This window comes from Neovison vison, chromosome 2, assembly GCF_020171115.1.
Source record: "Neovison vison isolate M4711 chromosome 2, ASM_NN_V1, whole genome shotgun sequence".
Taxonomy (NCBI): Eukaryota; Metazoa; Chordata; class Mammalia; order Carnivora; family Mustelidae; genus Neogale; species Neogale vison.
In genome coordinates this window covers 45,311,027-45,455,205 of record NC_058092.1, presented here as the reverse complement: position 1 = coordinate 45,455,205, position 144,179 = coordinate 45,311,027, and the positions used below count along the sequence as shown (strand labels likewise).

General features: G+C 40.1%; 1 non-coding gene across 1 annotated transcript; it reads right to left on the bottom strand.

Annotated features, from left to right (window-relative positions):
• Positions 1-29,086: 29,086 nt before the first annotated feature.
• On the bottom strand, positions 29,087-29,159 carry TRNAK-CUU. The gene has a single exon. It is a non-coding gene; the product is annotated as a tRNA-Lys (tRNA).
• Between the last annotated feature and the right edge of the window lie 115,020 nt (positions 29,160-144,179).

The following is a 144,179-nucleotide window of genomic DNA, read 5'->3' as shown; positions in this document are numbered from 1 at the left end:
TTTTCATTAAATAAATGTTCTTTGGTCTAAGGTGGAAATGAGATGAGAAAGTCAAGCTCTCTGTCCTCAAGAAATTGTTGGTATAATCAGATTAAGATATAAAAGCATGGGCCACCAAGAACCAAGACCCAGTGGGGAGGGAGCCAATTAGCAGCTGGGTTCTCACCCCAGTTTGAGAACTGAGGATCACAGAACAGATTATAAGAGAAGTCTATTTAGGGGAAGGAAGTTTGAGCATGCATAGAGTGAGGTGACCGATTCCTTTCCAGCAGCTGAAATAAAAGAAATAAAATGAAGCAAAAATGGGCCTCCTAATATGGGCAGGCGGGGTGGGGGGCAGGCGGGGCTGGAAAGTCCTGCAGTGTTATGTGTCTGGGGTGAGGTGATATCTCCTTGTGCAAACTCAGAAAATTACACAGTGTCTGGCTCACTAATCCTCAGCCTGGGATCCCTAGATCTCTAGAAGTTCAAGAAGGGAGATGTGATGGATCTGTGGGTTATTTTAAGTGTCTAAACTTGAACTTAATGTATTTCAGTATGACTGAGCATGGAGGGGAACGAGGGAGTGGCTGCTGTCAGACTTGAAAAGTGGCCATTACCTCTCTGGTCAGAACAGAACATTTTCAGTTCTTCCTGAAGTCACACTCTGGTGTGTGTGTGTGTGTGACACACATTATATTCCTTGTGCCTGCTCTCCTTTCTCCACTAGGTAATTCTAAGTCTTTTAAGACTTGGTGGGGACGCCTGGGTGGCTCAGTTGGTTAAGCAGCTGCCTTCGGCTCAGGTCATGATCCTGATGAGGGAGCACGGGGCTGGCTGAAGACAAAACAAAAGCTGGCGCCTTGCACCCCCCTCTCCATCCGCTCCCCGTCTGTCATATGTGTAGCATCCCTCAGGCAGCCCTGACTGCCATGAACAATAAGCAAATAGTTAACTTGCAGAGCTCACAATCCTGCTAGACAGGAGTCTCCCTTGGCTTACAAATGTCCTAAATCTCACTAACAAAGGCGATTGATAGCAGGATTGTGACATCCCACCAAAAAGTCTCCCAGCTATCTTAATGTTAATAGCTGGTCTAAAGACAACATTGATCAAGCCGCAAAGGCAAGACCTCCGGTAGGCCTCTGACATCCTGGCACCTTCTAGGGCCTCTTTAGCATATGAAAACTCCATGAAACCTCCCTTCCCCTCACCTTCCCCCAACTGCAGGGTACATAACCTGCCATCCCCCACAACCCGGCGCAGCCGCATCTTTGCCTGCCCACGAGTCCTGTCCCCGTGCTCTAATAAACCACCTTTTTGCACCAGAGACGTCTTAAGAATTCTTTCTTTAGCCTTCGGCTCCGAACCTCACCCCACCGAACCTCACCTAGGTTCGAGAACTTCATCAATCCCAGCGTCCTGGGATCGAGTCCCACATCGGGCTCCTTGCTCGGCAGGGAGCCTGCTTCTCCCTCTGCCTCTGTCTGCCTGTGCTTGTGCTCTCTCTCTAACAAATAAATAAATAAGATCTTTAAAAAAAAAAAAAAAAAAAGACTTGGTGCAGGTGCCATGTCATCGGGCCCAGGCAGGGCTATCTTTTTCTTCCATATCTTACACAATCCTGTATTTTCCCTGTCAAAACCTTGATCACTCCCAGTGTATGAGGACTGTTCCCATTAGTGTTCCCCACTAGACTGTAAGACCCTCCAGTACTGGAATGATCTGTGACTCATGACCCAAACTCCAGCATCCAGAGTGATGCCCTGCCTATCATAATGCCTGGAGCTGGTGGACCATATAAGTCACCCTGCAAAACATCTTTCTCTTAAGGGGTACTTGTCCTGACATTGCATGGGACAATGGAAAGAATCCCAGCCAGGGGTACCAAGAAATACTTCTGGATTTGACTCTGCCACTGATTCATCTGTGGCCTCTACCACTTACTTGCCTTCTTTGAGCCTTGTCTCCTTTGTAAAAGGAGTGAGAGGGAGTTAGAGACCAGGTGGGAAGTAGCATAGTGTGGGGAAACAGAAACCATGTGGAATCACACATATCTGGGGTCAGATCCCAGCTATGCCACATGTCCTCTTTGTCAGGGAACTTCCCTGAATCAATGCCCCCTTGTGTGAAAACAGAATGAGGATACCTGGCTCTTCAGGTCATTGTGAGAATATGTGGGCATGTGTAAAAAGTGCCTGTCATATGGTAATGAACAGATCATATTCCTCTCCATTTCTAGGGTCTTCCCATTTCATATTCTAGATTTACACATCTATACAACCAACCTCAGTCAACACTCTCTGACTTGCCTCATACAATTATGCAAATACTTTATCCCCCTTATGCTTCTTTTGTCATTCGTTCCTTTAAAAATACTTAATTCTATTTAAGAAACAAAACGGATGAAGAGGTGGGGGGGGAGAGAGACAAATCAGGAAACCGACTCTTAACTATAGAGAACAAACAGGTTGCTGGAGGGGAGGTGGGCGGGGGATGGGTGAAATAGGTGATGGGGATTAAAGAGGGCACTTGTGATGAGCACCAGGTATTGTATGTAAGGGATAAATCACCTGATTCAAATTCTACACCTGATATTAATATTACTCTTTATGTTAACTACCTGAAATTTAAGTAAAAACTCAGAGAAAAATTTAAAAAGATAAAAATACTTATTCCATTTATTCGTTCAATATTTCAGTAACTTACTTGGAAAAATCTTACCTCTGCTCTCTGAGTGTTAGCTGTGAGATTGATTCTAGAGTAGTGGTCCTCAATTATTTGGTCTGAAGAACCCATTACACTCTTGAAAATCATCAAGGAACTCAAAGCACTTTTGTTTATGTGGGATATATCTATCAGGATTAGAAATTAGGACTGAGAAATTAGGATAGTATTTGTTCATTTATTTTAAAATGACAATAATAAATCCATTCCATGTTTACAGAAATGACATTTTTATGAAGAATAATTATATTTTCTAAAATAAAAATAATTATCCAAAAGGATGGCATTGTGTTATGTTTTTTCAATTTGGTTAATATCTCATTTAAATGAAGACAGCTGAATTCTCACATCTGTTCTCCAGCCAGCATCTGTGCAGTATATTGTTTTGTTGAAGTCTGTGTAGAAATCCTAGCCTAACACAAATATGTAGATGAGTACTGGAATCATTTTAACAGCCTTTTCAAATGATCATGGATGTTCTTCTTTAATACTACACCAAAACTTGACAAGTGGTAATTTCTTAGAGCTTGTTACAGTGTGAAATCTGAAACCAAATCAATGAGCTTTTCACATTTTACTATACTGAAATCCACTGATATATCTTTCCTTTGAATGGATTTTTTTGCCCACACATAAATTTATAATATCTTATACTGGTCATATGGAAAATATCAGTTCATTGAATTACACAGATCTTCAGAATGTTGACTCATTTCATTTTACAATATAAAAAAATCACATTCCTTATTATCACCACCAATCTCATCAAAAAAGTGCATGTTAGAGTGTTGTTAAGCTCATGATGGCAGATACAAATTTTCCAAAATTTAAATTCTTGCTTGAAAGCTTGAATTTAATCATTAACAACAAATGCCATGAGTTGTTCTCTTTAAAGTGGTAGACTCTTTTCATTCAATTTTAAGAAAATGTATGACATATACCCTAGTCTAAATAACCAGAGTTTGTCAGTCTATTTTACAAATAATAAAAACATTTTTTATAGCTCTTTCTTAAAACATTTTTTTTGAGTGAAACTGGCTTTTATTTTTATTTTTGTTTTTTAACTGTGAGTACATGGTGTTAAGGAATACAACTACTAATAACGTTTGGTGCTAAAACATCAGCTGTTTACTCACTCTAACTTCTGCACCATCAGTCAGCACAGTGTCAGCACAAATGTCAACACAAATGTCAGCACAGTGAAAAAAGCAACACTTTTTTCTGTTATTATGAAAATAGGTTTTACCTCATAGACCCCCTGAAAGAACCTTGGGTATTCCCAGAGTCCCCACACTACATTTAGGGGACATTGCTAAGATTTTTTGTTTTAAAAGGTGAGCTAGCCTCAAATATGGACTAGACATCAAGTGTAATTTGAAAGCATTTCTCACTTTTCTTTGACAATGACCATGGCTTCTTTTCCAGATGACATCTGTCTAGTATGTAATTGGTGACTACATCCAAGTAAACATGTGGAAAATGAGAGCAAGTGGGTGTGTGGACTCAGAGGGAATTGCTTATTTGGGGGATGATGGGAGAGCACAGTTCTGGAAGGAGTTCAGTTCTATGAGTTTATATTTCTGGTCTTCAAAAGATTACCACATACATGCTGTCATACAATTTATAATGTGCCTGAGGGAGGTAGCTTAATGTAGAGAAGGAACATGGCTTTGCACTCAACCAGGCTTGGATTTCCATACCAGCTCTGTTGCTACTGTCTATGTGACCTCTACCAATTAACTTTACCTTGCTAAGCTTTGATTGTCTTATCTGGAAAATGAAGCTACAGGGCTTAGAATAATATGACAGTAGAAATTTAAAGGATGGGACATTGGGTAGATGCTTTGATGTGCCACATTGACCTCCTCCCCCCTTCAGAAATGTACTCATTACTGCAGGGAGTGCTGCTGAAGACAACCCTCAGTATCAGTCTTCCTTGGTGAAGAAAGCAAACTGCTTTGATCAATGTCACACCTCCTTTCAAGGGGCAACCCACTTCTAATGACTGATCAGTAACCTGGCCACCTCATCTCAACTTGGTACAGCTCTGAAAGGCCATCTCAGCTCCAGAACTCCTCATGGGGTTAGCTGAGGTCTGTATCAGGCCATCTCAGGTCTGAGGTCTGAAAGGCCATCTCAGCTCCAGAACTCCTCATGAGGTTAGCTGAGGTCTGTATCAGAGTTTAACTTCTTACTCTGTCCAACTCTGTGTCTCTCCCCTTCCCTTCCATAGGTGTCAACCTGAGTCTCCTGAATAAAATCCTGTAAGCTAATCTTCAATTAAAAGTCTGGTTTCTGATGAACCCAACCTGGCTCAGATGTTCTATTAATGTTATAATTATTGTTCATAATCTTCTACTCACTATGATGGTGTGTGGGCTCTGGTAGCTGGGAGTCCTTTGTGTGCTGATCCTTGGTGGTTTAAGAGGAGTGTTTTGAGGCTGGAGACAGGAGAGGGCTGAATGAATCTTCATTAATTAGGAGGGAGTCAATATAGTTTGTGGGGAGGAAGAAATGGAATTATAATGAGAGGAGAGATGGGGAAGCTGGGAGAGAAAAAGATAAGAAGAACCCCCTCTGGAAGAAGAGTAAGAGGAGCCCTGATTGTTTGGACATGTCTGATGAGGACCTTTATGTAGTAAAGATTCTGAAACCACCATGTTAGGGTACAAGTCCCTGCTCTGACATTTACTTTCTCTTTGAGCAAGTTATTTTATACCTTTATGCCTAATTTTTCTCTTATGTAAAGTAAGACTAGTAGCTACTTCAAAGAGTTGTTTTTAAAATTCAGTGAACTAACTCATAAGAAATAAAAAGATGAGAAACAAAATTTTTCCATATATTTATCACTATACGATGGGAAGTCAGAAAAGCATATAAAAGTATCATAATAATGATGTAGATGTACATAACTTCTGTAGTTTTGTTGAAGACAGAGTTCCTAAGACTGTGGGAGGAAGAGTGAAGTCTTTGCAGAATAAGTAACATTTGAGAGATGATAGAATAAGTAGGAACTTTCCAGGGAAGACAAATATGAAAGGACAGACAGGATAATACCTGCAAAGTCTCAGAGGTGTGAGTACTAGAGATTATGGGGATTTCTAATGTTATTGACTTGGTCTGATGGAAAGCTACAAGCTGCAGGGAGAAGTGAGTGGTTAGGGGTTATGTGGAGAACTGTACAGCACCCAACCTGCTCTGTTAGATCCTGAATGTCAGCTGGGACTTCATCCTGTGGGTGCTAAGTAGCAGCCATACACACACACACACACACACACACACTAACATATTTGAGCAAGGATGTTTACTAAAGCATTGTTTGTAACAGCCACAGTATAAGCACAAACTTAGTATGTGTATGTAGTTGATTGCATTTAATTATAGTGATTTAATGGAATACTATGTGATCATGAGAAGGACTGAAGCAGACATGGGACCTATTTACAAAAGAAAAAAGGAAGATGTAGAGCTTAGCACATAATGTCCCCTCAGCTGTGTAAACACGTGTTGTGCATGGAGGGTCTTCGGCAGAATACTCAGAAACTGGTAACAGTAATTGCTTTGGGAGTGGGGAGACATGTTGACTGATGGTCTGGAGTAGAAGGATATTACGGAATAAATGCTTGTGTCCCCCCCAAAGTTTTTATGTTGATGTTCTAACCCCCAATATGTCTATATTTAGAAATGGGACCTGTAAGGAAGAAATTAAGGTTAAGTGAGGTCATAAAGGTAAGGTCCTTATCCAATACGATTAGTGTCCCTATAAGAAGAGACACCAGAGAGCTCTCTCTCTCTCTCCACATAGGAGCCAAGAAAAGGCTATGTGAGGACATAAAAAGAAGGTGGCCATCTACAAGCCAGGGGGAGAGCTCTCACCAGAAATTAAATTGGCAGGAACCTTGTTATTGAAATTCTATCTTCCAAGACTGTAAAATAATAAATTGCTTTGTTTAAGCCACTCAATCTGTAGTATCTTATTATGGCAGCCCTAGCAGACTAATAGGAAGAGAGACTTAATTTGACTTTTTTAAAATTTTACTTATTTATTTATTTTAAAGAGAAAGAGAGTGTGAGAGAGAGAGAGCAAGAGTGAGATAGAGAGAGGGCATGAGCATGGGGAGGGGCAGAGGGAGAGAGAGAGAATCCCAAGCAGACCCCATGCTGAGCACATAATCTGACTCAGGACTTGATCCCACAACATTGAGATCATGACCCAAGCAGAAACCAAGAGTCAGATGCTCAACTGACTGAGCCACCCAAGTGCCCTGAGAGACTTACTTTTAATTGTAATTTTCCCCTTTATATTTTAGACACCTTGTTAAAATTATTTTTGTCCCCAAGCTTCACCAGCTTATGAAAGAGCCACTAAGTTAAAGGAGTTGGGAACACCTACCCTTTCCATCATGTGCATTTCAAAGGTCCCAGCTCTCTTCCTTTTCCCTGACAGATGGGTTAGAGGTCATGTCCTCTCCAGAATACTGCTATTGCAGACATCTCTCTGCTGCCTAGAAGACTCCAGAAGTAGATGCTGCCGTTCCTTCAGAATTTGATATTGGGCATCAGTGTTAGCCCATTTGCCTTAACTTTGCCTCAGGTTGGCCTGGCTGGTACAAGAACAGCAACAAAGCACAGTCAGGAGTGTATTGACTTCAGAGTTAGCTAAGCCCATGACTGAGACCTTGGCTCTGAGCCTTATTCGTGGCCCTGCCATAGCCATCTATGAAACTTCTCTGAGCCTCTGTTTCTTCATTAGAAAAAAGAGTGATACATTATGAAGATTAGCAATGAAACTCAGAGAGTGCCTGGCTCCTAGTAGACACCCAATGTGGCAGCTGTTAGTGCAAATGACAGTGTTATTTTTCTTGCCTCTTTTATAGCTCTTGAAAGTGACTTTGCCAACACAACACACACCATTGTCCATTTTCTCCCTGATTAGTAGGATTGCTTCTGTGTATCAGGCCTATAACTTTTTACTCTTCCTGTTTTGTTAGGGTCTCTAATTTGGAGGAACTTGGGATACATTTTTCTCTGGGCTGGTTGGAGGACATTTGTATAACGGTGCCAGTAGCCACAGATAACCACACATACTCCTTTTTGCTGAGCTTAACCACCAGACACTGTGATTTTCTTTTAACTGACAGTTATTTCTCAGTCAGCCTACAGCTTGATGGCAACCTTTGAATGAACTACCTTTGAGAATTTAATACTCACTAACTGGAGGAAACATATTCCACAATTTTTTACCTGTCTCTCAGGCAGTTAGTTCAATGACACAAGAAGAACGTTGGCTTTGAGGTCAAATGTTCCTGTGTTGATCTTGATTTTGTCTCTGCTAGTTGGGTGAACTTGGGGCAAATTGGGGCAAGTTACCCATCTGGCTTTGTCATCTGTCCAGTACAGGTAATACCTGTCTCACAGAGTGGTTAAGAAAACTCAATGAATTATGAAATGTCAAGTTTCTGATACAATGCCTAGTATGTACCATAGAACTAATAAATATTAGTTCCACTTTTATCTCCCTGCAAATAAGAAAACTGTAGGCTTTCAGAGGTTGCAAGAACACCTACGTCAGCATGGGGATTGAAGTTGGTCTCCTCCACCTCCGAATTAAAATTAAATTGGGTGCAGGATCTTAAGTACACCCAATTCAGACTACAGAGAGCCACAGCACACTTTAAGTGATAAACAGTAGGCTTTTCGAGTTAGTTTTGTTAATTGGTTTTAATAATTTTACAAGGTTTTTGTTGTGAAATTCTAAATACTAATTATATGCACATCTTTAATATTATCAATTTGCCCTGCTTCTTCATGGATTTGAGGATATTTTATTTTGTATTGACATATTTTTCTAAACTATCCCAAATTCATTGTGGAAAGAGTGGGAGTATACAATGAAATGAAGTACAATAAAAGAAAGCCAAAGAAGGGATTTATCCAGGGCAACTTTTTATCTCAGTGTGTGTTTTGCATCTTAATTAGCCTGAAAGCTTTGAGAGAAACATGCCATTTTAATGACCAAATGCTACTTGACCTTTGTTTCTTTCTTCCTTTTTTTTTTCCCCTACCCACAAAGAAAACATCTAAATAACAAAACTTTCTGATATGGAACAAATTCTTATTTTTCTCTGGCACATCATTTATGTGCTTGTCAAAGACAGAGGAAGAAAGGCTTGCTGAGGGTCATGGGAGTGTGTGGTGCTTGAGAGGCACCTGGCCTTCCTGGCTCCGTCTCCTACTGGGGCACAGAGCGATGTGGAGGGCTGGATGTTTTCTGTCACACACTCACTCTGTCTATAGCATTAACCCCAGGAGCCTTCTCCACTCTTCCCATAGCACTTGGTGTGTATCTCCTTCCCCAACCCTGGGCTCATAGAACAAACTAGTAGAATCAGTTGACACAATCTCTATCAGAAGCAACTGGGCTCGTCTCATCCAAAGCCAATAACACATAACACACAAGATGGCTGAACTCCAAGGTCACTGCACATTAACAGACGAGAGGGGAATTATCAGTGGAGAAATACAATCAAGCCATGTGGATGGGTGACAAGAAGTCCTTTGGCCAGAAGAGCAGATTACATACCAGCACTGCCCTGGCTCACCGCCCCGAAGAAATACATAGCAATCCACACTCAGGGAAAATTCCATGAAATCGCAGAGCAGAAACCTCCTGAAGCCAATGGCAACACACTCCAAGAAAAACATCCAATGAACCAAACCCCAAACAACGCAGACCTCAGAAACGTAAATAAAAATTAACTGAAAAAGGAAACCTTCAGAGTCTTGGGAAGGAACACAACAGATTAAGTGACCACAAAACACTAAAACACCAACTAGTTATTTACCCACTGCTTTGTGGTAAATACAAGGCCTGTAGTCTCCAGGAGGTTATTTCTGGGCGCCAATGACTTAGCACATAGGCCAGCAAAGAGCATGGACTTTATTTTCCTCCCCAGGGCAAGTGGCATTTATAATGCGCCTGAGAACCAGAAGGAAGTTCCTTTGAACCTCTTAGTCTTATTGCTATTTTTAAGGATGAGAGAGGAGCAGAGGGTGGGAAAATCACTGGGGTTAAAGTCAGAAGCCTTGGGTTTGTGTGCCCTTCCCCTTACTAACCCTGCTATCCTGGGCAAACTACTACACCACGCTGAGTTTAGGTCTCCTCATTTGGAGAAACAAGTGGATAATAATAACAATTTCTCCCTCACAGAGTTGATACGGATATTAAATGGGAAAAAAGTGGATGTAAAGAGCACTTCATAAGAGGTCAACTACAATAGGAGAGTCAGTTGTTCCTATTACTGTTCTACTGCATTTCTGTAGGATCCTAGGAGAGTTAGCATTTACCTACTCTGGGTGAATTTCTATTTCTGAGATGTGCCCCTCTGAGCATCTCCTTTAACCAACTTGGTTAAAATCTATAACCATTCACTTCCTTTAAAGGTTATAGAATACAGGGATGCCTGGGAGGCTCAGTTGGTTAAGTATCTGCCTTTGGCTCAGGTCATGATCCCAGAGTCCTGGGACTGAGTTCCGTGTTGGGCTCCCTGCTGGTCAGAGCACCTGCTTCTCCATCTGCCTGCCATTCCCCCTGCTTGTGTTCTCTCTATCCCTCTGACAAATAAATAAATAAAATCTTTTTTTTAAAGTTCTAAACTATAGATGAAGCTTTTCTTGATGACTTAGAACCAAAGTTACAAATACCTGCTATGGTTCTTATTAGTAGTGCAGTTCTGTCTGTGTGTTTGTTTTTGATCTTCTCTCCTTGGTGGTGACACAGCCCCAATCACTGACCTAGCCTAATAGCTTCTCCTACCTCTATTCTGCTTGTCTATTTCTAATTTAGTAAAAACCAGACAGGCCAGCTTGTTAAAAATGAGTCCTAACTAGGAATCAGTGAGTATTTAGAATCTTAGTAATAAAATATGTGGTGTTCATGCAGGGGCTTTGAAAGCACCATAGTGGAGCTCAAATATCTATTTCTGGCATGAGATTAGAAAATGGCAGGTGTCAGACAAGTTGACCTCAGGGTGAACATATGGGGCCTGAGTTAGGAATACTTTGATAGATTTGGTCTGCTCTCATCTTTCTCAAATTTGATGTAATTACAGGTGTGATCATGGTCATATTATGGTCAAAAAGAGTAAAGGTTGAATCAGAAGGATTAACATAGGGACAAGGAAGTATCTTGAGGACCTGTGAGACATTCCTTGGGATCGAACTGTACCTAATATCTTAGACTGTTTTGACTAAGTTAAACTCCCTATTTAGATCCAGAATCATTCAATACAGCAAAATTAGTTTCTGGATTGATTTATTCTCTGGATTGACTCACTGTTTTATTAATTTCCTCCAAATAAACTGTTGTTTCAGCATGAAAACCTCTCACTATGGTGGAATCATGATAGAACCACAGAACTATCATACTAGGGGAAACGTTGCAGATCACTCAGACTGTAGTTTCTATTTATTTATTTATTTATTTATTTATTTATTTATTTGACAGAGACAGAGAGCTCACAAGTAGGCAGAGAGGCAGGCAGAGAGAGAGGAGGAAGCAGGCTCCCTGCTGAGCAGAGAGCCTGATGCTGGGCTCGATCCCAGGACCCTGAGATCATGACCTGAGCTGAAGGCAGAGGCTTCAACCCACTGAGCCACCCAGTTTCTAAATGCTACTCTGAAGACCCATTTTGGTCCTGACAAATTTTCACCAGTCTGTGGAAAGATGAGGGAAAAAATGAGGACAATAGGACAATACAACCATTTTTGCACAAAGTTAATTCATCCCATTTAAAGTACTATCTTTTATACTGAAATTTTGCTCGTCCTTTATCCTTTCATCTGAAATATTTAGAACAGTAAGTGGCAATTATCTGAAAAATACCTATTAATCAAATCAAAAAGTTGACTCTGCTATGTTCTGTTTCTGATCTGTGGGTGTTTTGTTTGGTTGTTTGATCTATGGATTTTAAAAGTATAAGAACTTCAGATCTAGACCAGCTCCTTCATTTTCAGATGAGGAAACAAGCTCAGAAAATTCACACAACTGAAATTCACACAACTGGGAATTCGGAAAGCTAAAAACAGAGCCTAGGCTTGCTCTCTCTCTTCTCCATGGCTATGTCCTTCCTGAAGAGGAAGGAAGTGAGGAAAAGGGAGCCTCTAATTTTCGAGCATGCCAATGTGCCTGATGCAGTGCTGATGCTTCACATGTGTTCTTTCCTTTATTCTTCCAACCCTAAAAGAAAGTTAAATTTGAATGTATATTATAGCTAAAGAAAACCAAGTTTGGAGATGTGAGCCAACTTGACTCAGAATACATCAAGCCATATACCCACCTACTTCCGTGTCATCCAACAAACATTTGATGTCTTCTCTGTATAAGTCTAATGCTAATGCAATTGAAAGATCTTAGCAAATTATAAAGTGATAAACAAATACTAATACTTTTTAAAAATATCTAATATTTTTTTGCTCTTCCTCTCAAACAAGTCTGTGAGGCTGGTTATCATCCTCTCCATGAAAAGCAAGTAAATACCATGTAACCACTGCTGAGCTGACTGACCCTGGCTTCCTGACTCCTCACCCTGACCTCTCTGCCTTGCGCTCGCTGCGTTAGGGATACCTTTTCTGGAGAAGAAACATGGTGCACTAGAAAAACTTTTGTAGGCAAAGGATTATGAGCCAATTGGCCACAATTGTTGCTTTGAAAAGGCAGGAGCAAAAGAAGAGTTGATGGAGATTCCAGGCATGAAAGGGTCGTAAGTGCTGGGGTTTCCAATACTAAGCTATTCTCCTCCAGATGATTTTAATAATCTCCAGCACATGTGTTCTAACCCCTTGATGCTGTACAATATGTGTAACCAAATAAAAGATCTCTCCAGATTTGGAGATTTACTGTTTGTGATGGGAAAAGGCCAACCAGATGACATCATTTATATTCCAAATATGAGCTGCTGCCAAGGCTGGTGATGTTAAGCTGGAGAAATTGATCCTCAACATTATTCTGTGAAAGAAAAAAGAAAAAAGATCTTGGCTTAGTGTCTTTTTGTTATTTATGTGAGTATGAAGACTAGTTTAATAAACTTCTATTTTATCCAGGATTGCTATGTCCAATGTGTGAGCTGTTTGGGCACACAATCACTTCCTTATAATTAAACTTACCAGGTTGGAGGATGAGAGTTACTATTTTGGTTGTTGTTGCTGGATGGATAATTGATGGTGGATTGAACTGAGACGTTTGTCTGCTCCAGAAGACCACACAGGGTATCAGGGCTGTGGTCACTTGTTCAAAAGCAAAGGTGCCCAGTCTATAATGGCAGAGGATAGTAGACTCGCAAACTTTCCTTAACTTCTTCCTTCCTAACACATGATTATCTTCTAATGTCTGTATTCTCTGCCACCATGACACCCAGGGAAATTTGACACCATTCCCAGTTTCAAAGATAGATCTTGATTAACCTAAGCCAATGGACATGTGGCATTCCCCCATGACCACTAATCTAGAAGTGTCTCATGAGAATCAGCAGCTAAATGAAGGGACTTCGGTTCCATGCTTGAGGAAGCAGGATTTCCCTCTTTTACGTGGTGGATGATAACAGAGGCACAGAGCCCCCATTGCTAATGACATCCATTTTGTAATTATGAGGGCAACCAGGTTTAGAATGAAGCCAGTGTTGAGGATAGCTGAATGGAGGGATGGGGAAAAAAAATAACCAAAGTGCTTGATTATATCATTCAGCCTCTGTGCTGTGCTTTCCCTGTTCTCGGACTTCCTTTTATATAATACAGCATCTCCTTATTATTTAAGCCAGTTTGAGTTTGCTTGCCCCCGAAGGCATCTTGATTGAGAAAGGTGACAGATTCATTTGCTGAGTTTCCATCAACTTTTGAACCACATTTTCAGTGTTTTAATATAAACAATGAATCTTAGAACACTGAAAAAATAAAACAAAATTAAAAGAAATAAAGACTACAAAGGATTTTACAGATAAAATAAAATAAGGATAGAGTCTTAAATTCATGTCGAAGGGCTTTATGTGTCCAGCTGCCACCACACTCAAAGTGGTTTTCTAAAATAAAAATTACTCACAACACTCCGTGTCTTCTTGATCTTGCCCATTCCAGCCTCGTGTCTAATGCTTCCAGTCTCCTCTCTAGCCATGCTTGTCAGTGCCTCTATCATCTTTCAGTTACTCTGGTTTGCTGCCCTTCTCTCACCTCTAGCACGACTCATGTTTTTTCCACTGACTCTAACGTTCTCCTTGACTACCTCTTTCCCACACCATCCCTCCATCAAGGCTTGACTTGAGTATCATTTCCCCTGGACAGCCTTACCTTCATTGGCCCTTCTAGTACTCCTCTAGCACCCTACTTATCCCCTATCCGAGCACTTTCCACTCCATATGGAAATGACCCTATTGGACTGCGGGTCCAGTGAGGACAGGAAACATCTGTTCTGTTTACAATTTTGTCCCCAGGGCTTAACACATAGTTGGTACTACATAAAATATTTGTTGAAAGAATGATGAATTAATTACTTAAAGCTATTCAAACAGTCTACATTGCCTAGTGCCCAAGTGCCTTAATATGGCTTTCAATGATCTGGCCTTGACTTCCTGTCCAGACCCCTCTCCTGTTACTCACCACTAACTTTTTTTATTTTAAGTGCACTGAATCACACATCCTCTGCTGTTCCATGTCTTAATGCCCCTGATGGGCATTTGCTGCTTCCTGAAACTACCCATTGCTTTGCAGCTCTGCTTCTTTAGATTAGGAGATTATTGTGAAAAAGTGAAAGGAATTAACAACAACCACCCAGCAAACCTGGGTTTGAATTCTGCTTAGTATCTTCTCATTTGTGTGACACTGGACAATGTACTTAATCTCTCGTCCACAACATGGGGGTACAATTGTACCCAACAAGGTTGCTGTGAGGATAAATGAAGGCATGGGTAAAAAGTCACTCAGCACAATACTCCTTGCACTAAGTTCTCAGAATAATCCTGCTTGCTGAATCATTGTTGAAGTATAACTTTTGGTTTCAGAATCAACCACTGATTTGGTTCTAGGTTGCTTTGAAAAAGTAAAATCAAAGAATAAAAATTGACCATGAATTTGAACTTCAGGAAAAGAAAATGTGTGAGGGGGAATAAAGTGGCCTTGAAGGGTCTTTGTTCTTTGCTTTCATGTCTGGAGAGTTTGGGGTTAGCAGGAGTACAGTTTGAGAAGTTATTTGGTTTGGCTAAAATGGTCACTTTGTTATGGCAGAACTTGCAATTTCCAGGAAGTTATTGAGTTCCCACAGATTCAATAACAATTGCAGTGCCCATGGGGCAATCCTTCATGGCCAAATGAGAGCGCAATGGCAGGTGTTCAGGGTGTTTTTAAGATGCTGCTAGGCAAGAGCTGAAGCACTAAGTGGAACCCCATTAAAAGCTTTTCCAATGGGAGGGAACCACATTCTCTACGTTCACAGGGTGCACTGGACTGACAGTCCTTGAAACTTCTTCCAATATTACTGGGTTCTATTCTTTTTTTTTTTTAATTTTGTGTTTTTTTTTTCTTTATTATGTTATGTTAGTCACCATACAGTACATAATTAGTTTATGATGTAGTGTTCCAAGATTCATTGTTTATGTATAAAACCCAGTGCTCCATGCAATACACGCCCTACTTAGTACCCACCACTGGGTTCTATTCTTTGATGGAGCTCCTGGTTTTGAGTCCCGGGCTTCGGTTCTTTGCCTTCTGTAGTTTGGGGGAACTTAACTATTCAAAAACTAGCTTTCCCTAGAGATATCTTGGAAGAGTAGAGGAAGGAAGGAGATAGCTTCCAGAAAGGTATACAGATATTAGATGCTACATATAACCAGGACTTTTCCTTCACTTAAACATCTTCATTGTTGAGTGGAAGGGGAAAGAATGTTTTTGAACAAGCTAGTTTTGAATATTGGCTTATCCACTAATTGGCTCTACGAGTTGAGGCATGCTAGTTGACCTCTTTGAGCCTCAGCTTTCTCACTATAAAATGGGATTAATATCTGACTTACAGATATTATGGCAATGAAATGAGACCATGGACACAAAACATCTAGCAGAATGTAGAGTGCTTAGTAGGTGTTCAGTGAAGTTGACTTTATTGCTAATTTTAAAAATTATTTCCTATAAATCAACTTCAATCACTTTGGAGTGAGATGGGAGATACCGCTCCCTTTGCACCTGACTTACAAGCCACAAAGGAAAAGAGATATAATCCAAAAAGCACCAGAATCATATTTACTTTTCAATTAACCTCTCTGGAAGCTTTAACCATTATGAAGGTGGGCCAAGAAAATGTCTTAAAATGTCAAAATGTAGATCCACATTCTTCATTGTGGTTGGGATGGAGTGAAGGGTGGAGTGAGCCTCCATGGAGTGAGGATTAAGAGTGAACTCTCATAGAGATAAGGATTAAATGGGCAGAGAATGAAAAATAATGGTGGAAATGAGAATAAGGACAGCCTGAGACTCAGTTTTCTCATTTGTAAAATAAAGAGGTGGGGTAAGGGGCACCTGGGTGACTCAGTGGGTTGAAGCCTCTGCCTTTGGCTCAGGTCATGATCCCAGAGTCCTGGGATCGAGCCCCGCATCAGGCTCTCTGCTCAGCAGGGAGCCTGCTTCCTCCTCTCTCTCTGCCTGCCTCTCTGCCTACTTGTGATCTCTCTCTCTGTGTCAAATAAGTAACTAAAATCTTTAAAAAAAAAAAAAAAAGAGGTGGGGTGAGATTAGTGTCTCCTAAGTATGGGCTGCCTGTTTGCATTTTCTATCCAGATCTAAGTAGAGGGGAGATAAAAGGAAGGACAGAGAAAAGAAAAACTGAAGGCAATCACTGTGCTAAGGAGCAGGGATGGGCAGGATAAAGGTAGTGATATTTTGTGTCTTTGGTACATGGACTCTGGCTAATGCTCAAGGTCCCCTCCAGCACTTTCCTTTTTTTCTTTTCCTTTCCCTTCCTCTCCTCACCTCTCCTCTGCTCTCCTCCCCTCCCCTCCCTTCCCTTCCTCTTCCCTTTCCCTTATCTTTCTCTTCTCTTTGATATTTATTTATTTATTTATTTAATTTTACTTTACTTTTTAGACAGAGAGCACATACACACATGTGAGTCGGGGCAGGGGCTGGGGGCAGAGGGAGAGGGAGAGAGAGAGAATATAAAGAAGAGAATATAAAGCTCCCTCCACACTGGGCATGGAGCCCAGCACAACCCTGAGATCATGACCTGAGCCAAATCAAGAGTCTGATGCTTGACCAACTGATCCACCCAGGCATCCCTCCTCTTCTTCTAACTCCTCCCCTTCTTCTTCTTCCCCTTCTCCTTCTTCTTCTTCTCCTTCTCCTTCTTCTTCCCTTCTTCTTCTCCTCCCCCTCCCCCTCTTTTTCTCCCCCACCCCTTCCCCTCTTCTTCCTCCTCCTCTTTCTCCACCCCTCCTCCTCCTCCTCCTCCTTCTTTTTTTTTTTTTAAATTAAGGGCCAACAAATAATGAAGCTTCCAAGAAGAATATACTCAACTAAGCAAACATTTGCTGATCAGCAATAAGCAGCTATTGTACTAAATGCAAGGGGTTCAAATAGAATGCTGTCCATCACTCCAGTGACTCCTACAGTCTAGTGGGAGAGACAGAGACTCTGCCTGTAACCTCAACATAATGTGATGAGTCTGTGATGTGGGAAGCCCAGGGGCTATGGAAGCTCTGAGGATGCAACTTGGTGGCAGATGTCAGGGAAGATGTCCGCAGGGAGGTGCTGCCTCTGCTGAATCGTGAAGGAAGAATAGGAGACAGCCCTGTAAGGAGAGGTGAAGGACAGTGTATCCAGTCAGAGCAATGACCTTTGCAACCCTGTTTTATTCCTCTGCATCAGTCCTGGGGCAGCAACGTGGAAACCATTCCAAATCGTTGGCTTGGGATGGTTTATTTTGGATGTGCTCATCACTGAGTACATATTTTTCCAGGATTTCTGAGGAGATGGGTTTTCATGTGTGCTGTGCTTCAGCGTGTCTCCTCAGGGTGTTTATTTACTGTGCTTTATTCCATAACCTAGCAGGGTGTCACAGCTGGAGGCAGCTGGTGGTAAATAAATAGCTTCCATTACCCAACCCCATCACCATCCTCCATCCTGCTTTGAAAACATGGTCTCAGCCCATGGGTTCTTCCACCCTCAGATCCTTTGCAAAGTGTCAGAGCCCTGTGGAGTTGCAGGAGTGTTTCCTTTTAAAAATGAAATTAAGAAATAAAGCAAAGGACAGTTTAAGGCGCCAGAGGATTCAGACCATAAAAAGATGGACTTTCCTAGGGAAACCAGGTCAATCATATAGACTCCTTGATAGGAAAACAAAGATACAAGCACACCTGAACAAAGCAAATGTATGTTGTGATCTGCTGTGAAGGTGATTTGGGAGTGATTCCATAAGGCTTGGTGTGGTTGAGAGTTTCCTATGCGCTCTTTGCTTTCACATATTTTATCTTATTTGGTGATTTCGGTGTCACATTTGTCCAACCAGTGATGAATGAAAGCAGAGTGAATTGGAAGGATGAAGGCAGGGAACTAGCAGCATCTACTTTCTGCCTGTCATGATGATTGTGTACTGAAGATGCTGATATGAATTCATGATCTTACACTGTTTCCTTATCTCCAAAACTATAAGAAGTCAATAGCGCGGATGCTCTCACCCAGGTCTTTGACATATCAGACTCGCAGGCTTTCAGCTACATACAAGTACAACAGAGGATCTCTTCCTTGCACTCTGGGCAGGATTGGGGTGCAGTGGCATGCAGGAAGGAGGGAGGAGAACTCCGACATTGATTAGAGGAGAAGAAGGAAGGTCTTCTATTGCTGCGTTAGCAAACTCTAAGAAACCACTAAGAAAAAGGAGCTAAAAACATACATTTGATACTAGACACGGTACTTATTCATCGAGACATTTAAGACTTTAAAAAGGTCAAGGAATTTGTCTAAGTGAGGAAAAAATTGAATATCTATAATTTTCTCTTTTTTCCCATTTAATATGAGAATGAGTGAGGGAATGATACACTGGAATGAGGAATTCTTACAGCTTTAGCTTGATAATATCCTCAGTAATATTTTTTTATTTTTTGCTAGGCAGGCATTTTCTTGAAGTCAAGCTTGACAAGTCAGCATGAAGAGTTCTCCGCAAGTAGCAGATCAAACAGATCAAAATATTGCCATAAAAACAGTTTCTGTTAGACTCTGAGACATGCAAGTAAGTCAGCTCCCAGTTCTACTGGCACTCAAGCAATCAGAATGAGTCCAGGAGAAAAACTGGAAGCTTGTAGAAATAAATGCTAACAAATTTGAATACAATCTCCCTTCTGAGACTTTCCTGTTACCATCAGGAACGTAACATCAAGTGAGTTATCTAAAGGTAAGGAGAATAGAAGAGAGAGCAAAGGAAGGAAAATCCTAGTAAAGGAAATCCATGTGTTTTGCTTTTGGGGAGAGATTCCATTTTCTCTCCATAACTTCATTAGTTTGTTTGCTTGTTTGTTTTAACTGCAGACAGTTCTGGGCATCTGTGAAGTCTCAGGACTACTGAGTACCAAACTTACTTCACGCTGTTCTAAAAATTGATAACCAGGAAAGATTTGCATGCATGGACAGGAATTTAAATGCATGTCTGAAGGCTTTCAGAAAGTGAAAGGGTAGTATGTAGTGAACATAAAAGTAAATTACACATTCTCTCTCTCTCTCAAAATATTCATTTACTGGCTTTTTCCAGGCAATTTTGAAATAAATTTATAAGAAAGTTCATGAGCTTGAGATCCAGACATATGGACAGAAAGATACTTTTCATAATATTGACATTGTTGGGTTTTTCTTGATATCTCTATAAGCCATCATTAATTACATTGATTACAGGCTGTATTGATGACAAAGACTAAATAATCAAGTAGTCATATTAGGAACATTGTGAGTTTTTATTATTTTGGGTTTTTTTTTTCATTTTGTCTTTTTTCATCAATGTATTTTCATTTAACTTATGGAAGATGGTTATTAGGGTCATAAGCACAGGTAAGTGTGAGAAATCCAGAATATAATTTTTTGTAACTTTAACTTTCTTCCTGAATTTACTGGGTTGTAGTGGTGACATGCTGTAGACATGCTTATATAATCTTTATCATTAGGCAATTTTAATCTGTTGATTTATACAAAGGTGTCCCAAAAGAGCATACTTTAAATGTCAGTTCCCTTCTCTGCCCCAGCTTTTTCCCCCTTTCCTGGTTGTGGAGATAAAATAGATGAGGAATCTGTAAAGATAGATGGAGGTGAGATTAATGCACAATTTTAGGCATGTTTTCTTCATTTAGGCCAAAGGGATCAGACTTTATCTGCTTTGCAACTGCAAAGACTTTGAGATCACAGAATATCACATGACTCATAGTCAAAAAGCTTGCCTAGGATTTTTCTTTCCTTTCAAGCTCTGATACCATGATAAGAATCCTCATCCATTCATCTAACAGAAGAATTATATATAGCAATCTATTAACTCCTTTGCTCCCACGTTCCTCTTCTTGAAATAGCAGCCAAGTGGCTTCAGTACCATCTTCCTTATGTAACCTTGTCTTTTACATTGGGCCAAGGCCAACCACTCCAACCCGTCTGCAAAGTTGCCACCGTTGTTTGCCCCACATTCTGAAGCATGCCATTTCTTATACTCAGTACCTTTCTGCTATTGGATTGTCAGATGGTGGGGCTGTGGGGTGTAATCTTATCCTCTCTTAGAAGCTCTTGCTGACACTCAGTACCCAAGTGCCTCCTGGGTTAAGGTCAAGATCACCAAATATCCAAAGCACTGAGAGTATTGTGGCATCCCTTTCTTGTATGTAATTCAAAATAAAATCAAAGTAAGCCACAAACATTAAACTGATAATCTAGCTGAAATTAAAATCAGTCCCTCTTTTTAGAACATCCTGGAGAAGTGTACCAAAGCAGAACATTTTTGCATTCTTTAATTTAAAATTATTCATTCAGTCATTCATTCTTTTACTCATTCATTCATGTATTTAGTTTAGTTTAGATATTCATCCTTGAGGCATAGGTTCAGTTGGCTGCTATTAGAGAAATCTAGCACTGATTAAGACTCTCTCAGTCTTGCTCATTCCACTCCTCCCTCTTGGCCATGCTACCTGTGATACAGCTGCCTGCTACAGATTTCCTTTTCCCTTGTGCTCCAAAAAAATGAATGCTCTGTTCTGCTACTTAGAAAGGACTTTCTCTTGCCTCCTTTCTTGAGAAGGAAGAAGTAATTACCCTGTTAGTACTGGTGGCTGATTAACTTATGCCTTTTCGAATCTGGTGATGTCAGTTTTCTTTTGCCTCCCATCTACAACCAAATTCACTTGATGCCTGTGTTTTGCACAATCTCTGGTGCCTGTCAGGAAAAGGTGGTCCATGGAGAAGAGCTCTTCTTGGGGATTTTTGGGTAATTAAGGAGAAGCATGAGACTCACTGGGGAGGAGGGTCATGGAGGTGATGGTACTTCAACGGGACCTGTGCCTGCTAAAGGAAGTAGGAGGAAAAACAACTTCTAACCCATGTGTAGGACTCTAGAGTTTATAAATCTTTCACATGATTTTCTAAATCCATTCTCACTACAGCCAATTTCACACTATCCTAATACTATGCCCATTTTACAGATGAGCATTTAAAGCCCAGAGAGTTTGAGTGACTCCCAAAGTTACCCAAATGTTAGAGAAAACTTGACCCACTTGATGATTTTGTCAAAGGCTGGCCCATATTTGAGATCCAATTTGGATCATTTACTTTCATAAAACTTGAGTTTATTTAAGTTATTTGCATATATTGGTATTTCTGCTCCATCTTATTCTAGACAAGATTTAGGCAACACACACATATCCCACATATATGTGGGAACTGCATTTTTGAAAGATTTTGAGCCCGAAACCTCAAACGATTTGTTTAGTTTTTGGTCAACAAACAAGAGCACTTGTATTTCCATCAGTAAGTTTTGGGGCCTGTTTGCTTTTGGAGGGGTCTGAGTAATGTCTAGCAAGCCGTCTTCTGTTGGAAACCAAATACATTGACGTTGTACACTTAGACCCAGGCAGAGGAAGCCAAGACCCAGGAAGCTTGCCAGATGTTTACATTGCCTTTTCATGGAAAGCTAAGCTTTTAATTTTTGTTTGCTTATTTGTTGAACTGTAGAAGGAAGTTTGAACAAGGCCCATCACAGGGCAATGAAGGGCAGAATGTTGAGAGGTACTGATGAAATACATGGCTGACCTCTATGTGAGTGACGGTCTAGGTATTTGATAACCAGAAAAAAACTGAGGTCCCCAGGGGACAGAAGGGACAGGACCCTGGCTTTGGCTCTGTCCTGTGGATAGCCATTGTTTGCAGGGTGTGTCACAGTCCTTAGGGAATATGGTTTTGCACCTGAGAACATAGGCTCTGGGATTCATTCCGGACTTGAATCATGATTTCTTATTGAGTGAGTTGCATCCTATCTCTTGAGCTTCTGGTTCCTCATCTACAAATGAGGATCCTATCTTCTTGAACTCTGGTTATAAATGAATGCTACAGCCTAGTTAAACATTGAGCACAGTGCCCACCACTTCACTGAAGCTCAGTTCGTTAATCTACAGCTGGACTGCCAGATGCCTCTGGCTTGGATGTTCTTGGGAGCCACAGTGTTACCATGATTCCTCCAGTCTACCAGCTTTCACAAACAGTCACCCTTTTCTTGCCATTGGATGTTTCTCAAGGTTTTCCTTGTCTTTTCTTGTTGCTGCGACAACTCAGGCACCAACTTGAGGGAAGCTTCTCTCCATGTGAATAAACACATTGACAGTATAGATATATAGCTTGGACTAAGAGTTGTGGCTTGTGTCATAAAGGAAGCATTTCCATTAAGTCACAAAATTAGCCACTGGCATTTGGGTATGGAGGCCAGAAAATTCAAGGTTGTATGTTTTAGGGGGCTTTTGCTGTCTTCTTTTCATTCTTGCTTGTGCTGACCCCTCATAGAAAATGTCTTCTTCCCTTTTCATTATATACCTCAGTCCTACTGAGAGGCAGTAGGGAGCAGGAGAGCAAGTGGCACTTCATAGACACCCCTAGGTTTGGTCCTGTTTCTGCTGCTGTCTCAGTGTGACCCCAGGCACATTGATAAACATTTTGACTAATTGGAGGCAATATGCATGACGGCAAAAGCACGGATGATGGAACCAGGTCTCTGGTTTTAAATTCCAACTCTACTGCCTAGTAACTCTGTGACCTTGAACATGTTACTGACCTCAGTTTCCTCACACTTACAATGGGGATAATGATAGCACCTTCCCTGTTGCTTTTTATAAGGATTAAATAAGATATAGATACAAACACACACACACACACACACAGAGTAAGTGATAAGTATAAATATATACATATGTACACACATATATCTATCATTTATTATATATACACTTGTATTTATGTAAATGTATATACACATATAGCACGTAGAACAGTGTTCAGTGCATAATTAATGCTAAATAAAAGTTGGCTATCACCATAATCACCACCATTACATTCTTTACTTCTAAAATAGGTGATGATAATCCTGCTTCATTGCATTATTTTAAGAAAAGTCAGTTCCTTTTCTTCAGTCATGCTCTTAACTTTCTTCCTTCTTTCCTTCCCTTCCCTTTCCTTTCCTTTCTTTTCCTTTCCTTTCCTTTCCTTTCCTTTCCTTTCCTTTCCTCCTTTTCCCTCTCTCCCTCCCTCCCTCTCTCTCTTTCTTTCTTTCTTCTTTCTTTCCCTATATCTCTCTATCTATCTTTCTTAACTATAGGGTTTTTTCCTTTTTTCCCCAAAACATTACTATCTCAGGACATACATTTAGGTAAGAAAACAGTACAATTAGGACAACAGAATGTGGAGAACAAGTTTAGAGTAATATATAAAAATGTTTTTAGCTGCTTGAAAACAGGACCATAAGAACTGCTTTCAACTGAGAAGTTCTCTGAAGAGTAAAAGAAAAATGAACTTCAATTGAAAATAATATGTACAAAACTTTAGGCAGTTCTAGTGAATGCAGAGGCATGAAAAAACAACATATGTGCAATACTTTTGCACATAGCGGTGTTTTGCGATGGAAAATTTGTTAGGTGAGTCTGGCTTCATTCTTTGTTAACCACGCTTTCATAAAAGAATCGCATTTCTTCCTGCTCGCTAAGCTAACCTGTTATTTCTGATCCTTCCAGCTCACGTTGCTTATCCCTTTTGCCATCTTTGTATCCCCAGCATGTGATACCTTTTAGTGAAAGTTAGAGAAATAATGCTTACAAGGATTATTAGAATCACAGTTTAGTACTTTCCTTTAAAATTCAAGACTCAGGTCAAATCTACCTTTGCCTCAGTAGAAGCCTTCCTAGGTTCTCCCAGGTTCCTACCTTTCTCTGTGTGCCTGACTGCAAATAAAAACTCTAAGAGAAACACAGTTTGCTCTTGGTTAATAATCAAGACAGATACCTATCCACAAAAATCCCTTCTCCCCTCTAGCCTACAGCTAGGTGAGGCTTCCCAGTCCACCTTCTGTTAGGTGTGACCATGTGACTAAGTCCTTTCCAAGGGAGTATAAGTGTAAGTGAAGACTCCATACATGCCCAGCCCTGTCCACACCAACCTCCTGCATTAGCTTCTCCATGTGCATTCTCTCTCCTGGCCCACTGAGATGTCAATGCCTAGGGCAACCTCAGAAGCCACAAAGTAAATACCGTAAGCCTCCATCAGTATGGAGGAGGAAGGCCTGCCAATACTCACCCAGACGGTTAAGTGAACAAGAAATACATTTCGTTTGTGTTAAGCCACCACAGTTTTCTCTATTTATTATCCCAGCCTAGCCTAATATAATGTGGGACACACCAACAAATCAAATTTTTTTTGGTCCAGAATAATATGACCACAAGGTTAGCTGAGCTACCAAAGTGAGAGGTAATGAAAATTAACATTCCTTTTGGGCTCTCTAAGTCCCAGAAATAATACTTGGCAAGTGCAGGTGCATTTCTTAATTCCTTGCACATAGTTTGTCTTGGAAGGCCGCGGTGCTAGGTATTGTGATCCCTGCCTCATAGGTGAGGGATGTGAAACAGAGAAAGGTAGAGTCCATTGCAGAGCAAGTGGGGGAACTGATATTCAAAGGCAGATTTGATGAAGTCCAAAGCTCTTTTGTCTGAACCGTGTTGCTCATGAGATGTCATCAGTTGCCCTATCCCACTGATGTATAATGGGGACAAAAAGCATCATACATATGGGCTCATGACAGTCTTATTTTCAGAGAGTTTGAAGAACTCTTTTTAAAACTACATTTCCTTAAGACTGTCTCATGAGAAGTCTCCACTCCTGCAGACTAGGAAACCGTTATGTCTCACATGGCTTAGCGTTAACATGGTGACTCTCTGAAGAGATTGGTGTGTGGTCTGGTGCCAGGTCAGAACAGCTGACCACAGCTTTCCTGACTGTGTTTAGGGTTCATGACTTCCTGGCCTCTGTCATACCCCTCAAAGTAGATGCCTTGTCTACATTCCTTGGTCTTTCCATATAAACAGGACACCATAGGCCACTTACGCAACTTTCAAGAGAGGTTTCTAAACACTGAGGCATCTATTAGTCTCTTTCTGCCACTCACTGTAGTAGAGTGCTGGGCTGAGGAAACCAGTCTTCTTCCAGCTGCGTCACCTTGGACACATCTCTGGGCTTTCGTGTCCGCAAAAGAACCTGGTCTAGAGCCGGGCTCTTATAACTTTCCATCACCAAAGACACTACTTGATATAATAATTGGACCTCAAGTACCCCTGAGTTTTCTGTAAGGAATGAGCCTCGTCTTACCTTCAGTACCTTGTACAATGCCTGGCACAATACTGGTGTTTACTAGATAACTGTGTATGGGATTCGAGTCTGCAAAACTTCATTTTGTTGGGTAGTAATCAGTGCTCTTCACTAAATATTCCAGACGCTCTCCCCCTCCAGGCCCTGCAAGTTCATATCACACTGCCAAGTCCCCTTGTAACTCTGCTGGACTGGCTGACTTGTTCTCGCTGGCAAGCTGTGAGCAAAAGTTTAAACATTTCATCTCCAGTGCCAGATTCTCAAGAATTCTTATTTCCCACTGCAGGAAGAATGACCCAATGTTCTAGATAGGGGCTGATTGATCAGCCTGAGTCCTGGAGTGAGGACAAGGCAGAGCAAAGCCTCGGGCTGACTCCGTGGACATGCAGTGGGGCCCAAGTCCACGTTTGCTGGTTTCAAGCACTGAGATTTGGTATTGTTCCTTACCATAGTGTGATCTAGCCTGTCCCAGAAGATTCAAGAAATTAAATCATAATCAATTGGCCTTCTCATTTTTAATAATTGCAAAAATATATGTCTTGCATCCAGAGCCTCTAACGAGAACGCACCAAGTGGTGTGATTGCATTAAATTGGTAACTTTCCTGCAAAAACCAAAGCAATGGGATAATTTCAACAGCAACAGCCACAACAGGATAGTTTTATCTTCCTTAAGAATATAATTTCTGTTGGATTTTAAAACTCTTGTGTACAACGTAGATGCTCATTACTTCTTGAGCTCGTGATTTTATTCAGCATGCCCTGTTTGAATATCTCTGGCCTAACATTGCCCAGAGGCCCTTCCCATCTGGCACACTGGAAAAAAGCAGATAGTAAGTTCTTTGGAAGTTCTGTTTGGAAGCAGATAATAAGATCTTTGACCTTTCTGAATCTGTTTCCTTGCTTATAAGAGAAATGAGAAATACTACCTCTCTGAGTTGTTGTGAAGATCAAATACAATATGATATCTGCTGCATTTCAAGCAGCATGTGGCCCATGAGTACCGGGCTCCCTGAGCATGTCAGGTGCCTTTGGGTTTTAAGTGTGGTGACCATGTGTTTCAGTGTGTTCCAGTTTCTGCTACTTGTTTTTACATAATTATGAATAGGGTCTCCTTCCTCTAAGATATTCCTGTTTTGAAATCAGTGGCCTGGGCCTCTAAGCTCTGAGATCAAGCCCTGTAGCTCCATAGTTCTGTGGTCTCCAGTGAGGGTTCCTTTGGTCATTCAGTGACCATTCTCTCCTACAAGGTAGTCAAAATAGACCTGCTGTATCCTGAAGTTTTCACATTATTGGGATGGGCCTCTTCCCCTCTCAGAAGTATAGAAGTAAAGTCTAGAGTAGACCCAAAGATCATACAATCCAACACCTCGGTTTTCTGTGGGGAAATAGGCCTTATGAGGGAAGTAGCTTGTCTCAGGTCACATAAGAATTAGAAGGCCAGCTGTCATGTCTCCCCATGTCATGTTCCTTATATGCTCGCCAACCTGGTGGTAGTTGAGTATCTGAGACCCAGGAGGGGATTACAGGGTTCAAGGCCTAGCTCTGCTACATACCAGTTACTTCTCATTTGTAATGCGTGGCTAATAGTGACTACCTCCCAGAGTTGAGAATGTTTAGAGAGCTAAAGCGTGTGGTATCCTCAGAGTATGCAAGAACACAGCGAGTTCAGGAAATGCTGCCTCCCTCCCACTGTCATGATCAATCTACCTCACAGTTCCAGCCACTGGCATTGTTATTTTGTTAGATTCTTGGGTACACAAATGTGTGAATGGTCTTTGTCTGCAAGGAGTATATTGTCAAGCTTTCTAAATCTCTTTGCAAATTCTTCACAATCAGTTCATTTTATTGTAAAAAAGTGGAACAGGAAGTGGCTGAGGAGAATCTGGACATTTCCTCTCATAAGGCACTATGCAAGCCTAAAAGTTAATAATAGGATAATGTAATGATTATGGGCACAGACTCCAACATCCATACTCCCTGGAGTCAAATTCTCTCTCTGTCACTCACTAACCAGGTGACTTGGATAAGTTCTTTAACTTCTCTGTGCCCCCGTTTTCTCGTCTGTGAAATGAGGGGGGTATAGTAATACTACATAGGGTTGTTGGGATGGTCAATGAGCTAATATGAATACCATACTTGGAGGATTGTCTAGCACATAGTAAATGCTGTGTGATGCCAGGTTTTTAAAAATCGTCATTATATGTGCTATTTATTTTTCTCTATCTTTCTCTACTTTCTCTGCCTAGGGAAGCACTGCTCATTGTTTCACTGTACTGTGACACCTTTTTATTCATTATACAAACAACTTTATAAAGTAATACAGACAAGGGGGAATCATCTATAACCCTATTTCTCCATCAAGTTGCCTGCTCTCTTTTCCCCAAGTTCTCTTGCAGTTTTTGACAATTCACAACCACCAACGTTACCCAGCTCTCCAGGTTACATTATTTACTTGTCTTTCTTTTAACTTTTTTTTAAATTAAATTTATTTATTTTCAGCATAACAGTATTCTTTATTTTTTCACCCCACCCAGTGCTCCATGCCCTCAATAATACCCACCACTTGGTACCCCAACCTCCCACCCCCCTGCCACTTCAAACCCCTCAGATTGTTTTTCAGAGTCTTTTAACTTTTTAAACATAATTTCAAATTTACAGAAAAGTTGCTAGAATAGTGCAAAGACTACCCATGTCTCAGTTTGGGCTGTTATCATAAGGCGCCAAGACTGGGGGACTTAGAAGCGACAAAATCTGTTTCACACATCTGTAGAGACTGAGAATTCCAGGATCATGGTGCCAATATGACTGGGCTCCAGGGAAGGTCTGTTCTCTGGCTGCAGACCACCCATTCTCCTTGTATTCTCCCTTAGCTGAAAGACAGAGAGATCAAGAGAGCTATGTCATTACTCTTGTAAGGGTGCTGATCCCATTCATGAGGTACCCACCCTACTGACCTCATCTGATAACCCTAGTTATCATCCAAAGATCCCATCTCTTGATACCATCACATTGGAAGGTAGGTTTTAATCAGTGAATTCTGAGGGTTACATAGACATTCAGTCCGTAATATTCTTTATACCTTTTCCCCAGATTCCCCAAAGGCTAATATCTTACTAATTTCTTTTATTATTTTCTCTTTCTCTTTCCAGTATTTTCTGAAACATTTGAGAATAAGTTGCAGACATGATCATCCTTTATCCCTAAATCCTCCAGTGTTTTTTTTTTTAAACAAGGACATTCTCTTTCATAACCACAGTCTAATTGACAAAATCAGAAAATTAGCACTGATGCAACACTATTATCTATTCACCTCATTCAAAATTCACCAATTGCTCTACAGTCCTTTGTAACAACAGAAAATCATGGTTTATGCATTACATTTAATTGTCTTGTCCCTTCAGTCATATTTAATCTAGAGCAATTTTGTTGAGTCTCTCTGTGTCTTTCATGGGCCTGACATATTTTGAAGATTTTACTTTTGAGTAATCTCTGTACCCAATGTGGGGCTTGAACCCACAACCCTGAGATCAAGAGTCACATGCTCTACTGACTGAGCCAGCCAGGTGCCTCATGGCATGGATAGTTTTGAAGTGTACAGGTCAGTTATGTTATGGAATGTCCCTTCCTTTAGATTTATCTGATGTTAACTCATGATTAGATCCTGATAATAAATTTTTAATAAATATCACAGAATGATGTTGTGTTCTTCTCAGTGCTTCATATCAGGAGGCTGGTGCTATCAAATTGTCCCCTTACTGATATTAACCTTTGAACCTTGGTTTAAGTTAGTGTCTTCCCATTTTCTTTATTATAAAGACATTTTTGAGAGATCCTTTGAAACTATGCAGATATCCTGCTACTCCTCACACCTTCACCTACTAGTTTTCACACTCCATTGATAATTCTTTCCTGAATTGGTTATTATTGTTATGGTTGCTAAATGGTGTTCTTCCAAATCCAGTACTTTTTCTACTTTCATTAGTTGGCTTTCTGCTGTAATGAAGAGCTTTTCCTCCTCTGTCATTTGCTTAGATCCACATGGACTCATATATGTAGTCATTTTTTATTCCATGGGTTATAATTTATGTATTTCTTTTGATGCTCATATTGTATCTCTGGCCACCTCTGGTCACTTTTCAAGTTCTGGCACGGTCCGCTCAGGCCAAGTTATTAGTTTGCTCCTTTGTGTGCCCCTGGGCATGCACTTTCCTCTCCTTCCACATGTTTGTTGATAGGTTGTACTTATTGGTTTCTATTTTCACAGTAGCTTGTGAGCATTTGAGTATAATAAGAGTGTCTGATTCTACAATGCTTTCTGTAATAGCTGGCGTGGGGGGGAGACTCAGTTCATCTTTGTTAAAAGCATGAAAGGAAGAAAGAAAAACAGTAATTAGGTTTCTACTAGTCTGCTTCAATCTTTTGCAAAAAGATTTTTTTGCAAAAAGGAAATTATCTATTAACATTCATAGCAGGCTACTGTGTGCCTTGCAATAGCAAAACCAAATCAACACGGATTAAATTGTTGACATGTTTGAACTGAACATAAATGTTTCTCCCATTTCAGGGGCTGCCTGCCAACTCTGATCTCATATCCTTACAATTTCTTTACCATTAGCTTGATACAGTGTTGTTTCCTCTATCAGTTTTTCATTCATTAAGAACCTCTCTCACCAAAGATAAAATCAAAGAGGTATTATCAGCCCTTCCATTGGAGGTGGTGAATCTAATGAAAAGGGCCTGGGCTCTTGATCAAAGGAACTTAGTTTCCTGTCTGTACCGCTAGACCTGTGACTCTGGGTGAGTTATGGTAAACTCATCGGACCTTCGTTTCCTTCACTCTGAAATAGAGATCATAACACTTGTGATGTAAAGATTATCTTGGTCTGCAAAAGAAGTAACCTAAGGGAAATCACCCTGAAACTCTCTGGAGCTTCTGAACCTTGCACTTGGAGTTCCATTTGTCTGAGATGCCCTTCCTGGGCTTTGCTGCCTCTTTATTGGCCAATCCCTCCTATTTGTCAGAATTCTGCTTATGTATCATCTCCTTGTATGTGCCCCCTACAGTCTCTGTTTTGTCTGCACGTAATGGAAAAGGTATTCTGGGATATATAGTCTCCATTCACAATACTTACTCTTGATCTCTACCTGGGTGCTTATCTCTTCACAGTCCTGGTATTTATTTCTTTGTATAGAAGCAATTCCCCAGTTAAACATTCAACTCTGACTATAAAACTATTCTTTGACTCCCTCAGTTTCCCCTTCTCAGGATAAGCCAGAACCCAGATCCTCATGCTTGGACTTAGTCTCTATGTGATATACTCATTGCTGGCAGCTTACCCTAACCCAGAGGATTTTCCCTAGATATGGAAAGAAGAACACTTGTAGATAGCTAGATAGACTGCAGAGGCCAGAAAATATGTGTTAAAAGGATGGCAGATATTTCAATCAGGAGTTTTAAAAAGGAGCTAGATGGGGCACACTAAAATTTTTCTTTTGATGCTCATCATTAAGAAGGAAATATTGGGGGAAATATTGGGGGAACCAGGTGGTGGGTATTAGAGAGGGCACGGATTGCATGGAGCACTGGGTGTAAAAATAATGTAAATAATGTAAAAATAATGAATACTGTTATGCTGAAAATTAAAAAAAAAAAGAAGGAAATATTCAGCTGCTTAGCTTTGGAGATTGGTAGTAAGTTCATGGTATGCTATACGCAGAAGGATTTTTAGTTGTTCCCGGGATGAAATGGAGTAATTAATTTGCAGTGTCTGTCAAGGATGCAGAAAAGGGGGACGTAGCTGCAAGAGTGCCATTATTTGGGCTACTCCTGATCTAGTCCAATGTGCTGTACTACCAATGAATCTTGTTGCCATCCTTAGGCTAGATGTGCTTCCTCGTCCTTAATAGTTCTACATTCTCAGAGTCTTCTCACTCTTTCAGATGAAGTGTGGGTAAGATGCTCTCCAAAGGTGAGGAATTAGGGATGATGAACGTTATTTCTGCCACTATGTCACTCTAGAATTTTCATCACTGTGGTCCTGATTTGACAAGTGATTTAGCGTCCAGGCTGGGGAAGGACTAATGGATGAATCAATCCTCTGTGCATGGCCACTGGGCAGGAAATTAATAAAAATGCTGGCTGACATGATCTATGGTACTGTAAGCTCATTATGCCTGATTAGTTTCCAGCCTTTCACTCCCTCTGACAGCCTAAGGGCCTCGAGGTTTCCAATGGCAACCGTTCCCTTTCTCTAATTGATTGCTAGGTCTCCAGCCATGAAACCAGACCCTTCTACAGACTTGTCAGAGTGGGGCTTTTCTGCATCGTGTTACCTCTCCTTTTTGGCAATGGGAAGGTGAGCTCGTGGGTTGTCTAAGTGGTGTTGACAGTGAAGCCCTTTGAACTCAGGAAGCAAAGTTTGAAGAGGTCAGTTCAGTTCAGTTGATCAAGTTCTTATCGAACTTACTATGTGCTGACATCTGTGCTCAGTATGGGTGGCAGTAGAAGTAGATCATGTGAAGCAGAATACGGGGGAGAAGTATTTTCATTTATATAACAAATATTTAGGAAGTACAGTGGCACCAAGCACTGTGGTAGGCAGTAGGAACAAAGGGACTTGAGAGAAGCAGGGAAAATAAAGTAGATAAGAGTGCTAAAAATCTGTTCATTTTAATATATAGAGAATTAAGATATGGTTATAGTAATATAATTGAAAGTATATTCAATAGAATCCAAAATGAATTGATGTGTATATCTAGATAGAATTTATTTATTTATACATATATTTGTATGTATTTTCTAAAAAAGCATCTGTTTTACCTACTCTACCCTCCAAATTGGGCTAACCTCTCCCTGAAATCTCCCTTCTTGGTGCTGAACACCCAATGGCCCGTTCTTGCTACCCACCAAATGCACACTTTTTTATATTTTTATTTATTATAAAATGCTTACACTTTTCTTTAAAATCTTGTTTTTCACACAGTTACGTTTAGCCTATGCCTGTCATTCAGAATATATATGGGCTGAGATTTCCATTTCGATAGAGAGGAGGATGCAGATGAACAGTGAAGAGGATGAATTTCCATATGTATTACTGATGGTTTTTATAATGATTTTTCTTATGGAAGTGAATTCTAAACAAATCCACTTCAGAGGGCTGTCATGATTCTTCTGCCACTCGTAGCTAAGAAGTGACTTTAGCCAATACTCAATGTAGCAGAAAGGAGGTGGTTTTTAGCTTCAGGGATAAACTCAAAAGTTACTGCTTCAGAGATGTCTTCCCTGATCTCCTACATAAGTTCGGGTTCCCTATTACATGGGAAGTGTAAGTGCCAGGCAAATGCAAATTACTATTATCTTCTTCTGGGACAGGATCAGAAGGAAATAATATGGGAGGATATGCTCTGCCTATCTCTGGGTTAGGTCTAGTTTCATTTTTAGCCCATGGAAAAGGGTGAACTTTTAATCTTCTCCTGCCATTCATGACCACCCACAGGGGACCTCATTAGTGACTAAGTGTTCTTGCCACACCCCTAACTTGGCCCAAGAGGTAATGGGCTCAGAAAACATGGCCTTAGAACAATTCAGACATGAATTTGAATTTAATAACATATAAAGGATAATAACCAGACAGACATGCCTGGCTTCCTCAACACTGTCTCTCAATGACCTCACAAGAAATTAATATTTGAAATAGTGCAATGTACATGGGTATGGGCAGACTCTGTAAATCTTAGTCTTCCAGTTAGAAGTGAAGCAGAGGACTACCCTCTTTCACATTCACTGGTGTCTCATCATAAGCAAGATATTCTGTCCCAAGTTTCATTCAACTTCTAAAAGATTTTTCTAAGCACTCTGTGATGCTGTTTTTTCCTCTCTTTCTTTCTCAGGGAGCACCGAGGGTGTTGTGGTTTACTTGCCATGTGAACTCAAGTGAGTCATTTTGTGTCTGACGCTGTTTCCTTGTGTATAAAATGGGGATCAAAATCTTTCCGCTCCCCAGCTCTTAAAGTTGTTTGTGGAGCTAAATGAAAGATCCCATAAAACTCTGTGAACATATAAGGATTCTTTATTATCAAGGGTCTTTGTGGGGGAGGGAGGGTCCATACTGTCTTGGCAGGTCAGCACCAATGTTTTCAAAATCAAGTTGACACAGATAAATTAATGGTCCCATCTTGACATGCTCACTGGACAAGAACAAGTACAAACAGCAAAGCTCTGGCTAACCCCTCCCCCTGCCCCAGCCCATGTGTTTGTGGATTCTGATGGCTTGCACTGAGACATGATCAGCTTTAATATTCTTTTCTTTTCTTTTTTTTTCCATACAGCCATAGATGAACCTACATCTGTCATTCTGAATAAGACATAAAGGCTAAGATTTCAATACTGATAGAGTGAGAGTGAATTAATATTGAATCCATCTGATTTAGCTGACTATGACTGGCAGTAGTTTTATGATGCTCATGCTTAGGAGTACAGAGTTCTAAAGAAATTCACCAGATGGCTTTGTTGGCGATTCTCTTTCCCTGAGATGGCCAAGCAGAGAGTTTTGTTCATACACAGCATCAGAGAAAGGGGATAGGTTTTAGCTTCAAGCAGTTCTGGGTTCTAGCCTTGATCAAATTATTTTTTTACATAAGTAGAAAAGTATATATATTATAAAAATATATATTATAATGGGGATACTTTGTTTTTTGGTCAAAATGTTCAGTTGTATTTTCATACGTTATAAATCTTCTGGCCCGCGGGCCTTCTCACTCTAGAAGCAGTGGATTTCAGATCTTTAGGGGAAAAGCCGAGTGGCTTCCTACAACAGGGTTGTTGCATAGTTTTGACTAAAAATCAGATATTTGTTTGAGTCCGTAGAAAGTTAAAAGCTTCAAAGCTGGTTTTGTGGAGGAAAAATGTATCCTGATTAGGACTTGTGTTTGGTTGAGCACAACCCAAACCTGGCTACTGAGACGGAACCCGTTTTTGTTTGTTCGTTCATTTTGTTTTGTTTTTGTTTTTGTTATTCTGCATAACAACAAATCCAGAGTTAATGTGGTGGCACCATCCTGTGGTTGGGAACCCCATGGTGGGTGGTTTTGTGTGTCCGCTTGGCTAGGCTCTGATCCCCGGTTATTCACTCACACGCTAATCTTGTGCTGGTGAAGGTATTTTGTAGACGTGATTAGAGTCTATAATCAGTTTACGTTAAGTAAGGAAGATTATCCTCCATAATCGGGGTGGGCCTGACTCAGTCCTTTGAAAGACTTTAAGAGAAGAATGGAGTCTTCCCTGAGGGAACAGAAATTTCACCTGTGGATCACAGCTTGTTCCGGTGCCAGAGTCCCAGTGGGCCCTTCCTGATGGGCTGCCTTACTGGATGCAGACTTTCCTAGACAGCCCCCACAATCACATAAGGCAATCCTTTGCCACCCCACCCCCATCGCCCACCCCCAACTCCACCTTCCCAGCGGTTCTGATGGTTTCATGGAACCAGGCCTGCCACAGACCCAGGCTCCCGGCAGCTTCCTGTTACCCTTCCTCAGAGCTTGCAAGCTGGTTACCGCACTGCTAGGCATCATCTCTGCATTCCTGGCAGGAGGAAGGGGGAAAGACAAAGGGCAGACACCAAAAACAAACACCAGTTAAGCTGTTTTTTTTTTGTTTTGTTTTGTACTTATTTATTTGTTTGCTTATTTACTTATTAATTGGTTTTTGTTTTGTTTTTAAAGGAGAACCGTACTCCTAGCTCATTGGTGAGGACTTGGCTGCATGGCCAGCCCTGGCAACCCTTAGATCTGAGGAGGAGAGCACTTTTAACCGGCACTTGATGCCTCGGAACAAAAGCGGAATCTATAGTCAGGAAGAATGGGGGGATTGGAATTGAGTTGGCAACAACAGAGAGGATTTTCTAAATTCCTTTATTATATGAAGAATCCAACTTCTTAAATCAGTTTCTTCCCTAATTGTAGAAAAGTTACTCCTTCCACCTGTGGCATCCAGGCCCACAGGTTTGCTGTCTTACTGTGGAAGAACACATGTGCAGGAAATGAGAGCCCTGAGGCCTCTGCCTCCAGCTGGAGACACTCTGGGAAGCAGACATATGGCCGAGACGGGAGAGATAGGCTGATTGTGCCCTGACCTCTCTTTGCATCTCAGCCCAGAGTGGGGTGCAGTAGTAGGTGTTAGGTGAGTGATACTGGGGAAAAAGGCACTCCTTCTGGCTTGTGTGTGCACAATTACAGAGGCAGGTGGGGGACCAGAACTTGGCTCTTCCAAACCACCTATCCTTCCTGTGTGGTACGATCAGGTGACTCATATTTCCCAGAGGCCCCTGAGGAGGTGTGGAAAGTCACTGGTTTAAGAGTCAGCAAGCTTGTCAAAGGACCTGCAGTAGCAAGGGGAAGAGCCAAGGGGCAGGACAGGGACCATGCCACACAGTGGAGGAGAGGCCTTGGCAAAATCTGAGGTGTCAGAGAGAAGGCTGAGCAGTTAGCAGGCTCTCCAGGGCCTTGAGGAGCTGACGGGTGTAGGGGAGAGAGAGATCTAGATTTGCCACCTTTGGCAGCAGAGGACAGGGCAAGTGTCCGAGCACAGGGAAAGTTGCTAGTAGCCATAGGGAGCAGCCCTGAACGGCCCCTCCGTAGAAGAGTCCAGTTACCCTGCAGGTACAGCCTCATTCCACATTGCTGGTCCTCCATCTTGGCCTGCAAGATGGAGGAGGCATCCAGGACCACATCCCGCCCCCCACCAGACTGTCATGTCTTCTACACCCAGTACTCCCACTCCTGGCATCCATGTTTGCTACTGTATTGCCTCATGTCCTGTCTTTCAAAGCAGATCACAATACAGTTTATGCATTTTTATTTGTATATCTTACATCTCTAGAAGGGCAAGAGCCATAGCCAATTTCTTTAGAATGCAGGTTCATGGTGGACATTTACAAATATTAAATTAAATTAATTAATTAATGATGTTATTCCTTCCTTGGGGCCTGTATGTTTCGCTTTCAAACACCCAGTGTGGCCAATCATATGTAGGTGTATTTTTATAAAGGGAAAATCGTTTATAGAACATATTTCTCTCCATAATTACTATCTATTAATGTAATTTGCTAATTTCATTTTACTTTTCAAATCTAGTGGATCATTAGCATTTATTTTTTAATTTTTTTTAAAGATTTTATTTATTTATTTGACAGACCGAGATCACAAGTAGGCAGAGAGGCAGGCAGAGAGAGGAAGGGAAACAGGCTTCCTGCTGAGCAGAGAGCCCAATGCAGGGCTCAATCTAGGACCCCGGGATCATGACCTGAGCTGAAGGCAGAGGCTTTAACCCACTGAGCCACCCAGGTGCCCCTGATCATTAGCGTTTAAATAAACACCACCTTTAAAGTATTTATGAATCAGGACTCAAATATATGACTTAGTCTTTTTTAAAAAATTTTATTTATTTATTTGTCAGAGAGAGATAGAGGGAGCGTGCACACAACAAGCAGGGGGAGCAGCAGAGGGGGAAGCAGGCTCCCCACTGAGCAAGGAGCCTGATGTAGGACTCCGTCCCGGAGCCCTGGCTGTGATCACGACCTGAGCCAAAGGCAGATGCTTAACTGACTGAGCCACCTGGGCATCCATCTGATTTAGTCTTAAAGTACAATGCCTATATTTTATTATAAAACAAATTCCAAAAATACCACCTCCAAGAATTCCATATCTTAACCTTGTTTTCACTGTGATATGTTTTCCAAAGTCTTTCTTTAATCTTAGTGTTTTAGGTAAGTAAAGTCTCTTCCCATCCAGGTCCCGTTGTAGTGTGTCAGAAAGAAGGCCCAGAATGGCTTTCTGGAGTGTTTCCTCCAAAGAATGTGTGTGTTTGTGTGTGTACATGCATGTTATGTTTTATATACATATACACTCACACATATTTGCATGTATGTTTTATATACACACAGGCTGGCATCTGTATTCATTGATGACATATTTTTTTATTATATATTTGGAATATACTTCTACATGAAGGAGAAATCATAGTCATCAATTCAAACCCAGAAGGTTCCTAAAAACCATCACTCCAACTCCCTTGTATTGGAGCTGAGACAACTAAAGCCCAGAGAGGTCCAGGGACTTTCTGAAGACTTTGTGAATATCAGATCTCTGCTTTGCCTGCAGAGCTCCTGACTTTCGGTTGAGAGTCCTCTGCAGGATCCTGTCTGCCTTCAATAAATTTGTCTCCGTCTGGCTGGGGACTGAGTCCCTGTGACCAGCCTAGACACACACCACTCTTGTTACAGCTCACGATGAGAAGACCGCATTTCTTGAACTCTTTCAGTGAGGGGGCTCATTTACTCATTTAGCAACTCCTCTGTTCATAGGAGACTCTTTGCCCTACTCTCCTCTAAACTTCACTGTTAATATGGCAGGAAATTGGAAAAAGGTTCTCAGGTCAAAATGCTTTGCTGAAACTATGAAGGCAGAGCCGCAATCAGAGGGTGTCTGTGGAAGAGAAGGAGCAGGACAGAGGCAGGAGAATGGAGAGGGGAGGGCAAACTTCAGGATGGAGAAACGGGAAGACAGAGATGACGGAAGAGCCAGGGCAGAGGAAGAGGCTCCGAGGAAGAGAGGAGCAGAGAGGCACAACGTGGGGAAGGCACACGGAGACCCAGGAGACAAGAGCCAGGTGGAAGGGAGAAGGGGAAGTGAAGGCGGACACATAAAAGATACCCAAAACTCAGAAGACTGAATGAGAATAATAATAGAATAATAACTGATAATAATAATAATACTATAATAATATGACAATAATAACTGAATAATAGAATAAGCTTATTTTAAAATAGTATATTATCTACTTTTTCGAGTAGGAAAATATATATATTCAATATAGATATTCAATATACTTTTCTTCAGTCTCCAGACACCTTCTTAGTCGAAGTATCTCCATACTTACACATTGGGTCTAGTCGTTAATCCAAAAGTTCAAATAAACATACCATTTTCCTTGCATTTTCAGACTTTCTGTAGATTGCTGGCACCTGGGGAAGAGAGAGGAACAGTAGTGGGGTTGGGGGAATGGAGGGGAGCAAGGTAGAGAGGCAGATTCTGAAACTTAGGCAAAGAAAGCAAAAATGAGTCTCTTCTGGGCTAAGACTAAGGCGTATACAACAGAGCTGCAGCCAGTGCTCAGCTGTGAGGAAGGCCAGAGGCCCAGCCTGGGGGGAGGCCCAGAAGAGCAATGGCCAAATGGCCTCCCTGGGTGGGGGTTTTAAGGCAGAGGTGGCTTTGGATTGGGAGGTGGTTCTCTTCTAACAAACAGACCCCAGGAGTTATTTTCAATGCATGAATCGGAAAAAAGGCTGGGAGAATCTTTCTAGCTCTCTTTCTTTTGTTTTATATTGCAAGCTCAGATGTTATGGACTGAATTCTGACTCTTAAATTTCATATGTTGGAGCCCTCACCGCCAGTGTGACTGTGTTTGGAGATAGAGCCTCCCCCAGGTAATTAAGGTTAGATGAGGTCATAAAGGAGGGTTCTTAGTCCACTATGATTGATGTCCTCATAAGAAGAGGAAGAGACACACAGATCTCTCTCTCTCTTTGTACTAATGTAGGGGAAAGCCGTGTGAGGACAGAGCCAGAAGACAGCCACCTGCTGGGAGGAGAGTCTCACCAGAAACTGAATCTTCCAGCACCTTGATGCAGGACCTCTGGCTTCTAAAACTGTAAGAAAACAATTTTCTGTTGCTTAAGCCTCCCAGTATATGGTATTTTGTTAAGGTAGTCCAAGCTAACCCTACAGAAGGAACAGAGTTGCATTACGATTTGTCAAATAACCTTTATTTATAGGCACTGAAATTTACATCCAGACCTGGAAAATAGTAGTTCTCAATAAATGTGTGTTGAAGAAGACCAATAGGTAGGTGTTTTTACCAGTTTATACTAAACTAACAATAATGCGATAACACCACATTGATCATGTATGAGATAATGGTAAGATATGCAAATGTTGGTTAATTTTGCATTTGAACCTCTTAGAAACTCAACAGATAAATATATCTTACACTTGATTTCATAGATGGGAAAATAGTTTTACCCTTTAGAGCTTTGGTTTCCATCCCTTCTCTGGTGTGTCAGGGCCATACTCAAACCCATGTGTTCTGAGTCCCTCCAGTGCTCTCTTCAGCCAGAAATTCTTTGAGAAGAAGTTAAAACTCACTTGTTGGAGTTTACGCTATTTTTCAGTCTATCTGGAAAATAAAATGTGTTTTTTCAGGGTTCAATGTGATCATAGCCAGGAATTTTTGGCAATGATTTTTAGCATCACAATATGTTCTGGTCTATAATGGATTGAGGGGTTGGGGAAGCATGACATTCATTCATAATGCATGGAGAGTGGTCAGGGAGAGCTAGAGGAGGAGAAGCAAAGCCTCTTCAGAAACAGGGACACCATGGGAACCACTGGAAGTTGCACTGAATAGGGAGGAGGATTGTCAGAGTCCTGGAACTTGACAGAAGTCTAATTCTGGAGCTTTGAGGCAGGATAATTTAGAAGTTCATGGCAAGAAGAATAGAAAATGACATCTGATACAGGAAAATGTCTCTGACCCGGACAATAAAATAAAATTAGCTTATGCTGCATGTCAGGAATGTAGGGTTTTAAAGAAAGGGACTTTTGGCAACAATTAGTAGTTTTATGGAAAGGGAAAATTAACCATTAACGTGATAGAAATTCTTCTCTCTTTGACTCCTGAGTGGACAATTTCAAAATAGATTTATGAAGCACCTGTCTACCATAGTGATGACCCAATCAGCAATACATCCTTGTGTTGGCTCTCTCTCCATTCTTCTCCTCCTCCATCTCTCTCTTTTTCCACCTTTCTCCTGCCCCTCATCCCTCCTTTCTAGAATTACTTCCTAAATAAACCTACCTGCATACAAGATTTGGTCTTGGCTTTTGCCTTTGGGGGAACCCAGGCTAAGAGAGCTGGTTATGGTAGATCTCCTAAAATGTAGGTCTTCAGGATGAATTTTGGGGCTCAATCAGCAGAATCTGATGGATTAAAGGCTCTAGTTCCCAAGCATAGGTGGGGGAAGGCACTTCTACCATGAGACACAGTAATATTTCCACTAACTTCAAACTGAACTTCAAATTTCATACAGTTGGTAAGACTGGAAACACCCTACTGGGCCATTTTGGGCTCCTCTATCATTGGACCAACAGGCAAAGATGAGAGTTGCTATACTGGTGGGGGTAATGGACCCTAATTACCAAGAGGAGTTAGAGTTGCTGCAGCAGAACAGAGGCAGGGCTGAGTTTCAACAGATCCATCTGCCATGCACAATGGTAATGGTGAGCTGATAACCAAAATAAACCATGCATGGGAACAGTGGAGGCCTTAGTTCTCTTAGGGATGATGTCCTGAGACAATTCACCAGGAAAGTAGCCTCAACCAGCTGAAATGTTGGCTGGGAGTGAGGGAAATCTGTAGAGGGTGTTGGGGGAAGGGAGATGATGAATACTAATTAAGGCTTGGGATAGCTGTGACTATGAGAACCTTAGCTTTTTTCACTTGCAGAAGAGCAGTTAGCTACCTCCTTGAAGGTTATGAATTTAATGGAACACATGAGCAAATCTGAACAATGCCAAGGATGGACTGTTACCAGATACCTCTTGTGAGACACTTCAGGTCCTTTCAGCGGGACTTACCTCAGGTGCTGCTGTGACAACCAGTTCAATCAACAGGGAGCGGTATTATTTTAACTGACAAAGCCAGGAAAGGTCTGTGTCTGAATGAGTTAATTCCTTTGGAGTTATGCTTGTCCAATGGGATGGAGAGCCAGTGAATACAAATTCTTCCTTCACTCACACCCCTGGGACAGAGCTCTGAGATGCATTTTAGAGGGCTCCTTAGGAGTCCTGGAAGGATCAAGTGTCCTCTCTCCATAACAGTGACAGGATCAATAATCATGCATCCTATTAATCTTCTCTCTGTGTGTTTCATTTGCACTGATCCTAACTCTGACTTGCAGGCTCACTTCTCAAATGAACTATTTGCGCACTAGCTCTTGTTTTAGTATCTACTTTTGGAGGGAATTCAGGCTAAGACAATGTAGTTCTGAAACTATTTTCTAGTTGTATCAGGTAATTAATCTTGGCAATACTATTTTAAGTAAATAATATATAATTAGATTTTTAAACTTTTTTTCTGTGAATTAGAGACTGTCTGCCTTTTAATTGTGGGACTTGGAATTATTCACATTTATTATTGCACCTATAGTTTTAAAAAGATTATTAAAAAATATTGTTTCCTGTAGTCTATTCTTATCAACAGAATTTTGTCTTCCTGTGTCTGCTTCCCAGAATGAATATATTTGTGAATTCTCAGAAAGCGTGCTAATCATATAGCTAATGCCAAGATGAGTAAGGAATCTTTTATAATCTTTATAGCTGCTATGTATTGTATTTTTTTCTAATCCATCGCTTACTTTCTTAATTATTGCTTTTTTAAAATTATTGGTCTTATATTTTAATGTTTAATAATAGGCAGTGGTTACATATATTAAACTTTATGTATTAAAATAAACAGTAACTCTTAAAACTGTGATTATAGCCAGAAAGGTATATTTATGGTATAACATTCCATGAGTAAAGAGGATATGAGACTCTATTAGGTTGAATACAATAACAATGAAAAAAGACTGACAGTGGCTCTTCCAAGATGACAACAGAATATTCTAATCATGGGCTCAAGGACAAAAATATTTTAAAAATCTTATCTAATGCCATCATATTCCTTAAAAATATTTTTTAGAAAAGATGGAAGTTAAATACATGCCACTTTTGGTGTCGAATGAACTGATGGGATCTGGTTCTTGTTGTGCCTGTCTCTTCCACGCAAAACACAGGGTTTTGTTCTTTCATTTGGAGAAAGTCACACTTTATTAATAATAACAACCCAGTCTCTTGAGGGATTGCTGAGCAAAGGCACAGGGCTCTGGAATGCTGGGCTCTCTCCCTGCTTTCAGGATATTTGGGGAACATTTTCCTGGAAGCGTTCTTTCAATGGTCTTCTCAAACACATGTAACTTACTGGAGCTTAAAGACTTACATTTGTAAAAGCCATTAGTGTCGATTAATGTAGACAAATGATTGAAATTGGGACATTGGGAGGTGCAACTCCACACCTTGTACCATTTACAGGCAGGAAATGAAGAACAATTAGGTTGGTGAGGCTGGAAAACAACCCCCCCACCCCAGCCCTGCCTGCATGGGGTCAGCTTCGGGAAAGCTCGGTGGGTATATAATGGGTGAAGGGCTGGAGCTCAGGCAGCCAGTGATGGGAGCGACAGACGGCAGGGTTGGCCAAAGCATTTCTCAGCTCAGCTCCCCTGTGTTTAACATTTCTGATAATGATGATGACAACTTAGAATTGGGCTCCTACAACTACCTTGGAAATACACTCACTCAGTTGATGATTCATTCCTTAATTTTTTTTGTCAGTCAGCAAATATTCTGTGAGCATTTAGTCTATTCAAGGGATCTCAGTGGTGAATGGGGCATAATCACGGCCTTTACAGAGATGATGGTCTAGGGAATTTTCATAGCACGACAGTGCATGGAAGCTGTAGGGGCTCAAGGGAGAGACTTAAATCCAGTCTTAGATATAGGAAGCTTTTCAGAGGAGGTAAGGTGCAAGGTAAGACCTGGTGGATGAATATAAGACTTTATTTAGAAAACTGGAAAACTGGGGTGCCTGAGTGGCTCAGTAGGTTAAATGTCTGCCTTCTACTCAGGTCATGATCCCAGGGTCCTGGGATCGAGTCCTGCATCAGGCTTTCAGCTGAGCAGGGAGCCTGTTTCTCCCTCTCCCTCTGCTGCTCCCCCTACTTGTGTGTGCTCTCACTCTCTCTCTTGCTTTCTGATAAATGAATAAATAAAATCTTTGAAAAAAATGAATAAAAAACTGGTATCAAAAGTTGAAGCACAAAAAAATAGAGGAAGCCAAATTCATGGCTTGGGCATGTTTAGTTCTAAGGGCAAAGTAATAAAAATGGATTTTTCTTATGGGAATTGGCACATTTACATACCCAATACTTTTTGAAATTTTTTTTAAAATGTGATTGAAATATATGAGAACAATTATATTTCATACTGTCTGCTTAGGTAGACTAGAAAAATGGATAGTCTTAATTTTCTTAAAATTCACTCAAATATATAATTATCAAATAACTCCAAGAAACTCTGCTTAGCCCTAAGGGGCACACAGCAAGTTCTACAATACCCCTGTGCTTCAGAGACTCTCAGCCTGGTAGACAAGGCTGCAATGAGGATGAGAGTAGAATTTCTTAAATTGTGCTCTAGGAGATAAGGGAGTCAAGACATTCCTTCTGGTTTGGTATACAGTGTACAGTATGGCTGAGGGAGATTGGAGCAGACCTACTAAGAAGATAAAATATGAGGAAGGCCTTAACCTGGGAGGTGGTAGGGGCTCCTTCTTAATAAGCAAGCATTTATGTAGGATGATACTACATTGCAATGCTACATTTGGAGTGTGATTTTGAATATGGTGGTTCACTGTGTTGGAGGACCATGTCTGCTGTTGGGTTTTTCTTCCTCCAGGTTTTATCTGTTCCAATACCCATTTTCTTATCAGTTAGCTAATGTGAATGATTGCCCAGTTTATCATTTCAAATTGGGTTTGGACTGGAAAATTTGATAACTCAACTCACTGAAGCATACGGTAGATTAGATAACATTTCAAAATATTCTTAGCAAGGGTGTAACACAGGAATCACTTGTTCAAGAGCACAGAACACAGCTAAAGGAAGTAGCTAAGCCCAGACAACAGGGAAATCAGGGCCCCAGTGATGCACCTGAGACTTTTTTTTTAAGTTGGGCAAGTTATTACTCAGCCCCATTGGCTTATGGCCAGGAAGCAATAGGTGTTCAGAGTTAATAGATCTTCTGATTTTCTTTTTTTTTTTTTTTAAGATTTTATTTATTTATTTGACAGAGAGAGAGATCACAAGTAGGCAGAGAGGCAGGCAGAGAGAGAGGAAGGGAAGCAGGCTCCCTGCTGAGCAGAGAGCCCGATGCGGGACTCGATCCCAGGACCCTGAGATCATGACCTGAGCCGAAGGCAGCGGCTTAACACACTGAGCCACCCAGGTGCCCCGATCTTCTGATTTTCTAAGAGGAGGTAGGAATCTACATTGTGTGTGTGTGTGCATGTATAATCTAAAACATTTTAAATTTTGGCTATAAATGACTGCTTCAGAATATACTATATGAAGCAATTACAGTTACAATCATCTGCAGATTGTATCCTACCTACACGCCAGCTGTTTGTAGCTGCTGGCCCATTGGTAATAACTAAACTAAACAAGCCCATTCCTGAGCACTATATTCATATCACCCACTTAATTCTCACCACAGGCCTTTGGAAGCAGGGATGGTGATGATGATAATGCTCATTTACAGATAGAGAAATGAGATACAGAAGAGTTAAAGAACTTCCCAAGAACACCCACCTAGCCAGATAGCAGAGTCAACATTCAAGCGGTCTGGCTTCGGAATTTGTGTTCATGAATGTCACACTATACTATATATCAAAATGAATGCCTTTTATATAGGGACAATGATTTGAGGTGCTCAGGGAACTTTTCACTGATCTTAATTTTGTTTCACATGGTAGGGGTGTGGAGGATCAAAGTTTAGAGATGCCACTGAATCCGTGAAGTACCTTACTTATTCTGAGTTAAGTTTTCAGCAGCACCAAACTACAGTGTCACAGTCAAAGGCTCTGGAAGTGCAGACTAAATTTTGAAGTCTTCCTCTTCCACTTATTGGCTGACCACTTCTTGGTTTCCTTAGTTGAACAAGGAGGATAATGAAAAATACCCTGCAGGGCTATTACAAGGACTAGAAACAATACATGACAAATATGTGGCTCAAAATAAGTGCTTGTTAAATTAAAGGCATTATGAAGATGATAATTTTTGGTGAGGCATTTAGCTAGTAAATTTAAGGTATTGTGTTTTAGGGAATCGAACATTAATCCCATGTAATTCTTGTCATAAGAAAATAGAGGGGTCAAGTAGTTAAGTAGAGAAGATGAGACATTTTTATAACTTTTGATAATTTAATGTAAGGTAATAGAAAGAAGTACACAGCTGAGGGTGATCTAAGAGGGAAAGATTATGGAAAGATTAATATCCATTGGAGGAGATCAGTGAAGACTTCTTGTAGGAAGTGGTATTTGAACTCATTTTTTTTTAAAAGGTGACAAAGCTTTGGGCCAGTTGGTTAGCCCTCTTTGAGGTTAGAGAGTCACAGATGATGGTGATAGCCTAGCAGAGGTACCAAGATGAGATATGTTGGTGCTCTTAATGTGGAAATACTAATTGGCTGACTGGAAGTGGAGAGCAGGATATGTGGAAGGCAGTGGCTGTAGAGACTTCTGTAGGGCCATTCTTCAGGTTCAACTGACAGGTAGGAGTGTTGTTTCTCCCTGACTAGACTAGAGAAGGTCTGTGCATGCATATCTCTGGGCTGTAAAAGGGAAACAGAAGGGACAGCTGGCAAACATGCGAAATCAAGAGAAGGAACTTAATTTCCTGTCCAGTCAAGGTTCTGACTTGTAGAGAAGGAATTCCAGTTGGAAACCCAGATGTCCTCATATAAAAGGAGAGAGGAAAGATGTATGGAATCAGAAGAAGTCTATAAAACAAGTTGAAAATTGGGAGTTATGGAGGTATCTACTCAAAAGGACCATTTGAAATCAATCGGCTCACCCTAAACCTTTAAGATTTTCTTATGTGCAGAATGGAATGTTCATCTGGAAAGTTCTCTCTTCACAGCAAAGACTGTGTTTCAACCAGAAAGGCAGTGTTCAATGGTAGAGAAAAATCTGGCTGCAGAGTCATCCACCCTGGGGTCCAAAGTCTGGTTTTTTCTTGACTAGCAGTAAGAACTCAACATGTCTACATCTACAAAATGAATATAATAATAGTTACTGTTTTTAATTATATAATAATCAAACATTTGATGAAGAGATGTTTAAATAAGATTTGTTTGTGGTAATGCTGGTGTAGTATTTATTGCCTGCAATATGGTTTAAAGTCCTTGTCCCTTCTCATCATTGTATAGTCTTCACTTGGGGTCAATGACTGATAGAACATCCTGACATATGTCCATCACCCCTTTCCAAATGCCTCCAGGCTGCTTCTCAACTCTGCATCCTTCCAATGTATCCTTTCAGATTCCACCAACTACCATTAAGGGTGGGCACATCAAGGTAAAAGCATCCTGGTGCAGGGTAAAGGACAATGGATTTGGAGTCGGACTTTGTGGATTTTTAATGTTGGCTCCACCAGTAACTGAATGAGTGGACTTGGAAATGAGACAACCTGTATAAAACTGTTTAGTACAATCTGGGTACTTAGTGTATGATGACATGGGAGGAAAGAAGAAAACCAGGCAATCCTTGGCCATCAGGAGTGCTGAACACTGGCTGATACAGGGTACCAGGAGGTGGTGGAGGTAGGCCATAGCTTCAGTGGCAGATGATGACAATCCTCTTGTGCCCTTGCTGACAGTGTAAGAGGATTTGTTTTTCCCATGATCTGCATATGTTCAAGCCAGACAGGCATTCCCAGCTAGAGACCAGAACTATTTATTCTTCTCTAACTATCTCCTATGCTTTTCATATCTCCACTTTTGCCTAGTATGTGGCCCCTACCTAAGATTCTTCCCTTCTATATTGGACTGTCCCCTCTCTTCTGCTAGACACCAGAGCTGTAAATTGAGTCTTATTTTTATTATGTCCCCTGTGCTCTTTCCTTATCACCCAATTCAATGTCATGCATGTGATAAATTCTCAGGCCTTTTTTTCCTTAGGGAATGGATAAGAAAAGAGATGTTAAGATCTGGAGGAGAACTTAGATACTCTTCCTAGTCTAAGACTGCCATTTCCTAAACTTGAGATCTATAAACTATGGATGCATTTCTATGAACCACTTGACTATGTCGGTGAAATGTTGTACAAAATTTGAATATTCATTTTTTCTAGACAGAGTATTCATAGCTTTTTTCATATTTTCAAAGCAGAACATGATGCACAAAATGCTTAGAATCTACCCTTTTATTTTATGAATGAAGCTCCCCAAAAGGTGCATATTTTGGCTAAAGTAATATATTACCAAGATAGCAATGGAAGGAGAAACAAGGCTTACTGCTCTGGCACTCTTTTCAACCGTGAAATCACCAACAGAAAGCACACCGTTGTGGAAAACATGGCACCATTAGGCCACATTAGCAAGCAGGCAGATTTGCAAATGCAGGCTCTACAAATAAGGAGGATGGACTGCCCGTGGCTTGCTGGAAAATGAGGAAATTCCTTGGAAGACTGGTTGATTCCCACAGGTTTCCTAACTCTCTACTCAGTGCTCTTCAGTGGTTTAAATGCTGTGCTTATTCTGAACGTTGCTTCCCCGTGTGCTGTGGTGTAAGACTTTTCTCCAAATCCACTCAAATGCTACTGAGTGGGAAAAAGGAAAGAGTGAGAAAAGCCAGACGCAGAAGCCGAGAAAGTTTTCCATGCAGGAGTTTTGTTCAAGCAGACAGCCAGCCTGTGTTTCCTATAGACCTTTAAGTGAGGGGCCCAATCCTAGCCACTGTGCAGGAGTAATTTGTGACTCCTTTCCATCCTAATTAATCCCTCCCCCCTCACCTCAACTCCTCCACGGCCCTCCCCCAGGGATATGGTCCAAAAACATTGCAGAGTTTCTTTTCTGATTTGTGACTTGTCTCAAAGAGCATAATGCCTCTAATTAGGTGATTTGAATCAGAAAGTTAAGAGCAATTTTATGTTGCCTTTAAACCAGAATTTTCCCCCACTCTGGGCAACACGATTCCAATTTTTTAATGAAAATCACTGGAAACAGGAAATTTTGAGAAAGGCAGTGAGTTATGGAAAACAGGACTCAGCAAAGCAGCTTGGCCATGCTACAGGAAGCCCTTGAGTGGAGTGATTGTATCTAGGACCCGGACTAGGGAGGGGGAGAAACTCAGGGCCTAGACCAGGCTCTACTCCTACTCCCTGTGTGACCTCAGGCAAGTTTCTCCCTCTCTGTGCTTCCATTTCTTAACTGGGAGGTGGGACACTCTACAGGGTAACTCTCAGCCTTAGCATTCTGGGATACTGGAAAGGTAAAATAAATCTAATAGTACTCTTTACCTGTTTGTATCCAATCATTTATCAGAAAAGTATTTTGAAGTACGTTCTAGTGCCTATTTTTAGTTCTAAGAAAATCTTGTGTAGACTAAAAGATGTAGAGTGCTTTAGAGTTTTTTGAATTTTAGAATTTGTAGAGTTTTGAAATCACTGTCCATGTATATTGAATGTCTGTACTTACACAACCATGGGGTTCTTTGTAAGGAAGTGTACATTTCTTAGTTCAAGAGCTTGTCTGATCCAACTCTCCAGCCCACCAGTTCAGACTCACTTCTCCTCATCCCTCACTCTTATCTTCTACCATTATTTACTCTACATCAAACCCTGAAGGCGTTCTTCAGTTTCTTCTCCATATAGGGCCTCCTCACCTTTTCTCTCTTTTTGGAAAACCCATTCTCCCATTTGTTCTTTTAGGAGGGCCTTATCTCTTTGGTGTTTAAGATTCTGCTCCTATCTCCTCTGTGAAGCCTTTCAGGACTTTGCCAGATCTGTCTGACTTTCCCTATCCCATACCAATGGGAGAGTTCTAGCAAAGTGCTGATAATTCTGATAAATGTATTTATTTGCCCACTCATCTTCTTTGCTAAACTGGGAGCCCCTGACCCCCCGATGTGTCTGCTTCCCTAATACCCAGAGAAATGTTTGACACCTGGTACTCAGCGATATTTGATGAGGGAAGAATGAAGGAAGAAATCCAAAATAAAAAAAACATGTGGAAAGTTTAAGCATGATTACCCCAAATTACAGGGTCAAACCCTACTTCACATTAGCCATGGGTGCCATGAAGAATGTGGGCTTAGTATTGCTAGATGTTTCTATTTTTCAGGAAAAGCAAAAATAAGCAAATAAGGATCTCTGTATTTTTACATAAGATATCACAATTTTTAATGTTTGCAATCCATTGAAAATCATTTAAAATCACTCTGGCAAATATAAACTTCCAGGTATATAACTTTTGACCCAAGATAAAAATCCACATTCCTTGGTGTATAATCCAAACTGGTGCTTTTCAAACTGATATCTGCATTCCTATATTCTCAAATTTATTGTTATCCACTCTTGGCAATCACTTTTTTTTTTTTAAGATTTTATTTATTTATTTGACAGAAAAAGAGAGATCACAAGTAGGTAGAGAGTCAGGCAGAGAGAGAGAAGGGGAAGCAGACTCCCTGCTGAGCAGAGAGCCCCATATGGGGCTGGATCCCAGGACCTGAGCCGAAGGCAGAGACTTTAACCCACTGAGCCACCCAGGTGCCCCAGCAATCACTTTTAGTTCTTATCTTTTTTGGATAACATCTCATGCTTATATTCTTGTAAGACCATTGCATTTACTGTTCTTCTTTGGGCCTTTGGCCCTTCTATGGGCCTTTCTTTCATTCTCCAGTTGGAAAAATTGTTTTATATTTCAGTATCAGGTTTCCATGTCTTAGCTATTTCCTATGGACCCTTCTACTCCATAGAAAGAGAGATTCTTCCCTCTAGGTTTTAGACATGAGGGTGGACTTCTGTTATTGTTCTTGCCACCATGTATTATAGCCATTTGTTGGTAAGCTCTTCTAGAACATTCTTTTATTTATCTATTTGTTTTTAATGTATTGGCTTTCTCCACTGTGCCAGATACAGTGCTACTGTTAAGGATTCAGATGTGAAATCCATATTGTCTCCATTCCCAAAGAGCTCACAATCTAATAAAAAAAAAAGGGACTATATTTATCTCTGAATTTTTAACATCTTGCATCAAATTAATAGGGATTCAATAGATTTCATTAAGTGAGTCAAATATACAATGCTAATTTTCTGAGTATTTATGAGGAACAGTGCACTCTGAGGGAAGAAAAAATGGTAGGTATTCTATGAGTACTTGGAAACAAGAATAAGGCATGAATTTTCCCCTGGATTTTTATGATCTGCTTGGGAATATCTCTATCTGTGTCTGTATATGAGTGGAACATGATTGCATTCAAAGTCCCATGTAGAAAGTAGATGATAAGTGTTACATATGTTTAACATATGAAAGATAATCATGAGGTGGAGTAGTTAAGAAAGACTTCAGTAAGAACATGGGTTCTGAATTGTGAATTAAAGGATTAATATGATTGGGTTGGGGATTGAGGGAGAGGCATGGAGGAGGTGATGCTTATGAATATAAGTAGGGATATAGGAATAGGTAAGAAATTTTTGGAGATGAGTAAAGAAGAAAGAAAAAAGGGAACTAATGCTTAATGAGCACCTCCTCAAGGCCATGCTTGACTTTACCCATGTCACACACAATTATCTCTTGTCCCTCCCACATCTAGGCTGTATGCTCCTGGAGACAAGAACCTTTACTATTTGACCACCACTGTATACCCACACTGAGCACCATATCTTACATATTGTAGATACTCATAAATAGTTGTTAATAGGGATTAAGGACACCATAAAGTAGACATCATTGTATCCATTTTACAAATAGGAAGACTACAGTTCAGAGAAGGACAATGACTTGCCCAATGTCCAAGGCAGTTGTTAAACTGTGACCTGGACCACATCATCAACATTCTCTAGGAACTTGATAGAAGGGAAAATTCTTCAGAACTATGGAATTGGAAATCCAGGTGATTGACTCATGAGAAAGTGTGAGACCTACCCATTCTGGATAGAAAGTGGCAGGCTGAGGTTTTCCTGCTTAAAATTCTACACTTGGTCTGTCTGCAGCCAAAGAATTCAAATTTAAGGCTACATTGCCTGAAGTTTGTTTTGTGGGACATTTTCTAATGTCCCTAATGTTGATAAATATTACTTGACAAAATAAAAATTTCCATGGCCAAAGATGTTTGATAAATACTGGGTTAAGTCAGGTGAAGCAAGTGTCTACTGTAGAGTATATCTGAGCTCATAAGGCACACTATATCATGAATCTCTAAAAAGGGAATGGAATTTTCCATCTTTTATGAGGCAGTGTGGTGTAGTAGTGAATGTGGGCTTTGGTGTCGGGCCACTTGTATTCAGATTCTTTATCACTGACTATCTTTGTGACCTCCGACAACTCTGCTTCACCCCACCCCTCTATTTCTTGGTTTCCTAACCTGTAAGTAGATAATGATAATTGCTCCTTCACAGAGTTTTTATGGAGATATTAAGTAAGATAGTATAAGTAAAACATTTATCATAACGCCTGGTATGTAATTAGTTTGCAATACATATTAGCCGTCATAATTATTCTTAGTGTTGATATTATCAGTGCTTTTAGAAAGTACTGCAGCTTGGCTCACTCAATACCCAGGTCCAGCCCCTTCTGCGTGCGTCTTCCTACCCTGACTAGAAATCCAAAAACTTCATCTGCGGGACATCCTTGAGCTAGGGAACAATCTTTGACCCTAGTTTATGCTACACAAGCACACTTAAATTTTGGAAGGAAGAAGAGGTAATGAGAGGAGGCAGCCCATTCAGGTGACTGAATCTTCTGGAAAGGAAAAATGAGAGGTGTTTGGTTCTTTTGGGGAAGTTGAGACAGAGCTTTAATGTCCAGGGTTGGCAGCATGGGTCCCCTTTGGCAGGCGGTGGCAGTGGGAGCGGGGACTCAAAGTGTGGTTCCCAGACTGGCACTGGCATCAGAGAAAGAGCTGGTGAGCGAAGCAGGAACTTAGGCCACACTCTAGACCTATAGAATCAGAATGTGTACTGACCAGATCCCAAGAGATCTGTGTACACATTATAGTTTGAGAAACTCTTACTGGAGTCCTACGGACCATGTCCATGGAGCAACGAGACACCTTTGCTGGCTACATGTTGGCACTGACATTCAGTTCTCAAACACTGTTTTTGTTAAACTCATTCTGCTCAAAATCAGCTAGTATGGCTCCTATTGTCTGCAATGGAAGTTTTGACCATATAACCACAGAAATCTTCTTTTGGCAGGGGAGGGGTTAGCCTGTGACACTTTGGAAAGCGCTTTTGTAAAACAACAGGGAATTAAAAGCTACTTATGTCATGTGGGACCAGATTTTTAAGGGAGGTCATTTTGTTCTCTTGAATCTGTTGCTCATAAAGGCAAAAGGAGCTTTGCATTAGCAAGTGTAAAAAGCCTCAACTGACAGAACTGGCTTGTGTTTAAAATAATCTGGAAATTTTCAGTGGAGGCACTAATTTGTTTCCATGCATTTTGGGTAAACATTTATTTCTCCTTACAGAAACCTTACTTCATATGTGCACTTTGTCTCAGTCAGCTATAGGAAGACGCTGAGGTCATCTGTTAGAGACTAACCCAAGCCAGTTGGGTTAAGCACATATCTTAGATTTTCTTTGGTAGAAAACAGGAAGTTCAAAGAGTTTAGGTGGGAGAATTTTAGCTGCTTCCTCAGAACCTTGTTACCAGGTCATTCTCAAAGCTAATCTCAGACCAAATTCTTCCATATGTGCAAACGTTTCTTTATATATATATATAAATATATATATATTTATATATATATATATATATATAGAGAGAGAGATATTCAGCAAGCTGACACCAAAGCCTTCATTCATGTATTTTCTAAAGTTGATGAAGTTCCAGCTTTTAGCCTTCCTAGGTTTTGTAAACACGATTTTGAATAAAATGTGGCTTCCAGGGTGAACACGTTAATTTTCAAGAGGTGGTATTCTGTGACCCTTCAGTCAACAGGAACTATCCAGGATGAAAGGTGGAGGTAGCATATTTAATAAGAGTATAAGCTATAGGCCTTGCTGGAGTCATCCATCTGGCACATGCAACGCAAATTCAACGGCATGGGGGAATCTCTAAACTATTTTAGCCAATTTTTATGCATTTTTGCCACCAGGAGCCCATTTCTAACATTTGTCTTACTAATTAACCAAGTGCCAATTCCATCAACTAAAAGCATTGACGGCATTTGCTCTGCTAAATAACAAAGCTTTGGGATTGATTGTAGCTATTGCTATGGTAAGCCTCTTCGGAACTATAGCCTTTCTGATGTCATACCAGCTGATCATCTTTGCAATGTATATGCTTGATAAGAATGTTTGTGGGGGGCCCTGAGTTGTAGCTCTTGACCTGTTATACACACAGATTTTCATTTATGATTATGATTATGCACACATAATTTCACATAATTTATGGTGCTTAAATTATGGGTAATTTAAATGCATGGAGATGGATTGGTTTGGACAGAGCTCTAGATTAATAGGGAAACCAAGTTTGAGTCTTAAGAATGGGAGAAAGGGGGTTGGGTTATGGACATTGGGGAGGGTATCTGCTATGGTGAGTGCTGTGAAGTGTGTAAACCTGGCGATTCACAGACGTGTACCCCTGGGGATAAAAATATATTATGTGTTTATAAAAAATTAAAAAAAATAAAATTAAAAAAAGAATGAATTTATTAATTTGTTCTTTTACTCACTGATTAGTGAGCCTGTACCAGGTACTGAGGCCCAGAGATTAAAAGACAAGATCTATCTCAAGGGGACTAGAGTCTGCAGAAAAGAATATGCAATGAAAACAACATGGCAGATACTACGGCAGGCAAGTCCCTGTGCTGTGGTCATGTTGGTAATGGGTGGAGAATGAAGGGGTGGAGTGAAATGGGTGCTGTCCTTGAGGGAGTGACTTCCTGAGAAATTGACATTTAAGGTGTTTTGAAGATGAGCAGAATTTGGCCAGGCTATACAGGCTATACAGGGAGACAAAGGAGGGTGGTGATGATAATGTTCAAATAATGACAGCGTGCTTTCAAATCCACTTAAGTAATGGTGAGACCAATAAGATTATATGTTTTACCTTCCTTCATCCTCTCATTTTGGGATAGAAAGCAATGAAAGGAGTTTGGGCTGTTATATACCATGAACTAGAACTAATTGCTTTGGAATCAGAAAATCAGAGAATTATAGAATTTTAAGTGCTCTGTTGAAGACTCTTCACTAGGAATAAACTTTCTCGTTCTTTATCATCACTGAATGAATTTTCCCCCTCTTGGGAGGAAGTAAAGCAAAGGTTTCCAGAGCATTTTGTTGTTATTTATTTTCAGTTATTGAAGAGACCTGATTCCTCATACTACAGTTTCTTGTACTGTATTCCTCACAACTTTCTGTTCAAATCCTTGTTCTGCTACCTATCTTAGTCCTCAACAAAATGATTCCACTTTCTAAGCCCCTGCAAGGGTCATGAGATTGATCTTATTTATCATGAATTAGATAATTTGTGAACACCTAATCTAGAGCTTGTCACATAACAGAAGCTCCTACATGTTAATCAGAAAATGCTGTATTTCTAATGATATTCATAATAACATTTTAAAATTATAACTTTCTGTTGTCTGTCATACTGCACAGACGGGCAGAAGACTGGTGGGATTGGCCTAGGCCCGGAATCACTGAAATAATGATCTATCCCGGGTCTTGAATTTACTTTTAGTTTTGGAATTGAGCTCAGAAAGTCATCTTTATGTGGGAGTAGCTCATTTGACATTCCAAGCAAACATGCTATTTGGCCTAAATCTTCGTGCAGCCTTGCACTCATCACAACAGGTGTAGTTCTACATGCCCATCGCCTGTGAAACCCATCCCCCACCCACCTCTATTTCTCACTTGCTGACAGCCGCCCTCCACGTTGATCCTCCTCCCTGGCTTCCAGCGCTCAGGTCCAGGGTGTCTCCGTCAAGAATGTCTACTCCATTCCTAGATAGTTAAGAAGGGTCCAACTCGTTCTTTCAGTGGAAAGAACACACACACACTTCAAAGTTTGAAAGACCTATTATTCACCTTGGCTCTAAACAGTGTGGCCTTGAACAAGTAACTTCATGTCTCCAAGCTTCTAGTTCCTCACTTGTAGGGTGGGTATGAAATTCGCACGTCAAGAATTGCTGGGGTTGAGGGAGATGGTGCGTGTAACACATTTCCTACAGTGTTGGTGCACAGTTGATGCTCAGGAAGTAAGTGGTTGATATTACTTTTTATTGTTTTTATTATAAAGTTCTGATACTAACTTCTCTCCTGATAATAGAAAAAATGAGTGTGGTTTTTTTTTTTTTTTTTTCTTTTGGAGTACTAAGGAGGAGATAGTAATCTATGTATGTTTTCTGATCTTCCATTGTCTCACTTGTTAGTTTCACTGGATTCTTAGCATTTCCATAGAGATCAGACCCCCACACCCTTACTGCATGGTGTCAGAGGTAGGAGACCTAGTATTTAGATAAGCCTGATTTATTAAATGCATTCTTTAAAGTGTTATTAAATCCAGTTGGTTTTTGTTTGTTTGTTTAGTAAGCCCTATGCTCATTGTGGGGCTCAAACTCATGACCCCAAGATCAAGAATCAAAAGTTACATGCTCTCCCAAGTGAGCCAGGCAGGTATCCCTATTAAATGTATTTTGAAGACAAGGAAACAGGGCTATGGAATACATGGGGGTGGGTGAGACCTAGAACTAGAACAAAATTGGTCCTTAAAAAGCAATTTGGTCTAGGGTTTAGAATGTTTTCAAAGTGAGTTTATGCAGAGAAAGGAGAACCCTTCTCCACTGTTGGTGGGAATGCAAGCTGGTACAGCCACTCTGGAAAACAATATGGAGGATCCTCAAAAAGTTGAAAATAGAGCTACCTTATGACCCAGCAGTTGTACTACTGGGTATTTATCCTAAATATACAAATGTAGTGATCCAAAGGGGCACGTGCACCCCAATGTTTATAGCAACAATGTCCACAACAGCCACACTATTGAAAGAACCTAGATGTCCATCAACAGATTAATGGATAAAGATGTGGTATATATTTATATAAGGTGGAATACTATGTAGCCATCAAGAAATGAAATCTTGCCATTTGCAACTACGTAGATGGAACTGGAGGGTACTATGCTAAGCAAAATAAGTCAGTCAGAGAAAGACAACTATTATATGCTATCTCTGATATGAAGAATTTGAGAGGCAGGGTGGGGGTTTGTAGAAGATAAGGAAGGGAAAAATGAAACAAGATGGGACCGGGGAGGGAGACAAACCATGAGACTGTTGTTGTTTTGTTTTGTTTTAGATTTTATTTATTTATTTGACAGACAGAGATCACAAGTAGGCAGAGAGGCAGGCAGAGAGTGAGAGGAAGGGAAGCAGGCTCCCCGCTGAGCAGAGAGCCCGATGCGGGGCTCATTCCCAGGACCCTGGGATGATGACCTGAGCCTAAGGCAGAGGTTTTAACCCACTGAGCCACTCAGACACCCCAAACCATGAGACTATTAATTTCAGGAAATAAATCAAGGGTTGCTGGGATGGTGGGAGGGATGCGGTGGCTGGGTGATGGACATTGGGGAGAGTATGTGCGATGGTGAGTGCTGTAAATTGTGTAAGACTGATGAATCACAGACCTCTACCCCTGGGGCAAATAATACTTTTTGTGTTAATAATTAAAAGAAAAAGTGGGTTTAAAAGCTCAACTGATGTAACCTGTCAGAATCAACAGCAGCAGCAGGACACCTTGACGTTACTCTTTCCTTCCTTTCACTCTGAGGGGGTGAACTGGTGGTGAGGGGAGGGAGGAGAGAAGGGGATGGGAGTAAGTACTAACACAAAGAGGACCAAGCTGGCCCAAGGCCTGGGGGGAGAAAGGAAGACTCAGCCTTAATTAATTCCTTCCTTCCAAAGAATCAGAGGCCTTGGAAAGAAGCAATAATAGAAGGTAACCCTGGAAACAGCTAGAAAGACACCCTGGCTCTGGGAACTGAATGGAGACAGGGAGCAATTTAAGGGTGAGGTGGCCAAGAACAGCCCAGAAGTGAACCAAATGGGGACTTGCTCTCACCACAAACTTAGGGGAACATGGATACTTTCCTCTAGTCTTATTTTCCCTACCACCACATGGAGGGAAAAACATATTTGTGTACATATCGTGTTGCAGGCACAGAAACTCTAAGTCACACATACAATTACTTTTGCAGGCTATTGACTTTTCACAGGACTTAGGAATGAACGGTAGAAGGAAGGCGGGGTGGATAAAGGATAGTCACAGCTGACTCGATTGAGATGGTTTTGCCAGAAGCTCATTCTCCACTGCCAGATAGGTTAGGTGCCAAACAATGTTGAAATAAGAACAGATACTAGATATTATTATGTTGCAGGTATGTTCTTGGGAACTTTATAAATGTTGTTGTTAATAAGCCTCAGAGTAACCATCTGTCGTAGGTCCTGTTATTCCCATTTGCAGAAATGGGACTCCTAAGATTAACTGACTTGGACAGAGTTACACTACTAGCAAATGGTTCAAATTGTGATCTGCTTCCAAAGCCATTGTCCCTTTCCCCTCATCATGCTGCGTTTGGAGTCCAGTCCTTAGAGACTCAAGGGTCCCCTTGCTATTGGAGAGTGATAGTGAATCTAGTACAACCTTTATCTTGCAGTATTTTCCAAGAACGTTGCCAGATTTTTTTTTGTTGTTGTTCCATGGAACCCTTCTCCTCTGTTGTGTAGCTGCTCCCTTTCTTTCTCCTCCTTGTCTTCTCTTCTCTTTTCCCACTTTCAGCCCATGAGAATTTCAAGGAAAATGAAATCCGTATGTTTTTGATTCATTTGCACTTAACTCATCAAAATATGATTTTGAGAGAGAGTAGATTTGCAGAGAAGTAAATTTTAAAGCCCTTTGTCCCTGGAAAACAGGATGTCTACTATGGCCAAAATCATAAAAACTTCAAACTTCAAGTGTTAGGATTCAGTTTAATACATAGAAATAATGTGATTTGAGGGAGCTGTAATTTTAGACCAACACTTTTCTGCAAGCCAAGTACAAGAGGATATGCACACACGTTAGTGCTATCAGATGAAGGCTTGGAGGTGTCTGATTAAGTAAATGTCTACTACTGCCATCATTATCATAAAGGATATTGACATTGTGGGCAAAATTACATTCACATTTTAGGATTGGAAGGAATGTCAGAATTCACATCACTCCATACTCTCGGTTTATAGTTGAGGAAACTGAGGCCCAGTGAGATCTGGACCTAACCTCCTGAGTACCAGACTCCAAGTTCATTGCTCATTTTCTTGGCTTGCTATAAACCAAAACCGAAACCAACCCCACATGACATTGCATTACTTTTACTAAAAATCTCTCCAAAATAACACTATCTTTATTTTTTAAGTGGTTTTTTTTTTTTCAATTTTAATTCCGGTATAGCTAACATACGGTGTTATATTATTTGCAGGTGTACAATATAGTGATCCAACAAGTTCATTCAACACCTGGTGCTCATCACAAGTGCATCCTTAATCCCCATCACCGATTTCCCCTATCCCCCCATCCACCTCCCCTCTGGCAACCATCAGTTTATTCTCTATTGTTAAGAGTTTCTTTCTTGGTGTGTCTCTTTTCTTTTTCCCTTTGCTCATTTTTTTTTTCTTAAATTCCACACATGAGTGAAATCATATGCTATTTTTTTTTCAGTCTTATTTCACTTAACATTATACTCTCTAACCCCATCCACGTCATGGCAAGATTTCATTCTTTTTAGGGGCCGAATAATACTCTATTGTATGTATATACCAAATCTTCTTTATCCATTCAACTCTAAATGACACTTGGGTTTCTTCCATAACTAGGCTATTGTAACTAATGCTTCTATAACATGGGGATGCTTGTAACCTTTTGATTTAGGGTTTGTTTTTTTTTTAAACTTGAGGGTAAATACCCCATAGAACAATTAAATACTGGGTCATAGGGTAGTTCTATTTTTAACTTTTGAGGAATCTCTGGTTTTCCAGAGTGGCTGCACCAGTTTGCATTCCCACCAACAGTGCACAAGGGTTCCTTTTTCTCTACAAATTTGCCAACGCCTGTTGTGTCTTGTGTTATTGATTTCAGCCATTCTGGCAGTTGTAAGGTGTATCTCATTGTAGTTTTGTTTTATATTTCCCTGATGGTGAGTGATGTTGAGCATCTTTTCGTGTGTCTGTTGGCCTTCTGGATGTCTTCTTCTTTTTCTTCTTTTTTTTTTTTTTTTTTTAAGATTTCATTTATTTGACAGACAGAGATTACAAGTAAGCAGAGAGGCAGGCAGAGAGAGAGAGGAGGAAGTAGGCTTCCCGTTAAGCAGAGAGCCCAGTGCAGGGCTCGATCCCAGAACCCTGGGATCATGACCTGAGCTGAAGGCAGAGGCTTTATCCCACTGAGCCACCCAGGCACCCCTTCTGGATGTCTTCTTTGGAGCCATGTCTGTTCATGTCTTCTGCCCATTTTTAGTTGGATTATTTGTTTTGGGGGTGTTGAGTTGTATCAGTTCTTTATATATTTTGGGTACTAATGCTTTATCAGATAGGTCATTTACAAATATCTTCTCTCCCATTCTGTAGGTTTCTTTTTAGTTTTATTCTTTCCTTCACTGTGCAGATTTTTATTTGATGTAGTCCCAGAAGTTTATTTTTGCTGTTATTTCCCTTGCCTCAGAAGACATATCTAGAAAAATATTCACCAGTATCAGAGACATTACTGCCTTTGCTCTATTTTGGCATTTTTATGGTTTTGGGTCTCACATTTAGGTCTTTAATCCATTTTGAATTTATTTTTGTGTACGGTAAAATACCACCATGTTTGATTCAGATGCTGGACTAACAATTTTAAAAATAAATAGTATCTCCTATCACTAGGGAAAAAGATAAAAAAAAACAAAAAACCTCAGTTTGTATGTCAGCATTAAAAATAACCCTAATTCACTTGAGAAAATGACACTTAAACTTCACCCACAATGGAGTATATCACTGGTGGTAGTAGATATTCCTTTACACATGAAAGGTGGGAAATGAATAGAGGAAAATAACCAGTCTGTGTCAGGAAACTTATATACGTTTCAGTAATCATAGCAACAATATTCTAATTAATACTTGAGAGGTATTATGCATGTTATTTGTGGGTCAGTGTTTATAGTCAGAGTCAGATCTGACTATGTAATTAACTATGTTAATCTTGGTCAAAGACAAACTATGTTAACCTAGGCAAGTTATGCCTCAGTAGAAACATCTTGAGAATGGGCTTGATGGCAGAGGGTCGTGAAGATTACACATATGTATGCATAGCCTGTGCCTCTAATGTGCACAGCAGGGCATACTGATGGTGATAGCATTGAATGCTTACAGCAATGTACCAGGTACCTTCCTGAGCAATTTGTAGTTATCTCATTCTTGACAACAACACTATCAAGTAGACATTATTACCATCTTCATTTCATAGGCAAAGAAACTGGTTTAGGGAGATTGATATAGGCCAGATTAGTAAGAACAGAGACTCCAACCAAAAACTGACTTCATAGCATGTCTCTTTAATCACTCAGTTATTTTTATTATTAAGATATCAGATAATTTGAATGCGATGCCACAATCCGCTTAGGATATAGGGATTATTCTTTCTCTCTCTCACAGGTGTAAAAAAACTGCTGCTGCTTGCAGAATTTAAAGTTTAATGAGGTTACTAGGCAGCAAAGTGAAAACCAGGCTCTTTTTTTCAGATTCCAAGTCCTGTGCTCATTCCCGTGTGTCCTGCTGCCTCTCAGGGAAAGTTTGATCAAGACATGGAGTCTAGGAAGGGCTGATTAAAAACAAAAGATTCCAGAGATTGCTTCAGGTTTGGGAACTGGATAGGGTGCTGAAAACCTTGAGCCGGGGGCCACTGTGCTTCCATCTTCCTGCCCTCCTGCGGAGTCCTGTAAAGCTATTTATTAACTGTGCTCCCGAGCCTGTCCTCCGCCTGGAACCACAAGGCTTTGAGAGTTCCAGCAGTTTATCTAAATTTGATCTTTCTGAGCAAATTGGAGTGGCTTCTCTATTCTAGCCGCCTTGTCTAGACCAAGTCTGAGGGGAAGGTTGCTTCCGGGGGCTCCAGTGTGCGTGGCAGCCCCCGACACATGAACTTGTCTCACTCAACTCTCCCTTACAAGGACCTCAGAACACTTCCTTATCTTTCCTCTCACTTCCACTCATGCTTCTTGGAGGCATTCTTACTGGGACTTGGAAAGCAGAAGGAGGGGGTTTTCACTTTGGGTTTATCAAAGGAGTTTTTCACTGAGTTGAATTAAATGAGTACTTACCGAGTGTGTGTCCTGTGTCAGGCCAGTGCTAAAGACTAGGGAAACCAAGGTAAGTAAAAGCGAGTTGTTTTAGTTTTGTCTTCTTTTATCCCTGTCTAAATCAGAGTCCAGGCAGAAAAAAAAAAAAAAAAAAACAGGACCCAGCCAGGAAGTCTAATGGGAGGATTTAACACACTAAACTGGTGACAAACTTGTTAAAAGAGCCAAAATGTCAAATGGGGACAGTAAGGCCCCTTAGAGATCAGGAACGTAAGAAAAAGCTTCTTGCATTCTTAGGACTGTAGACACCACGGGGAATGACAGTGGTCACAGAATCTAGCCAAGAAGAGCACTGAACAGGACCTGGGTATGGAGAGAGAAGGGCTGTGACAGGAAAGAAGAGGCCAACACAGATGGGGAGACCCCTGGAACAGTAAGAGAAGGGGCAGAAATAGACTGGCATACCCCCCTCCTCCTACCTGTCCACCAGCCTCCAGTGCCTCCCACGGCTCAGGAGAACTGAAGCCAGTTGGCACAGGGAACTGGGAACTAGAATTTTGCAGGGTCGGCTCTCCACACTGCAAGCCCCAGCAGGGTGGGTAGTGGATAGCACAAACCTCCCAAATGCCTCCTTCCTCTTTTCTCCATCCCTGCCACCTTCCATCCCTCAGCCTTTATGTCATGGGATGACAAAGCAGCTTGACTGGGTAAAAAAGGTTTGCTCCCGCTTTAAGTGCAAGTCGTCCAGCTGCCTTCCCAATCAGATCCAAACGTCTTATAGTGCACACATACTTCTCTGTGGTGTCATTCTTCTTGCTGTTCCTGTCTCACCTTCTCACCTTTCCCCAGTTGTCTGACACCACCTGGCTCCTGAGAAACCAAGATCAGTGCATTTCCTTTCATCTCTCCTCCTTTCTTTTGGCCAGCTTGTTTGCACTAGATGTCTGGATTTCAACCCCTCTTTATAGTGTTTATTCATTCAATAGACATTTCCTGAAAAACAGACATAAGATGGGATCCTTGCTCTAAGAGTGATTCTGATGCCTTCTTCCCTCCTCGAGTATTAGATCCTGATAATACAGGACATTTACACAAAGAGCAAGAAGAGACACAGGGGAGCACAGCTTGAGTCTTGAGAGTATGTCAAAGATTAAATTAGGAAGTCAGGTTCAACTTTTACTTTCTATAGGGAGGTACAGATAAGAAATTAGAGGTAAAGCTAGAGGTAAGAAGGTAGGTCATCACTAGATGGGACCCAAACAAAGGAGCTGAAGGCATTTGTAGTGAGAAGACTGGAAGTAGTTTGAGTTTATCTTAGTTGACTTAGCTACATGATGAGCTGGATGGTTTTAAAGACATAGGATGGCCTTCGCCATTTACAGAGTGGTGGAGATTGTCTGAGCATGAGTATTCCTTTAAGCCAGGGCTTGGCCAACTTTTTCTAAATGGGCCAGATAGTAAACGGTGTAGACTTTGCTGGAAACATGGTCTCTGTTACAACAACTCAACTTCACCATTGCAAAAGTAGCCATAGACAGTACACAAACAAATGGGTGTGTTGGGTTTTTTTAAAAATTACACCTACAAAAATAGGTATTGGCCTATGGGCCAATTTCTGCTAAGTTAGCAGACCTGTCTCCGCATCTCATAGCTGGCGCTATGTGCAAGTGAGGCTTTGGCAATCTTACATCGCCATCTGACTCAGTCCTGAGGGCTTGTCTTTATTCATTTTGTGCCATGCTTCCCCACCCATTCCTGACCTTCTTCATTTCTCACCTCACCATCAATTAATTTTTTTTTCCTTTTGGTTAATGGTTTCACCACATTCCTTAGAGCTGATGTTCAACACTACCTCTCCAGTGTTGACATCCTTCTTCCTATTTTAGAATTCCTTTCCCATTAACTCCAGTTACATTGATTGAACTTGTACTAAGCATCCAGAATTAAGCCAGGTGCTTTATGTTTATTTAATCTCTATTAGACTATTTGATATTTACATTAATTCTGTGAGATAGGTATTACTCCTTTAATTCAATAAATTATGAATTTGAAGTGGAGAAGTTCAGTACTTTATCCAAGGAGATTGTGAATGGCATAGCTGGAATTTTAAATATATTTAAATACAATAAATAAAAAGCACATAAATTTAAATAAAAAGCACTTTTCCCCCCTCTCAGTATACCTCCAAATCACATCTTAAGTTTTATGAGATCACAAAGATCTGGCGTTCAGATTCACACAATTCCTCTGCAAATATCAGGAACAGAGTATGGAGAGAGACATGTTGGTAAAAATGAGGTGGCAGTGAGCTGAGTGTCACACCCCCTGGGCTCAGGCTTGACCTGGCCCCATCAGGAGGCCTGCAGGAGGCCTCCCTGAACCCCTCTGTTCTCTGTGTTCATCCTTTCTTGCTTTCCCTGGGAATAATCAATATGCCTTAATGCTCATGATCTTGCTACTGTATTTAGAAATTTTGCAGAACTATTCACTTAATAGTTATCTTTAGGATTTGAACATAGGTGCCTAAATTTCTAATATTCTAATAAAGTATAATGTTAATCAGTGTCTATAGTCTGCTCTCAAAATAGATGTGAACCTGAGCATGTTTTAACATCTCTCTGCAAGCACCCTACTTCAACCACCCTGAGATGGTTATTGAATTTAAAAGGTTGAATTTTATACTTCCGGCTTAAACACTCATGTAAATATTGCTGTTATTATTCACATTATACTCAATACTTATTTAGATTTCCAAGTTTGCCAATTTTAATTTTTCTTATGCTTTTAGAATATAAAATTTTTTATATTATATATATAATAGATTTTGTTTTTTTCCTTAGCAAAGCCCCAGAGATAAGAATGTGGGTGGGGAGTGGTTTCTTGGTGGTGATTTTGTTTTTGTTTATATCTTCCTTTTTCTTACCATTGTCATTCTTTCCTTTAATTCTTAGAACACTTGTAACATGTTTATTACATTCCTTTTTAGATCACAATAGTACTTCTAGTCCTCATATTTTAATTTTCCCATTTTGGAGGATTTGTGATCCTTCTTCTATGCACTGGTTAATATCTACATTTTGGAATTGTGCTTTGGGAGTTCAACTTCACCGCTTCTCAGCCTTTTGGCTAAAATCCCAAGTGTGGGATTTCATCTTCTGGTGAATGATCTTATGTAGGTTTTTCTCTCACCTTGCATTAGGGTGTGAGCTGCCCATCTGGATTGTCACCTGAACATCATCCCTGACTCCCTGACCTTTCTAAACTCTTTTTAATTTATTTATAGTATTTGAGAAAGAGAGAGTGAGAGAGGGGGAAGGGCAGAGGGAGAGAGAGAACCCCAAGCAGACTCCCTGCTGGGTGCAGAGCCCAATGAGGGGCTCCATTCCATGACCCTGAGATCATGGCCTGAACTGAAACCAGCAGTCAACCTCTCATCCGAAAGAACCACCCAGGTGCCCCATGACCTTTCTAAACTCTTTACTGTATCTCAGAGTAAAGTGTGAGAACCCTTGCATTTACCAGAATCCTTTGGGAAGGATCTGACAATGATGAACATTTACACAAGATTTGGAAGAGACAAAGCTGCTCTCCAGTCACAGCTGCTGCTCTAAGATGCAAGAGTGCGGCCAGTGCATTCCGTCTAGTCTCCTGAGCAGGAATTGAGCACGTTTCTGCTGCAAAGGACTAGGTATAAATATTTTAGACTTTTCAGGCCATATAAGGTCTCTTTTACCTAGTTCTTCCTCCTTTTAACCTCTCTTTTATCTGTATACCTACAGATATATACAGTGTGTGTGTGTGTGTGTGTGTGTGTGTATTTTTTTTTAATTTATTTTTTTTTCTTAGTTAGCTGCCAGTACAGTAATGGGCTATGATCCAGGTCTGGCCCACAGGCTATAGTGTTCTGATTCCTGCTCCAAAGACTCTCCCACTAGGGGCAGTTAGCCCGCTATCCTGTACTTCCAGATCCTGAAGGCTAGTGGTGGCCATCCTGATCTTATTCCCCACATCCTTCCAAGGTTGTGAAAGATCCTAAATTCCCTAAGGTAGCATCTGGTTTCCTATTCAAAGCTGACAAGGTGCTTTAATGCTGATCCTTGAACAGACACTGTAGAGTACACATAGTAAATTGGTTTCTCTGATTTCTGGGATTTTGGTTTTCTACAGTATAAGTCAGGTCTGCTCCTGGTAAGGCACAATTTTAGAATTCCTATTTCATGCTATGGTTCTATCCTCAGCCAGAGTAAGTCGGCTTGCTTCTAGCTCTGGCCTGCTACTACTTTTTGGAGATTTTCATATCCTCTTTCATGGACAGAAAGCCTATCCCAACTCTAAATCAATCCAAGCAGGGGTCTTAGCTTCAGATCCTTACAGTGATCTGGTTCTTGGTCTAATATTTTTACAACATTGAAATTTTAGTTCCTGAGGTTTGTGTTGGGTTAATCCTCTTGGGGGCAATTCAGCTTCAGCTTCCACTAACCACTGGGGTTCCTTCTAAATTTCTGGCATAGGGAGATTTCCTTCCTTGCTTTGTAGTTGGTTTGTATATTTTTTAAAGAATGCTTTATCCAGAATTTCTCTCATTTTAAACTGTGGAGAGGGTAATTTTAGCATGTACTCTATCTGCTCTCTTGACCTGGAAGCCCCGTGTTCACATCTGTGAAGTAAGAGGGTTTTGTTAAATGATTCGCAAAGTCCCTTCAAGTACTCTTCTGTTCGTAGTTACTACATCTAGGCACGTTGTATTTATATATAAATATTGCTGCCAACACTCAGACACATGTGCTGGCTCAGTGGTTATTTATCATTGAAGGAAGACTATTAGTAGGAAGTTAAGCCAGCACACATTTAATATTTGGCAAGGGAAAGGAGGAAAACAATGTGGCCAATATGTTGCATGCAATGATTGAATTCATCATGTTAACCAGTGCTAGTGAATCCAAAAACTCCTTCCATATCATCTGTTGTTTACAAAGGTATCACTCATTTGGGAAAGCAAAGACGTATTAAAGAGCACAACACAGACCACACTTGTTACCTGGGCTCTAGTTCTCCACATTCAGCAGCCTATGAGGTATTTAGAGACTACCCACAGCAGAAATGCTCAGATTCCACACACTGCCGTTCCTCTCTGTTGGAGAGTTAATCCTTTAATTAATTCATGCATTCATCATGTAGTAACTGAATTCTTGCTATGTGCCAGGCATGGGGTTTAGTGCCAGAGATACTAGAGTCCGTGAGGAAGTCCCCATTCCACTCCTCACAGATCCCATGGTCACAGGGGAAGACAGATATGGAACATGTGCCACAGGCTTGTTGAGTGAGACCAAAGATTAAGTAAAGGGTTCCATGAGAGTGTACAAAAGGAGGAGCTCAACTGATGTGGAAGGTTCTGGAAGGTGAACCTACACAAGTAAATTACAGGCTGAGCCCAGAAGTCTGAGTGTTAGCCAAACAAAGACATGGGGTTTGAAAGAGAGAGAGCTTCTTGTTTGAGCCACTATATAGATGGTGGTTCCATTTACTGGGAGAGAGAAGGGGGGGCGCAGGGAAAAAGAGGGTGACATACACACACACACACACGGACTGAGACAGAGATTGAAGGGGAAAGGAGAGGAGGGATAGAAGAGGAGAGGAGAAAGACCAGGGTTCAGCTACAGAAATGTCATTAATAGAGCAGACAGAGCTTTGGAACTAGGGAGATCCAGTTTTAAAAGTAGGTTCTGATAAGTCAATCAGAGAAAGACAATTATCATCTGATCTCTCTGATATGAGGAATTTGAGAGGCAGGGTGGGGAGTCGTAGGGGGAAGGGAGGGAAAAAAATGAAACAAGATGGGACCAGGGAGGGAGATAAACCATAACAGACTCTTAATCTCAGGAAACAGGGTGCCTGAGTAGCTCAGCTGGTTAAACAACTGCTCAGGTCATGATCCTGGAGTGCCAGGATGGAGTCCCACATCGACTCCTGCTCTGTGGGGAGTCTGCTCCCTCTGACCATCTCCCCACTCATGCTCACTCTCACTCTTCAAATAAATAAATAAAATCTAAAAAACTGAGGGTTCCTGAAGGGTTGGGGAGGATAGAGTAGCTGGGTTATGGACATTGGGGAGGGTATGTGCTATGGTGAGTGCTGTGAATTGTGTAGGACTGATGATTCACAGACCTGTACCCCTGAAACAAATAATATATGTTAATTTTTAAAAGTAGGTTTTGTCACTTTCCTGCTCTGTGCATATAGACAAATGACTTAAAATTCCTGTCCTTAAGTCCCTTATCTATCAAATGAAGATAATATCAGCTTTCAACGTAGTTAAAATGCTCTATGAAGATTAAATGCATAATGCATAATGACTGGAAGGTGAACCTACACAAGTAAATTACAGGCTGAGACCAGAAGTCTGAGTGTTAGCCAAACAAAGACATGGGGTTTGAAAGAGAGAGAGATGCTTAACTGTCATATACAGTAGGTAGGTATACACATATACAGGTATATAGATATATACAGGTATATACAGTACGTAGTCAGTAAGCGGTGTTTCTCACCTATCCTCCACCTAGCCAGTCTTATCTCTCAAATCATTGGTTGAGAGAATAGTACTGAGTGACAAGAATTCAAGCCCGGGAAACTGAAGACTAGAGCTTTGCTTATTAGTAAATTGCTGTGTGACATTGGGTGAGTGACTGCCCTTCTCTGTGTCTCTGTCTCCCTCTATGTAGTGAGGGAATCAGTCTGGATGACTTCTGAAGCTTCTGCTAGTTGAATAAATCAATGATACTACAATCAGAATGTCTATAGATCTCAGAGGATACTCTAGAAAAATATCATGTGGGCACAGGATTAGGGCAGAGAGAGATGGCAAAGGTACAAAAAAATCTATTTCCATTTCATTCAAAACAACATGAATCATCTTCTCAGTAAGTAGCCTTCCTTTACTGATGTCAGTGACATGTCAACTGCCTTAAAGTGCTTGCACTTCACTCTCCTTATCAGATCTTACTGGTGAGAGATGTGTGTACTGGTTTCTTAAAACCAATAGCTTCATGGAATGGGTGTGCCTGAAAGAGAAACTCACATGAAGAAGGAGAATGCCGCAAAGCTGTATTTTCAGGATAGTGCAGAGAAGCAAGAATCTGTTTTTCATTATAAATGAGAATGTTTTCCTAGATGGTGCAGGCAGCCTTAAGTGCAGTATTCTAGAACGAGGGGATCAATGTCTCCAATGTATACCATCCTGGTCAAACCACAAAGTAGGGATCGTGTTTGAGAGCTGTCATGTGTGAAACCTCAGACTCTGCAATCAGACAGTCCTGGGATCCAAATTTGACACTATTATTTTCTGGCTGTGTGACTCTGGAAAAGTAATTTAACTAGTAGTCTAAACCTCAGTTTCCCCATCTTAAAGTAGGGATAAGAATCATAACATCTTCTCCATTGATTTCTTGTGAGGATTAAATAAGAGTGGAAGTAAAGGAATTAACACAGTGCCTGAGAAGTCATGTTGCTGTTGTTGATGACTGAGTTCTGGCCCATGAAAGAGTCAAGGCTATATCTCTTTGGAATTGTTATATTAACTGAAGGTGTTTGGCTGGGAGAAGAGAATGCTCGGAGCTTATGATCATAGGTATAAAAGACTGAAGAGCTATACTACAAGTCTACAAGCAGACTTGTAGATGGGGTTGGACCACCAGATGGAGAGTTGATTAGATAACTTTCAATGGCTCTTTTGGGTCTGAGATTCTAGGACCCAATGAAAAGCCTAGAAATAAGTTTCTCTATTTGCTCTTCCATTTGATTAATATCTGTAGAACACACATTATCTTTGTCAGGTGTAGAAGGATGCAGAAATAAACAAGATAAGGTCTTGGCCCTCCAGGAACTCACTGTCTGATCTAACAGAGAAATTACTGGACAGTGAGAGTTAAGATACTGGGTATCCATGATCAATCCTGGATCAGATTGACTTCTAGCACTAATTTTTTAAAAGATTTTATTTGTTTATTTGATGTATACATAGAAAGAGACAGCTAGAGAGGGAACACAGCAGAGGAAGTGGGAGAGGGAGATGCAGGCTCCCTGAGGAGCAGGGAGCCCTGCACAGGGCTCAATTCCAGGACCCTGGAATCATGACCCGAGCCGAAGGAAGACGCTTAACTGACTAAGCCGCCCAGGTGCCCCCTCTAGCATTAATTTTTTAATGTAAGTCGCTTATCTTCCTTAAACCTTTGTTTCTTCTTTTATTAATTAGGTTCACATTATCCCTACAAATTTACAGAGTTATTTTGAGAATCAAATGAGATAATAGATGTGGATGACACATCTTTGATAGAGTGAGTGTTAGGTGCAGAATGAGTCTTCTCATGATTTTCACAGAATTACTACTAAGAGTTAAGATGAGAATGAAGTGCTTTAAGTATTCCATGTTCACACTTTCAAAAGGGAAAAGTATCAAATTCGGGAGACAGTGTCCTTTCAAGAGGGCTTGCTAAGAACACTATCACCTCCTTCCCAACCTCGTAGTGAAGGAAGACGGAGGAAAGAGTGCACACTTTAGCGAAGTGCTAGTTTCTCCTTTCAGCTCTCAAGTGTTTTCCCTTCCTGAAGCACAGGGAAAAGGACCCAAGAAAAGTGCCCATAAAGATTGAGGACACAGAGGTAGGGTCTCTCCCCTAAGCTGGGGACTGCTCATCTTGGAGGTACTTAGCAAATGTCTCAGCAGAATGGCCGCTGCTGTCAGAGTGTGGAAATGGAGGGGGAGCAAGATGGTGGAACTGAATGTCAAAGGGCAATCCCAAAAACATGTGAATTTCCTTTCATCAGGTAGTGACTGGGTTTGAACTATTTTGCTCCCCTAATCCTTAAATATAACTGGCCAAACTAACACTTGACAAGGAGGAAATTGAGGCTCAGAGAATCTGAATCCCTTCTATAATTGTGTTAGAATTCCAACTCATGCCCATCTGATTTGACAGAGTGTTCTCTATGCCACACTTGACTAAGCTATGGTTAGTCAGGTCAGTCCAAGCCCTGGGGGTGGAATTCCTAAGCTTTCAAGAAAAATCTTCATAGTCCAAATGCATTAACTTCTCTAATACATGCTTACAATTATTGTTGAAGTTGCTTGAGTCTGAAGAGAGTTTGTTCATTTAGAGACCCAAATCTGTCTCAAAGCGGAATCAGTGCTTCTTCTGGATCCTGTGGGCTTCACCACTGGGGCAGATGACTGTGACACAAGAGAAGCCCCTCCCTTCTACTATGGGGGACTAGCCAGCCCCCTAAACTTCTTGGCTGGAAGTACAGCTAATGGTCTTGGTCCCCCCAACCCCACACCCCTTGTATCATTTAGTGCAACTCAGCAGACTCCCAGATGCCAGTTTCACATCTCTGTATTTTTGGAATGACAGCAGACCACCCGGTCCAGCATAGCGAGCTGGAAGTGCCAGGAGGTTAAACCTCAGTTCTCTGATGTGGTAGCTGACTTAATAATACACCTTTATTGACCACAATAAAGTGGTCATAGTAAAATACACCTTTATTGACCAAAATAATACACATTTATTGACCTCCCCAAGCCTATTTTTCTTCTCTGTTTATCTATCTACCATTGTTGTCCGCACAACCCAAACAAACCTTTGTACTCAAATCCTTATATGGAGGTCTGCTTCTGGAAGTGCCCAAACTAAGAGAGTCTAAGAGTCATGGTTTCCTGTTAGACTCTTGTTCTACAAGGATGTGTCTAAACTTAAAGTAGAAAAATTGCTTTGGTTCTAGGGTCACATTTACATGGCATGGAAAACAACAAACAGTCCAGCTACCTTGTAGTGTCTGCCTAGGGAACTTCAACCTCTTAACAAAACAGTATGGACTAGGTTTTTTCAACCATGTGATCTCTGACTCTGTTCTCACACCGTCTGGCTTTGGAGACATTCACATTCATGCTAAATGCTCTTGCTGTCTGTCCTGCTGTTATCCCTCTCATGCCTTCATAAATACTCCCACTTGGCTTTTGAAAATCCAGACTTCTAAGTCTTACAGCTATTTTGTTGTGGCTAACACCAGTCCATTGCTCAGAGTCTACTGCCTCCCTGTCTCTTGTTATGTAGGAGATTTTCTTATGATGCTGGAAGATGTCCTCACAGATAAAACCTTAAAGGTATCTGGTTTCTATTAAAAGCAAGTCTATAGGATTAGAAGTTCTTTACTGCACAGTTATGAAATGCACAACACCAGATGTAGTTGCCCACATCTTCTTTCCTATTTCCCTTTTCCTGTTACTGCTTTGTTTAATATTTGCATGGGGAAGGAAAAATTCTGAATCCTAAAGGGAACTGTCAGTGTTCCAAAAACACACTCATGCTACCATCTCCCAGGTCCACACCTCTTTGGAGGCTACCTCATATCCTAGAATCCAGTTCTGCTTAGCCTCGTTGACTATGCAAAGAGCATGGAGGGAGTTAAAAGGACCCTCCCTGGCAGGTGGAACATGGTATACATAGGTCATGGTGACAGATACGATGGATACTATGTCCTTCCAAGCTCGGAGGGGATGTTTCAGAGGTCATGAAAGTGGATAAACTAGTAGTTCTATCTATAAAGTGGATAAAATAGCAAGATAACATCGCAGAACTTCAGATGTTAGGAGGACTGCAGGGTTAGGAAAGAGGCTCGAGTGTTAGCAGCAGCTTGAAAAGCAGTGGTTCTTCATCCAGTGTTGTAGAAATTGTAGGAAAAGAATGAGGATAACACCATCCAGGTTAATATCATAGCTTCCTTCCCTTTGTTTTGTAAATACGGCATTTGATGCTCAAATGCTCAGGAGAAACTTTAGATAACGTTAGATAACATGCATATGTTTTATTAGAGGAAAATGTGACAATGTAATTATTGACATAAATTAAGTTTATTTAACTATTATTTGTTCATCTTTTCATCTTCCCCTAGAGATATGCTTCTTGAGGTCATGTTTCCATCTTAACTAACTTTGTATTCTCAGTACCCCGCAGAAATTCCTATGTGGGAGACACTGACTCAATCCAGTTTTTGTTGAATGAATGTTGAATAAGAAACCATTGTGACCTCAGCACTTCACACAGTCCTCCAGTATGCAGATGTCTGTTGAATGACAGAATTAAGTGGCATACAGAACATTGCACAATCCAGGGACCTGGTTTGAAAATAAGATGGCTTCTTCATGTTGTATAAGCAGGAGTGGGCTTAACTGCACAAGGAAAGGAGGGAAGTGGGATTTTAATGTGGGGAAGGGTCTAGTAGAGTATAGCATTATTATTCCTACTAACAGCAAAACAGGGAGGGGGCAGACACTTCTCCTTTTTTCCCAGCTCCCAAAGCCACTCACCCCATCATTGATTTCAAATCCTTCACACAATAACCACTAAATGGAAACAGATCGTCCTTATTTTGCAAATATGGAAACAGGTTAAGCAAGCTGGCTTTAGTACTCTGTAAGGCTGAGAACTTGGAAGAAGTGTCATCATTTACAGTTCCTCTTTTAGACCACCTAGTGTCTCATTCATATGTTGTTTCCCTAAAGAGTACACACTGGAGAATAGTTTTCCTGGAGTTTGAGCCAAGAGCATTACTAGCATGAATGCAAATTTCATCATGTGACTGAAGAATAAAAGGGTAGTAAGAGAAAACTGATTTCTAGGAGGAGGGGGAGGTAATCTGTGGTAGTTGAAAGAGTCAGGAGACTGGGTTTTGTTCCCAGCTATGGTACTAGTTATGTGGCCTTGGATATAAGTCCTAAAACCTCTCCAGACCTCAGTTTCCCTATCTCAAAAGTAAAGGGGTTATGGAACTTACTCTTCTTTATTTTCTGATATTGTGAGTCTCTGTAAGATACTTCAAGTAAATGAGGGCACATAAAAACATTAGGTCTCAGGAATACTATCCAAGAACCATCAAGAGGGAAGTTGAGCCAAGTTCATAAGGCGATTTAATCCTTAGAAGCAAAACCCAGCCAATAGCCAGCCGGCTGTGATTCCCTGTGCTATGTTTTCCTGCTTTTGTGCCAACCCCAAAATGCTAAGTCATTGCTTTTGCTAGAAGGATATTTTCTTATTGCATTCTGAGGATTTGAACAAATATTTTCATTTTGAGGAAAGCTTTGAGAACATTTTCAAATTGAAGGTTAGTCTTTCAGGACAAGAGGAGCCTCCAGACTGCAAAACAGAGCTCCCAGGTTTGGACTGACACTCAGAGCATCGCTGGGCTCAACTTGGTCTGAGACAGCCCTTTCTTTTCACTGAGACCCAGCTGGCTTTCAGCAAAGCCTGTGGGCACTGCGGCCACCGTGGTGGTTCTTTCACAAGGGGCAGACACTGACAAAGCATTTAGCTTCAGCCTCAGGACTGGTAACACGCTGAGGCCAAGGAGTTGGCCACCTACATGGAAAACTACTAGATTTGCTTCCTCCCTTGCTCCCTTTTGCAGGCCTGCCTGCAGACATTCCAGGTCTGGCGCTCTCTCCCTTCCCTTCTGACTAGGCAGCTTTTTTTCTTTTTCTTTTTTTTCCAATGGCAGCTCCCCTGGGAAAGGACAGCATGCAAAAATATTAGATCCACAAACACTTTCAAATACTTTGTTTTTTTTCACTCTGGATATCAGATGGGAAAAATGGAAGCTCTGAGGCGGTAAGTGGTGATAGTCCTCTCTCACTGTTGTATGAGGGGGGTCACATTTAGAACAGTTCTGCCTAAAATCACGCTCCCAGAGTAGTTTACTCATCTAGCTGTCCCTTTGTCATCTAGGTGACAATTTATCAGGAATAAAGAAGACAAGCTTTGTGTTCTTTTTTGTTCACCTTTAAAAATCACGTCAGGAATTACAGCTTCCAAAAGGCCATCCCAGAATATCCAGATTAGAGATTTTTCCTCTGACGCATATTCCCATGGCATCCTGAACTTTGCTCTGTCACTTGCCAAAATATATTAAAATTATATTTCTGTCTCTCCAGTAAAGGAATGGCCCCTGTGTCTCATTCTGGTTCATACCTGTCAACTTCTTAGTTTCCTGAAATGCCATCTTCTCAAGAAGACCACTTTATTTATGGTTTTAACCGACATCCTACCGTATACTATCTGGTTTGTTTCTCCCACAGTATGTATGCTTGATGACCTACTTAACTACTTATTTGCCTATTTACAAGGTTTATTTTTATTGCCTGTCTCCATTCTTCAGCTAGAGTGTCGGCTGTACCAAAGCAATCTTTGTCCATTGATGTATCTCAAACACCTAAGACAGTGCCTGGCATATAGTAGGCATTCAATAAATATTTGTTGAATAAGTGAATCAGAGAAAATGAAAACATCTCTGTAACCCTTCAGGTAAAATGCCAGAAATTTATTATTCTGTTGAGGTTAAAGGTGGAAGGCTAGATTGAGCAAAAGTTACAAAGCCTGTTGATGAAGGAGGGGAATAATGGCAACTATGATGTTTTTAGTAGTACTGATTGTCCCCATCTGTCTTGAGTCTGGGGCGGGGTTCTGACCCAGACAACGTGAAGGAAAGATTCTAGAGCAGTGACTTTGCCTAAGGTTTAATTAGCTATAAAAAAATGCTTGGCGAATTGAGAGGACAAAGGGTCAAGGGAGATATTACAAGATTTCATTCAGAAGGAATTAATTAGTCTTTTTAAGACTTGTCCCCAGCAGACAACAGGAAGCCATCGTGAGCTGGATACATACCCACAGCAGCATTTTCCACTAATCCTTCTAGAATCTCCAGGAAAAAAAAAAACCCAAAAAACAAAAACAAAAAAAGCTTTCATGGTCAAACATGTTAGGAAACTTTGCACATTTCACAATCCAGTATAGCACAGGATTTGACATTTGATAGGATTTGAGGTGTCCTGCAATAAATAATTTATTTAATCTTGTTTAACCCAGTTTTATTTGACCTCAGAAATATGTTTTCTTTTCTTTTCTTTTTTCTTAACATCTTGTACAAATACTCCTCTTCTGCTTGTGAAATTTTCCTTAAAATCCTCCTTCCCTTCCCTCTGTCCACAAATGGCTTAAATCCTCCTAAATCAATTCTAACTTCAGAACTAATCTATCAGTGACTTCTGAGAGAATAATATCTCTGAGGGCCCCAAGCCAAATTATTGTCAAAATCCACTAATTATTTATTGAAAAACTGCTTTAAATGAGGGTCCAATCATAATCTCAAAGAACTTTCTACTTAATATTGGGAGGTTTACATACAGAAATACTTCAGTTACATGGTAAGGATGGTGAAGAGCATAAGTGAGATGCCTTTAAAATAAAATCAGCTTAGTGGTGCCTGGGTGGCTCAGTCAGTTAAGCTTCTGCCTTCAGCTCAGCTCATGATCTCAGGGTCCTGGGATGGAGCCCCGCACTGGGCTCCCTGCTCAGTGGGGAGTCTGCTTTTTCTTCTCTCTGCCCCTTCCCTTGCTCATGCTTGCTCTCTCTCTCAAATAAGTAAATAAAGTCCTTTTTTTTATTTAAAAAAAAAAGGAAAATAAACTTAAAGATATGTGTGGGAGTGCCTGGGTGGCTCAATGGGTTAAGCCTCTGCCTTCAGCTCAGGTCATGATCTCAGGGTCCTGGGGTAGAGCCCCGCATCGGGCTCTCTGCTCAGCGGGGAGCCTGCTTCCCCCTCTCTCTCTGCCTGCCTCTCTGCCTACTTGTGATCTCTGTCTGTCAAATAAATGAATAAAAAAATCTTAAAAATGAAAAGATATGTGTGGCTTTAGCAACATGGGGTCAATGAGAAGAGGAAAGAGGGTAGAATTGGCCACAGAAAGAGTTGGGTGAATTTTGGAAAACTAATCTGGTTCTAGCACTAGTCTCTGAGAGAGTAGGTCAGTAATTTAATATTTAGTGTTTCAAGGGGCATAGAGAATGTATGCTAGGCCCAGTAGGCATCAACAGCCATGGAACGTCCATTAATAAGGTGAAAATGGCTCTTACTTAGTCAGTAAATACTTATTGTGCAGCAGCCACTTGCTCGATACATAGAAAGGAATAGATAGTTACAGTCTCTCTCCTGGAGACCATGGTCTACAAGAGAGGAAAAGGTAGATGATCAACATTATCCTGTCACTCTTCCATGGTAAATGGGATTTATTTATTTGAGCAAATTCTCAAGGCTCCATGTGAGGTTTCAGAAAACAGGTCGTAAAAGCCAGAAGGAACTTGACCTTGTCAGGCAATTCATTCTTTCATGTCAGGACCCTGTTTTAGGGATTTGAAGAAGCAGTCTTTTTAGGGAGTAAGTTAGCAAGAAATATCAGTGAACAGGTAGGCATGTGGTAGGTATCACACAGAGAAGATCTAGTTTAATCCTCATGACCATCCTTTGAGCTAGGTATGTTACAGATGGAGAAACTGAGATCCAAGATGTCAAGTAACTTTCCTAGAGTTCCCTAACTTGTAAATATCAGAGTCTGATGTCTTCATGGAGTTGGGTCTTCATGGTCTGTCATGAGAAGCTATCCAAATATTAACATGTCAGAAAGTTTTGTGGATGTGAAGTAAGATCCAAATATTTCTGCAATCAAGATAACCCAGATTTTCACAGTCCAGTTGGCTCATGTGGTAATCTTACTATTAACAAATGTATTACCCCGTTAGAACCTATGGAAATGTGGAAACTGATTTTGGAGCAAAACATGGAGGTAGGTAGAAAATGATATGGAATATTAAATAGAGTCAAAGTGTTAAGTCATAAGAGAAAAAAACATTTTTTTAAAGTTGTTTTTTCTCCTAAGTATATAGTGATTATTTTGGACATATAATGCTAAATCTCAATAATATCACAGTAAAACATGTGACATGTCCACTCAGAAATCACATAAAAAGGATCTAGCATCAAAACATTGAGACTCTAGACTCTAGATGTACCAAGCTTTGTTTAAATAATACCCTATAAGTGACATTTGTTTTCTACAGGATCTTTCAACCTAGGACATAATGAGGATAATGAAAATATTTTTTAAAACATAGCTGATCAAACTTGAATGAAACTTTTAAAAAATGTACCACCAGGGGTGCCTGGGTGGCTCAGTGGGTTAAGCCGCTGCCTTCGGCTCAGGTCATGATCCCAGGGTCCTGGGATCGAGTCCCGCATCGGGCTCTCTGCTGAGCAGAGAGCCTGCTTTCTTCTCTCTCTCTCTCTCTCTCTGCCTGCCTCTCTGCCTACTTGTGATCTCTGCCTGTCAAATAAATAAATAAAATCTTTAAAAAAAATGTACCACCAATGAACTCAAATCTAAAGATATATCTCTTACTCTAAATGCCTCTACCTCTTTTTTTCTCAGATCTCTGTCTCTTTTCAATGGAATTATGAAATCAATTTGTTTTTTCTGCACACTTAATTGATAAGGATTAACCAGCTTGACTAAAAAATTAGATAGTCCTTGTTCCAGTCCAATATGGATGCTATTTTTTGTGGGGTTCTTGTTTTTGTGATCCTCATCCTCTTCCTATCTATAGATCTTGCTAGATTTTAGTTATTATGAAATAACTATGTCTATATCTGTTTCTCTTTATCTTTCTCTATCTGTGTATTTATCTATGAACACACATATACATACATGGTGATAGTTTCTACTCCATGTAGCAGCACTTGATTGACTTTAAGCTTCGTCTTTAATTTCACTTCCACATGTTTTTCAAAATGCTGGGTTTGTGATTTACATATTACCTCCCAGAATCCATTTTTTTTGTCTGTCCTCTAAATGTATATCTGCCTGGCAGGTAACTTCCTTCCTGCCTATGATCTCCTTGCTATGAAAGATATTGATTTTGCAGAAAGGGGTGAAAATGAAAATTGATTTCCCATTGGGCCATGTCATGATTCTTCTCATATAACACTGTTAAATATCCCTCAGGAACAATATTACCTTTTAAGTATTTCGTATGATGGTCTTATGGGGTACAGTAGTACATCAAACCCTTTCCCCATTGTTAAAGTCCCTGACACATTCAGTAGACTTGTATGGAGATCTCCTTTCCCTCGACTGGAATGGTGTGTGGGTCAACAGTTGTTGCCCACTCAAATAGATATAAGTATCTATTTTAAAGACATCTCTTTAAAGCTGGGAGGTAGAAAGATGAGAAAGAGTATTATAGCTATTAATTTTCCTAACTCTTGGCAAAACAATAGCCCAGATGCAAATTGGACCCACTACCCTTAGAAGAAAGTTTAGTAACCATGTTTTGTTACTCAAGAATGATCCAGATGGCTTATCAAATTATTCCTTTAAGATACATTTAGTGCTTTCTTTGAGATAAACCCTTTTGGATTCAGTTTTCTTAATCTTGTTTCTTTCTTGTTCTTTTTTTAGTGTTTCTTATAGATTGTTAAGCCAGGTAGCCTCAGTCTGGCATGATCCTTGATCTGGTTCAAATCTGGTTCTGCCTTGAACCAACTACTCTATCTATAGAACTTGCATTTTATGGAAGTCAGTGGGAAGTCAGTGCCATGGACCAAGAGCATAATGTTTCTTTTTTACTTAGGCTGATCATTGGATTTATCAATGAAATGAAAGCAATTACTAGCCAGTGATTTTAAAATGTTTTTCTTTCTCCCTTATGAAATAGATCAACTTGGGGGAAAAACGGTATCAACTAATTTTTTTTTCACTTAAATTTTAGATTATTGATTCCTAAATTGTTTTCCATTCCCAAACAAATTCTCAAACAATAGTGATTATCATGGGATGGGAGGGGATCCATGTCAATCCTATGGGGTGTGAACTCTGGTTATAATCCCATTCAAAATCCATGAGTTGAACTAAGCAGGTAATTTGAGTAAAGATTTATTTCTCCCAAACCACTATTTAAATGGGCAGAGAAATTTAAAATGGATGAAAATGTGCATTAAAGTCAAAATAAAGGAGGATGCTTTTCATATTCTAGATACCTCAAGGGATTTCTGGAGTTGGAGTAAAAGAAGACATGCTCAAATCCATCCTCCCTGATAAAGATGTCCAACGTTACAGTAAGGAAAAGAGATTCTGACAAAGTCCCAGTAACAGCCCTAACTTAGGTGAGAGCTATCAGTGGGGAATAGACAAGTTAGAGTATGAAATGCATTTCAAAGCTACCACTTTACAATAACAGCCAGCAAACTTTTTCTGTAAAGGGCCAGATAATAAAAATGGTAGGCTTTGCTTACCATTGGTCTCTGTACCAATAACTCACCTCTGCCCTTATAGCAGAAAGCAGCCATAGCTGATATGCAAATGAGTGTGCATAGCTGTGTTCCAGTAACATTTTATTTATGGATACTGAGATTTGAATTACATATAATTTTCATGTCATGAAATAGTCTTCTTTTGGTTTTTTTCCCCCCAAGCATTTAAAGTGTTCTGTTAGGGGTGCCTGGGTGGCACAGATTCTTGGTTTCTGCTCAGGTCATGATCTCAGGGTCCCAGAGCCACATGTAGGGCTCCATACTCAATGGAGAGTCTGCTAAAGTTTCTCTCTCCCTCTGCCCCTCTCTTCCTGCATTCTCTCTCTCTCTCTCTCTCTATTGAAAATAACTAACTAACTAACTAAGTCTTTTCAAAAAATAAAATAAAATGTTTCCCTAGGTCATACAAAATTTCTAAAAATATTTGCAGGTCTTAAAAAAATAGGTGACAGGCAAGATTTGGCTCACCTTTTGCAGTCTGGCAATCCCTGACCCACGACAGGAGAAAGCATCTGGGCTTAGTGGCTCTGGGGCATATGGAATAGCTTAGCAAGCGTTGAGAGCCCCTGGGGAGGCAGCAGCACCAACACAACTAGTGACAATTCCATAATCTGCCTGGCATGGAGGCCTGACCAAATGCAATGCTGGAAAAAATAGTCTGTTGCACAATAGTTTCAGCAACTGCACACACACACACCCAGATTTCACAGATGTTTTTTTGAAAAGCAGTCTTTCCAGAAGAAAAATAGAGAAGATAAATATACAAGTCACATACACAAACAGGCAAAACAAATACACAAGCTCTTTACAAAATAACTGATAGGAAAGACCCATACAGACCTGGAGAGTTTCAATCTCACTAGAAAGAAAAGGAGAATACATTAAGACAACTCAATACCATTTTTCACCTATCAAATGGGTGGAACATTAAATAGAGTTTAGTATCTAGAAAGGCTAGTAGAAACATGAATACCCTTATCTCTCTGGTGGCAGTTATAGTATAATAACCATTCAACAAACCATTCTGCTATTTCAATATATATTGAAATAAACGGTGATATAACATAAAGATTTGGGGTAAGGTATGCATTATTGCATACTACTTATTATGAAAGAATGTTTGAATCAATTAAATGTTCAATAGTAGAGGATCAGTTAAGTTTGTTACTGCTAGATTTTGTGTGGACAATAAAACCATTCATAGACTTTTTTGACATGAGAAACTGTTTATAGTTTATTCTGAGGGAAGCAAGCAGATTATTTTTTTAAAGATTTTATTTATTTATTTGACAGAGTGACAGTAAGAGAGAGCATGAGAAGGTAAAAGGTCAGAGAGAGAAGCAGACTCCCCATGGAGCCGGGAGACCCATGTGGGACTCAATCCTGGGACTCCACAATCATGACTGAGCTGAAGGCAGTTACTTAACCAACTGAGCCACCCAGGTGCCCAAGCAAGCAGATTATAAAGGTGTGTGTGTGTGTGTGTGTGTGTGTGTACACACACAAACACAAATACATATACATACATACATATATATTACATATAGTGTGTATACATATATTTTTTTACTCTATGTAAACATAGTATGGTCTCAAGTTTTTGAACAATTCTCTGTGGGTATATAGTACATGGTGTGTAGTGAGTGTGTATATATGTTTATGGAACAAATATTGGGTAGATATACCATAATAATAGAGCATTGTCTTTCTGTGGGACCATCTTATATACAGATATCTATAAAGATTATGGTTTTGCATTTTACAAAATGGAATAATATGGTATGTGTTCTTTTGAGTTGCTTTCTAATGTTTCAAGATTAATCACTGATGATACGTTTATTTTTCCTGTTGCATGGTATTCTGTTGTATGAATATATATCACACATGATTATGAACAGCTTCCCCCTATAAGCAGTAGTCTGTCTACAGGTCTCCCAGTGTACATGTGCAAGAACTTGTCTAAGATATACACCATTGGAGAAAGTTAGTGAGTTGTAAGAAATAATAATATTTAACTTTATTAGGTTATACCAAATGCATGCCAAAATTTATTGTTCTACCAAAAATATATTGGCTGATTCCTCCACAGTTCTCAAAAGTGCTCAGCCATTATATAAATTGCATCTTTTCTTTCTGTTGTTTCTGTCTGGAACTTTGATTATTCATATGTTAGACCTTTCAATATATAGTCTGTGTATATAATCCCTCACACTTTTTCCTTTTGTATTTATTTTTTTGCCTCTCTGGGTCATATTTTGGAAGTTTCTGGCTCTGTCATCTAGTCCACTAATTATTTCCTCAGTTGTGTATAATGTGACTTTTAACCAGTCATTGAAAGTTTAATTTTAGTAATTATATTTTCCATTTCTATGAGTTATTTTTGGTGTTTTTCCAAATATGCTTGGTCATTTTTACCCCAATTTTCTTATCCCTAGTTCATATTTAAGCCTCTTTTTTAATTTTGGAGAAAATATTAAACATTCTTATTTTATATAAATATTGAATAATTCCAATCAATACATGAAGTTGTTATAGCTCCTATTCTTCCACCTACTTTTTGTGTTGATTTTCATTCTTGGTACTTTGTTTCCTTGTGTTTTTGTTATCTTTTAGTTAAAGTACATTTTCCTTGGAACTTTTTCTGTAGGAGTAGTTAGTGGCATGGAATGAAGTTTTATTTTTTCTGAGAGGATTTGGATGTGGTTCTGCTAATTGTTTTTAGTTCCCTATGACTCAGGGGGATTTCAAACTAAATTATCTTCATGAGGTGTTTTATACTACAAAGTAGCTACAATTTGGGCTGAAAAATCTGTATGAAGATTGACTTGTATTCGCAGTCTCTAGAAAGACTTTTTTCCCTTTGGTTTATGAATCGAATCAACACAGGAAGAGTTTCCTTGCTTTTCTTTTCTTTTTTTTTTTTTTTTCTTGCTTTTCTTTACTTGCAATTTTATTTATTCTTCATTACCCTTCTTTGATATTCCTCCACTGACCATATAGTTCTTAGATGGCCTAGATTTAGTGTGGATTTCCATTAAATTTCCAAATTTGCCTACACCTTCTATTAGCTTTCTCTTTCGTACTATAGCAAAATGCCACAGACTGGGTAGGTTTAACCAACAGAAATTTATTTTCTCACAATTCTGATTGTGAGTTGAGGGCTGATTTCTGGTGAAAACATTCTTCCTGGCTTATAGGAAAGAATGAGACTGCCTTCTCATCTTGTCCACACATAAAGAAGAGAGAATGATCTCTCTTTTCCGATTCTTATAAGGCTACCAATTATATCAGATTGGGGCCCTCTTCCTATGACCTCATTTAACCTCCATTTCCTCCTAAAAGCCCTACCTCCAAATATGGTCACAGTGAGGGGACATGGCTTCAACATAAGAATTTAGGGGGATACAAGTCAGTCCATAGTATATCCCAAACTTTAATCTCTTGATCTTACCCATTGGATAATTGTTAAAATGGAAAGTTAATGCCACCAGAATGTTGCCCAAACCTTTTATCCATAATGATAGCCATATTTAGTGTGACTGTGACTTTCCCTTCATGTTTGACACCTTCACATTCCTTCATTTTTGACAGCTCAGAGGTCTATTTACAGAACCTGAGTCTTGGTAAAATTCTCTATCATAGAACTTATCTTTTTATGTAATTTTGGATATGTTTGGTTAGAGTTCATGTCCTTGCCTGATTGACTCCAGTATCTGGATCACCTATGCAACTGAGTCTTGGGTTTTATTTGCTTGTTTTGTTTCCAGCTCTGGTTTTCAGACCCAGTGTTCTATCTGACAGCATGTCTAATAAGTTTTCACTGAATGCCAGACATTGTGCATAACACACTATACAAGCTCCAATTAATAATATATTTTTTTTCCCCAGAGATAGTTCCCCGTTTGTGTACTAGGCAAAGAGAGTAGGGAATGATTACCAATATCCAGTCAGGAATCCAGACTCAGGATCTGAGTCAAGACTGGGGTGCCATTTTGGAAAGTGCACAACTACCTTTGTTGGTTTGTGTTCCTGTGGCATATCTCCCTGGAACTTTCAACTAAAATCCTAGTGCCTCCTCCAGTGTGTCTCTTCCTGGTGGGTCTTAAATTCTGTTCTTGGTCTTTTCAACAAGGAAAAATGGCCTGTGATTCCAGTCTGCTTTTCAAGGGTTTTTTGCTTAGTCTCAGAATTTGGTAGATATCTCAAGAGGAAAACTGAGAATGAGTTTCCCCAAAGTTCTGCTGGTTCTTCTGGCCCTTCAAAGGTGTTTTACCCACATCTTTAGACTCCTACCCCCAAACCAGAATTGGAGAATGTCCTCAGAGGAAAATCAGATGGAGGATACCACCCCACTCCTCTGTGGTTTTCCTGTTCCATGATTTTGGTCTCCAAAGTCTTCAAAACTTTCAGGGTTTTCTGACGCCTTTTTAACAGCTAATTTTTGTATTTATTTAGCTTGTATAATTGTTCTTAGTAAAAGCTCCAAGTAATTCAATTCTATACAAATGTAGAAGTATCAGCAAAGCATTTAAAATATATTTATCCATATTTAATTCAACTTTGCTAGTTGTCTTTATCATAAAGATTGTTTTAGGTAACCAGACATAATGTCAGAAACTGATTTAGATAGGACTTTTTCTGAAGAGAATTATTTTTGTGGTTTATGATATGGTCTAGAAGAACAGAGACTTACAGCAAACAAACCCAATTAGAAATAAAGGGTATTAATGCTGATATGCTGTTTCTAAATTTAATTTTTACATGAGTATAAAATATGCATGAAGAAGGTACACATATTTAAATGTAATGTTCAACTAATCATCGTAAGCTGAACATATCTATGTAACACAACCCAGGTCAGGGAATAGAACGTTATCTCTATCCTAGAAGTACCCCTATACCTCTTCCTAGTTATTTCCCCTCCCTCCTTTCTTTCTTTCTCTCTTTTTTTCCTCCTCCCACCTTTCTAAAGATGATCCCTGTCCTGGCTTCCCATACCATTACTAAACAATATGTTCCACTATGTGAATAAGCCACAATTTATGTTCCCATTAGACTGTTTATGGCTTTTGGTTGTTTCTAGTTTGGGGCAATTATGAATAATGTTTTGATAAACATTCTTACACAAATAATTTTAATGTACTCTTGCATTTCAGATTTATGTATGACTAGAATGGAATTGATGGGTCATAGACTATGTTTCCATTCAGTTTGAATAGGTAGTATCAGGTAGTATTAGCAGTTGCCTTAATTTACTGATCTACAAGCAGTACATGAGAGTTTTAGTTTCTGCATAACTTCAGCATATTTGCTCTTATCAGTCTTTTTAATTTTAGCCATATTGATGATGTAATAGAATTTTATTGGGATATTAATGAACACTTCCTTGATTACTTTTCCTATGCTTATTGACCATGAAATACCTCTTCAAATCTCCTGCCTACTTGTCTATTGGCTGCATGTCTTTATTTATTATGCTTAGGGTCATAACCTTGAGAATAAAAATATACACTAGTAATAATTATACTGGGACTATCCCAAATAAACTTGGACGTATAACAACATAATTTTCTTTGTTTTAATCACACTCATGTAACCACTGCAACAATTGGGATATAAAATATTTCTATCACCCCCTGCAATACCCTCCCATTCAGTTTCCCACATTTATCTAACCTTTGGCAATCACTGACTTGCTTTCTGTCACTATAGACTAGTTTAATTGTTTGTAGAGTTTTATATAAATGATATCATGCAGTATATACTCTTGTGTATGGCTTCTTTTACTCAGTATAATATTTTTGATATTCATTGATATTATTGCCTCTATCATTATTCATTACTTTTTACTGCTAACTAGTATTCCATTTTATGGATACACCACAATTTGTTTATGTATTTGCATCTTTAGTAACTTCTCCCCAACCTAGATTTTAGGCTATGAAGAGCAAGGTTTCTATGAGTGATAATATACAAGTCTTTATGACAGATATGTTTATTTTTCATAGATAAATACCTTAGTGGAATTACTATATTGCATGGTAACGATATGTTTAGGTATTTAAGGAACCACCAAAATTTTTTCCAAAGCATTGTACCATTTTGTATTAATAGTAGTAATTTAAGAGAGTTCTAATTATTATACATTCTCACCAACACTTGGTATTGTTAGTCTTTTTAAATTTTAGCTATTGTAATGTTATCTCATGATGACAAATAATCTTGAGAATCGACAATGTTTTATTTATTTTTTTTTTAAGATTATTTACTTATTTATCTGACAGAGAGAGATCACAAGTAGATGGAGAGAGAGGCAGGCAGAGAGAGAGAGAGAGGGAAGCAGGCTCCCTGCTGAACAGAGAGCCCGATGTGGGACTCGATCCCAGGACCCTGAGATCATGACCTGAGCCGAAGGCAGCGGCTTAACCCACTGAGCCACCCAGGCGCCCGACAATGTTTTATTACGCTGAAATACAAAATTAACTTTCTGTTAAAACTATCCAGTGAAAATTCTATTGTGGATGTTATATTTTTTATCTCTAGAAGTTACATTTGGTTCTTTTAAAAATATCTTTCCTCACAGTGTTCATATTTTTCTTCAATGCTTTGAGCATATTGAACATAACTCATAAGAGCTCTTTTAATATTCATGTTTGCTAGTTCTATCATCTGTGTTATTTCTGAGTTTATTTCAATTGACAGATTTTTCTTTGGCCCTATTACCTAATTACTTTGATTAGATGCTAGATATTTTAAATTTTACATTGTTGAATTCTGGATTTTGCTATATTTCTCTAAGGAATATTTGACTTACTTTGACAGAGAGTTATGTTACTTGGTAAATGGCTTGATTATTCTGAAGCTTATTTTTAAGTTTGTTTTGTTTTATTATGTTTTTCCAAGACAAATCTAGATTAGTCTTTCCTCTTTGACTAATTTACTAAAGCATGACTAATGACTAATAAGGCATGACTCTAAATCCCCTGTGTATTCAGTGAGGTTTCTCTACCTGCTGAGAATTCCAATGATTACTTATGTTCTGTGAGCCCTGGAAATTGTTTGGCTTCTAAGTCCCCAGTAATTCTACTTTCTCCTAAAGATGTACTTTTCACAGTTTCATAGAGTTTTTCCCTATGCATGTGGATTGGTATTTAGCCAAAGACATAAAAGGACTCATATGCAGATTTCTGGAGCTCTTTCTCTGCCTAGCTCTCTCTTTTTATATTCTAACCCACAAAGCCAAGCTGTTAAAGTTTTCCCCAAAAGAAATTTTGGCCTTTTCAACATAACATATATGTTGGTCTCTCTCTTGGTTCTCTTTCCCACACCCTCATCCAGAAATTGCCTCCAAGCTAAAAGCCAGAATGAACATAGAGCTCATTTGATTTATTTCTTTTCTCTTAGGGATCATAAATAATTGCCTGAAAATCATTATTTCCTGTACCGTGTTCATTTTCTATTTGTTGACAGTAGAAGGGTAATTTTGGAACCTATCATTCCCTCAAAGTCAGAGGCAAGAGTTCTGGTCATCCTGGTTTTACATAGTAAAAATATCTCCACTCACTCTGTATAATCTCTTCACTCTCTTGATATATTAATACATAATACTATCATTATTATTTAATTTTTGGTATTTTCTAATATTTAAGTTATTAACATATCTCAAAATATATGTGTACCACAGTTAAACACTAAAAATTTGAAACTAATTATTTGTACTTTCTACTAATGCTTATTGTTGACCTCTATGGAGATTTAAAAAATACTTAATGTCCACTTGTCAAATAAAAAATAAAAATAATACATGTCATGTTTATCTTCATTTTCATTCTATACTTATAATGTAATCACATTGTAGTTGGAAAACATAAATGATATAAATGTTTGTTATTTGTTGACATTTGTTGTGAAACAGTTTATAACCTTCAGGTTGCTGTATTTCCTAAATGCTTCTTGTGGACAGAATATAATTTTTTACATTGTTGGATCCACTATAGATAAAGATCAGCTTGTTCATTTTGTTCAGATCTACTCTATCTCTATTGATTTGTGTTACTTTGATCTATCAAGTACTGGAATGGTGACCATACAGTTGTAATCACACAGTCTATAATATGAATGGCACTCATGAAATCAACCACAAAGAGCAGCCTTTCAGCCCTAACAACCATTCCCAATTCCTGGGCATTGCCTGCATGTATAGTCCCATCTTGGGCATGATCCAGTTCCCCTCCTTTCTGGCTCAGCACAGAAAATGGAAGAGACAGGTTCAAGGTCAGAACTGGGCCAGAAGCCATAGAGTCTAGATGGTAGACCCCAACACGTAAATAGGGAGCCATGGAAAACAGGACTCTTAAGTCAAAATCCAGTCAGAAACTACTGCAGTGAATGTTGCAATGAACTGTCAACTTATTCTTTCAACAAATATTTCTTGAATTCTTTCCTTTGGCAAGACACCAGGGGAGGATATGATGCCCCAAGATCATTTAAACAATTCCCTGCGCACTGAATTCCAAGCTTTAATAAATTATTCACACAGACTAATAGCAGCAGGGCATTCTTTGATGACTAAAAACAGAGTATTGTCTTTGTCATTTTAGAAAAGAGTAAGAAAAAACACAGGAGTAATTTCCGGTCTTTCAGACGTAGCCTCAGGATTACATGGCAAACAGTTATTAAACAGAATGAGAAAAATCCAGTGGTCTCATCTATCCCGCACTGGCTGTTTTTAGAAGAGGACAATAAACAGTGACAATTGCAAAACTTGATGGAACAAAATGAATGAGGCTCCAAGAGACATTCTCAGTCTGCCCTTATAGCTCTTACAACAATTTTTGAGAAAGGGCCAGCTAATTTGTACCAGATCTGATGTCTGTTGACATACTTTAACAGGTGTCTCTTGTTTCTGCTTGGGCAGCTTTTTCTGCAACTCATCTCCCTGTGGCCACTCTCATTCCAGTCCTCCAGGTTCTTCTCCAAACACAGCTTGGATCATGCCACTCTTTGGTCCAACCCTGCAATACATGATCATTTTCTATAAGGTATAACTTCTTAACCATCACCTCCACCCACCCTTATTTCGTAGACCACCCTGTTACACATGTTATACTCTGACTACACACCACTAGACACCATCTTTCTGCACTCCCTCCTCCACACACACCACCCATTCCTCTGCCATACTTTGGTTCATTGCCAGAGCCTATTTGGAATGCCCTGTCACCCAGCCTTCATTTCAGAATTTTAGAAACCATCAGGCCTATGATGAAGTTTGATGTCCTTTCAGGTCAACAGATATTTAAGGGTTTCTAGGCTCATATCAAACATTGTGATGCCCTGAGGATACAAAGATGAAGAGATAACTCACATCCTATTCTTGAGGAGCTCCAGTCTAGATGAAGAGTCAGACGTGGGCAGAGTGTATCCATATGGCAAAGGTACACCATCCTGACCCCCTCATTGTATGGGGCAATGCAATGGCAGAGTGAAATGGTGGCTTAGGAGAAGTGGGCCCTGCTCAGCCTGGGTGAAAGGGTTGCTGGAAGAAAGTATCTGGGTTTGGTGTCAAATTAGAAGATATTCATAGCATTGGAAGTGGGGAAAGATATGGTAGACAAGAGGAGCTTGAACAAAGATTGTCATTTTCTTTGGTATCTCTTCAACTTTCCCTCATTTCTACAATTACATTTGTGTTATTGTATTTTTTATATATACACACATATAAATATAATATATATTAGATAGTAAACATATTTAATATATATTATATACATTAATATACTAACCATATTCAGCCTTGTATTTCAGTTACTTGATTGTAATTAATATTTATCAAGTATGTAGTAAGTTTTAGGCACAATGGTAAATCTTGCCAGAAGTTGTCTCATTTAAACCATATAGTTCCATATGTCTATTATAGCACATTACGTGTGTGTGTATATATATCTATCTATAGATATGGGTATAGACATATAACATTGATCTATCATCTATTTTTGTATCTGTCTCTCATCTATCTCCTGTTGGCTCTGTTTCTCTGGAAATCCCTAATACATGGAGTTATGAAGTTTTGTGATCCTGTATTTTTTCCAAACCAGGGCCCACAAAATTACTATCCTTTCTATGCTATCAATAACTTTCTACAAACATCTCCAAAGCATTTGTCCTACTGAATTAGTATTTTTGCTAAAACACAAATCTGGCTATGTCACTCCATTTTTTAAACCCCTACTGACTTCTTATCACTAAGAAGAAAATGGCCACCATACTTAGCCTGAGTCTGAGATCATTTGAAATCAGATAATTTGTCCCTCTCGAGCCTTTGTGCTCAGCATCCTCACCTTTGCCCCTTGTGTACCAGCCACTCCAAACTTTTAGTTTTAAAAATTTGTGAAATTGTCTCCTGTCTCTGTGTCTGTAGTTCCCTCTGCCTGGGATGGCTTTCCCAAATCAACCAACTGGCAAATGCTCACTGCTTCTTTAAGACCTGACTCCAATGTCTCTTCCATTGTATCAAAATTCTCCTAAGCAGAAATAATCATTCTCTCTTTGGTTCCATATGTCTATTATAGCATATTTTGTTTATAAGCCTGTCCTCTCTATTAAAATGTGAATGTCTCGAGAGTGGAGATTGAGTCTACATCCTCTTCAGTTCATCAGTAGTTGGCACACAAGAGTTCAGTTGCTTTTTTTTTTTTTTAGTAAATTAGTAGGTGAGTGAAAGAATACATCAAGGAATGAAAGAGTAGTTGAATGAATGAAGGCCTGTGTCTTTATTTCCCATCTCACATTCAATCTGTCAGGAAATATGTTGGCTCTACCTTCAAAATATTTCTAGAACCTGATTATTTCTCACCACCTTCACTGCTACCATTCTGGTCTAAACTATCCGGGTGCCTAGTTAAGATTTCCCCAAACAGTTTCCTAATAGTTCTCTATGCCTTGATCCTTGATAGCCCTTAACAGCTATTCCCAACATGGAAGCTAGATTTTTCTACTTAAAAGTAGAAATCAGAAGAAACCCTCCTCAGTCTTCCATTTCATGCAAAATAAAAGTCCCCATTCTTTTCAGTGGCTTATACACTTTGATGAACTACAACCTCTCCTTTCAATCTTCTACCTGGCCCTGATCACTTTCTAATCCCATTTCCTACCGCTTTCTGCCTTGCTCGCTCTACTCTGGCCACCCTGGCCTCCTTGCTTCTCCTCAAATATAGCGGGATTGCTTCTGTCATAGTACTTTTCCACTGGCAATTCCCATTGCTTGGAATGCTCTCTGCTGCTTGTCAGCATGGCCCACTCCCCCAATTCCTACGAGTCTTTGCTCAGATGATATTTGTTTAATAAGCCCAACCTTGACCTCTTTATTCAGTATCATTCTCCTGACCACCTTGTTTTAATTCCATGGCACTTGTCATCTTCTAACATACTATATGTTTTAGTTACTAATTACATTTATTATTTATTGTCCGACTCTTCCTACTAGAACATAGGCTTTGTAAGGACTTGTTATATTTTGTTCAGTGATACATTCTAATTAGCTGAACAATGCCTAGAACATAGTATACATTCCCCAAATAGGTTATGAATGACTAAATAAGTGCATGACTGCATTGTAAGCTGCTGCTGCTGCTTCTTTTGTGGGGGAGGGTAGGGTTAGGGTTAGGGTATGTGCCTGGTAATATGTAAGCTTCTTAAGTGCCCTGAACTTGTCCAAATTTCTTATTGAATCTCTAGCCCCAAATAGAGTGCCTGCCACTTAGTAGGTGCTCAGTAAATATTTGTCAAATGAATGGATATATATGAATCGAGTTTCAGTGGATCACTCTTAAGGGAAAGAAAAAAGCCTGTCAGCTAATAATCAGCTTAGTTTATTTAAAATCTCTTGGTGTTTATTTTAACAAAAGCCTTCTTGGAATTCTAACACTAAAATAGGATGTCATTGAGGCCTCTGTGGTTTTAGTGGCTATGACCTTTAGCATCTTTCTCAGGATGGGAGGGTGAGTATACATGGAGGGCCTTAATTAATCCAACCCTGAGGCTGGAGTGATGTGCTGACAAAATAATCAGGAAACCTTACAGACCATCTTCCCTAAAATAACCTTTCCATTGTTCCTAACTACACCAGAAACTCTAATTTGGGCAGTTTCGGCTCCTCTCAATTGACGCAGAGTGCTTTTAGCTAACATCAAATGCTTAACAAATCTGAGAGTTTCCCACGAGAACCTTCCATTAAGTTTGTGTTCTGCCAAGCTACAGAAAAGGAAGGTCTGTGTTTTACAAACACAGAAAATAGCTTTAACCGTACTCCCATTTTTGCAGACTCATGGGTAAATTTTCCAGTCAAGCATCAGTCTATGTGATCTGATTTTTGATCAAAATATAATGTCTAACAGGTGGGCTATTTGGGACTCAATCTTTGCCAGGTGGTGTGAAATAATGACAAATGATCATAGTGTCTATATATAAATGATCACAGGTCACTCTGCTTGACCTGTGGTTCAGACCAACCTTCCTAGAAACCCATTTTCAAACTACACCCACCGCTGTGATTGAAAGTGGTATTTTCAAAATTGCTTGGCTCGGCCCACTTGCTGCTCTGGAATTACTTTGAATTGTGGCTTGACTGACAAGCTTATAGAATAGAAATCTGATCTCTGAGTAAATAAATAGCTCCAACGGGTTCATGCATAGACTCCTAAGTGTGACATTTTTCTAAGCATGAGCAGATACCTCATCATGAGTGTCCTTATAAAAAAGATACGAACTTTAATCTATGGAAAGTAGGTCCAAAAACTATTCATCTTTATGCCCATACTATGAAGTAGTTTCTACCATAAGTTCGTTATTTGTAAATATTTAGAAATGAATAAATTACAAATCTCTTTTACAATTATTACAGGAAAATTATCACTGTTTATAATGCATATAAGTTTTTTTAAAAAAATGTTGGTTTGTAGGAAGCTAAGAGATGTCTTTAATTGTGGCAATTGTCTATTAGCATAATATCTTACTATATTTTCCAGAACCATAGTTTCCCTTAGTTGTAAAATTACTTTTGGAAAGACATTGGGCATACAGTACAATAATACAAATGGATGTATTAGATGTCCTGCATTTTTTGGTTCAATTTCCTTCTAGAATAAGATAGCAAAATCTTTGCTTTCAGAACTAAAAAATATATTTTGTGTGTATATTTGATATGATAAGTTAAAAAGAATACTCTTTCATTTCAGTAAGCCTTTATTCCATATCTTCTACATGCAAGGCAGGTAGAAGAACCCTTGCACTGTGCTAAGCCATGGGTTAAGAAGTGATAAAGGCAAGTCTAGATATAGAGATATAGACACTGCCATAGACAGCAGGAAAACAACTTGGTGATAGGGCACCTGGTGGCTGTTGAGTGGCTGGCTCTTGGTTTCAGCTCAGGTTATGACCACAGGGTTGTGGAAAGAAGCCCCATGTTGGACTCCATGCTCACCAGGAAGTCTGCCTGAGATTCTCCCCTCCTCCCTCTGCCCCTCCTGCTCTTTCTCGCTCTTTCTAAAATAATAAATAAATAAATAAATAAATAATCTTAAAAAAACAAACAAACAAACAATGTGGTGATGTTTCCATTTATATGAAGTATCCAGAATTGGCAAGTCTATAGAGACAGAAAGCAGATTTGTGATTGTCAGGGACTGGAGGCAGAGGACAGAGAGTGACTGTTTAATGGGTATGTGGTTTTCTTTTTGGGGTGATGACAATGTTCTTAAACTAGAGAGTGGTAGTGGTTGCAAAAAACACTGTGAGTATACTAAATGTCGCTAATGGTACATGTCATGTTATATATATTTTACCATAATAGATTTTTAAGTATTAAAGCAACAAACAAACAGAAATCCCAGTGTAGTAGGACAAATCATTCATTCATTCATTCAACAAATATTTACTGAGCACTTATTATGTGTCAGTTGCTGATTAGGTCCTAGTCACAAACTGCTGAGCAACATCATACATTATCATTCTGTCATGGACTATATCTAATAGAGAGGTAGAAATTAATAGTTTTTTAAAGTTTAACCATAGGTAAGTGCTATGAAAGAAAGAAAATGGATAACTAAGACATTTGGCCTAATTGAGAGTTTGGGACATGGGTCAGGGAAGATTATACAGAGGAAGGAACCACCGATCTGAATTCTAATGGATGAGAAAATGCTGGAAGGGAACTAGGGTAGAAGGATGGGAAGGACATAGAACTGGATAGGGAGAAAGAATAGTGTGTGTAGAGGATGGATGGTAAGGAAAGAGGGGAACGTGGTTTGGAATAAGGCTGAGAAAGCAGGGAACAAATCATGTAGAGCATTTGAAGTGTTGGAAGGCCCTGGAGGGGGGCAGAGGGGTCAAGGGGAGAGATCCTGGAGAATACAATAAACCTTCTAGGAGCTTACTGCAATGGGCAAAGAAGTGGTGGATATAGAGATAGTCCAAGGGGTGTTTGGAAGATTAGTGAGACAGAACTTGATGATGGATTGCACCTGGAATCATAGAGGAAGAAGGGAAGGAGACAAAGGGAGAGAGAAAGAGAGAAGGACAGAGAGACAGAGAAATCCTCTGTCTTAGCTTTCTGGTTTGTAGATATGTATGATTGATGGTGTCACTCTGAGATAGAAGTTATCCAGAGGCACCTTTTGCAGATAAAAACAAACAAACAAACAACACTTAAGAACAACAAACAAACAACACAGAAGAAAACACTTAATGTTGGAAGTGGTTCGCATTGACTCAGATGGGAACCCTGACACAGCCTTTTCTTCAACTCTTGCACTAAAATTTTTTCTGTGATCTTGGGAGGTATAATTAGTAGTAAACCAAAGGTCCGTGTTGCAATGATAGCTATATATTTTTGTAACTCATTAAATATATATTAACTGTCTAGGAAATGGTACATAGTTCTATTATCCTTAGCCAATACTTTAATTTCTTTTTAAAGTTACAAGTGTAAAATAAGAATAAAAGGGAGAAGAGAGATACCAGTTATTGAGTTTCTACTCTGTACTATCAGTTACTATACTAGGTACATATTAAATATATTATTTTATTTTTAAATGACATATAGAGTAGATCTTTCCACCATTTTAAAGTGGAGGAAGCAAGGGCTCAGAGTAAATTAGTAAATTATTTACTAATATTACTATATTACAAATACAGTTAATAAATAGGAGAGGGAAAACTTAAAACCAAGTCTGGGGGGCACCTTGGTGGTGAAGTTGATTAAGCGTCAGATTCTTGGTTTCAGCTCAGGTCCTGATCTCAGTGTCTTGATCTCAGGATCATGAGATTGAACCCTACATCTGTCTCTGTGCTTAGCAGGGAGTCTTCTTAAGATTCTCTCTCTTCCTCTCCCTCTCCCTCTGTGCTGTGCTCTCTCTCTCAAATAAATAATTAAGTCTTTAAAAAAAATTAGAGTATCTGGTTACCTACCAAGATTCATGTTTTTTCAACTACACTGACATTTTTCTAACTTTAGTCATTTGCATATCACTGCCATGGTTTTTACTACATAGGTGTATCATTTACACTAGTATTTAAAAAATATTTTCATTTGAATTGGATCATCTTTTCCTCAGCTCAAATATATTTTTTAAGGGCAGTTTATATTACTGTCATGAATAGAAAGTGTAAATATAAAGGCAATCATAAAAGGCAAATGGAAACCATACAACTTACAATTAAAGAAACATTCTGAAATTCTAGCTACATGCTGTTTTTTGTTGAAGTTCTGAGTTTGATGCTTATTATCTCCCTATAAAATGAAGGATTAGGAAATTCAGATAGGTGTTGAAGAAATAAATAATTTTCCCACCATGGGATTCAATGTTATTTACTGCTGCGGACCACCTGAAGCTGTTCTGTATGCTATTGGCATCAAATGTGCCCTGATGAGGGGGCCCCTAAACAATGCCCCAGTACTTCCATCAACTGAGAGATCTCCACTTGGGAATTTCTCTTGATACTGATCCAACCAGCATTCGTATTCAAGATTGTGGTGCCAAGAGAGTATGTGGCAGTTCAGGTTGCTTCTTTTAGAAGAATTATTCCAGATAGGGTCTAATGTAGCCTCCCACCGGTGTGGCAGGCATGAAAGAGAAAGGATTTGTCAACTTGAAATCTCAGTACTTAACAGCATTTTATAAAATTTAGCTCAAGATGGAACGTTTTTCAAAGCTGACTTTAAAAAGTGGGTTTTCATCACTTGGAAGGCCCCCAAATGACCAGAAATAAAATTTTAAAACTTCAGAGACACTAAGAGAGAGTTATAGCCCTGAGTCCAGGAAGATGAGCCCATGAAGACGAGCCGATGAAGACAGGCCAAAGCAGAGGAGGCACTTTGGCTTGATTGAAGAAGGGAAGAAACAAACCTATCACACTTGGCATTCATTGAAGGGAGACAGAAAAGTAACAAGTGCTTTCTGAGGAAAGAACAGATGGAAGGGAAATTAAGTAGAGTTAAAAAACATTGCTGTGGTCTGTTCCACAAAAGCCAGCAGAGCTGTGGTTTCTCGGGAGCCAGATATTTGAAAGGTAAGGAAAATAGAGATCACATTACGTGGTACCCAAGGGTTTAATGCACAAAACAACCATTCTAATGAAGGTTTGCTAATTTCTCTGTCTTAGAGATTAGCAAGGGGAACAAGAGGTATCTAAACCTATAACACCCTGTATTAACCCAGTCCGAATGATTTACTGTTACCATATTTGGGCCGACTTTGAGTTCAGGATTGGAAAAAAAAATGAAGAAAAACAAGCTTACCCATAAAAAGATATTGTAGAACTTCACGTCCCAACAAGTGGATAAAAATGTTAACATCGTTTTTTATGGCCTAATAAATGTCTTTCGTAAAAATCGCTGAAAACACACTCCCTAGATCTCTTTATTAGATTGAAAGAGATATTGATCAGAAGGAGGAGTTGATCAGGAAGAGAGAGTAGATGGAAACCACATCTTTGGTTACATAAAACTTTTTAAACTTTCTAATCCAGTAAAAAAATAAGTATTTTTAAATAGGTAATAGAAATGAGATGAGAGAATTTAGATAATCTGCCTGGACACACAAGGCTGACAGTGTGGAAATCAGAACTTAGAACCTTCCTGAGTCTACAGCCTTTGCTATTTCAACCAAACCCCCAAGTCTTTTCTAATTACTCATACCAGCTCAAATGAAACGGCCCATATGCTACTAATATTACATTTAAAACTTCATGGAGTCACAAAACTCCTTTGTCAGGAAGAAATGATAGCGATTTTGACCCCATTTTTAGGACACTGCAAAAGTCCATGGGCAGCAGTATAACTAATGGTCCCCCCGACTCTTCAACCAAAGTAAGGTTCAGGCAATTGCAGATCATGCCTCAGATGACATTACTAGCAAGTGGTAGTTCTGGCCATCTATCTCCGTTTGCAAGTGGAATTCTTCTATAGCAGTAACTTCTGCCTTTGCATGGATGGCCAAAACATGACTTCAATCATTATGATCAAATGTGTTTTATTAGGGATCATCTTCGTCACTGGAACAATCCATTTTAAAGATCAAATTACGACTGTGGGGACTGAACTCTTCTTCAAAGGAGAAGCTCAGAATTTGGTTGTCTTTGCTTTCCTAAATTCAGACAGACTTGTAGGTGATCCAGCTTCTACTCGGCATATCTTCCATTAACTCTTTCATCCCCTGAGTGCAAAGATATGAAACAAAGGAGTGATGACAACAGGGTCTTGATCTTCAAGCTGTGCATAGCATCATGGGTATCTTCAGGCAGGCACGATGGTCATAGATCCGAGGAGTCTCTTCATGAGGAGAGAATGCTGCGGGGCTATGGGGCCCACCTAGAGTAGGCAGGTGGTGAGCACAGGAGACGAGATCAGAAACCAGGGGGAAAGTGTCAAGGCAGTTGATACAATGATGTTGACTCAATGGTTTGAATCTGTGATCCTTGGGGCTATGGGGCCCACCTAGAGTAGGCAGGTGGTGAGCACAGGAGATGAGATCAGAAACCGGGGGCGGGGGGAGCGTCAAGGCAGTTGATACAATGATGTTGACTCAATGGTTTGAATCTGTGATCCTTGGTCCAGGGTTCTGAAGCCCCTCCAGGACTGCCATCTGTAGCATGCACCCTTTCCATTATCCTTTGAATCCTTTAATTGCAGGATTATCAACTGTTTGAGCCTGCAAATCTTCAACTTTAATTTTCCCCATCTTCACGGCTGCTAAGCCCTAGTTTATTTTTCACTGGAAGTATGAATGTGTGCGTGTGACTCTGGATCTTTGCCTGTCTTGGGGAATGGTTGGTGAAATCTACATGGGGATGACATGGCACATCAGTAGTAACCCCAAATGTCAAAGGCCAAAGCACTGGACTGTCTTGTTGAAGCTTCCACAGAGAACAACAGGGTAATTGAACTGCTGTGGGATTTCTGTGTCTAGAGCTAATCTGTGGAAATGATGGGAATGATGGGAGCCATTGATGAATGATGAGAGTCACTGTCTTTCCCTAGAATGAGAGACAGAGTAAGGAGTCATACTGTAGAGACCTGGCATGGGAGGTTGTCATGCAGTTTGTAGACATGGCAGTGCAAGGTGAGAAACCGAGCATGTCTAATAGAGCCCTTACCCTGAAAGGTTTACCTTTTTTTGTAGTTATGTCGCAGATTATAATGGACAGTTACATAAAACATGTTCCTTCTTTGACATGACAGTTAACTTGGTTATGCTCAGCCTTTAGAGAGGCCCTTTGGATGGGGTAAGGGAGAACAGAGGTAGCACGCTGCCGGGGGAAGTGTGGCTTCCCCACCTTCATCCAGCGCTACCCATAAAGGGTGGACGGCACCATTGCAAGACAGAATGCGCCTAGGAGTTTCAGGTGGAGGCCATTTCCAAATGAGCAGAGGCTTCAGGTGGTGGGGAGGAGAGTGGAGCAACCCTGAGAAACAAACAAAGTGGCACATGTGAGGCTAATCACTTTTGTTCAAGGATGCTGAGGATGATGCCCCTTGACTTGGGAGAAGCTTGCAAGGCTATTGTTGCCAGAATAGCATATTCAGGTAGAGTCCAGGTGAACCCTATAAAAATATTCCTCTTACCTTACAGAATGCTTCCTTGGGAGGGAGGAATAAGAGATGCCATCAGAGCTCTGGAATGTGCAGTAGGGGCAGCGTCTGGAGCATAATCCATGAACAGTAGTACCTGTATGGCTGCCCAGCACAGGGAAGAGTCCCGGACCATGAGCTTCAGCTTCTCTGCACAGCTCAGCAGAACATCAGAACCAAAAGCAATTAGAGGAGGAGTGGTCATGGCATAGCAGATACAGTAGAAACTATGAGTTTGGGACTCAAGAGTGACCTGGATCTCAGTCTTGGCTTCAAAAGCATATTCTTCTTCTGAGCAAGGCACTGAGACAGTCTTTGTGTCAGTTTTATTATCTGCAAAATGAAACACATTGCTGTCAGGAATTAGGAAACATCATATAAAAAATGGTAGCATCTTAAGCACTCAGTAATTAGGGTCTGTTATTTTTATTATCATTGTGACTTGTGATTCTATCATAATTCTTAGAATTAGTTCGTAATAGCTAATAACAGCAAATATGGAGATAACAGCTGTGTGCTAGGCACTAGTTTAAGCATTTGACTTAAATTAAGTAACGTAATCCCCATGACAACCTGTGAAGTACCTGCTATTTTCTCCATTATACAGAGAAGGGAATTGAGGCCAGAGAGATTGAGTAACTTGTCCAAAGGCACACAGCCAGTAAATGGCAGGATCAGGATATGAAAGAAACCCAAGCCATCAGGCTACAGTGCTCCTTCTCTCAACTGGGATGTTATAAATGTGACTCTCCATCTACCTTTCCCTACTGTTGTAACGGCTGCTGAGAGTCTCTGAAAAACAACACAAGGCCTATATCACTAACCTGGAAGGACACAGGGACACAAACCTGAGCTGCATGAGGCCAGGGGAACAAATACAAAATCATGTGGACCCACAGGTTTGTTGCAGCTGTGGATCTAATGCAGTCAGAGCTGGAGACTCCACAGTGAAAGGCAGGTGTCCAGGGAATCAGGTTGGAAAACGAGATGCTCCTGGAGCTGGATAAATTGGGGTTAGCAGGGAATGTCTAACCAGTGTTCTCCTCTCCCATCTTGGAAGCACACAGAGACTAATAAGAAGAGAAAGAAAACTCAGCAATTTAAAATCCACAGGACTTAACATTAAACGTGATGGAGTCTCATTTTACACCAGAGGAAATGGGGTCTCAAGTGGGGATGGTGACTTGCTGGGAGTCCCGTAGGCAGATGTTGAAAGCATCCTGAAGAAATAGGAGCAGCTTGGGGTCGCTGTGGGGGAGGGTGTGCTGTGGGTGCAGGGGGAAGGGAAGACAGGAGAAAAGATGTGTGTACAATGCCCAGGGGAAGCTCACTGACAGCAGACGCTCAGCAATGGTTGCTGCCATCTTTGTGCTTGTTATTGTTTTGATTAACCTTGTTAGAATGCAGAGAATTATCTTCGAGGGAGAGAGATGGGAGGTCAGTTGAGAAATTCTTTCCTAATCCAGGGCAACGATGATGAGAGTGTGGGTGAGGTCGGGGGCCCTGGTGGGGTAGAGGAGGGGGCATATTCAATAAACACCTCAGAGATAAAGCAGATGGGCTGTGGGCACTACTGAGACCCGAGGATGTGAGGAAACAGGGCCCTCCTCCTGGGTAGACTACCAGGGCCGGGATGGGAATTAGAAGGAGGCAGAGGTCAGGGACGGGGCAGAAAAGACAAGCCCTCAGCCTGCTTATCAGTTTGGCCTTCTTCGCCACAGATTTTGGATTCTTTTCAGCACAGAGGAGACCTTTTCTCCCTCCTGCTGAGCACATCTGGTTTTCAGGACGAAAAGATCTGATGGGTCAGGTTTAAATGGTTTGAATGACCGGCTAAAGAAGAGATGGGATGGGAAGCATGTCAGGTCAATACGGTGACCTCCCCGGGGCTGTAAGCGATCCTCCCAATAATAAACATGGAGTCTTGGCCAGCAAAGGCCCACTATGGTCATTGTTTTCCTGACTAGAATTTTATATGCTCACAGGCTAGAAAACTTGGCCAGAAGTTTGAACCATGTGTTTTGTCAAGTCCTATAAGTCTTTAGACTCCTTTTTGATAATTAGCCCAGTGAGAACTGTATGAGGAGATTTCTATGAGCCAGACCACTGCCCTGATCTTTTGCAGAGAGTATCATTGATATCTGGACAACCATGGTGAAAAAAAAAAAAGAGAGAGAGAGAAAAGAAAGTAAGAAAGTAAGAAAAGAAAAACCCCTTTACATAGGCACACGGGTTTGGAATTGACAGTTACCAAAATGGGAGCAAATTTGAACAGCAGCTTCATTGCTTCCACACTGCCGATTTAGTGGTGTTCATGCTTTGAGGACCTCCCAGATCTTGGAATGTTTTCTGTTATTCCAACCTACTTTCAGCAAAATATGGAAAAATCACAGTAAGATGTGAAATATTGACAGAAGCTTCAAATGTTTCCCCTCCCTGGGCATTTACAGGGACAAAGCAGTAGGGTGGCCAGGCACTGTGTTTCAGACATTAGCCTTAGTGGTAGAAAAGTCACCTCAGTCGCTCCATCTGAAATGCACCTGATTCTCTTCCCAGGGCCCGGCCTGTTCTTGGAAGCCCATATCAGCCATATCCACTTCGCAGAGCTTTATTGTCAACACCAGCCCACAGCAGTCTCCCCTACACCGAACTTCTCTTGGATTTACTGCATGTTCCTGGCTTACCACTTGTATACGAATTGCAAAGAGCAGACCAATTAACTAGCTCCCTCTGAATGACATTGTCTAAAACTGAGTCCTTGCAGACCCAAAACATAGAGTTCAAATCTCAGGTTCACCACTTATTAGCTGGGTATCCTTGAGCTACCTCACCATGCAATGCCTCCATTTCCAAATTTGTAAGATGGGGGTATTAATGCCAATCTCACGGAACAACTGTGAGAATTAAGTGGAATCATGCAGAAGATACCAAGCCACCATGATAAGGGTTGGAAAGAAGTTAACTATATCCTTTTTCAAACTTCTATAGTTGTGACAAGAGGCAGCACATAGTGTTTCAATTATTTTCCAAGCTGTCTTTGTATGGGTAATGACTGAATATTTTCTTTAAATCTACTTATGAATAATTTAAATTTATTTAAAAACAAAATTTGTATTACAACTCTAAATGGAAAAAGCAGCATTCTTGCTCTAAAAAGAAGTAGAACCAAATGCAGTAAGACAAAACAGTATTATTAAATTCTAACTAGGCTCCAAGCCGTAGATCTGCTCTCTTAGTATTAGACAAAGGAGAATCAGCAAATGTTAAATAGGTTTTGTGGATAGGCTCGTAGAAAACTGAGCACCTTTTCTTCATGTAACCAGGTTAGGAATATAATTGAAAAGGGACAAACTGTTTCATGACAAGGCTCATTGTGTTTTAATTTATGTCCTTTTATCGCTTAAATCATTTTTCAGGCCACTCATTCTGTAGAATAAAAATTTTAGTAGATAGTGCGATGTTTTGGAGGTAGAGACACCAGCCTTCGAAATTTGGCTCCGCTCCCTAATTGCCAATTACACTGAGCAACTTACTCAAAGTCTTTGTACTTTGAGTACAAAGGGTTCCTCGTTAGTCAATGAAATATTAACACTCAACTTGGAGGATATTTGCATGGATGTCATAAAGCATGTGAAGTATGTAGTAGAGTGCCTTGAATTCCTAACAGAAAAGCATAAGGACGATGACAGGGAAAATTGCCTTGTCAAAGTACAGATAAATAAAATAAAGAGCAGGTTGTTTGTGTGCCCAGCCATCGGATTCTCTAGGACAAAGATGTCCTGTGACTCTCATCCCAGACATCTGGACAAGCTGTCAGCACGGATCTGGGTGGTTTTGAAGCACTCCAGGATTATATAATATTGGATGGCAACCAGGACTGTTGGACCTTCTTCTTTTATTCCTTATATAGATTTCATTTTTCAACCACACAAAGTTAGGAAAACATTTATTTTGGTAAAACATCGAGAAAATACAATAAAGCAGAAAGGAAAAAAATAAAATCACTTGTGATTCTACTACCCAGACAAAACTAAATGTGGTATTTTCAAATATCTTCTTTTGGATTGTTCTATTGAGAATATACATATATATATTTTAAGGCTGAAAGTTACTCTGCCCTTTATTTTGCTATCAGCTCTGTTTATTGGGCAAATAAGATGTACTCATGTGAACATTTTTGTAATCATTCTACAACATGTTTTTCATGTCTATGAGAGTACATCACATGGATGTAATAACATTTACTTAGTTATATCTAATATTAGTCATCTAAGTTTCTATGATTTGCCATTTTACTATTTTAAAATATCACAGTTCACTTCTTTTTATGTGACTCATGACCCATAAAAAAAGACCATTTCTTTCGGATAAATTGCAAGAGATAGACACTCTAGTCAAAGAATGTGTGTAGTAATAAGGGTCTTTGAGACTGCCACATTAGTCTCACGAAATTTAATATCAATTTACAGTAAAAGTATAAAGAACACACACATATTAGCTCCCCTGCCCAAAGTAGGTGGTATTGCACAAAAATTCTTTTTGGCCAATTTAGTTGAAAATGTTATTTTAGTTTATACATTTCTTGTATACTTGCTGATGGCTTCTGGTTTTTTTTTTCCCCTTTTATGAATTTTGTGTTCAGATCTATACTTATTTTTCCCCATTGGAGTATTTATCTTATTCTTACTTATTTGCAAGAAAATATTTACATATTAAGATTAGTAATTTGTGCATCATACATATTGGCACTGATTTTGCTGATAACCTGTTGGTTTCTTATTTTTACATATACCATGTGTGATAGCTAGAACATTGAAAAAATGATCATTGTACTCATATCTGTTAATGGTTTCTTTCATAATCTGCCTTTGGTATCAAACTCAGAATGTTTTACTCCACAGTCAGTTGTATAAATTTTTGCATTTATTTTCTTTCAGTGCTTTACCAGTTTTGAACAAGTATGCAAATAATACACAAATATAATTTTATTGTAAAAATTTTAATATTTATGATCAGAATCACTGAAGCATGACCTCATTACCTTCGTTATCTCATTCAGTCTCATGACTTAAAATGTGACCTGATGACTTCCAAATTCTTATGTCCATTCCTGACCTGTTTCTCAGATTCCAGGGTCATACATCCATCTGATTATCTGATATCTACCTGGACATCTAACAAGCATCTCAAATGTAAACACATCCAAAACTAGGCCCTGCCATCTCTGCTACCACCCACCTCTCCTATCAGCCTCCCCATTTCAGGAAAAGGCAAATCCACCTTGCACACTCCTCATAATGAAGCCCTCAGAGCCTTAGTGATGTTCTTGTCTTTATAGTCCTTGTTGAACTAGTCAACAAATCTTTCCGCTCTTCCTTCAAAATATATCCAGAAGCCAACTGCTTTATGCTACCTGCCCTGCCACCATGCTGGTCCCAAATACCATCATCTCCATCCTGGTTTGCGGGGGTTCCCTCTGTGGTTTCCCTACCTGCTATTCTTGACTCAGTAACCACAGAGTCATCTTGTTAAGGAAACTAAGTTAGGTCATGTCATGCCCTTTAAACCTTCCAACAGCTTGCTCTGTCATTCAGAGGAAACACCACAGTCCTCAAATGCCCTATAAGGCCCTGCAAGGTATGCCTTATCTTGCTGACCTTATTCTCTGCTACTCTTTCTCCAAGGAACAGCACCCAAGCCAGGGCACTGAACAAGCCAGGCCCACTCCCTCCTCAGGACTTGTGCTCACTGTTCCACTGCCTGGGGATATTCCCCATATCCACATGGCACTTTCCCTTGCCTCTGTCACATCTTTTCTCAAAGGTCACATGCTCAGCAAAGTCTTCCTTCTTTGTCCCTTCTTCCGCTTTATTTTCCTCTGCAGCATTTTCTACCATGTGACCTATATTTTATTCATATATTTTGTTTATGGCCTTGCTTGTCCCCAGTAGAAGGTATGCTCCATGAGGGCAGAGTTAATGTGGATGTCCGCGGCTGTATCCTCAGCACCAGGGACAGTGCCTGGCATGGCATACCCTCAGCTGTTTCTTAAATGAACCAATAAACTTATATCAACTTTCCTTTTATCTTCACTCTCAAACCCATCCCCTTCTCCAAACACTTGAGGTAACTAATAAAAAATGAAGAAAGCACACTGCAGAACATTATAGACAAGGAATCCTTAATGTAAAATAGACAGATAAATAAGCAAATGTCAAAAATTTATGGAGGAACACACACCAAACTAAGATGTTGTTCTTCCATCTGGAACTTATTTCTCTATGAAGGAGGGGAAGATGTAATTTTTTTTTCCCAAGTGACTAACCAATTGTGCTATTATTATTACAAACAATCCACTAATATCCTAACATATCCTCACTGATATGTTATGCCACTTTTAACATATATTACATCTGTCTCAACTGGAGCCAGTTTCCTGGACTATCTAAAGTTGTTATGCACAATTTTAAAATCATAGCATTATAGAAAACTTGCATATCAATTAGAGTTAGGCATCTCTTACTATTCTTCTTAAAAATATCCCTAGCTATTTTCATGATTTTATTCTCTCAGCTATCTTCTGGCTATCTTTTAAGTTGTTAGGCTAAAGAATGAGAATTTTCATTGGAATTTCATTAAATGTACAGAATAGTTTGTGGAGAATTGACATATTTATATCTTTTAAGTCTTTCCATCTTAGAACATGGCATGTCTTCCCAATAATTCATATCTTTTATGGATCAGAATGTAGTCATTGTGTCCTCATTTGGTTTAGTAAATTTCCTCTTCAATTTTTTAAAGTTATTATGCACAGATAGAACAGCTATTCATTTCTGTGTATTTTTATTGTGAACCAAAGTACTGAGCCCTGTTACTAGAGTTTTTTCGTTGTTGTGTCTCTTTGGTTTTCTGGATAGATAATTATTGTCTTGAAATAATGAGATTTTGTCACCCCCTTGATTAATCTGGATTCCCCAACATTCAGAGCTTAAGATATGGTGGCTTATATATGAGTGATTTGATAGGAACAGTTCTTTCACATTGGGGAGAAAAGCAGAGAGAGACAACCAAAAGATGTGTTATTGGGTGGGTCACAGCTAGGGGTTATTAATTGTCTGATCCCACAGGACTGACTGAGGATCATATGTGATGCATTTCCATATTACCCACAATATGGAGAGAGAAGGAGAAAAATTTATCCACCTCTCTGCAGTTTGCTCAAGTTTCACCCTGAGAAGTGTGAACTTTGCCTCACTTCTGGGTTTTGCCTATGTGGATTCTGTGCTTAGCCCCAGCACATTTCATGCCTCAGGATCAAGAGGGAAACCAGAGAAGGAGAGGTGCATGGTGCAGATTTGACATGAGGCTCTGTCAGATTGCACTGGCAATAAGTCAGTCTGAGATTACCCAGAACAGTGCTTACTGGAATAAGAGATAAACAAGGTCAAGGGGATTTGAAGTAGTATATCAGAGATGTCTGATATGGTCCACCCCTTGTAAATAAGATCCTCTACTGCCTGCCTCATATCTGCCTCCCATATTCTGCAATATGGAGCCCAGTAATGCCCTCACCTCATCCCCAATACAGAGGAAATGCAAATCCATTCTTTTATGGAGTCTCCTTCAGAAAGGTAGACAGCCACAATATCTGAGGCTTTGAAAGAGAGTTAATGAAACAAGGTTTAGTCCCTACTGCTAAAGCAGCACTGAGTATCTCTTGCTTTCTGCCCAGGGGATTCTCAGACCTGCCTTTTGGGATACTTGCAGATAAAAGAGCACCAGCCATTCTGATGCAAAGAACAAACAAAGAAGTGTTGGGGGACTATAGCAGTAAGGTGACTCTTGACAAATGGGGGAGGAGAACTGGCAGGTAAATATTCCTTTTTTCATTCTTCAGTGGACAGTCTGGAATTCATCCTAAATTATTTTTCAGAGGGTCTCTGGCAAGATCAAGTCATAGTTGCCCCCATTAGGGACCAACTTGGTAACATACCATTGGGTTGCTTTTTTTCCCTCCTTTTCTGCTCCATTATTCCTATTGACCCTACTCTGATTCTTTGATATTTCTTCTGCCAGTAAACCACATACAAGCAATCCCTGTCTCAAGCCCTGCTTTTTGGGAAAATCGAGGCTACCTGCCATCCAGGTGTGTCACCTCTGATCTCTGACCCAATATCCCTTGAATGTTCTAGGTATTCTCCTTTCTCAATACCCTCTATCTAGAAAAAATGGCACATGTTTATGGACAAATCACCAGAATATTTGTCATATATATATATATATATATATATATATTTTGTGATAGCGTAGAGAATTTCAACAAGGGGATCTCTTCTGTCAATAGGGGCTGGCTCTTTGAACTGTCTTAGATCTGGAAATGGGGTCGGGGACTATAATTTCCCACAGCAGCAAATGAAATCAGATTTTTGCTTTCCAGCCTCATTTTTTTTTTTTTTTTTGTAATTATACAATTTGAGCATCATCCTGGTCTGTTGTTTGCCTATTTCACCCCTAGGAATTTCAAGATGTATTATCTATTGCTTTGGATCTTTGTAAGCCAGAGCATCCTACTGGCAACTCTAGGCTTGCTGTCCATTTTTGTAATTATGGTCACTTCGTCTCTGATGGTTGAATACAGTTTTCTGGCCTCTACCATTCCAGAAGCACCTCCCCTGTCTACTCTGGCCTAGAGTAGATAGTCGCCACTGAGTTTCTTAAAAATGCCAATAGCTTTTGTGCTAGTGTAGATTGTCTTAGTAACATGAATGTCCTTGGGGCCCTCCTTGGGAACACAGATAGTAGAAATTCTGTTCTCACCTAATAAATCCATTTTAATATTCTCAACTCCCTTACTGCCTGACCATTTTCCTTATGGTATGCTAAAGCAATTCTTGCGTCTCCATCTCATTATTGTCCTTTGTCAGGTTCAAGCCAGTGAACTGGGACCAACTCCATATATTCTTGCAAAAATGTTGAATCTTGAATCAATAAATTCTCACCTATCCGGTTTTATAGTCTACTTTCTCAGATCCCAAACCTCAGGGTCCTCCTCTATGCATGCTCCCTGGTTCCTGTGAAAGTTAGTAGCAAGAAGCTATTTCCTGGAGCAAAGACTGTAATTCCCTGCTAGGACTGTGCAAGGGACTTGATCTCTTATCAGTCTGGAGGCAGGAGGAGTAGCAGGGAGGATCTTAAGATAAGCATCATACTGAAATGTATTTGCCTCAGGTGATGTCTTAGCTTGGGTTCTTTCAGAAGTAGATTCTGCACTGGGTGTGGTGCAAAAAACAATGAATACTGTTACGCTAAAAAGAAATAATAAAAAAAAAGAAGTAGATTCTGTGCCAAGGATGCGGGCACAAATGATTAATTAATAAAGTATCCCTGAAGATACCAGTAAAGGAACAGAAGAACCAGGATAAGGAAGGAGGGGAAGCCAAGCAAATGTGTGCAGTTTCAGATGAAGTCCCAGACTCATTTGTTCCCAAATGTTCAGAGCAGTTTTAGCTGTAGTAATCAAAATTTGCAGTCTAACAATCAAAATACACATCAACAGGCAAATAGATAAACACATGTGATATAGTCCCATAATGGGAAATCACTCAGCAGTAAAAGGGAACAAATCACTGGAACACAACAGCAAGGTTGAATCTCAAAAACTTGATTAAAAAAAAAAAAAAAGAAACCAGAAATGCAAGAGGTACATACCATATTAATGCACTTTATGAAATTCCACAATAGGGAAATGTCATCTATAATGACTGAGAGCAGATCATTTGTCACCCTGGGATGGTATTAGTGATGCTGGTGGTAGTGATAATCTAACTTCAAGGATACTTTGGGGGTGATTATGGTTGTCTATACATGGATTATATACCTTTATTATAACTTACTGAACTGTACATTTAAAATGAGTGCATTTAATTGCATGTAATTTCATTTGTTCTTCTAGTTTCTTAAATAGAACCTTACATCATTTTGAGATCCCTATTTTATAGCATATTTAGTGCTATAAATTTCCTCTGGGAACTGCTTTATCTGTATTCTGCAAATTTTGATGTGTTGTGTTTTCATTTTCATTCAGTTCAACATAGTTTCTAATTTGACTTTGAATCTCTTCATTCATTCATGGATTATTTAGAAGTGGGTTATTTAGTTTCTACATATTTGGAGATTCTTCAATATCTTCTTGACATTTGTCTCTAGTTTAAATTCCTGTGGTCAGATAACATATGTTTGATTAAATTTATTGAGACTTGATATGTAGCCCAGGATATGATCAATCTTGTTGCAGAACTTGCGTTCTGCTGTTGGGGTGGAGTGTCCAATAAATTTCACTGAGGTCAAGTGGGTTGAGAGTGTTGTTCAAGTCTTTCATAGGCTTGGTGATTTTCTTTCTTTTTTTAAATTCTTATTCCTTGCTGATTTTCTATCTACATGTTCTATCATTTGCTGAGAGCAGAGTTTTGAAACTCTCAACTGCACTTGTGGATTCTTATGTTCCTAATTTCAATTCTGTTTTTGCTTCATATATTTCAAAGCTCTGTTGTTATACACATGCATTTTGGAGGGGGCTGATATTTCTTCTTGATGCATTCTTGTCTAACTTACTACAGTTCACCTTCAAGTTATTATTATGCCATTTTATGTGCTCTGTAAGAAACCTAGAGCAGCATACTTCAATTTCCCCTTCCTCTACTTTGGGCTAGAATGGTCATACATTTTACTTTACCTATGCTCCAAATAACACTATTTAATGCTTTTTAAAAAATTTTATAAAGTTAATTGTTTATAAGACATTAATAAACAGAAAAAATGTTTTATATATTTATGATTTCTGGGACTCATTTTTTAAAATTTAGGTCTGAATCTCCATCTGGTAACATTTGCCTTCTGCCTCAAGAATATCTTTTTAACATATCTTACAGTGCAGATCTGCTGGAAATGAATTTCACACTGCTTTGTTAGTTTGAAACGTTCCGGCAATATCTTTCATTTTGAAGGTTATTTTCTTTGTTCTTTCTTGATGCTCTGGTCATTTCTTTTTCTCTTCATTTTGGGCATTTTTAAAAAAAGCTTTATTTAGTTAAGAAAGAAAGAGTTTGTGAGCAGAGGAAGAGGGTGAAGGAAGAGGGAGAAAGAGAATCTCAAGCTGACTCCCCACTGAGTGCAGAATCCAGTGTGGGGCTTGATCCCAGGACCCTGAGATCGTGACCTGAGCCTAAATTAAAAGTCCGCTGCTCAATGGACTGAACCACCCAGGTGTCCCAAATTTTAGGAAATTTTAATTGTTAGATCTTCACATTAATTCTTCTTTAAGATATAATCTATTTTTTAAAAATTAGGTATATGATTTTATTTCTAGAAGTTCCATTTGAGTCTTATTCTTATATCTTGTATTTTTTCTTATCATCCTGTTTATGGGTTTGCTGTCTTCTTGACAATATGGAACATGTTTAATATTCTTGTCTGATGGTTTCATGATCTCTGTCATGTAAGGGTCTGTTTTTATTGGTTAACTGCCCCCTGATTATGGTTTCTACTATCCTGTTAATATGATATTGGATGCCAGACATTGTGGTTTTACGTTGTTAGATGCTGAGTTTTGTTACATTTCTTGTTGTAGTGTTGGATTTTGTTCTTGAATGCAGTTATTTGGAACAACTGAATCCTTTCAGTGTTTGCTTTTAAGCTTTGTTAAAACATGTCCGGAGTAGCTTTATGTGTAGGGCTAGTTCAGCCCCACTGCTGTGGTGATACCCTTCTGAGAACTTTTTTTTTTTTTTTAAGGTTTTACTTATTTATTTGACAGACAGAAATCACAAGTAGGCAGAGAGAGAGGAGGAAGCAGGCTCCCTGATGAGCAGAGAGTTCAATGTGGGGTTCAATCCCAGGACCCTGGAATCATGACCTGAGCTGAAGGCAGAGCCTTTAACCCACTGAGCCACCCAGGCGCCCCACCCTTCTGAGAACTTGACCTGGTATCCCAATTATTATAATGCCTTTCCATTTCTGTTTGGTTGGCCCATACACCATGTCCGTCCTCTATATGATTCTTTCCTGACTGTGGGTAATTTCCTTTTGTGCATGCGTACAATGGTACTCAGCCAAGAATTCAAAGGACCTCTCTGCAGCTATCTCTGGGTGTACCTTTCTTCACCCTGGTGCTGTGTCCCTCAAGTTCTAGCTACCTTGTGTGCCACTTTCTGACCTATTTGAGCTTTCCCCACTTGCACTTCAACTCTAGGTAGTAAGCTGCACATTCACAGGTTTGTTTCCCTTCTCTCTGTCCCGTGCTCTCTACCATCCAGTGCATGAATACCAGTTTTTCACACTTATTCTCTCCTAGATCTCAGGTCATCAAAGGGAGGAGAATAAGTTATTATTCCTTGTTATTCCATTACCTTCTGGGAAAGGTGGCCACTTGCACAGAAGTTATACTTCCCAAAGTTTATGTTAAAAAAAAAAGGAAAGCAATCATGCTGTAAATTATTCTGATTTTGAGTGTAGTATAGATACTTTTTGAGAATTCTTATTACCTTAAATTACATTTTAAATTTCTACTTTGACCCTAACTGAGGTGTGTTTAAAAAAAAAAGCTGTAAGTAAACATTAGTAGTTTATTGTATTTTTATTTGACTGATTGTCAAGGGGAGAAAAGAGTTGGTGGTAAATTGAGGAGGTCAGTTTTGGATTCAGTTTTTTAAGTTTTCTATTCAATGTCAGGAGGACATATTCAGAAATCCAATCTATGACATTGGGCACTCAAGACAGCTCTGAACTACAGATTTACTTTCACTTATTCATTATCTATATGTCTATTTATTTATTTGAGAGAGGAGAGGGGGCAGAGGAAAGGGAGAGAATCTTCTTTTTTTTTTTTTTAATAAGATTATTTAAATCTTAAATCCAGCAGGGAGAGCAGCAGGCAGAGGGAGAAGCAGGCTCCTGGCTGAGCAGGGACCTCGAGTTGGAACTCAATCCCAGGACCCCAGGATCATGACTTGAGCCAAAGGCAGACACTTAACTGACTGAGCCACCCAGGTATCCCAAGAGGGATAATCTTAAGCAGGTTCCACGCCCAGTGGCAGCCTATTGTGGGGCTCGATCTCACAACCCTGAGATCTTGACCTGAGCTGAAATGAAGAGTCAGATGCTTAACAGACTGAGCCACCCAGGCACCCCTGAGCTGCAAATTTAAAAATTATCTACAGAGAGTTGGAGGCTGAAACAGTGACTATGAATGGCTTGTAAAGAAGAATGAGAGGAGAAGAGGGGCAGGGTGGTGTCCAGTACAAAGACACAGACTCACAGATAGGCAGAGGAGAAAGAACTTACAAAGAAACACAACCTCGACAGTTGATACTGTAACTGAATTCAATGCTGGTTTTCTTGGAGAAGCTAACATTTGGGTGAATAAAGAGTTCTAGTATAAACTCATTAAATATTACTAGGACCCTGTGAGGTAGAATGTTCCAGAACTGTCTACTACCATTCTTTCCCCCCTCCTTGTCTTCCTCAAGCAGCCCATAGGGACTGAGGATGAGGTGCCTGAGCTGAGGAGATATTGCCTGGGATCATGTCTGAGGGTCTTTCTGAATCAATTGACTATGAAAAATTTATAAAACACAGATCTTACAATAACATAGCAGCAAAACCTCGTCAGAAGATTTTGTGAGGTACTCTGCCACACACACTGTTAAGGCCAAAATAGCTGTTCAATATATTTTCCATGGCTTTTATAAAGAAATTCTTGGAAAATATTGCAAGCTGGCTTGGGCTCCTCACTTATGTAACTCATATTTCTATGTCATTTCTCTCCATCTGAGGTTGAATAACTCTGAGGTTACAATTGTATTGCTCTTATGTGGTAAGACGGTTTAGCTTTTGAAATTATGCTTCTACTCAGGGCTTTGGCAGCTAGTGGATTCTACTCTTCCTTGAATAATGAATCCACAAAAAGGAATTAGACTGGTCCTTGATTTCATCTCAACTCTTTTCCATAAATGTCATCTTAATGAAGGTGTTAACCCCCAAACAAAGCAGAATTCTGTCTTCTTTGGAACTCTGTAATTGAAAGATTTAGGATTTTATGGCGGAGTCAGTTCTTTCTTTAAAAGTATTCTTTATTGGCGGTAGAAGGAGATAGTCATTTAGGAAACAGAAAAGATCATGAGTTAGATTTGTTGATTTGCCAAGGTGTTTAAAAATATGGTTTTCATTCCTTACCACCCAGAGAACTACGACATATAATTTGATGCATATTATTCTCATTTTCTACATAAGGAAATGCCCCCAGGGAGTTAATAACTTGCTCAAGGCCATCAAGCCAGTATACTGTGATTTGTCTGGTCTGCTTCTTAAGCCTTTTCTCTCTATACATGTCACGCTGCCTCCGTAGTATAGGGAGATGAATTCTCCTGTGCTCTTCCTGAGAAATAAGAGTTCACTTCATTCTGGTACATTTAGAAATGAGAAGGTAGTACAGAAAAGAACTTTTACTACCACATAATTTACCAGTATGATGCATTGTTTTTACTACTGAAGTACTAAGTGCATAGAACACAGTAACCCAGTTCACTATATGAGCAAGAAACATGTACTTGGGAAATGGCACAGGATTGGATCTCAGAGCACCTGGGTTCCAATTCTGGATCTGCCACTCACTAGCTCTGTGTCTTTGAACAAGGTTCTTTACTGTCCCAAGCTTTGGTTTCCTCATTGGAAGAATGGGGCAATGATGCCCACCTCACTGTGCTTCTAAGGAAATCTCAATGTCCCAGAAGTTTGGAGAGGCACCTCTTGCTTGTAATTTCTACGTGTGGAGTCTATCAACAGATCATGAAAGGAGTAACTTAGGGGAAAGCTAGATCATAGCCCATCTGAGTGGTCTGAAATTCCAACACTGAGCCAATGGGCCATGACAAGGAAATGGAGGTAGGAGGTTCGGGCAGATAGGATAGATAAAACTGACAACTCATGAGAGAAGAGATCTACAAAGGGTGATGGGGGTGGGAGGAGAAGGTCAAGTCTGGCATCAGGTCTGCTCTGAAAGGAAGATAGGCCACAACAGTTCCCACATCTGCAGGAAGAGCTGTGCTAGCAAGTATATAGCCATCAGGATGGGGCAGAAAGGATTAAATGATATTTTCAACGTATGAGTGTGTGGCACTCATAATTGTTGCTGTTATACATTTGGGTATACCTGGCAAGATAAACACTAAATAGAATTAACGTATGTATGAAAGTACTTTGTAAATGACAAGTATCATATATTTTTTTTTAATATTTATTTATTTGACAGACAGAGATCACAAGTGGGCAGAGAGGCAGGCAGAGAGAGAGGAGGAAACAGTTTCCCTGCTGAGCAGAGACCCCCCCATGCGGGGATCCATCCCAGGACTCTGGGATCATAACCTGAGCCGAAGGCAGAGGCTTTAACCCACTGAGCCACCCATGTGCCCCAACATTGTATATTTAAATGATTATTCTCCCACTTTTATAAATGAAGATAAATAGTTGTCCATGTTTCTGGAGTTCGTAAATGGCCAATGTAGGACCCCGGCCTCTCTGAAATCTGTTATTCTTTGTCATATACTGCTGTTCTTTGGTAAAGCCTATTTGAGTATATGTGTGTGATCTCACCAAAGAAACAAATATTAAAGGAGTGCCCAGCAGGCACTGAATTAAACACTGGGAAACAATGACATAAGGTGTCATGCTTTGGGCTGTCAAGAATCTCACAGGTGGTCACAGGAGACACACACATAAGAAAGAAGAAAAATGAACAAGACACTTCTCATATGTTGAATACTCTGGGAGCACAGAGAAGGGAGGATTTGGGAGTTTGTATTTTTTATGCAATTCACTGTGTTATCTATTGATCCCCAATGTGTTCTGAGCCCTGGGCTGAGTTGAGGAAACAGATAAATAAGACAGAATCCAGGGCCTCAAGCTTGTCCCAAAAAAGGTGGCAGCATTGCAGAAATTTGTTTGCTCATATTTACATAGATACCTAGTCCTTCCATATGCAGACTCTTAATCCCATTTTGCTGTTGGGTCATTTTATACAAAAATTGGGAGCTCTAGTGTTTCTTTTCTTGTATGTGTTTCACCATGTCCTCTTTCCCCCTACTTGTGCCTAGAGACCCAAGGATCAGGCGAGGTCTTTTCATTTAACTAAGTAGTGATGAATAAAGGTGATATAGTGAAGAAATAGCTAAACTGAAATGTGGGCAAGAAAATGATACTTCAAAAGTGATTTTCATCTAATATGAGATTTGAACTTTGGCCAGTTTTCGCACCTCAGCACCTTGACCGTATTGTATTTCTAGAAGGTAGAAAATATTAAACATTGTTAATGATTGATTGCATCTCAGCTTTCAAGTGTTACATCAAACCTTTAAACCTTTAAAAGGGGGAATTTTATTCTCTTCACGCACATCGACAGAACTTTTTGGTTATTAAAAACTAATGCTGTGGATTTACTACATTTAATCCAAATTTGATCCAAAAGTGAAATTCCTTTTTGGCAGCATCATCAATAATTTACTGCATCATGAGATTTCCTTTTGGGGGCACAAAATATTGGCTAGGAGAGTTCTGGCTGACACGTTATAAAATAAAGCTGGCAAATGGACTGTATGGGGCTTTGCCAATGCTATACCCATCAGAAGAGTCCCAAGCGAGTGAGTATGGCTCTCCTTTAAGCTGGCCTCTGAGAGCCGGTGTGCACCACCAAACACCCAGAATGGCCTAGAAATCTGGAAATCTACACCTGGAATGGATATTAGTAGTCCCCTACCCTACCCACTCTCCTAAATCAGGAATTACTTTATTTGAAAACCACCTGATACAGGTTCACCCAGGTTCAACTGAACTTAATGGTCCACCATCATTGGTTAGCTCTGAATGCTAAACAGCTGATAGATACTCCTCTCAGGTGCTTCTCCCCATTGACTCTAGTTCTTTCCTTTGAGCCCCAGGAACCTAGCTGCCCCTTTTTAACACAAATCTTGCAGATAAATGAAAGGTTTCCTCTTGGTCCCTCTAAGTCTTCTCAATTTCAGGAAAACATTCCTGAGTCCTTCCACTAAATCAACTGCTCTCTTCTGAACTTTCTTTTATTTACTGGAATCCTTTATAAGTTGTGAGGTATGAGCCAATACCTGGGTGTTCACTTGATTTCAACACACTGCTGACCAGTTGGATGTTCAGTGATAGTGAATGTGATGCATCTATGGTCTACCTCCGACCACTTCTTTACTAGTGGTTGCCTGGCATGCTATGCTGAAGAAGGTTCTGATGTTTTCTCTGTACTCTAATGTTATCTCTGTGTTTTGCAATGTCTGTTATGGGTACCTGAGTGGACAGTGGTGGCTGGTTTGCTGCCACCTTAGACAGAAAGACCCTCTGAATACACATCTTTCCAAGTTTCCGTGTGGAGTTACTGAACGCGAAGACTAAAAAGCCGTGTCACTTATGTTTCCTTAAGTTCTTTTAAGGGTAAAGTGTTCTATTTATTCTCTGAAAATGTCCTCACTGTACTTAGTTCCATGTGTCCCTGATATTTACATAGGGGTGGCCCACAGAGACCAAACTATTAAATATTCTGGAATGAAGGAAAATCGTATCTTTGTCCTAAGATGGCTTGTTCAGATATTCTTCTGAAATCATTGAGCATCTCTGAAGATGATCAGGATGGTAATGGTGATAAAAATAAGTAGGCTTTATTGTGTTTTATAGTTTTTACATCACTTTAAGCTCTGCTCTTCCTTTTGATCCTTAGGACACCCTTGGTATTATTATTCCTATTTTAAGCGGCGAAGACAATTTTGGAATTTTAAGTAACATGACCCAGAACATTTGATGAGTATGTCATCTTGAATCCGGTTTTGTTAGTTTTGTTTGTTTACTACAAAACCTGAAACTTTCCCCATGTAGGATGGGCTTTGGGGACATTTGTTCATATTTATCTTTGCCAGTTCCGTTGCCCTGCTGGCTTATCAGTAGTCACTTTTCTCTTCCTATGGCTATAGCCCATGACTAAAGCTCTCTCTGTAGCCCAGTAATTATTTTCTCCCCTGTCCTTTCAGGACCTAGAGTGGGTGATGGCCTTTAGCTCTGGATGAGCAGGGAGAGAGGGTATGCTAGCAGAAGCTACAGCTAATTACTACTCCAGTTAAGGGAACTCCAGCCCACATTGGTTCCCTTAACCCTGACCTTAATTGTAAATAGGCCTTTCATTAAACTCCCTTCAATTACCCTTTTGAGTGTGCTTTCCATTTTCCTGCCAAGGCCCCAACTGACACCACTGACCCAGGGCAGATAGGTCCCTGCTGCCCTTCTCTGATTTACAAGGCAAACTTAGGTCTGAATGACATTTAGATTGGATATTAAAGAGAGGCTGCCCCATTCTTTGGTGGGAGCAATTACCAAGACACAACCCAATTCATTTTGTTGGGAATAGTTGCATAGGAAGGATAACTTCCCAAATTCAAGTCCATATAGAATCTCGGGGAGTTCTCTGACTTTGGGATTATTGGGAGGAATGCATTCTCTTGATACTCAGCCAAATTTGATTTATTAATCTATTTTATTTGTGTTGAAATGGAGCCTCTATTTCTTGGTAACATAAGTTTCAAAGACAGACTCCACCATCTGGGTATATGTATGTGTATGAGTGCGAGTCTGATGTCTGCATCTGTGTATCACCCCCCACCAACCACACACACACAAAGCTCGTGGTGTGAATATGGAAAAGTTGATTCTTGAAACTATCTATTTAAACTGAATGAATCCTAAAACCATAAGTGGTAGCCCATTAATTTTCTAGCAATGTTCTTTTATAGCCACTGGATTTTACATAGAATTTAATTTCCTATCTTTTTGAGGTGTTCCTAAATTTCCTACCATCTGAGCCTTCTAAGCACACAGGCCATGATGGCTGGAATACTCTTTTATGCTTTCTATTTTTTTTTTAGTACAAATGTAGTGGCTTTTCTCTATAAGTTATTAACATAGTGCAATATAATGATATCACTCAGACATATGTGTAGGAAACATATATCACTCAAGGATTTTTAAAGACCTTTTAACAGGGAATTCAGGGCTTTCTAAAGTATTAAAAAGGCTGAAAGTGTGGACAGTAGCTGTATATCTAGGAATGCCCCAGAGCATCACAAGAATCACACCTCTTCCCCCACACCCCAGAGCTGCTATTACTGTCCAATCAAAGAGTGAAGAATTTGAGGCTAGCTACTGAAACAACTGAGTTCAAGAGCATGCCTCAGTGGCTGCAGTCCAAGGAAGCTCCCATTGCTGTCACCACCTTGACCTCCAGAAATGTGGCAGTTGAGCAAAAGGACTCTGAGTCTGCTCAGTGCTTTAATGATCTTAATGGTCAAGCCTAGAGGCGAGTTGCTGGGTTGACACCAGAGGAGAAAGTGCCCACATCTCAGCCCTGGTGATGACCTCTGTTTTACTCCCCCCTTAAAATTTCTTGTGAGCACATTTGATTTGCAAGCCCTACTTTACATCCTGAACCTTTGACACAAGGGAATCTGGAAAGAGTGGTTTTTCATTGAGCTTTCAGCAGCACAGGGAGGTATGGTGGTTGAAAGGAGGTGGGACTGAATGTCATATGCTGATCAACTCTACTTGTCCCAGCAATAGAGAGAAAACTGAGCTTTGGAGGCAGATGGACCTAGGTTTCCTATTTATTAATTGTGTTTCCTTAGTGAAATTACAGATCTAGTCTTAGCACCCATTTCCTCTTTTTTTTTAAATTTTTTAAATTTTTTATTTTTTTTGTTTTTTAAATTTATTTTTTATTTTCAGCATAACAGTAGTCATTATTTTTGCACCACACCCAGTGCTCCATGCAATCCATGCCCTCTATAATACCCACCACCTGGTACCCCGACCTCCCACACCCCGCCCCTTCAAAACCCTCAGATTGTTTTTCAGAGTCCATAGTCTCTCATGGTTTACCTCCCCTTCCAATTTACCCCAATTCCCTTCTCCTCTCTAACTCCCCATGTCCTCCATGCTATTTGTTATGCTCCACAAATAAGTGAAACCATATGATAATTGACTCTCTCTGCTTGACTTATTTCACTCAGCATAATCTCTTCCAGTCCCGTTCATGTTGCTACAAAAGTTGGCTATTCATCCTTTCTGATGGAGGCATAATACTCCATAGTGTATATGGACCACATCTTCCTTATCCATTCGTCCGTTGAAAGGCATCTTGGTTCTTTCCACAGTTTGGTGACCGTGGCCATTGCTGCTATAAACATTGGGGTACAGATGGCCCTTCTTTTCACGACATCTGTATCTTTGGGGTAAATACCCGGTAGTGCAATGGCAGGGTCATAGGGAAGTTCTATTTTCAATTTCTTGAGGAATCTCCACACTGTTCTCCAAAGAGGCTGCACCAACTTGCATTCCCACCAACAGTGGAAGAGGGTTCTCCTTTCTCCACATCCCCTCCAACACATGTTGTTTCCTGTCTTGTTAATTTTGGCCATTCTAACTGGTGTAAGGTGATATCTCAATGTAGTCTTAATTTGAATCTCCCTGACGGCTAGTGATGACCCATTTCCTCTTTTCACAAAGAGTACAATGGATTATATGTAACTCTGAATTATTGGGAAGACCAAATGTGAAAGAGTTCGCAAACTGGATTCCAGGTTACCCTGGGTGCCAGAGCAGTCCTAGGGGCATCTCAGGTTATCGTAAATATTCAAAGAAAACACAGTTTTATTTGTCATCTGTTGGACTCCAAAGTACTAGCCTGAGGTAGGTCACAGTCTCAACATTTTGCTACATTGACCACGTCCTATCTCTTTGAAAATGCGTTTTCAGCAGTTCCTCTGTTGTCAAGCTCATAATGCCCCAAAACTGATGTCAGCATTCCAGTGTCCAGTAGGATTCCAAGGTTTGGCAAAGGGTACAATGCCCAGTAGGCACACAAGCCCCATGAGTCAGTATTATGGGATAAGCTGTGTCCCCCACAAACTCATTTGTTGAAGCCCCAACCTCTTGTGCCTCACAATATGACTGTGTTTGGAAATAACATCTTTAACGAGGTGATTAAGTTTAAAAAGATGTCAACAGAGTAGACCCTGACCCAATCTGACCAGTGTCCTTATAGGAAGAGAAAATTGGGGCACAGAGAGAGACAGCAGGGATGCAGGTGCATAAAGGGAAGGCCATGGAAGGGGACCCAGCAAGAAGGCAACCATCCATAAGCCGAGGAGGGCGGCCCCTTTGGAGAAACTGTGCTTGCAGACATCTTCATCTCAACCACAAAGTTTTCATCTATCACAACCTAATAGAGAAAGAATCAACCACAAAATGAGAGATGAAATGAAGAAGCCAGTCGTGAAGGTGGGAAAAGTGAGATCAGAGGAAGCTCGGGCCGTCATCAGAATGCCACCTCGCCTCAGAGGCAGACGACCACTGTCCAGCTTGGGGTGCAGCCTCCATGCGTGGCCTTTGCTCTGAATTCCTGCTAGGCGTGCCTCAGCTCCTTCCCACAGAGAAGTCCTCAGTGAAGAGGACAAAACACGCCTCCTTCTCCAACCAGAGTAATCAGGGGGGACAGGGAAGGGAGCATAGGCCCTTGGCTATTTCCATGTAACTGTAACAAACTCCTTTAATAGTGTCTTACCTTCATCAAGCTTCTAAATAGACTGTCCATGCACATGTTGCATGTGGTTATATGTATGTGTGTGTGTGTGTGTGTAGGTGCATTTGTGCAAATACATGAAATATACATATCGATCTATCAAAGTGGGACGTTGGTAAAATTCCCCATGCGGGCTCTCAACAGAGAGGCTGCACACATGTGGTTTGTACTGTGCTTCAAGGCATTGTTACCTTTCACTGTTTGCTCACCCTTGCTGGCGCTTACCCCATGTACCAGGTACAAGTCCAGATACTTTACCCATAGTAGCTTTTCTAAAAATCACACCGACCTCCAGAGGTTGCCACTCTTCATCACATTGTCTTCAGATGAGAAAAACGTGTGTGCAGAAAGGTCAGCAACTTCTTCCAAGGCATCCGGCTAAGGAGGGGTGGAGGATCCAGGTTAGGAGTACGAGTGCTCTGATGGCAGAACCCTAACATAGTTTACCGCGTCTATGTCGTCCAGCCTTGATCAGCCCCTTCCTTCCTTCTCCTCCCTCCCACAGGGCCTGATGATTCCCAGGCAAAAGGGCCCCACATTTATTCTTGTGCAGAGAGTCCTGCGGGGGAGGGGGAGGCCCTGTGCCCCAGGCAGGGAGATGAATTAGGAGACCTTTGCAAAACCCAGGCCACAGACACATTTAGGACCTGGCAGAAGGAATGTACCTGGTTTTCCCCCCAGATAACTGAAAGCCTCAGAACGTCATTCTTCCTTGGAATCTTCCTCTCTCTCTCTCTTAATATTCCTGCTGGTGCCGCTCATTCCAGGCAGTGATTTCACGGACATTTTGGAATCAGCTGGGAACGTTCTCCTGGACCCTTCTCAGTTCTGTAGCCTTCTACAGTAACTCCCCGTTTTTCAGCAGATTTTCATTTTCCTCTATTGCAGCTCCTCTCCTTCACCAGTTATTACTTGACCTTTCATCTTCTGAAGCCCGACTAGCATACAGGCAGCTTCCTTGGAATTTTTAGCTGACAGATGTGATCTAAAGTTCCCTGCAGTTGCCTGAAAATAAAGGGATCAGAACACAAAATCTTCCCTGGTCTTTAAGGGAAGGATGATAAAATAAGTGTTGGGGGAGGTGGTAATGAGAAGACCATACCCACTTCTGGTTTCCATCTGCACACACTCACAGTGCCTCTCGAGAACTCCTAGTGGCTGTGGAATTTTGTATCCAAGTATGTTTTTTAATTTGAGACTCCATGTGGGCCAAGTTGCACGTGGCCAGAATTTCTGCAAGAGAGGATCAGAACATTCTGTTTTGCCATGTCATTGTTTGCAAAGGAAGGAGGGTGATTATTTTATGAATTTTTGAAATAGTAGAAAGAGAACTAACTGGCCTTGTCAGAAACCTGAGTTTGGAATTTTATCCCAGGGCTCAGGGGATATGTGGGGTAATCATCCACACATCATGAGGGTTTTCATAAAATAGTCAGGACACACAAAGTTCTTTTGGTGTCCTTGCACAGCATTTTGTTGAAACTACCTTTGTCAAGGTTACCCATGATGCTCGTGATGTGAATTCCAGAGGCACCTTGATGCGTTCGCCCTCCTCCCCTCCATTACCAGGATTTAGTACAGCTGATCCTCTGCCTTTTCTACCTTTCCAGTTTGTCCGTGTCTCGTCCCTGGTCTGATGGAAATGGTGATCTTATTCTTAGACTCAGTTCGCTGACTCTTCTTTCTCTATGCTCCCTTCCAGGTGATCTCACTTGACGGTTCCGGTAGAATGTTTCACAGACATCTCAGACTTCGCAGGCACGCGCCAGGTATTTGTTGATTACTGACCGTGCATTTGCTCTCTTATGTTCTCCTGGTCCTACGAGGACTGGAGGCCTGCAAGTGACAACTCCCAGACTCTGAAGCCTCCAATGCGATGAGGAAGGGAAAGCAATGAAAAACACTTGCGCTCTTGGCAGCACCTCTGGCCATGGCCACCTTGATGTCTTCCACTCAATGGCAGTTGCCATGATCCCAACAGTTTCTATAAGGATGGTTTACACACCATCAATAGTAGAGGTTGCTGTAGCATTGGGAGAGTAATGAGGGCCCTTGCGAGGCATCAGGAGCTGGTGGTTCCCTCACAGTCAGTGGGTGAGTGGCTGGTGAGTTCCCACCCACTGGGGGCAACGGCTTCCCCATCTCTATGCACTATCCTATTCCCTTCTGCTCTCCAGTCCCTTCAGGACCATTAGCACAGTCAACTTACCCCATGGTCATGGTAGGCACAGTACCTTGAGTGCACACCAGTTTTAGGGGCCTTGGAGATATTTTTTTTATTTATTTTTTTATTTTCAGCATAACAGTATTCTTTATTTTTGCACCACACCCAGAGGTCCATGCAATCCATGCCCTCTATAATACCCACCACCTGGAGATATTTTAATTATTATCTTTTAATTAGAAAGAAAAAAAAATGAATGGAGGAAAGAGCCCATAAAAAGCAAAAGCACCTCATTATAATGCAACCATTTTCCAGCAACAAATTCCTTTTTGGGTGAAAAATTAGTAGTTTCTGCTTTCCTCATGTGGACACTGCTAAGTCAGTTCTCCAAATAGTACTCATGATTCCTGCCCCTGAAGGCCCTGTTCTCCCCATTCTTCTTGCTCTCTCTGGGAAGGGTACCATCATTCACCATAAACTCAGAGACCCAGCCATGATCCTTGAGTCCCCACATCTAAAACATCTCCACATCCTTCTGTTTTTTCAACAGACACATATCTCAACTCTACCCATTGGTCTCCACTTCCACTGGTACTAGCTAGTCCAATTCACCTGTCAGGGCTTTTTTCTTGGCCTTAAAATGATATGAGACCATGTTAGCATGCCCCCCAAGGCCCTGTATTCTATGGACCCTGCCTCCTCCCCTAGTCTGCTTCTCTTCCCTCAGTCCTTGCTTATAGGCTCAGTATAGGAGATGAGTTGCATTAATGGCCCCAGATTTTCATGCCTCCCTGATCCCATGTCCTTTGGTAGTACCTTCCCACACAGACCATGAGATTCTCTCTTTCACATCTTTATGCAGGTGTTACCTCCCAGGCAATGACCTAAAACTGCCCCACCTCTCCCAAACTTCCTATTACACTGTCAGAGATATTGCAGACCTGGTTTCAAGGGTTGGCTCCATTATTCTAGAGCTCTGTGACCTCCTGATCTCTGATATCTATTTTCCTAATATGTAAAAAGGGAATAACTACTACCTTATGGGGCATCATGAGAATTTAGTGGAACAAAAAGATGTAATACTGCTCCATGACAGGTCCTTAGCAATAGTCATGCTCCTTTATGAAAATGTTCACCAGCAATATTTTAGAATTAACTTTTGTTTTTGATTTAGGAATCTACCCACTTACCAAGCAGAGTCAGCAAGACAGAAACAACAGCTTCAAGGAATAAAAATATCTTCATTCCTCTACCTTAGCAAGTGTTTTATAATTGCAGTGAGCACCGAGAATCTTGGGGGGCCACTACACCCAAATGTCTTGGTAATAAATATAGGTCTGTGCCTGTGTCTGTAGTATACCAGGGACCCAGGAGACAAATAAGGTTGAATTCCTCACATGAGTGTGTTTTACGAGTGTTTTCCTGAGGATCATAGTAGAGGCATTTACGGCCACAGAAAAAGAGACTTTTCAGGAGTCATTTCATGGGGCGAGAGACACCAAAGTGGTTATAAAAAGTAAGGCACCTCTGCATAGTACATCTTTTGGAAAGCAGGGCTTCTGAGGACTTGGCATCATTGCCCCTCTGCTTCTCCAGGTCATCTTCCCTTCCCTTTGTCCCCAAGGAGCTGTGAGATCCAAAAAACAGGTGAGGCTGATTGCAACTGCTTCTGCTACTGAAAGATTCTACTCCTTAAAACCAAAAAATATAAAAAGGGATAAAAACTGCCTACACAGGATTTTCTTCCCACCCCCTGGACAGTCCTGTCATTTACAACACACAGGGCTCAGCCCTTGGCTGTCATTAGCACTGAGAAAACTGTTGAACTCTTTCCCTTGTTCTGTATTTCTCAATATTAGAGCCGCCACTCGGATTTATGTGCTCCAACAGAAAGAATGGACAAAGAAGTCCATGTTTCTGAAGGAACAGAATCATGTTCTAAAGGAGAAATCAAAGCAAAGAGCAGATTGGGGTTCAAGGAAAGGCCCCCTCCCATATCCCTGGAATGAGTATGGTTCCCCCCAAGGCAGAAATGCCAAGTCCATTCTCTTGCTAACAGTTGAGTTTTCTTTAACATCCCTGTGTTTACATAGCATACTGTCTTTCAGCAATTGGTATGAGGGGGATTCCTCTTATATAATAAAATTAGTGGGTTCCAGTATCTGTCACTGTCATTATCTACCTGTCATCCCAAAAATGAGGAGAAAGGGAACATTAAGAAAGTCAGGGAAAAACACTATTCCTCAAGATTTATTTTCTGGAGCATTAGATGCATAATAAGTTAATGAGTGTTCCGAGAAAAAAGACCCTGTGGTCAAGTGAGATTGGGAAATGCTTCTTTAGTTAAGGCTAAATGAATCTCTTTTCTGTGGAACTTCTTAAAACCCTTTATTAATTTGTATTGTGAACCTCCTAGACTAGGATAGGGCATGTAAAAAATTTGGTAAGAACACTATTCATATCTTATGGGAATAAATTAGAAAAACAGAGTAAAAAAAAATAAAGTTCCCGTTTTCAAGTCAGTCATTGCCTAATGGGGACACAGTCCCATAAACAGACTGTTAAAACCAACTCATTAAAGCATAACAATTAAGATAAATACGTAGAAGACTGTGGAAGCTCAGGAGGAGGAAACTAAGCAAGTATGGGGAGCCAGTGCTTCCTGGAGGAGGTGATCCCAGAGGTGGGCTTTCACAATGAGTGGCGTCATCCCAATCCCACCAGCATCAGCCCATGATTTCTGGTCATCTACACAGAATAAACAATCCTTTATCTTCAGTAAAGCAAATAGCTTTTCTATGTTAGTATTTATGTGCATTTGTTTTTTGTTGTCTTTGGAAGCCAGGTATATTTAGATCCAAACCTCAATTCTCCATCTGAGATCTTGAGAAACTACCCTAACCTCATCTGTTTTTCAGAATTATCATAAGAATTAGAGATCTTACAAGTAAAACACTAACAAAGTGCCTAAAATGTGACAGGTTCAACCATTTAGACTATTTTTACTTTTATTAAGTCTTAAGATTATAATGGATTTACAGATACCTAATCTATGCATTCACTCAGTGTATACTAATCCCATTCTAGAATGTTTACATTATAGCTTCTGTTTGAGACTCTGCTTAAATTTAATTTTGTTTAATAAGATCTCAGACTCTGAAAGACTATAGTGCTGCATCTGGGATATATACAAAATGGATTAACTACACATCTTGTCCTGGATCAAAAGTTTCCAGTTCATTACTCAGGGTGGGGAAAAAGTAAGAGCATAGTAATAGACACAATAGATGTGGGAGTCAACAGGTGCTGAATAAGAGACCCAGATAAGAACCTGTGGGAGAGAAGATAACTTTCCTCTGGCAGATGAGGGAAGGCTTCCTTAAGGAAGTGACATTCAAGCAGGGCCTCAATGTATGAATCATATATGGACATAAGAGATTAGCAAGGGAAGAAATCCGGGAGAAGAAGAGAGAAGCAGCAAAGTAATCTTTTCAGTTTGTCTAACTTAGGTAGCTCCTGTGGGTGATACACAGAATGTGAACCCAGAAATGTAAACTGATAACAGATTATACAGGACCAGACTTCATTTTTGCCAGGGCGTCACATTGGACAAGCAACATTGTTTAAATAAATGAGTTGACAAGAAGGGAAATCTGTAAGAACCCTAAAACTGCAAACTTCACCAGTAAGCTCATGAGCTGACCCTGTTTCTAACAAAGGTCTTGACTTTGATGTGCTTAAGCAAACAATGAATGAGGCATTAGCCCTGGAGTACTGGGGATAGATAGTTGTATACCTGATATCCACTACAAAGTAAGAGCCTCCCAAGGACTATGGAAATAAAGTATAGGGCTTAAAGGAATCTATCTACCGTTAGAGGAATTCACAAATAAGATCTGTGCATCAGCCTGGACATAAAAACAAAATCATCATCTCTGGTGATTTCTTACCAAATACCTGCCATGCTTGAGTTTGGAAGTTAAATGGATACTCCAGGAGAGATCTGGAAAATTGCAAGCTGAGAAATTAACAGAAAAGGGATTCCAGACAGCCATTATTTTGGTAGCTCTGAGGAGAGCAAGCACAAAACCAATCTGGCAGAACAAGCTTACAAAATATTTTTCAAGCTGAAGCCCCACCGAAGATTAGCTCACAAGGAAAAATTCCATAATTTGTGAAAGAGTAATCCATAGGGAGAGGTAGAAGACCAATAAACAACAGAAGTAGAACTTCAAGAACTTCAGATAATAGGAACTATGAAATAAGTATATTTAAGATGGTTAAAAACATTAAAAAAAAGAAACTGCAGATATGGAGAAGAATAAGACATCATTGAAAATGTATCTGAGAAAGAATTTGTAAGTTAAAAATATAGTTACTGATATTAAAGTCCACATGTAGTATAAATAGTAGCCTAGAATAAGCTGAAGAAAAATTAGTGAATTGGAAGATAGACCCAAAGAAATGATTAAGAATATCATATGGAGAGAGAAACACTGAAGAAATTTAATAAGAGTCATGGCAGATGGAATGCAAAATAATAACAGAAACAGAAATGGCAAGCAGAAGTTATAGTTGGAAACTGATAGTTACAATTGTTTGGTGTTTCCTCCTAATTACACTCACCTCTACCACCACAATCCAACTCACTCTCATCCTTCACCAGGATTATTTCAATAGCCTCCTGCCCGACCTTCCTGCTGCTGCCTGTGCCTGGTCTGCTGTCAACATCTGAACCTGAAAAAGTAGAAGTTGGATCAGACCATCTCAATCCTCTGCATAAAACCTTCCCCTGTCTTCCAGTCCTGTTAATGGTGAAAGTACCTACAAGGACTGTACAACCCGGTTTCACATGCCCTGTTCACTGTTTGAACATGTCCCCCTTTGACCCTCTGCTCTGTCTGCTCTGCTCCAGCTGGACCTTTGTCCTTGCTCCTCTTCAAAGGCTTTGACCAACTGCCCCTTCTGCCCCCGAACTCTTGACCTTGCCATCTCCTCTGGTTGGATGCTCTTCCCATAGATATCTGCCTAGGTCCCTCCTTCCCCTCCCTCAGATCTTTGCATAGATATCACCTTGTGTGTGAGGCCTAGCTTAATAATTCCATTTAAAATCACAAAGCCTCCTCCCTACCCTCAGCATTCCTTATTCCTGTTTCTTACTCATTTTTCTCCACAACACTGATCTCTTAAAAAATGTATTTTACGTATTGATTCATTTCTTTCTGTCCCCCATCTTCTACTACCCAATCCAAGAATATAAACTTTGTGATTGATAATGTCAACACTGATGAAAATTGGTTAATGCAGTAATTGCAGAAAAATTCATAACATTAAATGCTATATTACAAAATCAGCCTGAATATTAGAATGCTAAACTTAAACCTAACAAATCAGAAAATTTAAAAAATTTTAAAACCCAAAGGTAGAAATGAGCCATGTTAAAAAAAAAAAAAGTTAAATGCATAGAAAACAAAGCTGTATTATGGAGGATTGTTAAAAGTAAAACTGTTACTCAATTTTAAAACATGAATTTAAGAGAAAAACCTTCAGAGAAGCTGGTTATGAAAGAAAAGAGGTAGGCAATGTTGATAACAGTCTTTAAGAGTTAAGAAATGACCTGAACTATGAAAGTAAGAGAGACATAAAAAATATTAAAGCAATTCTACAGAGAACTTTATGTCAAAGAATTTGAAAACTTAGAAGAAATGGATAATTTCCTACATGAGTATAACTTAGCACAACAGGGCCAAGAAGAAATAAAAACAAAAACAAAAAACCTGAACAAATTGGTAGAAGGAGATAGGATGAATTGTAGCACATGGAGCTACATACATACATGGAGAAGGACAGGAATGTTAGCTATTCATTTGGGAAGAAAAAATCACAAATGTATCTCTCTCATGCCACATGCAAACATCAATTTCAGCTGGATATATAAAAGATAACATTTATATGCATTTTAAAACCTGAGAAATGCCATGGATTGTTTCTGGATATATTTCATATATAGCAGAAGTATAGAAAACATATGTGGAAACCATGTACATCAAAATCAGGACTCTAGTTCCTTTGAAAGGCTGTAAGGGGGTGGGGCCTAAGTGCCTAGATCTAACTTTCAGTGTCAATTTTTAAAATATTTGATGCAATTATAGGAAAATGTTAAGATTTTGCAAGGCTCAGTTGTAGATACATGGATGCTTATTAGATTATTTATTACTTTTTTTAGGATCTTGAAATATATCACTATTTAGAAAAGAAGCCTATGTCAAAAAACCCTGACTTTTTTGGTAAGCAGTGTGTCACTTTTGAAGGTCTTTAACAGGGAATCTGACCATTTAGTGTCTCAACATGCCATCACAGAAAGCTAAGTGTTCTCTTCCTTGTCACAGAATGGATCTCAAAACCCCTTGATTCAAATAAAAATCCAGAATGAACAGGTACAGACAAGGTTGGTTTCGCTAAGCCAGACATGGAACAAAGGTGCTTTATTGGAGAGAGTAATATTAAACTGTTTATTTTCTTTGTATATCAAGGCACCCAAAGACAACCATACAACATTGTGAAATCTTTGGAAAGTAACCAACTTAAACTGGTGGCGTTTGAGGCTGGGAGAGTGAACTTCATGAAAAGGTTTTGAGCCTGCACCATGCCTTTGTGATTTGTTATAATCAAGCAGAAGCAAAAGCAAAATGTGTTTTTTACCAAGTGCAGTTTATAAAAAAGATTGGGCATAGAAAGAGTCATTTAAAAACTATGTGTATTTATATCTCTGCTTGCCACAACTTATAAAAAAAAATCCTCTGTAGGACTCCATTATTGATGTTTTATGTTTTTCAATTTCTCTGTGCAATATGTAATTATTTCAACCTCTGCCCCTTTGTGTGGTGTATTGGTGGGCTAGGATTCAGAAGGGTTTCTTTTTGAGAACTCTAGTAGTCTCAAGATAGCAATCTTCCCCACTCAGCTCATCTTCTCTGATCTAAATAATTCTAGTTCTGGAATGCCCCGATGACTTGAATAGGATGAAGCTTTCAAGACACAATGTTCCCATAAAGTATTTAATCTCAAAGAAAAGCAAGCTTTATTCCCTCAAGGAAAAAGAAACTTAATGCTAAATATGAATTGCTTTTCATTTCTCTGTTCTTCCCCCCCACCTTGGAAATTTAAAAAAATCTAGATATGGAACAAAATGGCCAGAGTCATTATCTAGATAATTTAATTCTAGGATATTTGGCCAAAGATTGGATGACCGAGATAAAAGGAAGGATTTTAAAATGTGGAGCTACTAGCTACAGCCTTGACACATAGGAGGGGTCAGAAAAGATTGGGAATCTATCTTTAAGGGATGGAAAGTGAAAGTCAGAAGATAAAACTAGGGCAAAAGAAAAAGAATGGACCTTTTCGCAACACCTGACTATGGTCCAGATCTTCCACGTAAATTATCTCAGTGAAATCTTGCACTATCTCCATGAGTATTTATTGTATTCTTCATGTCACAGATGACAAGGTGACTCTAACAGGTGGACTAATGAGTCTGAGACCAAGCGGAGAGCATGGATATGCCTGCACTGTCCTGATCTCTGTTACAGAAAACCCGCTATACATAGTATGAATGACAATGCCATTGCCTCTTCTGACAGATACTGGCATTGGTGCGGAGGCCGCCCTCCGCCTGGGCTGTTTGCAGGCTGTGACTGAGGACAGCAATGCCACTAGAGCCCGTGTCCTCCTGCCCAACGTGGGGTTCCTCTAGCTTCTACTCTAAGGCTCTGCACTGGCCAGATGAGCTCTGCACTGGCTCTTCTACTCTAAGGCTCTGCGCTGGCCAGAACTGTACTCAGATCTGCAGAGGCTCTTCCTACCAGATGCTCCTGCCTTCCCGCTCTCCTTTCACAGTGTCAGACCGGCCTCACCTACCCTCTCCTATGCCCTCCATCTTTATCCTTTGTAGCATTCTCCCCAGCAAGTGTCTCAAACATTGTTTTGTCATCCACTTCCCAGGGGGCCTTACCTGACCTGGACAACAATAACTAATAACTGTCATAATTAGACCTTGAGGTCAAAGGCAATGCTCTTTCAGGATTGACCTTAACACTACCAATGGTACCGATATCGACACTGCTACTATTAATTAACAATGAGTATGTATCCTTTGTTGAGTATTTGCTGTGAACTAGGTATTGTGCCTATACTTCCTTGTGTTCCCTCATTCAGTTTTCACAACAATCTATAATAAGATAGATATTCTCTGCATTTTGCAGATGAGAGACAAGGGCTTAGAAATGTTATTAACTTACCACATCACATAATTAGCCAGTAGCAAAAGCAGGATTTGCACTTGGTTCTGTACGGCTCTAAAATCCATGTTCTTAACCCCTCTGCACATTTTGTAGACATGACTGCTTACCACGAACCACTCTGCCTCCCTCCAGCTTGCATTACTTTGCATGTTTTTGGACTCTGATTTGATGGGTGTTTTTCCACTTGAAGTGAGAACAAGCAACAAACTTTTATAAAACACCAACTGCGTGCCCAGATTTTTGGATATAACCTGAGGATTCAATAGAAGGAAAGGGCTAGTTCCTGCGTTCAAGGAAGTCATTATTAATCTGTGACTTTATTAAATGAAAAGAAACTATTGACACCTCCAAAACGACCATCCAAGAAGCTAGACAATTATACAGTTGTGATTAAGTGACACTAACTACTTTTTGGAACAAAGTAACATAGGAATGAACAAACTGCAAAGGCCGTGAAATTTCAAAGTAGCAGAGAGACCCTATTTAGCTATAAAAAAGGAACTAGATCATGAAGATTCTATAGTATTTGGAAAGGCAGGAAATGAGAGATCCCAAATTTGCTAGCTGGAGGAAAAAAACCAATCCTTAAAACCATGGCAGATTCAGGGAGAAACATAATTGCTAAATTCTCACTTGGCATCACCTAAAGCACTTCCTCCTAAAGAATAAAATGGAATGTACTATGATGGAAATAATATGAACTTGGCTATTGGACAGAACTGCAACCCTCGAGACCGTCAGAGTGAACTGGTTAAACAGTAAGGTGGTGACCTTACAGTAAGGTGGTGAACCAGGGCAACCAGGAGGATGGTTCATACTGCTGCTGCATGGGAAATTTAATCCTGTACAGGTATCTACCCAATGGGGGAATCTGTTTTGATCTTGGACCCCATTCAGGAACTTAGCCTTCCTAACTCAAGGAGTCTTAAAATGCTTCCATCTGACATACCAAAAACAGGGAGACTGAAAAAAACACACTAAACCCTCAAAGGAAAATAATGAGGCCACTGGCCTTGAACACAGAGACTACCAAAAGTCAGTTGGATTCTGCACTCAGAATCAAGCCTTGCTAGTTAGTAACTTTTTACCTGCCTATCCCTGGTTCGCATTTTGGAAGCGAGCAAAGCATCCTTAGCGGTTCAATGTTTGAAATAAACATGAAAAACAGCATGAGCAAAGGGTATGGATTTTCTCTAAAATAACAAAAAGAGCCCTGTTACAAATAATCAGTACCTTAGCATGAAGATGTCTTAGGTCCCCTATTCAGGAAAAACTCAGGAAGAGATCCAAAGAGTTTGCTTGATGTAGTACATGGGGAGTTGAGACCAGACCCAAACAGAAATTGCGCCATTAAGCTTTGCTGGTTAAGGCCACCCTCCTTAAAGAGAAACAGCTGGACATTACTCTAACAAGCCTCTGCCTGCCACCTGCCTCTCTGTAGCCAAATGCAGCACGAGGTGCACACTCCATTAAGCTTTCCAGGTTGGGTCGCCCCCAGTACCCACACTGGCACCCCTAGCCACCCCAACTGAATGGGCTTCTGAGGAGCCAAAGAGAGAACACCTGGAAGGGAGGGGAGGCAGAAAGTCTTAATTTTCACTTTTCCCTAAAACTTGTTCCCAAGACGAATAACATAGTACATCATTTTAATAAGAAGCAGCAAGCAGTGAGATAAACAGCAGAACTAACATGGGAAGCATGGAACGCTAACTGTGGGAAGGTGCGGTTAGGAAGTCTGGAGAAGGCCGGATCACACAGGGTCTCATGGGCTGTGATGAGGAATCAAGTTCGTAGGCAACACACGTGGGAAGACATGCAAAGGTTCTAAGAAGGGAGGTGTTGTATCGAATTTCTGTTTCCAGGAGGTTTTTTTCAGACTGCGGTGTGCAGAGCGGATCAGGGTAAGATCGGGTATCAGTGTAATAACAGTAAAGTTATAACAATCCTTCAGACAAGACATAAAGGTAGTGAGACCGTTGGTGGCAGTGTGAGTGGAAAGAGAATGGGTTGCTGGAAGAGCACGTGAGAGGTGGAATTGACAGACAACTCGCAGGATGGGCATGATGTGGGGCGAGGGGGAGGGAACATGACCGAGATTGGCTCCTGGGTGTCTGACCTGCACGCCTGGACGAGCAGGGTGAGCTCACTGAGCTGGGGAGCCCGAGAAGGAGATACAGGGAGAGATCACAGGTTGGCTTTTTGGTGTCTCAAGGGCTTTGAGACATCAGAAAGGTGGAAGGTGGATTGATATGTGTGCGTGGAGCTCAGAGGAGGGGCCTGAGTGGGGATATAGTAACAAGAATGGGTGTGGGTGTGCTCTGAGACTGAATGATAGAATGCAGTTTGTGGAAGAGTGGAGGAAAGAAAGAAGTTATTGTCTCAACATCACTGGAATTCATTTCTCCTTGATCTTTGACCATATCCTCTGTTATCAGCTCTCTTATAAGGTAATATCATTGTTTTTCTCTCTTTGAAACCCTCTAGACTGTAAGCTGGTTGAAGGCAAGTCTCTTTAACATATTTAAATGTGCGGAGCCTAGCAGAGTGTTTAGTATACAGTGGGGGCAAATAAATAATGGATGAGCAGGGGCATGCAGGAAGAGTATAACAACAGAATAAACCAGGGATTGAGACCCAGGAAGTGTGGTTTCTGCTTTCCTTCTGTGTGACCACTGGAAACTTACCTGATTACTTTGTAGCTCAGTTTTCTTATTTATTTAACTTAATCTGTTTGGTACATCGTATAACATGTGCTTAGCGAATAAGGCATAGTCCCCCTAACATCATAGGAAAAGTGTTCCAACATCTACTGGATACCTAATATGTACTACTACCCTGGACATGGTGCACATGTACACCCACAGACACACACACACTATCTCAGTGCTAATCCTCATAACTATGCTTTGAGGCAGATACACTTGTCATCATTTTTACAAATGAAGAAACTGAGATCCAAATACATTAACTGGGGCGTCTGGGTGGCTCAGTGGGTTGAAGCTTCTGCCTTCAGCTCGGGTTGTGGTCCTGGGGCCCTGTCCTGGGATCGAGCCCTGCATCGGGCTCTCTGCTCGGCAGGATCCTGCTTCCTCAACCCCACTGCCTGCTTCTCTGCCTACTTGTGATCTCTGTCTGTCAAATAAATAAATAAAATCTTAAAAAACAAAACAAACAAATATATTAACTGATGTTTCAGGTTCACACAGAGCTACTAACTAGAATACAATCAGAGGCTGTCACAGACTCCAAACCTTGTTGCCACTTGTCTGAGAAAATTAAAAACAGTGTATACGTATGAGGCATCCCCATTGTTTTGGACATCTGCCTGAAGGCACACATCTAAATATTTGTTTCTGTATAAAACAGACAAACTGGTTCTCCTACCAACTCACACAGGATGTGAGGCAACAGATAGATTCAAATATTTATTAAGCAGGGGAATAAAAGGCCCAGATTTTGGTAAAGACTGTTTTGTTTTGCTTTTACTTTCAAACTGGCAACTAACAGCAGGCAAAGCAAGTGAAATGTTGCAGACAAGTTGGCTTAAGTACCAGACTTCTTTGTTGTCCAGTCAGACACTAGATACAAATGGAAAAAAATCTGCTTGGTTATCTTGTCTGCTCTCTCTTGGTTGAAAAATAGGATATTCCTTGGAGGTAAAATGGGACGGTTGCTTCCCCTAGTTAAAAAGGACATTACACACAAAGGTTGCACAGTATACGGGGAGGGGAAGAGCATGAATGATGGACACGCACAGATTAATTAGATGACAAACTTATCATGTGATACATAGGAGTCCATTTTCTAACCACATAGAATGTGTGGGAATGCATGCGCATAGAGTAAATATGTTGGTGAGTTAGATATGAGTGTATTTAATTTTCCTTGCAAATTGCTGGTCTTCCTTTTCTCAGACGTCTCATTTTCTTTGCCCTTCTGCAAAGAAAATTTTCCTTTTCCTTTTCCTTTTCCTTTTTCTTTTTCCTTTTGACTGTCAGGAATCTCAGAACTCATGCCATGCCTGATTAGGACAGTTTCCTGGGATTTTATTGTAAATGGTCTCTCCATAGATAGATCTTTGCGTAATAGACCTTCTTCCAAGCTTTTTGTTGTAAGCTGGGGCAAATCCCTGCTGGAAGTATCAAGTAGATTCTACTAATAGCACTGATTCTTCACCCATCCCAGAAGGCACGTCCTTGGAATGGCCACATCAAGGGTGGAGTGTACTTCCCTCCCCCTTGATTTGAGATTTGCCATGTAACCTGCCTGGAACAATGACAAATGAGACTGTACCAGTGCTGAGCCTAGATTTGAAAAAAGCGTTAGTGTTCCCACTTGCTTTCTTACATGCCTGCCATTACAATGAGAAGGACAGGTTCAGGCAGCCTACTGGTCACAGAAGGATGAAGAGAGAGCAGAATTTCCCTGCCTAAACCCAGAAGGTTGTCAGCAGACTTCCAATAGACTTGCAGAAACAAAAGCAATAATAAATGACCCTTGCTTTTAGCCGCATGAATTTTGGCTAATTTTTTTGTGCAAGTTAATGAGTACAAGTTATGTATATGGTAATTTTTTTATTTTTTATTTTTATTTATTTATTTTATTTTATTTTTTCAGTGTTCCAAGATTCATTGTTTATGCACCACACCCAGTGCTCCATGTAATTCATGCCCTCCTTAATACCCACCACCAGGATAACCCATCCCCCCCCCGTCCTCCCCTTCAAAACTCTCAGTTTGTTTCTTAGAGTCCACAGTCTCTCATGCTTTGTCTCCCCCTCCGGTTTCCCCCAATTCACTTTTCCTTTCCTTCTCCTAATGTCCTCTGTGTTATTCCTTATGCTCCACAAGTAGGTGAAACCGTATGACAATTGACTCTCTGTTTGACTTATTTCACTTAACATAATCTCTTCCAGTACCATCCATGTTGATACAAAAGTTGGGTATTCATCCTTTTGGGTGGCTGCATAATATTCCAATGAATATATGGACCATATATATGCTTAATATTCATAGATATATTTATGGTTAGTATAGTGAATTTGTGAACACTTTTAATTTTCAGAAATAATGTATTATTTCATAATTTAATACTACTGAATATGTCTTTTTTTACTAAGTCTTTTCTATTCACCCTTTAAAACCCTGTTATCATGTCAGAAATCTCTGCGAAGCCTTGCTGATGTCTCTTGAAAATGGAATCATTTCCTTCTCTGGATTAATTTTAACCCTTCAGTGTATTTCTCTTTTTCTTTCACGAGATTTTTGTGGCACCCAAAGTCAGAGACTGGGCCTTATGTATCTTTGTAACCTCTTTCATGGATATTTCAGACATTCAAAAATATACATAACTGGATATACCCTGTGATCGATTTCCAATCAGTTCACTTGTTGAGAACAAACTGTCCAAGAAGTCATTCTGCTAAGGAATACTGAATATGTTGCTTTTGAAAAACACAAAGCATTGATGTTACTAAGGAAACAAAGCACTGTATAACGTAAAATCTAGTGCAGTGAGCTGTAGATCAACTTGAATAATGCTCTGAAGCCTAGACTTGCTCCCAAGCATCAGGATGATAGTTAATAGATACCGTCCTAACAATCCTGACCTTCAGGGAGAAGGGCAGAGTCAAAGTAATTTCTTCCCATTGATTTCTCAGAAGGCTTCAGTTACTTCATTATTCTTAATGACATCAAATGAAGTAACATGATAAGTGAAATAATGAAAATTATTCTCAACACCATCAAAATATAAAGTACATGTAGTTCAGTGAACTGACAAATGTGGGAAGGAAATTTTATTTGATGGTCTACACACTATGTAGGGATGGAGAGTGCTTCAGTAGAGTTTCATGAGTATATGCAACTTGGAGTAGGAAAGAAACTTTTTGACCCTACTGAGCACAGTGTCCCAGTTGTGCAATTTGTTACACTATCTAGATACATTATGGTGACATAGTCCCGGCAATCTGTCTCAAAATATGTAAATTGGGTGGTAGGAAAAGGCATGGGTTCCATTAGAATTTACATCTTCTTCTAAATTGTTTTTAAGGGGGTCAGTGACTGGGGTCCTTGAGATCTGATCAGGACTCTCTGCACCTACAACAAAGTACTTTGACAAGCAAGGGAGGGTGGGATGGTAATGCTGATAGCTAACATTTTCCAAGCCAAAACTGCTCTGAGCATTAGCACATATTAACTCATTTAAATCTCACAGCGCTCATAAAGTAGTCATACCATTATCCCCATTTTGCAGATAAGATTTAAATTCGTACTTAATCATAATGTCCTTCTCCCGTTTCTGAGTTCCCAATCAAGTGCGAGCTGAAGCAAGGAATGAGAGAAGCAGAAATCCGTGTCAGATTATTGTTAAATATTGATAAGAAAGGACAGCCGGGTCTATAACGAGACTCAGACTTCCTATTATGTTTCTCCAGGATCAAATGCATATACAAAGAAAAGCATAACAGACAAAAACATATTACAAAGATTTAAAAAAATATTCACATACTAACATTCTTTCTCCACTGATATGAAGCCCCATCTGTGTTACATATGTGGCTCCATCGATTATGGTATCTGCTTCTGAGATTTCTCAGTTGTTCCATGGCCATGCATGTCTATTCCTGGGCACGTGCTACACTAGTTTAATGACCACAGCTTTAAAGTAGGTTTTTAAGAACAGGTAGGACAAACACAATCTTCTTCTCCTTCAAATGATCTTGGATGTCCTCTGCTTTCATTCTTCCATGTAGATTTTATAGTCATCTTGTCAAATTTCAAAAAGCTATGGAAATTTTAATCAGTATAATAATATATTTCAGATTAATTTTGAGAGAACTGCTGACTTCATGATAGTTCTCCAGTAATTCAGGACTTCTTTTGTGTCCACCTTTGTTTTGTTTTCCAAAAAATATGTTGCCAATCTTGTTATGCTATTCTTGCATTTATTTGAGAATAAATCTTTTCCTCTTGCTCAACTATATTTTTTATACTTCTTTCAGTAAGGACCTTAGTCTCCCTATGCCTGAAATTATGTTTTCCCCTTTACTTTTGGACAATAGTTTTGTAGTTTATGTGTACCTTATTTTCAAGACTATTGTTTTCCCTCAGCAAGTTGACCCTAGTACTCTGTTGTCTTCATTCTTTGTTGCTGACGACAAGTCTGCCATCAGAATGATTGCCTTTTCTATAGATAATTTCTTTTATTCTGCTAGCTTCATATATATATATATATATATATATATATATATATATTTAGCTCTGATACATCTAGGTATGGACATATTTGTATTTATAGTACTGGCACTGGAACTTACTTTAAGAACGAGACTCAGGTCTTGGTGGAAATTTTTCCTCCAATATATCTTAAGTGTTTTTCTGCAGGATTTGTTTTAGTGCCGTCTTTTGGGACTTTAATGGAACATATATACTCCTATAAGACATATATAGGATATATTGAAAACTTGCCAATATATCAAGCAGGTTTCTAAGTTTCATATATTTATATTGTGAATTATATTCCTTATGTACTTGTCATCACTATATTCAATGTGTCCAAAGAAACATTTCAGCCATCTAGTGAGGATTTATAAAGCAGTTTCAATAGCTATATTTAGATAAAACACCAAAGGCATGATCTATGAAAGAATTATTAAAGTCAAGACAACAGGCCCCAAAAGGACTTCTGCTAAGCCCCACATCAGCAAACCAAAACTGAAACAGTTTCAGCTCTCCCAGAAATGGAATCTTAAACTAGTCCATCAAGAATCAACCAATGAGTGATCTTCCTAATAGACACCTGCCAGCCCTTAAAGAAAAGTAATCCTGAAATAAATAATCCACATTTTTTTAAAGATGTATTTTTTTTCAACAAGTAAGTAAATATTTTATTGTAGTCTAATGAATCAATCTATTCCCTTTTTATGGGACCCAAAGTGATATTTAATTGGTTTTTATAAAGTTTTTTAATTAATTAATTTATTTTCAGAAAAACAGTATTCATTATTTTTTCACCACACCCAGTGCTCCATGCAATCCGTGTTGTATTTATTTATTTGAGAGAGAAAAATGTGCAAGTGCTGGAGGAGGGGGAAGGGAGAGGAAGAGAATCTCAAGCAGGCTCCCTGCTGAGCATACAGCCCAATGCCGGGCTCCATCCCAGGACCCTGAGATCATGACCTGAGCTGAAATCAAGAGTCAGACACTTAACAGACTGAGTCACGCAGGCGTCCCAAACAAGCCACTGTTTGCCTAACGTAAGTTCTTTCTTCCTGCTCGCTTCTGCTATAAAAGTCTTTCGTTTTGTATAGTACCTTAGAATTTCTTTCTGTCTGGTAGGTTGGATGTCACCTTATTCATGAATCATTGAATGTAGTCAATAAGATTTCAAAACTTACTGAGTTGAATTTCACTTTTTAACAGAAATAATAAACTGTACTTGATTAAAATTAAAATCTTCTGCTCTGCAAAAGACATTGGCAAGAGAGTGAGAAGACAAACCACAGAGAAAATATTTGTAGACGACACATCTGACAAGAAATGTTTGACCCATAATATACCAAGAACTCTAAATATTCAACAGTAAGAAAACAAAACATCTCAACTTAAAGATGGGCCAAACACTTGAACAGACGTCTCATTAAAGAGGATGTACAGATGGGAAATAAGCATATAAAAAGATGCTCCACTTCGTATGTCATCAGGAAAATGTAAATTAAACTAACAATGAGATACCACTATACACCTGTTAGAATAGCCAAAATCTTGAACACTAGCAATACCAAATGCTGACAAGGACATGGAGCAAAAGGCAGTCTCGTTCACTACTGGTAGAAATGCAACTTGTCACAGACATTTGGAAAACAGTTTGGCAGTTATCTTACAAAACTAAGCCCATTCTTACCATATGATCCAGTAATTGTGCTCCTTGGTTTTTACCCAGAGGATTTGAAAACTTATATATGCTCAAAAACCTGCACATGGATGTTCACAGCAACTTTATTCATGAGTGCCCAAACCTGGAAGCAGCCAAGGTGTCCTTGGGTAGATTAATGGATTAATAGCTTTATTTTCTATGTTGGAATTGCATATTTTTTTTCATATCCCATCTTGCATACCTTCCTAGTTCTCTTTTTAAAAATAATTTTTTATTATTTATATGAATATAATTTCTTCTTTTACCTCTTTGGAAATCGTATTAACCCCTCTGAGTTATTTTTATTTAAACCAAAGAAAATTGACCCCCATATGCTAGACTTGTTGGCTATCTTTCTTAATGTTATTTTCCTTATAGATTTTTGACACTTAAATCCATCCTGAATAATAGTTACATGAGTCATGATAGATTAACTATTATAAAAATCAGTAGTCAAATATGAGAGATTTGGTATAGTAGGCATATTTCTTTCTCACGCAACCATTTAATTAAAGAGTTTAACTGGCAGCACCCCTGCACAGTGATTCAGAGATTCAGGCTTTTTCCATCTGATGGGTCTGTTCTCCTCTAGGTCCTTTGAATTTTTCCCTTATTTAACCATGTGAATCCCTCTGATCTTCAGTCTCCTCAGATATAAACTAGAGATAATAACAGTATCTACTTCATGGTTGCAAGCATTAACCATGTCACTGTACTCAATAAATAATAGTTACTAATACTAATAATGACTGTATAACTCCATATGCAATGGGAGTCACTGAGATTTTGGGCAGAGGAGTAGCATGGTATATATTCAAATTCAGCAAATATTTGAGTGTCCACCCAATGCCGTACATACACACTGAGAACACAGCAGTAAACAAAAAACATATAACTCCTACCCCAGGAGAGCTTATATTGCAGTGGGAGAAACAAGATCAAAAGTGAAAAGAATGATGTTTTTGAAAAGTCACTGTGTTGGCAACGTGGGGGAAGATGCAGAGAGTGGTAGGATGCTTGTGTAATAAACAAGATAAAAGGCTGTTTGGGGACAACAGTAGTAGGGATGTAGAGAAGAATATGGGTCTAAAATATTTTAGGGGTAAAATAGCAGTTCTCAGTGATATAACCAAAGGCGGAAGGGCAGGAGCATGAGAGAAAGGACGTGCACGGAATGAAGCTCAGATTTTGTGTTCTTCTGATCTGAGAGATCCTGCAGATGGTGGCAACAAGATTGGTAATAGAAGGAGAAGAGCAACTTCGTGGGAATAAAGCAATTCCATTTTCCACCACTTGTGTTTGTTGTTCCCGCAGGATACATAACTATATTTGTTCGGTAAGCAGTTCAGTATATTTTGTTTGTCACAAAGCAGGTGTGCAGGAGTTTGCCCTCTAGATCTACTCTCTATCAGGCTCTGTCTCCTGGAAGGGCCACCTGTATGAGTGGTATCAGTAGACTTCCTTTTGCTCTGTTTCTGCATGAATTTTGTTAAGAGTGAACGTAGTAGAAGATTAGAAGATGAGGAGGAGAGGCAGGTCAGGGTGTTTCCTTCCCAGGCTACTTCCTGGCCAGGATGGTGTAGTCTGGTGTCATCCCTTGATCAGAAGCCAAGGTTTCCATCTAGTGTGTCTCCCCCCTCTCCCTGTCACTTTTCAGTTCTATTAACTCTCCCTCTTACCCCTTTAAGTCTAGGGGAGGTAATGAATCCTGTTGTTACTGCAGCCAGAATTCTATGCTGATTTCTTCTAGGTTCCCTATACTCACTAGTTCACATTTTGAACGTCCATGTTAAATTCTTCTCAGATCACTCAGTTTGTACATGCCCTGTGTTTTCTCCTGGGACCCTGCCTGATACAGAAGATGCTCTGTAAATAATTATTGAACAAAAAATTTACAAATAAATATAGAGATGGGTAGGTGGATCCGGACTTGAGAAATTGACTCTTGTCTAGGATTTTGGGTAATGATGGAAGTCCTGAGAGTCTTGTGCACTCAGTGCAGAGTAAGGGGAGAAAAAGCCATTATCTGGCAGGGGTGAGAAAGAATGTGGAGAGGCAGTGCACGGGGTGGCAGGAAATTCCAAGGTGTGGTGGATAATCCTGGCAAGGCATATTATGAAGTTCTTCAGGAATTTCCCCTCACCTAGTAAGAAAATACATTGCTCCTCAGGGATGAGGGGTAAAGAGGGAGGAGAATCAAAGGTAGAATTAAGGAAGTGAAAAACAACACATCCATATTTCTTAATTAGCCTCAAGGACAGAACTATAGCCAAGGGTAAGGATGTAGAAGTTGGAATGTCTTTTTTCCTTAGGGGCAAACGTTCCTCTTTTTGCCACATCTTTTCATCCAATTTATCTGGCTTACACTTGTCTGTCAGAAACAGAGGCATTTCCAAACCAAATAGCTGACTTTCCCTATAGCAGGACCAAAATAGCTACAAAAGGCTGGGTGTGCTTCATTCAAACAGTCTTGGCAAGAAATATTTGCCACATAAAACACGGGTCACTCTCTCTGCTCAGAACTGTGGCCGCACCTTGCAAAATGCAGTGGAAGTTTTGAAAGAGTTGAAATTGGCCCTGCAAATGCCCTTTCAGATATTCCTAAAGTACGTACAGGAGGAAGGAGAACCATACCATCACAGTTATGTGGGATGGTGTCCAGGTTCTTGCCAGGAATATAGAACACATGGCCATTGGCTTTAATCCATACCCCTTACACCCCATCCCACTTTTAAAAGAGTCCCCAGGGGATGCAATGAGTAAAATAAAGACACACCATATGAGAAACTGTGGAAGTAATGGATATCTCACTATCTTGAATATGGAGATAGCATCACAGGTATAGACCCATGTCAAAACTTACTGGTTTGGACACTTTACATGTGGTGTATTTTATATCAGTTATACATTGGTAAACTTGTTTAAAACAAGACAAAAGAAAACCACACTATATAAAATAGAAGGGTGGCCCTGGTAGGGAGCTAGGAGTTGGGAATTTATGTAATAGTTTGGATAGACCTGGCATATATATGGCTTCCAGCTATATTCTCCACATTACCACCAGAATGGTCCTTTAAGAACGTGAATCACAGGGTGGCTCAGTGGGTTAAGCCGCTGCCTTCGGCTCAGGTCATGATCTCAGGGTCCTGGGACTGAGTCCCGCATCGGGCTCTCTGCTTGGCGGGGAGCCTGCTTCCTCCTCTCTCTCTCTCTCTGCCTGCCTCTCTGCCTACTTGTGATCTCTCTCTGTCAAATAAATAAATAAAATCTTTAAAAAAAAATGTGAATCACATCATGTCCTCCTCTGCTCAAGACCCTCCAGTGACTCCCATTTCTCCCTGAGTCGAACTCAGAACCCCCATAACCTGCATATAATCCCATTAGGCTATATGTTCTCAAACCCTTGTGACCCCTCTGGCTTTGGCATCTACTACTTTCCACTCTCCAGCCACATTAGCTTCCATTTACAGAGAATATAACGCTAAATGAAATAAGTCGGTCGGAGAAAAGACAAATACCATTATGATTTTACTCATATGTGGGATTTAAGAAACAAAATAAACAAGGAAAGGGAAAAAATAAGAGATAGAGCCAGACCAAGAAACAGACTGTTAACTATAGAGAAAAAGGGGCGGTTACCAGAATGGAAGTGAGTGGTGGGAAGATTAAGCAGATGATGGGGATTAAGGAGGGCATGTGTCTTGATGAGCACCAGGTGTTGTGTGGCAGTACTGAACCACTATATTGTATACTCGAAACTAATATTACACTGTAAGTTAACTAACAAGAATTAAAATAAAAACTTAAAAAAAATACTGAACTGGAAAACAAACAAACAAAAAACCCGTCATTGTCATCCATCAGTTTATTTCCCATCCCTTGGAACCACACAGACTGGTCTACTCCCTTTTTTCCAGGACAGCCTTTCCCCAGTCCGACATGTCCCTAGTACCGGCGTCTACTGCCAGCCTCCCCTGT